The sequence below is a fragment of the Xiphias gladius genome, chromosome 6, assembly GCF_016859285.1.
Source record: "Xiphias gladius isolate SHS-SW01 ecotype Sanya breed wild chromosome 6, ASM1685928v1, whole genome shotgun sequence".
In the NCBI taxonomy this organism is placed as follows: Eukaryota; Metazoa; Chordata; class Actinopteri; order Istiophoriformes; family Xiphiidae; genus Xiphias; species Xiphias gladius.
In genome coordinates this window covers 15,835,624-15,963,826 of record NC_053405.1, presented here as the reverse complement: position 1 = coordinate 15,963,826, position 128,203 = coordinate 15,835,624, and the positions used below count along the sequence as shown (strand labels likewise).

Here is a 128,203-nt window from a genome sequence, read left to right as displayed (position 1 = left end):
TCTGACAGTGTTATATGGGGAGAGGAGTTCTGTAATGTAAGAGGGGCGAGATCATTTAATACCTTGTAGAAAAACATCAGACAAACATCATTTTAAAATGAACTCTGTAGCTAACAGTGTATGGAGGCAAGAACGGATCAATATGCTTCCTCTTTTTTGTTCTTGTTAAAACTCTTGTTGCTGCATTTTGTACTAGTTTGAGACAAGATAAACAAGAACAAGTGATTCCAAAATATAAAGAGTTGCAGTAATCAAGGAGGGAGGATATAAAGGCATGGATGACTTTGTCCAGGTCTGAAGTAGAGAGAATTGATCTGAGTTTGTAGATTATGGTGAGCTGCATGAAGCTTAATTTACTATACGATTAATTTGTTTGTCAAACTTCAATCCTGAATCGAACATGACTCCAAGATTTTTTGCATGTGTTTTCAAAGAAGGGGCCAATGGGCCAAGATGAGAAGAAATAATGTTGCTCACTTTCTGTGGTCCAAATAAAATAACCTCTGTTTTATTCTGATTGAGACGAAGAAAGTTTGCAGCCATCCAGGATTTGATGTCTTTAAGGCAGTTATTGAGGTGAGTTAGTGTGTTGTAGTTATATTTCTCTAGGGGAAGGTAGATCTGACAACATAACAGTACAAAGAAATATTGTGTTTTTGAATATTATGGCCTAGCAGAACCAAATAGATGGAGAAGAGGAATTGACCAAGTATGGAACCTTGGGGGACACCACATTAGATGGGGGCTGAGGAAGAAGATGAGCTGCTAATAGAGACACTAAAGGACCAGTTAGATAATGAAGAAAACCAGTTTAAGGCAGAACCAGAGACCCCCACCCATTTTTTTTAACCTGGGAATGAGAATTGAGTGATCTACTGTGTCAGAGGCAGCATTTAGATCTAGGAACAGTAGGACAGAGAGTCTGCAGCTAGAAGGAGGTCATTAGTTATTCTCAGTAATGCAGATTCAGTACTGTGAAGGGCTCTGAAACCAGACTGGAATTAGTCAAAAATGCTGTTTTGAGCCAGATGGAACAATGTTGGTTAAAAACTACTTTTCCAAGGATTTTAGAGAGAAAGTGAAGCTTGGAGATTGGCCTGTAATTATTGGGGACTGAAGGACTTAGATTCTGTTTTTTTAAAAGTGGCTGGACAACTACATGTTTGAAAGATTGTGGAACGTGGCTGGTTTCCAGGGACTAATTGATGATTGAGAGAATGCCGGGGCCAATGGTGCAAGTAACTTCTTTGAAAAGTTTCGCTGAAATAATGTCGAGAGAACACGTGGAGGTTTTCATAGAAGAAATAATACGATGAAGTTCAGGGAGAGTGATGGTGTTCAGAAAATGTATTACTGCAGTGTTCTCTGAGGAGATAGTTAAAGTAGTTAGAGGTGAAACAATACTAGCTCTGATGTGAAGTACTTTGTCTCTAAAGAAATTTAGGAAATCCTCAGAGTTGGAGGCAGAAGCTTCTAAGAGTGAGGCGAAAGTGGATGAGGTGACAGAGTTTAACACATTAAAAAGTACCCTGGGATTAGGAGAGTTTTTGTCAATACGTTCAGAAAAGTATCATACCCTGGCATTTTTGACAGCTAACCGGTATTTACCCAAAAGATCCTTCAGAATTTGAAATGAGAACTGCAATTTATCCTGCTTCCACCTCCACTCTGCCCTTCTGCATGCTCTCCTCGTATCTGTAATATATTTGTTTTTAAGCGACGGTGAGGCCAAAGGCTTATGTGATTTAGTTTTGAATGGTGCCAACAGATTCAAGGGTGGCTGACACAGTACTGATGAATAGAGAAACAAGTTCCTCTGCATTTACATGAGATGGTGCAGCCTCAATACTGGTAATGATAGGAGCCTTTCTATACGCTTCTGCCAACCTAGTGGGTGTGCAAGAATTTATAACGTGGGAGCGGAGAGGAGCAGGGCGGACAGGGGAAGAGTGTGGCAAATTGAGATCAGAAATGATTGTTAAGTGGTCAGACTGGTGAAAATATTCTATCATAGGGTTGGAGATACAGAAACCTGAGGAGAGAACTAAATCTAGAGTGTGTTCTTTAACATTGGTTTGGGCCATTTACAGGTTGTTGGAGACCAAAATATTCAAGTACATGTATTTATTTATTATTTAAAGTCAAAGGTCATGGCTTCAGAGGGACAGCGGATGTGGATGTTGAAATCTCAGAGAATTAAAATATTGTCATATTTAAGAGCAATGTGGGGGAGGGAAATCAGAATTGTTGAGATTGTTAAAATTTGCTGAACAAGGTACTTTGTCTGGGTGTTAGACGGAATGGGATGTGATTTACAGGTGGAGCAACGTTAGTGTAATGGACACCAGCATCCAAATTTATCATATTTTACTTTAAAAATGGCAAGATTCTGCTTTTTCTCACACAGAGATAAAGTAACCACCTTATAGAGGTACAATCCTGGCTCACTGGTGTCATATATCGTTCATCCCATTTGCCAAAAGGTGTATATGTAGATGTAGATATAATAATCTAAGGAGTTATTGCCTGATGTCACAAAATCTTTAACCCTTTTAGGTAATAAATGCAAGAGGCGGGAGGTGTTATTCCAGGTATCCCAGGCTTTGGAAGTTAAAGCCTTGTTCACCTCTGCACAGACAATGGCTGGCAGTTGCATGTTTGCCCAATTTGCTACTCTATATAGAGACTAGGGGACAAGGCCTGAAGGAAACTAAAGGAAGGTTATCCACTGTAACCCTAGATCTGTGAGTACAGGCAGATTAATTTAACTACCACTTCCTGAATTGCTCAGTTTGTGGTTGTCAGACGGTAAATGCATACCTCAGCGTTCTTCATTGCTCTGCAGAGCTGAATTTGCAGTCCTATAAAGAAGACAGCTCCACCTGTGCTAATAGGGCTACCATGTGCCATTTAATTTGATGAATCATGTCAAAGAATGCCCGGCCCTCGGTGTGTGCTTTCTCTAAACCAACAAACAGTGTGTCTGCAGGTTAGTTTGCAGGACTTGTTCACATGTAAGCACGCAAACAGGTTGTTGGGTTGAGCATGATCCAGACAGAATGTGTGACTCTTTATCTCTCCATCTCTATGATGGAGAGATGAAGAGATTTTTCTGTCGGCTTCTGTGGAATTCTTAAGTTATGTGTGACCGATCCTGCAAGAGGTCGATTACATACGTATCATTTACACGCAGAGAGTGATTTACAGTCAAATATTTTGTTTTTGGGATTATGATTAATTTGCTGTGTGAGGCCTTTGCTTACTGGAGTTGCACCACTGAAACTATGATAAGCCCTCTGCTTGACAGGTGCAATTGTGTTGCCATGACGATACCATCTCCAAAAGGAGGGCGGGGACATTTCCCCCAAGTGATTGTGTTCTCTTATCACTGTATGTGTGTTGTGTTTGCCAACTGTTGTCTTTTTCACATGCCAGGGCTAATGCTTTTCATGTCCTCATACTTGACGACCCGTTTCCTATATGCTCACATACGCACACCCACAGTACAGCCCTGTACTAACATGCAATGATCTTATACATATGCACACATATGCACATGCACAGTCCCTTTTTTACTCCCTTGTCATATACTCAGAGTTAAAGTAAGCCATCAGAAAATCTGTGAGACATAATTGTGATATTAACACCAGAGGAGGAATGTGGACTGTCTGGAGTAATAGAGGGTTACCTCATTTTGTCAGTCAGGCTGTTAGAAAGTAAACAGACACACATGCTATGAAGAGAAAAAGACAACAGTTGAATATAATGAACATTCTGCAACATTTTTAAAGAGCAGTAATGAAAAAAAAGGGAACTCAGTGTTTGTTTTGAAATGAGACCATGTGGTTTTATAGAGTGGTTTTCTCATGGAAGTTGGTGTTGCTTTGTGTGTGTGCCCAGACAAGCCTGTGTGTGTGTTGGATAAATGCTACATAATTGGTATAATGAGTGGAACACTGGTCTCCAAATAAGTACGACAACCAGTGAGTTCAGTTCCTTTTTTACAGCCAATCACAACAACAGATGCACAAACACAGCAAGACTGGTAAGGTGCTATATATAAATCAATGGTGACCATACAGAAATGACACTTTTCACATGGCTTGTATTTGTTCAACTTCAAGCCATGTGTTAAGGTTGCACAGTCTACATTAATAATGTGTTCATGTACACGTTCAGAAATTTGGAATGCCTGCTCTCCTCTGTTTTCTACTGTCTGAATGCAGTTTGTTATCGGTGTGACTTGCAACCACAAGGGGCCTACAACACACCAAAACAATTTGTATAAAAAGTGAAAGTGTCTAACAAATACCATGGAAACCAATTTGTGCAACATTTCACTTAAATCTACAAATGTTAACCTGCTGTTGTCGCTAGAGGAGAAGTCACTAAAGTCATGGTTCATCCTCTCAGATTCATGAATGTCTGTATAAAATTTCATGGCAAACCATCCATTAGTTGATGAGATTTTGGTCTGAACCAAAGTGACTGACAGAAACACATTGTGGCTGCTGCCACGGCTAAAAAAACGCTACAACCCTCCCCGCAGGAAATCCACCATCCACATCCGCCATGTCTCTCTGGGCTCTGAAGGCCTTGAGTAGTAGGGACCATGGAGGCCTCTGAAGGCCCCTGGTTCTTAGCCGTGTACCCCTCCGTCTGGGCCAACAATAACACAGCCGGGGAGGTGGGGAATGTGCACAGGAAACCAGTGCTTCTCAGCAGCAGCAGCGGTGGCGGCTCTGAGCCTGGCTGAGCTGAGCTGAGCTGCTGAGGACCTGGCTGGAGCGCAGTCACGTTTCAGCCAGGACTGGAGTTGGGGGCTCCTCCAGGAGACACACACACACACACACACACACACACACACACACACACACACACACACACACACACACACGCACACAACTTTCCCACTGGACCCTGCCTAGGGATTACGGTGTACGATAAAGCACACGTGCATATACACCAATACTCATGTCTCACTTATATCCATTAGTTGTTTGTCCAGACACAAGAGGGCACAGACACTTACATGTATTTGTAGGTTAGGCACATGCTGATGTTTCTGTGTGCTGCATTTTCATCTGATTTTCTCATTTTATTTCTCTCTTTCATTAGCACACACACACACACTGACACAGAGTCTCATCAGCACAAGATCTCTTGATCTCCCTTTTGTCCAATATCCCCCTGGTCTCTCTGAGCTTTGACACTCTCTGTCATCCCCATCTCCCCCCATCTGCCAGGTGTTTTGTCGGCACCCTGCGGCTGCCAACACAACAGAGGGTCTGTTCTCATCTCCCTGTGGAAGACTGCTGGGAAGCTCTCACATGCACGCTCTCTTTCTGTGTTCCTCCCTCTATTAATTTCTGTCTTGGAGCATTCCTTGAGCTCTACGCTGTTGTTTCTCATTCGTTTGTCTGTTGTTTTTGGCGCCAGTTCTCCCTCAGATGCTCAGAGCTAAGCCAGTTAACTTTCCAGCTGTAAGCTCTAAAGACAACAGTGCAAGGCCCCCCTTGTCTTAGCACACACTCTTCCTGAGGCCAGGCTAACACAGCAACTGGAGGCATACAGTGAAAACGGTGCTCCTGAGCTAAATGGAAGTATCCCTCCTTGGACAAGGGTTGACCTCATTCTAGCACTGAACTAAAAGGTGATACCACTCTATTCCAGCAGAGGGCACCAGATATTGCGGGCCTACTCGGATGTCTACCGGTCCACAGGGTGTATAGTGGAGTATCTGAGAGGAGCCTCCACACTCCATGACATATGAGCCAAGCATTTAAAGAGGGACATTTTATTCTTTCTTGTTCTTCAGGCAATACATAGTCCCGCATACTTTCCCTTCAAATCTTCATTCAACCTTTCAAGGATGTGTTTTAGTTTTACAGTAAAAGCTGTTCTGAAACTGTGCTAAACTTCTGAAACTCAGTCCCACAGGATTCACTTTTTGCACACATATTATACATCAAAATTTTCCCACAAGCATAATTTGTCCCACAAAGTAAAGCTCTAACCCAAAGGATTTAAAGTTCTGGATCTCTAACCTTCAACTGATGGAGAGATCACTGTAAAACTGACATACTGGCATTGAAACTGAGGTTGAATCCTCTTCACTTTCCCTTTTTTAACTGAAAGTTTCTTCCTTTATTTAAACACTGTGTAGACATATTTTATATTAACATGCAGCGCACAGTGAACTGACGCACCATCTTTCAGCTAGTGTGAGCACACACACATAACATACTATTTGTGTAATTTGTAATTTATTGCAAGTCTTAATCTTTCTATCCTATCAATAGGAGTTTACAGGAAAAAAAAACCCAGACAATGAAGGCTGTTAATTATTTTCCTCAAAGTGGTAAATAGTACAATACTGTTATGTTGTGTGATATTAGCTGTCTTTGCAAAAACTATAGCTTTATGTCTTTTGCTGTTGGCAGAATGCACCACATCTTCCTGTTATTTTCCAGGAAATTTCTGAAAAAAACACTCTGACTGGTTGCCTAGTAATTGTAAAACAAGTAATATTATTTTCAGGTGCATTATGCGTGCTGAAAGAATAAAGAGTATTTTTGTTAATGAATTTCTGCTGTGGTGGCTTCAAAAGAACAAGAACACCCCATGTAATACAACAACCAGCTGTATGGGTATTCCTCATGTTGCGTGTGTATGTGTGTCTGCGTACAGACGTGTGTTTGTGTGCTTGGTCAAAAGCACATTTCCATCCTTCAAGGGGAGACCTGAAGAGGAAAAACATCATTAAACTTCTTGTGAGGAAGTTTGATTGTCGAACATAAAGCCAGCTACAAAGCCTCTTTCAACCACCTGTTTACAGCCTTAATTAACAGGCAAACTTCAACTGAGATGGAGGCTATGTCATCTGTTGTGTCAGGCTGGGGGTTAGCGACTCATAGCTTCACTCTAGAAGTATTTAAGAGACCCTGAAGTCATGACACATAACCTCCCTTTGAACCAACCAATGCTGAGTCTTGGCGTCATTGTTTCACAATGGGGCACAGTTTCAGAAGCTATTGTTCTCATGAACAGTAAGATAGAAGAGGTAAAAACAAAACAAAACAGAGAAACACAGGATGCAAATTAAATTTTGTTTAGTTTAATTAAAATGTTTATAAAGGTCAAATTGATTAATTTTAATTGTGTTTGCAGGTGTGTCGTTCATGCCAGAGTAAATAGAAACCTGCTGGGAAAAAAAACACACCAGGAAAAAACTGAGAAATAGAAAAAAACAAAACAACAAAGGACAATTCCAATGAATGAAAAACTTAATCTGACCTAAAATGTTCTCTATAAAAAGTACAGTGGAAATGTCTTGAAAACATTACTATATTAAAACTAGTGGCAACAGAAATGAACAAACCTGATCATGGGTTGCATTTGCAGATACTTACTGTGTAGTGGATTGTTTATTTCAAGAAACATGAGACACAGATGAGTGAGGTTGTAGTACATCAGGATGGGCATCAGATACGATGAATGAGGACTGTTGCATCACAAACTTAATTTTAAATAGTTCCATGTGACTATATAAACATTTTGTTATTTCATGTTATTTTCTTTGTCGTAAAAGTTCACCACGCGGGACCATTGTGTGCTCAACTAAATATTACTTGACACAGGTCAGTATTTTTGAAATTTGGATACTGGATAATGACTCTGAGGGGATGACAGAGGAGACCCAGCTCTCATCTTCATACTTAACCTGTACCTGGTCAGCTCTAAAACTTCTGGAAAATGAAACCAGGTGAAGCTGAGCAGTAAAATTATTGCTATCAGCCATCGCCTCCTTTCCCAGCTAACGGTGCACCTCCCTAATGACCTGCTATTATGTACAGCTGGTGTTCAGGATAAAAGTCACAAATAGGTATTCACAGGTATAGGTCTGTTTCGTGGCATTCCTTAGTGATGAAGGCTGTCCTATTTCTTCAGCTACACAGTTCTTTCCTATTTTCTCTTTAAATTCTCAAATTCAATATACATTACCATATTTCAGGATTTAGTTATTGATGCTTCTCATCTTCTGTGTTGAATGCCTTTCATCATGGTGAAAAACCATGATTGACAGATTGAGAAAATGACATTTGTATTTGTCCTCAACAAAGTGTTTCATCCACCCTCATGTTAACATTCCCGCAGACTTTATTAGACAGTAGGGATGTGAAATGGAGGTAAAATCTGAAACTGTTACTGAAGGGAATGACATATTTATAGATAGGCAGAAAATTTATTTTTCTGACTGGAAATAAGTCAATTATGTATAAATGCATATGAAGCTTCTGCCTAAAGTGACACAAGATCTTTCTTCTGAATTTCAGATTTCTTACAATTTAGTTTAAAGAATAAGACTGGTGAATGAATGACCCTGACCCTAACCCTTTTTTTATGAAAGCAAAGCCCATGAAAAGACAGAAATCACAAGTGCCCTCATTGGTATCTAATTTCTTTCTGACTACCCTGTCACGCCTGTGGCGCCAAACCTATGTGTGTGTACTGACAAATCCTTAAAAACTAATATTTTGTTTTAAAAAAGACTCAGTAATTTCATTAAATAGCTGGGCCCAGTAGTTTTTGACAAATGTTACTCAAACAGGAGTAAATAGTGCATTTGTTGGGGACTTGATGTGCAGATGAGCATTTTTGGACAGTTTAAGAAGCACTGACTAAAACTAAACTACAGTGCCCATGTTTGTTGTGATGAAGGAACATGTCATCCAGTGCAAAGGTGTGGCTCACTGCTATGTTTTTAATAGTCTGAGACAACAATGGCACAGAGGAATAAGCCAAGCTTTGGCTACATAGGAACTACTTGTATTAGGATCAATTCATTGTTGGTTTGGGTCTTCTCATGTGATTTGTGGTCAATAAGAAAAATATAGAATATGTTGCCAGACTTATCTTTTAACAATTCTTGTGTGTTCATGTGTTGCTCATATTGTTTAGGGTAATCAAACTAATATTTGGAAACGAGAAAAACTCCATCTCAAATCTGGAATCCAGAGAAATAAAACTCTAAATACAAATGGAAACCATAACTGCTTGCCATGTTACATTTGCACACATTGTTCCTTTTAGCTCTGATTCCCAGATGACCTTCTTTTTATTGGAGTTTTGTCTGTGTTTTGGTATAAAAATGTGTTCTCATTCGCAGAAAATTTCCCTTGGTCTCCCAGCTACCTTTCCCTTTTAACCCAGTCATTCTGTAACATGTCCTGCGACAGCTGGCAGGACTCCAGCCTTTGTGCTAATTACTTTAGTGTCTGTATAAATATTTAAATAGATACCCTCTTTAATAAACTCCATGGCGGTTCTGCTCACTTGGTCTCGTATGTCCTCCTTCATCCCAGCTGCCCTCAGCCTTGCACCTTTGCTTTACAGGTTGGGACGCGCACAGCTGCCTTTTTCCACCTCAGCTTCTTCATTGTCTTCCAGTGACATCATTGAATTACTCACAGCAGCACATCTTTCATCATCATTTCAGTAATGATTATCATTGTTATACCACTATTAAGGTCTCTTTGACTGCATCATACTTGGCTGAGTCCCTTCCCCGTCAGGGGAAAAACCTTCTATGGGGATAACAGGAGGAGGATAGGCTTGAAGGCCAGGTTTGGGTGCCGTTGAGGCATGTGGGGTGGAGGGTGGAGGAGGATGGAGAGGTAGAGGGTTTGGGGGTGCATGTTTTGGAGGCCAATGGAAAAATGTTGCAGACTAACACTGCTGCTAAATGGCTCTATCTCTGAGGAGCAGCATACGCAACTTAAACACAATGGTCTCTTATTGTACTTGGCCTTCCTTTATCACTATCACATAAATAATAATCAACTTTATCATCATCTTATTATTTTTAACAGTTGGCAACATCCTCACAGCAGACATACTACCTTTTTAACCACATCTGATCACCAGTTGCTGCTTTGATTCTTCCTCCCACTGCCCCACTTATTTTCCCTTTTGGTTTTGAAGTGGTTTGAAGCAATTACATAGCACATCTTTTGCATTAACTCACGTGTTACAAGCCCAGTGCTTAGATCATGTAGGTAATGACTGTGTTTTTTTAAATTACAACAGGCTGTGCAGACCACTCACAATGATAGGAATGGTCACTCCACAGCAGCACTCTTATCTAGCATCAGCAAGGACAGCCAGGAATGTGTTGAAGCTGTTACAAACTGATTACATTGTTTTCACGGCCCTGCTATATGTTAGCAAGATGGTGGGGCTGCTATGGCTTTCTGTCAGCTATGGCCATGGAAATATTCATTGTTTTTCTGCTCTTGCACATACTAAAGACCACAGTTAATCAATTTACATGATTAATCTTTTGATTGGTGTAAAACTAGATAGGATTTATCCACTAGTTTTCTCTGTAAAGCTCTGTAAATCTGTTTAATACGTGACATTTGGCTTTGACATTGCTTCTCATGGTGAACTATCTACTGCATGGCATCTAGGATAAAAGCCAAATTGCATACACGAATGGCATATGTTATATTTCAATCTGATTACCACCACCACGGTATAGAGCAGAGGTGTTCAGCTGACTCTTTCCCTGAACTGCCCTGCGATCTCTGCTGAGGTCTTATGTCAACAAGACTTGGGAGATTTTAAACACTGTAAAACCTCACACCTCTCAGAGAAAACCCTGGACTTGGAAATGACTCTCGAGCTGTGTGGTTTTTCCCCGTCTCATTCTGTTCAACCCCCCTTGGTTTTTATGCTTTCTTCCACAATAATGTCTTTGATTGTTGTTATAAAAAAAATTACATATCTCTAGTGTTAATTAGTACCTCATTAAGATACCTAACACCTCATGCTAACAGCACCATGCCATGTCTTGATAATTTCCTTTCCTTTTCATTTTGTTTTGTTTCCTTTGTTTGCATCAAATCCAGCTTTTTATCTCCTTTCCTTTCTCCTTCCTCCGTCCCTCCTCACTTCTAAGCTCCTGACCCCCGCTGTGTGTATGAAACTTGACTGATCCCAGTCAGGAATTTGCCCTATATCACCAGAGTTTGGGGCCATTAGCTGTAAATCACATGACCAGTATGTGGGAACGGCCATAATGAAGATGGACGGGCTGGAGAGAGAGCTGGCAGTGGGAGTCGCATTCCTCAGGCTAGTCCTCCGATTATGGTGATAACACACACAAATCTAGCACACTTACCATGTTACTCCTAACCTTTAACTAACATACTATAACCTTATTTTCTAATTGATATTCTTGTAGTGGGCACCCCAAAATGAAGTCACAAACCTCTTCTATTCTTTCCCATAACCCTTTCCCCTTCCACACATACTCAAAGACGCATAAACAAACTTGAGACCAGAGGTTGTGTGCTCGTCACGAACATGTGCAGACCTAGACAGTGGGGAAGAAGTCTGAGAGCGGTGATACTCTTTTTCACTCTTAGTTGTTTCTCTCTAAATTGACAAATCTTGTTGGCAAATCGAATGGAGACTGCTGCTGGGAAAATGTTTGCCGACAGCCATGGTCTACTGCATAGCTCTACAAAATCTGTGCTGTGCGTGCATGTGGAATCTTTATTCTATTTGATAATGCAAAATAGAGTGAAGTGTACTAATCAAGTCAAACAGCGCACTGACGCAGAGCACAATCAAACCACCAGACTTCAACTAGTACCAGATGCTGGAGACCACGTTATAGAGAGGCTTATGCACATTTCCTCACCGAGACCACACACCTCCACAGTCACATCTTTTCACTTCCAAGTAACATTACAGTAAAACTTGGGAAATTGGTGGCCAAGTTTACTCTGTATTAAGGGTCCATTTTAAAATAGTTTTTCACAGCTTTAGAGGGGCAAGGATTCAAATAACCGCAAAAATGATGAACTGGCAACTCTGTGACCTCACAGGCTCTTTGAAGAGGTCACTGAGTCTATCACCAACTCAACCAGACACACAAAGCAACAAATATTGATTCTTTAAGATCCTGTATCTTGCCTTGGTGCTGTTCTGGCAGAGCAAACAGCTGGACTTCTACAGCACTGCCTTTCATCCTGAGAAAACCCCCCTTCCCAACCCCAGGCCTCTGTCTGCCTGTACACCTACAGTACTGCTTTCTCCATGTGGGGGGCCCTCGACACTTCAAAGCACCCCGTGTGGGAGCTCCAGTAGGGTGACAAGCAGCCACAATCCAGCTGAGCAGATCGCACTTGCCAGTGCCAAGCAAACACATGTTGTAGTCTGGGGTTGAGTGACTTCTGATGTGAACTAAGTGAGTGAATGAGTGAGTGAGTGAGTGAGTGAGTGAAAAAGACGGCAGGAGATAAACATGTGGTCTGTTTACCAACCCCAAAAAAATCATCTGACATAATTATCTGCCTTGTTTAACCTCCCTCATGTTGTTAATATATAATTTTCATTTGCCAATAGGAAATACTATAATGCATTCCTGCAATGTAATGTTACCTCCTTTACCAGGAGCCTTTTCCATGTGCATCCTTAAAAACCTTTTGATGTCCTTGGCAAAGAAATCATGTTTTGCCAGCAGAGATCCAGCTGTTTACTGAGTTATTTTCAACCCCATAGCCTGAAAAAAGGAAGCCAACTTTCGGCAGTAATCTGAGGCCAGATTCACAGACTACAACATTGGAAGTTTTATCTTGATATCTGAAGAAAATAGGCAAGAAAGTGATAATGTCTTGAATGCAGATAATCTATTTAAAACATCCTTACAGGAATAGTTTGACATTTTGGAAATTAGAATTGTTTGCTTTCTTGCTAAGAATTCGATAAGAAGATTAATGCCACTCTTATGTTTAGTGTAGTGTAATTCATGAATGATTCACTCAGAATAAATATTTTGAGTGAACGAACAAACTAGCCGTTTGTTAAAGCAACAGTACTTTCCATTCCAGAAGAGAGGGATCACGAGGAATATAAACTACTAGTCCAGCACTAAACGACTCGATGAACAAATGTTTTTAATGAATCTTTAAAATGAACTGATTCTAGGGAATCGGGACACTAAAAAGAACTGCTTTGCACATCACTACTCAAATGTGTCAATTAAATGTGAAGCAACAGCCCCGGGGATGGTTAGATTAGTTTAGCATAAAACCTGGAAGCAGGCCAGGAAATAGGCCGGCACATAACCACCTGTAACATTCAACTTGTCATTTTTACGTTTTGATTTTTGTACCAGTTAAAAAAAAAAAGATAAGACATTCTAATTAGTGAGCTGTAGTCGTGACTTTTTAACCTTTAGACAGAGCCAGGCTAGCGGTTTCCCCCTGCTGACTCTTTTTGGAAAAGCAACTGTTCATATCATGACTGGTAAAAATCTAGATTGAGGAAACTCCTGAAAGTAAAACTCACAAGGCATTTGAATAAACACGGCTTTAGATGGATGCATCTGTCCTTCAGGCAACATGATCAATATGACCTAGACTTACTAAATTAGAGGGGGGGGGGCAAGAGACAGAAATGGCTGGTAGTATCATGATGTAGCAAACACAGCTGGAAAACTGATGCTTTCAGCCCAAACTGACCTTCAGAAAAACTTCTATAACCTCTATTACCACGCAGCCTTGTATTGTGTGTGTGCATGCAAGCATATGTCATGGGACCATTTGTATATATTAGCAGTTCAGAGCGTGAAAATTGACTCATCATCTCTTTAGATCTTCCCACTTGTCAGTATATATGCTTTGTTCTGTGTTTCTAGACTAAACGCCTGCCCCCTCTCCTTTTTTTGGTTTGTGTAAAACTCCTGGGTGGTCCATTGATACGTGCCTTTAATAGGCCTCAGAGGACATGCGTGTCTTACAGCAATAGATTTTTGACCCTAAACAATTGTGTCACAGATAGTTGCAGGGAACAACAGCATTTGTTTGTGTTGACAGGGGGACATGACTTCAGTTTCCCATAAAGAATGAAGAGAGAGAGAGAGAGAGGCATTTTCCTGATTTGTTTTATTAAAACTTATACAGTATACAGATTTTGTTTTTGTTTTACAGGGTGACGATTTCTTAGAAGATTCCATCTCTTTACATATTTGTATCAGTCTCTCCCCTCTGTCTCTCACTCTTCTCCCTCTTGTCGTGTCTTTCTGTTCAAACACTTACATTACACATCTGCCCCTCCTCTGCGTTTGTCTTCATTCCTGTGATTCCCCACGAAAAACAGCTGCAACTGAACAAGAAGCAAGACAACAGCAGGAAGGACCAGAGGGATGGATGAAAGGTGGAAGGAATGCTGATAGACCTGTAGGTTAAGAGGATCTTTCAAGTATCTTAGCATCTGTTGTCTAAAACTCTCATGATCACAGTGCAGTAGCATCAGAGCAGAGCAGGCAACAGGCTGGCTGCTTGCTGGACGTCCTGTTTTGTCCCGAGTACACCTGCTTTACTAGATTTTCACACTCATAAAAAGCTTTTTGTGGCTTTTCCAACCCATACACTAACAACACAAGGAAACACTTGTACTACTACATGTATGTGCGCAAGCACATGCACACCCACATACACACACTCAAGTGGATGTACCTTGTGTGTGATACCTTGTGGCGTATTACTGCGCTCAGGCAAAGTGAGGTGGATCATAACTGTCATGCTATTTGGTCTGATTATAGATTATAAATTGTCTTATTGGGTTGGAATGATTCTAAAAATGAGAACATGGTTCAAACTGCTTGAAGGAAATCGTATTATGTTCAATCCTTTGGCTTTAATTATCAGATTACCCACAGCTATCGTCACCTGTTCTGCAGACGGCGAGCTCATATTTATGAATAAACATTTATTCTTAGCTGACAGAGATTGAAATGTGTTTGTAATGAGAGACATACAGTATCCAGCTGGAGAAAATTGGTCAATCTTGCTTGCACTTATTAGACTGAGATTTTACTTTGGGAGAGTATTTTCACGTTATGGGCTGAGCTGCCATTTTCAGTTTGAATACTGAGAATCCAGTGTCACTGTTAGTATTTAGTTTATCGACATATCTATATCAAAGTGGTGAGTTATAGTTAAAGTTATTCTCTCTGTGTAAAACAGGTTTAATTGTCTGATATTGATATTGCTTTTTGAATTGTATCCTTACATTTAGTATTGTTACAGAAATCGTAAACAACCTGTTAGGAGGAACTGGTATCACATAGGTACCAATAGGTACCACGGTATTCTCACTGATTATAGTATGACTGAGATGTTTTCCATCACATCCTTCTCAACTGAGAAGCTACTTACTGTTCACTCCTTATTAACTTATTCCATCAGTATTGACCAGACAGAATGAAAGACATACAGGGATGTAGCGCGAAAGGGAGTATTTAAAATCATGCTGTCAGTCTTTAAAGCGAGACTATATAACTTTTGAAAGAAGGAATAGCACAGTACTTTTCTTAGAAGATGAAAATTGAATTCATGAGCAATAAAATGTACTTTTGATCAATTTATTTTGCTCAGGGTTTTTGCTGCTACAGCCTTACTTGGTCTCGTATGGTAATTCTAGCAAACTTCATATCAATAAAATATACATCACTGAGTCGGTTTGCTGACTTCATGCTTCTTTTCTGTTTATGTTTAGCATGTTACAGACAAAGAGCTCAATAAATGTATCACAAAACAAAGAGCCAACACAACATACCTCCCCAGGTTTGTTGTTTCCTGCTTATGTTCCTGTTCCACTTGCTCTCAGTCAGGTCACCTAATGATGATATGTCTTTGAAGCGACTAACTCAAGAGAGTTTTGGGAAATAAATAGGAAATTCACTGTTATTAACCTGTAATTATAACTGTGAGTTACAAAAGTTACATAGTCTCGCCTTAAGGGTCTGCCTATTAAATGTCCTTGAATGTCTTAAATTAAACCTACATGGAACTCAGTTACTGACTGCTTTCATACTCTACTGTTTCCATTGAGATCCAAAAATTTTCTTGGATGTACCTGAAATGGGATTTGAAATATTGACTGTTTTTAAAAAAAAAAAAAAAGTAGTTTCAACGGTAGGTGCTGAATTTACACTCTGATGTAATCTAAGCCCAGGTCGTGCTGCAGAGTGCAGGTCAGATGTGTTTACATAAGAAATTGAGGAACAACTGAAATACATCTGTCTGTGTCGTTCATGTTAATAATTTGGACACCAATATAATCCACCTAAGCGGCACCGCGGTCCTTTACACATCCCAATGCAATACAGTCAGCTAACATGCCGCATTTTGACAGCAGTGCATTACTCACTTTTTCTCAACTGGAAAATCTCGCAAATTTTGTGTTGCTATTATTATGGCAAATGTTATCACTATGTATTCTTACGCATAGGAATAATTTGCAGCGGGATGGAACAAGTTGAGCCATATTCTCTGGGGGCATTCTGGAAACTGTGGGATATAAGCAAATGAAGAAGTAAATGAGAGATATTGGGGTAAAGTTCATACCACAAAGAGGTAAATGAAAGCATTTTATCGCAAAATAAGTCTGAGGATATTTAATGGTAATAGTGTATGAGGGTGGTTTCTTTACATTCTTGAGCATGCATGGCCCCAGTATAACCCTCAGCTGAGACTATGAAGAACCAATGCTCAAGTGTAGAGTGGTTTGAGATAAACTTGAGCATTAAGGTGCAGTGTGAAATCCAAGACCTTGTCACAGACAGGGTGACATAAAGACATGAGAGAACATACTCCTGGACCAATAAACGTTATCTCCAAGTTTTGCGCATACAGAATCCTCCTTGAATAAATCATGACTTTTTAAATCTTAACATTGATTTAAGTAATTTAAAGCACGAGACCACACTAAATTTTAGCCTATACAGGTATATATGTACTTCAGTGTTGGGCAAATTATGGCTCCGCTGGATTAGAGATGACAAGTTTATGGCATGCTAAAGTGCAAACATTTTAAGAGGAGGGGAGGAAAGACCTATCAAAGTTGTAGGTTCACTCAGGTTCTGCTTGACAGATTGTTCCAAAATCCAGACACCATTTCCTATGGCGTTGCTGCCCATCCCCCGCCTCCATGAGCCAATGAGAGAAGGAGGATTAATTAGGCTTCATTTTTCACCCTTTTCCTTTTTAACTCAGTGGTATAAGTCATTTTTGTAGGAACAAACCTGAGTATGGGCTGCCTCAAACTCACCACAGAGGCTAGGCTTGAAAATTCTTGCAAAGGGTTTTATTAGCTGCGCTTAGTTATTGAATAGGATTACAGTAAAGTAGGTTACACACTGATGCAAGTAAATTTTAATGTATATACATTTGGTTACTTTTGTCTTCACTATAGCAGTTATCTTGGGTAGTATATGAATACCTAAATTGATTTTAAATTGATTTGATTTCATTTTGGAACCATAAGTAATGATGAACTTCAATCATTCAGTGTGCTTGACTTGTGGATGGGGAAAAGTGGTTGTGTGGTAAGGAGACGGGAAGGAGAGCTTTTATATTGAAAACAACGGGATCTGTCAGGGAATATGTCTAAATTTTCAGGATGAAAAGAAACCGCGTGAGTCTTTTTAAGTCTTGTTTTCTTGGATACGAAGATGGCAGATGGTTTATATGAGAGTACTGAGATTCCTAACAGTGGAGATTTATTTCCACATCAATAATACCACAGCCTCTAACTACGTAAGTCAATGACTGTCCATCCATCTGTCCTAGTGTCAGTTTTTGTCTGCTTAAAGTAACGGTTAAACATTTTGGGAATATGTTTATTTGCTTACTGGCGGAGACTTAGATACGAAACATTTTAAAATGTGTTATACTCAAATGACGATATGATAGTGATATAAGCTGTCTGATAATAGAGCCACTGGTCCGTCACAGACCAGCCGTAATGTATATGTGGCCGGAGATGGACAGGGAAACTACAGCACTCCACTGTCCCCCCTCTTTACAGTCTCAACATTACAGTTGGAGCAAGAAATTACCTCCCCTCGTCCAAGTCCAAGTTCCCTTTAGGTCTTAACAGGAAATAGGGAGAATAACACCCCGCCCAGCCCCTTGCACCCATTACAGCACTCCCAAAGAGAAAACATCAACACAACAGAAAAGTATGGAACCCAAAACTGAAAGATGATTTATAAAAAAAAATATACAGGCCTGTCTGTGCATGTAAAACACATAATACTTGTAACATGAGCGAACATGAGATAAACATTTAGTTCTAACTGCTGTTGTCAATTTTCAGTCTGAGAATTCCAGCCGTTGCTTGGATTCCTCTGAGAGGGAATGTTTTATGCTCCTTTGAAAATACAAAAGAAGTCGTGCACATCTGAAAGCCATTAGCCCCTCAAACTGTTAGCAAGCAGTCTGAAGATTCTTTCCGCTCTCTTGGAATCTCGCTACATTTCTCTTCTTGCCTCTTTTGACTTTTCATTTCTTTCTTTTTTTAGGGGCTCCAACCTCTGTCTTTTGCAGTTACACGGGTTATGGAATTTCGAAAACTCTCATCCAGAAGGTTTTGCTCCATGGCCCACTAAAATCAGTCTTCCAAACTTCAGCCGTATCGTACACATAAACCTCTCTCCATCCCTCTCCCCACTGTATGCTTTAACAGTCATTTCACCATGGCCAAACGAGCTGTGCAGAGTTACAGTTTGCTCTATCACTGAAGAGCAACATCACGTGTATACCCGCCTCTTCCTCCCCTGCTTCCCACAAAGCAGGCAGGGGACATGTGAGGCAGGTCTTCCCTCCTCCTCCTCCTCATCCTCTGCTGCCTAACCTTGCATAAATGGACCAATGTGTTTGTGTGCTGTTTTATGAGATCACATATTCTCATCTCCTCCGAACACTGCCATTCTTTGTCTCCGCTCGTGTTATACTTTGAAGTTCTACATTCCTCTCCCACTGCATCACTGGGGCAGCACAGCTGCACAAGGCCAGGTCTTTACAGAGCCGAAAAAAGCAGCGCTCCGGGTAAGGTGAGGCAAGAAACGCCTGCCTTGTAATCAAATGATGGATAGAAAGATGGAAGAAGAGGTATGGGGAGAAGTGTGGGAGAGGGTAAGGAGACTGGAAAAACTGGAAAAAGCAGGTCACAGGGTTGTTCCTGTGCCTCGCACGTGAGGACATGTTGAGGTCTATCTATATATCCATCCATCTATCTATCTATCTATTTATCCACAAAAAATGGTTGCAGCTTTCCACTGTCACTTGTGTGAGTTTGTTTGTGTGTCTTTATGTGACTTTATGAGTGTGCTGCAGTAATCATATTTTCATCAACCGAGGAAAAAAACCAACAACTGACCACAAGATTTCCAGCTGGGACCATCTCGAGACCCAGCCACACTCCACCCTGACCCTGCAGGCTCCAACCACAAACCCCAAGACCATGATGACACTATGAAACCAACCTCTAATCCCTCAGGCCCGCCTTACCATACACATACACACGCACACACACAACTAAACGTCCATGCTCCCATGACCTCAATGTTGCCCTCTACCAAAACCTACTACAAGCTAAAAACACAGCGAGTGAATAAATTCAGTGTGGAAAATGGGAACTGTGACAGTCTGGTTTTCTTCCATTATTCCAATATCCAGTGAGCCTTATTATTACTGCATTTAACTAAAACCTATCCCCTATTTGTTTGAAACTTTTATCCGTTTCATATCGTACAGTTTCAACACATGATTACCGCTAATATTTATCCTTTTATAGTGAATGCATGGCAAATCTCAAAGATGCGTAAGGTCCACTTACATATATAATAATGAGCTAAAACTAGCCTAGCTGAGGGATCATTTCCTTGTTTGGTGTCCAGCTTCACCATCTTTGTTAAAACAGTGTCTATATGGAATATTCTGATTCAGACAAGCAGTTTTCTGTACATTCATACCATCGTGCACCTTTTCTAAAGTGGTCAAACTTGTGGTCAAAATATCTTTTTATGTGTTTGTCAAAACCCTGTCTCAGGACAAAAAAGTATTGTTCATGTGCCTAGTGTTACATTTTACATCCTGAGAGTATAGCGTTGTGCATGTAACTCTTTTTTGTTTCCCCTTTAGGGACAATCAGAGCAATAATACATATATATATATATATATATATATATATATATATATCCTTCAACATAAACTCCTTCAGTCCAGTCATGCCTTCAGTGACCCACATATGCACTGCTTCACCCCTATGGGCAGCAGTACAGTATGACTAATTCTGGCCATGAATCTCTCCCTGCTGAGAGGCTGTCATGGAAGTGATTTGGCTCAATGATGTCTCTCCTGGCTGGGCTAAAGACAGTCTGAAAGCCCCCACCAGGCTCTGGTGGTCTCCCCTGGTTCTTTCTTTCAGCGCTGGGGGAGATCAGGCATCGCTACAGAAATCAACCACAACAATAATGTAAGTGTAGACAAAAGTACAGATCATTTTAGTTTACACACACTCACGTGCAAGGAGACACAGTTGCATCACAATGTGTCAGCACTGACATAGATCTAATCTGAGTTAGAGGTGGGATTTAAAGGGTAGGCGGGTTTAATGCATGTGTGCGTGTAAATGTAAAAGTATATAACTATGTATGTGTTCATGTGAGGACAATCCAAACCTCATCTGGTTTCTGTACTGGCTTGTCATCTTTCATACCATGTGAGCTACAAGAGGGACCCCAAGCTCGACACCACAGTGACAACCGAGCCCCCACATTCCTGCCCCTACTGGGCCAGGCACATGTAATAATACTGCAGTCTGGTCCATGAAAAACAAATACCTTGCTTTTAACAGCATGAGCCCATGTAGTCACCACAACGCTCACCACAAGTCTCACTAGGACCATTTTTCTTTCATGGAATAACAAGTATTAATCCTGACACTGCAACTTCTTATCTTGAAAACACATACTCATGTTGCATGTTTTCACTTTTCAGTGTGTCTAGAGGAAAACCTCTAACCGTGAATCCAGTGTACAAACAAAAAAACTTCTCATCTACTTTAAAGATCACGATCTGAAAAACCGGTGACATCAGGAGCACAAACTGCTTTTGGGTCACTTTGGCAGCCTGCTCCTCAAGCCATATGTATTTACTTTAGGTCGACATATGGTCTGTCTGTGTGCGTGAGTGTTTACATATGTGTATACAAACGTATGTACTGCAAAGAAAGAGACAAGTGATAGGAAGAGAGAGAGAGCAAGAGGAGAAAGAGGGGAAGGGAGGGAGTATTTCCCTCTGAAATGTGCTCTGAATCTGTGCTCTGAAAGCACAATACACACAGACAGTGGTGTGTTTTCACTGTAGCTAGATCACTGCTTGGAGAAATGTGGTTCTGTTTAGAGGGGAGAGGGAGGGACTGCTGGGAGAAAGGGGACACTCACACACACACACCCACACACACACACACACACACACACACACACACACACACACACACACACACACACACACACACACACACACACACAAAGAGCTTGAAACTCCTTACGGGTCTAATTCTTTGTTCCCATCTATCTCAGTCTCTCAGGGTGTCAGTGTGAGACTGTGAGACTCCCTTAGAGCTTCTGCAGGCCACCACAGATCATCCCGCTGCATGTTGAAAGCTGGTCCTACAGTGTGTTGCATGTTCCCCATTAGAATGAATTTCCCTGCTCAATAGTTGGAAGTGAGAGGGGACACAAATGTGTGGTTGGTTGTGTTTTGATGTGTGTGTGTGTGTGTGTGTGTGTGTGTGTGTGTGTGTGTGTGTGTGTGTGTGTGTGTGTGTGTGTGTGTATGGAAGAGTGCATGTCTGTGTCCATGTCCAAGGTAGAATGTAACAATAATAAAATCTGATTTAATGGGAATTTCCCCAGTTAGTTTCAGCGTTGTTTAAATCATGAAGTGGCAACAAAGCTGAACAGTCACTTATCATAGAGCACAATGTGGAAATGATCATGCTTTCAAGTAAAATTTAAATACATCCATTGATAATTAAAATTAGTTTTACACCATCTCCTCTCCAGAAATCCTTATCCCCCACATTCATTGTGGTAAATTTAGATCATGCCAATTCCTACAGAGACAAAAAGTTTTATGCACATGGTTGTAATTACCCAACTTTTTTAATCTTTGTCTTGAAAACTGGCCGAAGACATTACAACAAAACATCTCAGCCCTTTTTAGGCTCATCAGAGGATGTAAGGGTGGAAAAATAAGAGAATTCCCAGGTAGCCATCAAGTCTACATAATGCCCTATTGTGTAAAAAAGTATTTATGACCCTTACGAAATCTGTGTGTGTGTGTGTGTGTGTGTGTGTGTGTGTGTGTGTGTGTGTGTGTGTGAACACACAGATGAGACAATTCAAGAGTCTCTGTCCCTGGCTAACCCTGGCTCTGCTTGTTGTCCCCCAAAGAGTATTCCAGTGACAAACAAGTCTCCACTCTGACAAACAGTGGTTCTTCAGAGGTCCTTTGAGGGCTTAACGGTGGTCATCACTGGCTGAAGAACCATTTGAACATTAAGACGCTTCTTTACCCCTACTGGCAGAACCATTACTGGTTCCATGTAACAATTTGCAACCAAATTGCGTTTTTTAAAAGAGGTTTTAGCTTAGCTTGTTCTCAATCCAGTTAACCAAAGTCAGTGCTGGTTATGCTTGAAAAGATCATATGACGTGCTGTCCGACCACGTCGCAAAAGAGTTTATTGGCGTTCAATTTGACACAATCAAAGGGGGGTGTGGAAAGCTGGCCATCATAGAGAAGGGAAGACGCTATGATGTTCAAACCCTGCTTACTTTCTAACCTCCTTACACCTGGCCAATCACTGTGTGAAATGGAATGTCAGATTATCAATTTGGAAAAAAAAAAAAAATTGTCAGGCCAGGCCCCCAAGCTGTTCAATCATCTGACAAGTAGCTTTGTTGAAGCCTCTTAGCTGTGAAACTATTAGCAATGAAACACTTTGTACCATGCACTGTCTGCACAAGTTGAGTCTTCATGATAATGTCAATGATGAATGACTAACGAGAACATAACCTCAAGAATATGTCTGTAAAATGCTATCTTCACTCAACTTGTGGAAAGTAAGACAGGGTTTAAAGTCTTTTCATAGAGTCATATTGGATCAAAGGAGAAGTTTATGATTATGACAGGCACATTTGTATGGTCAAAAATGAAGCATCAAAATGGGTTTGGTAACAAAGTGATACCTGGTAGATACCAATTTTCAATTGTAATTGAACAAATGTTCAATTACATAACTAACACTACAGATGGTGGCAATTCAGCAGGACAGATGTTGCTAACTCTTGGCTTTTGAACCCTGATTCCCTGGAGGTTTCTACTCTCTACACAATCTCCACCAAACCCTACAAAAACCTAAATATTATGCTCTGTGAAAATTAAAATTTGTCTATAGATGTTACACTGAATATGCTAGAACAACAATATGGTTGTGGTTATGGTCTGATCAAGGTTAGAAATGAACCGTCATTACAGCTGTAACTGTAAAAGTAAATTTGCAATGACGACAGGCACCTCTACGCCGCCTTGTTTTCGAATTTTGTTCAAGCCAAAAAGAACCTCTTTTGTAGAGCTACGCTGACCCATTTTCTTGTTTGAGAGTGTTGAAATCAGCGCAGAAGGTTGCAACATCTGAGATGTGCTCAGCTGTCCTCACCAATATACCACCCAGATGGCCTCTCTCTCAATGTTAACTTCCTATCAGCACTTGTGGCAACAAAGCACAAGGATGTGTCAATCACAAGTACCAGTGGTCTCAGGTAGTAAATAGCAGGACTATTTGAATAGCATGCGTAAATTTGACACACTGTGACAGAGTAACACACTCATTATGCTTTGCTGTTATCTTCATTTACAAATTGACTGTGATCTGGAGGTAATCAGAGTGTGCTGAGCTACATGAGAGGTTGTAAAATTACACTTTACGTTTGATTTCTGCATAAATATAGTAACTAATCACAGTCTGTTTAATACTTTTATTTTTTTTCGTTAACTCTAACAATGCACCATCATGAAATCCTTATCTTTCAGTGGATAATGTAATTTTCCTATTCATTTGCCATTGCTGGCTCATATGCCACAGCCTGATGTTAATGCAAATGCTGCTTAGCAATCATCAGAGATCCTTTACTTAAGTGAGACTCTTATCTCATCACTCAGGTAGCCTGAGGGACTGTTTTTTTTTGTTTGTTTGTTTTTTTAGCGGAGTGATGATGGTGAAGCCATGTTAGCCACAGTGTGAAGGTTTTAGCTGCTTGTCCCCTGTTATAACAACTCGAGGAGTCTTCAGGAATGTGGGTTTGTCCTGCAGTCCGTTACTACCCCCTCTCTCTCTCTCTCTGTCTCTGCCTCACTCTGTGTCCCCTCCCCTCTCCCAAACAGGGCAATTCCCTAACTTTTCTCTTTTTCTCACAAGGCTATAGTTAAATATTCCATTCTGGAGCACATACCCTGTCTCAAATTCCGACTCTGGGTTCCTCGACGCCAAAGCACTCCAACTCTTGCAAGGTATTGTGTGCATTAATGATCTCTGACAACAGAACAATCAAGTTATCAATAGATTTGATGGTGACTGTTGTTTCAGAAGGCCGTTGTTTCTCGGGGCATTATCTCTTAATGCATGTCTGCTAAATAGTCTAATTGCAAGTTTAAGATGCAGAAAGGTGGATGTTAAATTTGATATTTGTTCCTAAGCGGGTGAAGCGTGGAAGTTTAGTTTTTACCGGCTTTTTGGGAGACTGCATGGAAAAAAAGAAAAAAAAAAAAAAAAAAAAAACCCCGACAGGCTAGTCAAGATTTACAGTTTGATAGCTCGCCCTGTTGGAGTTCTTATAATTTTGGATAAGCTTTCCTGGCGAATAAAGCGGAATAATAATTAAAAAAACCCAAAAAACGAACCTATTTTCCCATCAGGGATTAACTCGTGTTTCAACGCGCAGGAGCTGATGTTGCGTTTTCCTCCATTCATAAAGTTGTGGTGACACGCAGAGCTCATCTCAGCGCTGCAATATCGTGGAAAAAAAAAAAGATCTGTCTTTCTGACAACTCGCAAGCACACTGCTCAATATGCTGCGTTACACTTTTCAAGGGAAGCGGACGGAACTCGACATCCTTGTGTATCTGCTGTATGCACGTGAAGTGTGTCGGTGGTCCCTAACACTGAATCTGCAGTAAGGTTCCCTAACTGTATGGCTTTGCATCTGACTTTGCCCCCCCTAATATCCCCCTGCTAGTGTTCGGCTGTGCTTCGATGTGTTTCACTTCTCAAGTCACTGTGCGATTCCATTACATGTTTTGTCATATGGAGTCACATTCAAGATCGTGTCGTGCGCGCCCAGCGTTTAGGGGATCCATTGATTGTGCAGGGCGGATGCTTTACCTGCTTTTACTTTGACAGCACGGTTGGAGAAGTGCTCAGCAGAGCTCCCACCCGGCGATTGATCAGGCATTTCTTTTGTTCAGCATTGATCCCGCCTCCATCCACTTCTCTTACTGCAAGCGGCTAAAACCACAGTTTTCTATTTTTTATTTTTTGAATGGGAAATATGTGTCTTGGATTTCAAGAAGAGTAGGTGCATGTAGCGATGCCATTGATAGGAGATAATATGAGATAAATTAGTCCATCACATAGTAGTTGTTCCAGGCATATTTACAAATTTTATTACATTTTATTTACGTCTGCATCGAAAAAAAGGGGAAAATGTGAATTTTGGAATAATTATGGACAATTATGTTCACATGAGTATTTATTTACAATCAACTCTTCCTGTCCAGTCCGTGTCTTGCCAACCACTTTTTTTCTCTGTCTTTTTCCCCTCTTCCCTGCATACTTGAGTGAGTTCAGTGCTCATCTATCACCCATCTTCCACTACAATTCATCTGAGTCAGTGGGATGTGGGGCCATATTTCTTTTCTTTTCCTTTCTTTTGTCCAGCTCAGATATGTGGTTGGACCCATGGCTGGAGGGCTGGAGCCGGGGTTTGCTGAGGTTATATATCACCAGGGGCCCACAGTTCACTCTTAAACTTGTGGTCTATAATGAGGTGGAGAAGAGAAAATAAACCTCAGTGCTGTCTAATCCAGCTGGACCCCTGGATGTTTATCAATTTAATATACCCTAATGCAGTTAGGACAGGCTTGTAAGACTATGTTTGCTATGTATGAGGTTAGAAAATCTGAAATAATTTGATTTAGAAATCCAGACTCTATTATAAATGATAATAGAAGAAAGTTAATTTTGTCTCTTTATGTGGATAAGTAATTGGTCTTTGTTAACAAGTAAATGTCCCCACTCTTCTTTCTGATTGTGGAAAGTGCAATGAAGAGAGTCTTTTGAGCTAATTGATCACCTTTACATAACCATTTAACTCTTACTTAACTGTTAACCCTGTCCTTTCGACCAACCTCCCTCTGGTCAGTCTCTCTGGCTCCCTCTAGGCACACGGCTGTGATTTAGGGCAGTGATTCCCAAACTTTTTGGCGCGTCACTCTTTAAATCAAAGCAATGTCTACTCATGACCCTTTGTCACAGTTTGCATATATGACATGATATGATAGTGATGTCCCCATCTTTTTTATTTAAATAGTTTTTAGATCCCTAAAGAGCCATAAATATGCAGTTTTTCCTCAATAAAAACCTAAGTTAAGAGAAAGATCAGAAAAATGAAGACAATTTGCGCATCTCATGACCCCTCACATTTATCTTGCTACCTTTTCGAAAACCTTATGCACAGCAATTACGCTTAAAACATTGCACTTGTGTTGCAATATATAAGGGTAGAGGCTTCTATGTAGTGCAGTACTTCACAGGGCAAAAATAATCTCATTAACACACAATTTATATAAGCTTCTTCAATTTTATATGACGGGAATCCTTATTAACATCCCTTTTAATGACGATAAACATTTACTATTTAACTACACTGGATCTTAGATGCTACACATCTCTAATACATTTGTGACTTTTCTCTCTATAGTCTACGGTCAGTACATACAGTATTTGGTGTCTGTGGAGTGATAAACCACTTATGAGACTGCTTTGAAGTACAGTATAGTGAAAACAGATTGCTTGAAGTCACGATTCTGTTTTCTTGCATGTTCTTCTTTATTCATCCCCAACTCATATGTTTTCTCTTTTCTCAATATAACCACCAATGGAGTGGTGTCCTTTTCACAAAGCTTTTAAGGTTGGAAAATGTGTGAGGGTGATTTGAGCTGTATCATAAGGGTAAAATTGATTCGATCTGTTAGACCACTGTTTTCCAGCCAGAGGTACTTGTACCTAGGGGGTACGTCTGCAGGTGCCAGGAGGTATGTGGAAAACTCAGCTACCTAAGTAGTAAATTTACAGTCGCCAGTAAGATGCCCATCAACCTGACTCAGTTAACACATTAACAATGTATGTTATAATTGAGAATGTTTGAGAACTAGTTAACAATTAAGCAGAGAAGTTTAAAGAGTTAGCTAAAAGTAATGGATAAATGGCTGACATGTTCGTCTTTTGCCTTTCCCAAGTACAAATGCAAACTTGACCAAAGCAACCTAAACACTCACGATTCAGCCGCATGAAAAACAGTAAAAGTAGCCACTTTTCCATCATACCGTCCAGTTTTTAATCTATTTATATTAACACATTTGTTTGTATTGGAGCTCATCCGACAGGGCTGTGGGGGAACATCTGACAAAAAAGGATGGGAACCACTGTGTTAGATGAGGAGAACCACTTTCTCAGTCTAAGTTTGATATGGGTTTGTGTGTTTCTTAGCTTTTATCTCCTTTCCTCCTCTGTCTAGCCCCTACTCTGGAGTGCACGCCAGAACTGGATCCAGGTCTAGATCCCTCTGCTCAGCCTGGGTCTGTACACTGAACAAGAGAGTCAGAGAGTGAGCAGTAACACGGAGGTACTGCGGTTGGAGGGATAGCCAGACGGACCAATGGAATCGGGGAAGCTGGCTCAAATGCTGTTGGGATGGGCGGCGGTGTTTCTTGCGGCGGTCCATGTGGCATGTGGTCAAACTGGTAATGGACCGTACCAAGCTAGCCGCTTCACCGGCACTGTGGACCAGAGAGAGGTGCAGCGAGTTCGACGTCGTGGCCAGGAGACACTGAGAGGGTAGGGATGAGTGTCTATGTGTGTGTTACCGTCCTTGGCAAAACCCAAATGAGCAGCAATGTATAATGCAGTATATACTGTATGAAGTATTCATAAAAAGAGTCCTGAAATGAAGAGAAGTGCAATAAGTTTGGTTTTGCATACACAACTCAGAACATTTGTTGCTCGATCTGGAGAAGGCTTGAAATATAAATTAATTTTCCCTCTCTGCTTTCCTGGCAGCACTCTTTCAACTGCTGTGCTTTCTGGGCTGAGGCCAAGCTCGCCTTATACCAAATTATGCTGGTGAATACTACCACATTGTTTTCTCAAAAACAGCACATGTTCGACCTTAACAGGCTGCTTGCCACACTGAAATCTCCAAGTGTATTTACAGCAAATTGACATTTTCCTGGGAAAGGGAGGAAAGGGCAGCTTTCTATACATCTCATGAGGGGATGATGAGAGGAAAGCATGACCCAAATTCCCCTGAGTGTATTAGTTAAGCCGGAGAAAGTAGTTCAGGACTGCTGTGGGGAGATTGCTGGCCCCAGTGCTTTAAGTTGACGCAAGCGTTGGGGAAAATTGTGTGTGTGGGTACATATGAACATACATGTATGCATGTGTATGTTTTTAAAGGTGTTGCTTATTTGAGCGTCTGTATGTGGGGAGTATCCAGTGAAATGAACTACAGGGATCACATCACCTCTCACCAGCTGCAACCCCCCCCTTCCCTCCTCTGCCCCTTCTCTCTCCTGCAGTCCAACACTTTCACTTTCCTACCTAAACACCATGAATCTGATTGTGGGATGTATGGCGTTTAGCAAAGATTTTTCACTGTATATTTCACTAGTTCTTGAAAAACAAAGGATGTTTTGTTGGGGCCTGTTTTCAGTGTCTGCATCAGTTATTCCAATCATACTCCCATCTGTCCCAGCTTATGGTTCCCCCAGTGCCAAGCCACAGGAAATGAGGTATTCGTATCACCCGAGGGGGGTATGAAAAGGGGCATTTGTTTCACTGCTGTAGGTGACAAAGTAGCAGAGGGAATAACGGAGGACAGGAAAAGTATGAAAGAAAGGAGAGCACATAAGGAAATGAGAGATGAGATGAAGAAGAAATTGGGAGCGATAGTGAGAGATAAAGAGAAATAACTAAACTCTGTGAATCGTATTCAGTTAAGGCTTATTAATAACGCATGTTAAAGCCCACATAGAGTCTAAAACTGGTGTTTTCTGGTGTTCCTGCTGCGTAACAGAAATAGATTTGTCTGCCTTGTCAATCCGTTTGATTATATGGAAGGCATTTGTCCACGATAAATAAAGAAAGTTGTCCTCCCCTTGCATTTAGAGATGTATTTTAACAAAGACCTTTTATAGAAAAGACTGAGTGAGCATGGTAGTTCTTCAACATTTCTACTGCAGTGTCCATCATACTGTACACAGCCACCATTATCATGTGTGACACATCAAGTGTTCACTGAAGCACAAATGAGGCATTTGGCAGTGAACTCAAAACATTAAATATTTGATCTGACCGAGCAATAATTCACATTCACAGTTTGTCTAACAGACAGTGGGCGGCCAGAGGAGAGAGTAGAGAGAAACCAGGAGACCTTGCACAATAGTGTATTATTCCAATCAAATAGTGTGTGGTTTCATGAGAACAAGCAACAAAAGCCTGCAGACTTTTTCCATTACAATGTTAAGATCTGGAAACACTACTGTGTTAGGAATGAAATGCCCATGCAGTGATAATTTTGTGTACTGAAGTAAATAGGTGATGAGATTACATAGCATCTTTGAAACTCAGGGTATGTTATGGCTGAAAAGCTCTGCTTGCACACTGGGCTCGAAGCCAATGTGAGCACAACAAACTAGTTATTTGACAAAATGCTCAACATCTTTTTGATTATTTTTATTGGATTTCTGGATGTTGCCTGTTAACTGTCACTTGAATCATTCCCAAACTTTAAAGCACCTCCAATGCGCTGGTGCAAGCTGGCCAAAGCAAATAGGCCTAATGTGTTGAATTTATTTTCAGTTACTGTCTGCGTGTCGTTGACTGAAAACGATCACAGTTCATCAGGAATTGGGTAAAATTAGTCATTTACATTTAACCGGCTCTGGACAGAAGCTTTAAGGTGAGGAAGTCACATTTGTGATGAGTGGGTAAGTGTTTTGGCTGTTGATGAGCTTTTGTGTATTGTGGACCAAATGTTTCTTACACAGGAGTCATTGAATTTTTCTACAGCTCATTCACCTCAACAAAACATATCAACATACATGCAAACCTACACCTGTGTCTTGCCATAATACTTTCATCTGAGAGTTGCACCAATCACAGTGGACTGTCAGTAACTCAGTATGGGTTTCACAGATTCTCTGTGTGGGAGATGGAGGAAGGTTAGTTTAATGATGGTCATTACACTGGCCTTGGGCTGGGGTGTAGTGTTTATTTGCTGGCTAGAACTCCATATCCCCTGGTTTGTCTCTGGTAGTGCTGGGTCTTATGCTGACTGACTATGATTTATTGGCTCCCACAGCACACTGCAGCCTGGCATCAGTCCACTCAAGGGCGGCATCTGATCAGAACTTAGCCTGGCTGGCTGGCTGCCGGGTCCGCTTTACTTGATGGGTGATTGACCGTCTGGTTGGTAGAATGAGAGAAGGAAAGTGTGACATAGAGACTCAGAGTTTTGGCTTTTGATTTCTCTCACTTTCTTTCTGATGTTTCTTAGAGTTTAATAATTAAGTACATAGTTAAATATTTTAATGAGATCTCTTGTATGTTAGAGTTGAAGAATCCAGGGAAGTTTTTTTTTTTTTTTTTTGCAGCCACCCGCCTTATTAACTTAGCGCAGCTTGGCCCAGCTCTACTTTAAGACACACTTTGGATGCTGGCTAGCTTGGCAGACATTCAGCCCCAAAGCAGAGAATTACTGTATATTCAGTCCCTCAAGTCCCTTACTGGATAATGTCAATACCACCCCGATGGCCTGGATAGATTCGTCTATTTACAGTCTGCTTTGGCATATGCCTAGTTGGAAAGGGAATAAAACCATTTCCCTGTTTTGGATCTCACAGGACAAACTTCTTTACCTCAGAAATATCTGAGTGTTTTGAGGACAGGGAAAGGAAACAAGACCCACAAAAACGGTCAAGAAGAATTTACATTTGGGATTAGCCAACAATTGCCACCCTCCCTTTCTGTTTTATGTGCATTAGGTTCCATTTTAGGTTTTTATGTGTCGGTATTTTATGCTTATGGTATGTGCAGGCTAAGACTGAGCTGTAAAGACAGGATTATCTAGGACTGCTGACTGGCATGTGGTCTGCGAATAAAGTGGTGCCTACTTAATGTCAGACTGTATGAAAAGATTTAGAATTCAGTTTACTTACCACATTTGACATTGCCACACTCATTGACACACACACAATAAAACAAACACACATTATGCATTCACACTAAGAAAGGCATTGCATGAGCTTATTTATGTATTTGATTTACAGTTTTTTCTAGAGCTGATCACAAACAATATTAGCTGTGCCGCAAAACATCTGAGTTAAGAAGCACCTTGGGTGATGACATTTATTTTTATGGAAAAGAACAATAATCAAATATCCCCTATTTATTTGTATGGTAGACCACAGTTTGAGTTATTGTGATGTAGATGTTTATCTCCTGTTGTCTCTCAGCCAGAACAAAAACATCACAACAAACACAACCAATTCCATTCTCTGTTAGACTGCCAACAATCTCTCACTCTTTCCCTCTTTGTCTGTGTTTCTCAGTTCAATTTAGTTTCAGTTCTTTAATGGCATGAGTTTAGCAGGACAATACGAGACAAGAAGGTGTCCACTGTTGGAGAGGTGGAAAGTGGGTACTATACTAAAGGTACAGTTTTGAGGTACTTACAGTTTACTTGCATGTTTCTATTTTGTGAGATGTCGTACTTCAACTTCACTTTATTTCAGACTGAAATATTATACTTCTTACTCCACTATATTTATCTGATGGGTCCGGTTACTATCGTCTGCCAATTAGGATTTTACAGTTAAGTAAAATCACAAAATATTTTCGATATAACTCAATCTCTCTCCTTCTCTTCTCCTGTCCTGCCTTTCCCCCTACTTTTTTGTATTCCCTTCATTTTCCCTCACACTTCCTTCCTTTCTACTCTCTGTCCGTCCTTTCTTTCATTGCTTTCTACAGCTGCTCTGAAAGCACGAAAAGCTTTCAAACCGAGATATTACATTTTTACCCAACAGTGAAGCAAAAGTTTACCTTTGATGCTTTTGTATATTTTACCAATCATTCTTGTTTACTTCTACCTAAATGAAAACTTAATGCAGAACTTAATTTTTCCATAGTGGTACAATAACTAATTTTGAATGTCTTCCACCATTGATTAATATTCATCTCTCTTATCACCATCTACTTGGGTTGTTGACTATACATTACATTCCTTTATCATCCCCCATCCCTAGATCTGATAGGAGAGCAACTGGCCCAGGTGTTGTTAGAAGCAGCAATACGTAAGAGTTTTCCTGAAGGGGGTCAGATACCAGGCAAATGACCTTTGACCTATGACCAGTACACTGAAACACACTTACACGGACACAGACACCTGACCTGGAGCCCTGGCAACTGTGAACTTCTGGTCTGTGTCTTTATGGATACAGACTGTCTGTAGTCATTTTCCATGCCTGCCCAACTCTGCCCTTCCTTGCAGGTCAGTGGAGGCTGCTGCTCTGAACTGCCTTAACCTTTGACCCTGTGGATTCCTGCATGGGAAGAGGACCCTCAGGCTACAGCCTCATAATAGCCTTGTTAATTTTGCATTTTCTAATTTTATAACTCTAACTCTTTACTAAAACCCAAAGAAACCAGAAAAATAATTCAAAACTTTACAACAGGAGAAAATTAGAGTTGCAACTTCATCTGCTGATTGTTTTCGGTTATTTTGCCTGAAAACCTCCATGATACTGCCTCCCCTTTTCGACTTTGAACCCTGCCTACAGTATCCATTTTCCCTCCATTCTACATATTTCCTCTTGGATGAGGTGGCACCCATTTTCCTTTTATTACTATTAATGGCAGTTAACGAGCAATCCACGGGCTGGGAGGCAACTTCAAAGGCCACAACAAGGCCACAGAAGAGTTAATCTCCTTTAGATTGAGCCCTGAAAACAGTAGGACATTTCAATATTGAGGAAAACCCCTGGGGCTTAAACTCCTTTTTTATGGCTGTCTTTCACTCTGTTTTACTTCAGTTCACCCTCTAAAGCCTCCTCTTGGTGATAGGAGACCAGGCACTGACCTGGAGGAAAGAGAGAGAGAGAGAGAGAGAGAGAGAGAGAGAGAGAAAGGAAGAATAACAAACCAGAGCACCTCAGGGTCAAACCCCTATAATCCTTCATATATTGACAACCCCCAGGTCTGTGACAGTGGAAAATCTTCAATGCAATTTTGGAGAATTAGATCAAGGAAGAAGTTTGGTTCAATGCTTATTAAGTATTGGAATGCTGATGTCTCACTCTATGCATTTCAAAAGTTTTTTCGAGGCCCTGTTTAGTTTGTGTGTTTGCCCCAGAAGTTCAACCCCCACCAAGGGTCTAGCCTCTTCTTATTTATGCTGCTCTCTCCTTCGTTTCCATATCTTCTGTTTTCCGCTCCCACTCCTCCTCCTGCTTCCTCCTCTTCTCCGCATAAACTTGTTTTGCTTTCCCTCCCACTAATCTCCTGTTCCTTTCCCACCATTCTGTCTTTCCTCCTCCTAACCGCCATTCTTCTCACTCCCTTCACACTTTCTCTCTAAAACCAGCCCTCACGTTTCAGTTTCTGGAAATGTCCCAAAGAATCCATTGCTTCTGTCTTTTCTACCCTTTCTGTTTTATTTTTATCTCCCCTCTTTGTCTGACCACTAATTCTGCCTACATAAATGTCTCTCGTCTGCTTGCCCACCTGTCTGGCCCTCCTTGCCCCCCCAGATGCCATCTGTTAATGTGGTTGGAGGTGTGCTCTGCTCTCCATCCATCAGAACCTCAAACCCCAGCTGTCATCTCCCTGGTAGCCTGGGGTTACTACAGATACTGTCTGGTGAGGAGGAGAGGAAGGTCATCTGTTTCACACAGGAGCAACCTGAGACATTCATCAGCGCTAACACTTAATTTCCCACAACCCCTGGTCTTTTAATCTTCTCATTTTGACTGCATATCCAACCAAAAGCTGCTCATTGCTGTTGTAGTCTGTTGGCTAACAAAACTACTTTACAAGAAAAAACAGACAGTGATATTGACTTTTACTGTTTTATTTTCACTTCAGCACTTAAACGATTAATCAATTAATAATTTAGCTAATCCATAGAAAATGTATTGACAACAATTTTGATAATAGGTTAATTGTTTAAAGGTGCTATATGTAAGTTTTTGCTATTGCTACATAGCCCATGTTAGCATTGACCGCTGTTTACTTACCAGTCTAGAGCAACATTGCGAGTTTAGCATCAAACTTCATTCCTTTACTTGCCAAGAGCTGTCTCCAGCGGTGGAAAGCAGCACCAATGTCAACTCTTGTTTCGCCTCTATTTCTATCACTTCTTTTCTTCTACTGAAGTTAGCATACTAACCAGCTAGCCCCAGCCCACTCCATTTCATAATATCACTTTGCGATAGTGAGTCACTGTAAACCACATTCACTGGCAGAAATAATATAGCACCTTTAAAGGAATAGTTCTACTTTTTAGGAAATGCAATACCCATACCAGTAACTTCCTAGAGTCTCTGCTGGTTGCCTAGCACCATGGCCCCAAGAAAAAGCTTGGCATTTAACTTCCACTAAAATGTCGAATGGTCACTTTATTAATTGGGTTTTTGCATGACTTAAACAAACCAAAGACAATGTACTGATTTGTGAGCTTTAGAGGTGCTGGGAGATCGATTTTGAACAGAGCCATGTTATATCTTATGTGGATTTAGTGTCTATCTAAGATATAAAGTAATGTTGGCAGTAATGTGGACAGCTGGTTTGACAAAATAAGCAATGTAAAGATGTCACTCTGAGCCTTTTTCCACTGTTTTTGACATATATGAATGGTTAAAAAAAACTACTAATATGCGAGCAAGTTGTGTGATTCGAATAAAAACGACAGTTCTATTTAGTAAAAGTTGTCAAATTTTAGGAAAAATAACCAAAATTAAAATGTAAAAGTCTTCCCTCCAAGGAGCACTCCACTGGTTTTATACATAAAGGTCACTTTACTTGCCACTGTACCACTCAGCCTGTGAAAAATGTTGTATAATGTCTTCGGTGGCTCTGGAGGCAGCTTTGCAAAGTTTGAAAAAATAACCCAGATGATGTCATTAGGATAATTGTAAGTTACTGATATTTGACAGAAAACATGTATTATAAATTGGGGTAAAGGAGTTTGAAAAAGGCAGAGAAGAGTATATGAACAATTGAGTTGCATTATGGGAAATCCAGTGTTTTTGAATTTTGACTCATACTAAGGACTAAAAATCAGAATATCCCAGCCTCCTCTGCCATACCAGTTTTGACTTTTTTTTTTTTTTTTTTTTTTAATTGTCCCCAAAAAGCCCCTGAACTTTCTGAAAGTGCAATACTAAAACCCTGGGGTAACCCTTTCGAAGGTGTGTTAAGTTGTTGTCTAATTTTATTAGTCCTTGGTCAGCGTCAGAAAACACAGGGTAATCTAGCGTTACTTTAAACAGTCATAAATTATCTCCTGGGGGCAAAAATTTTCTAGACTAAGGAGATTTGATCCCTGTGGCAACTTACTGTACCATGAGCAACTGGATCACGCTTTTCCCCAATTTACCAAGCTGTGGTCCCTCAGTTCTTAGTCATGCCATCAGCAAATGCAAACAACTAACCACCAGCACAGATGACCACAGATATAGCCATTATTATACACTCTGAAAGGTCACTAAGGATATCATTAGTACAACCACATAGTTGGAATCCCTTCAGTTTGTTAAATAGCTTTATGCAGTGTCTTGGGGTATTTCTCTTGAGTGCACACAATGACTTATGGTACAAGGGTTTGGGTTTTGGGATTGATATATATTGGGATTTCTATTTAATTTCTAAATACACTGAGCTATAAATAGGTGTGTAATTATTCATGGATGATAAAAAGTGACACGGAAGTGTACTTTGCATTAGCTTGTAAGGCAGCTGCAGACTCCATGTTTATATGTGTGTTTGTGTGTGTGTGAGCAGAGGCAGTCAACTCTAGATGTGGTTTAGCTATTTCCTCAGAGGAAAACTTTGTGGCCAACCTCTCAGGCCAATCAAGCGCTCCATACACTGTTATGACTCTCACATCTGTAAGACAGGGTCAAAGTTCACTGCAGGCTCTCCACCAGTAAGAGTCAGAGCTGACTGAAAGGGTATGGGCAGCGATGGAGAACAGCACTGGATATTTGCAAGAGAACAGGACAACCAGGCATGGAATTTGGGAAGAAAGGAGGACTTTATACATCCCGTCCTTCCAAGTTTAAATTCAGCCTTTTATGAAAACAAAATGCTGCTCTTCATGTTGTAGGCCCCTCGCATTTCCTTCCCCTTCTACCCTCTCTGAAAATACCTCGATACATCACCCGAAGAGGCTTTGTATCAAAGTTTGTTATGTTTATTCTGAAAGCAGAGGCCGTGCTGGTCTTTGGCAGCTCAGAAAATAACTCATAACTCTGTGTATTTGTTTAGGGGTTTTACTAAAAGATGTTTGGGAGGTCTGGGTTAGTAGTGAGTTTATTTGTTCTTTCTTTTTGTCTCTGTCAGGCCCAATGTGTGTGGCTCTCGCTTCCATTCATACTGCTGTCCAGGCTGGAAGACTCTCCCGGGAGGGAACCAGTGTATTGTCCGTAAGTTCTTCCTCAATACCACAGAGCCCAGTGATAATTTTGCCTATTTCATTATTGTGAAAAATGAAATAACCAATTAAATTCACTTTCCTCTCCTCTCTTCTCTCCAGCAATTTGCAGGAATTCCTGTGGCGATGGATTCTGTTCCAGACCCAACATGTGTACCTGCTCAAATGGCCAGCTCTCTCCCAGCTGTGGTGCAGGAGCAGGAGGTCAGTAGTACCACTCATCAGACACACATACAATAACTTTATCTTCATCTAACATCAAACCCCATCACAATGTGGTAACAGACAAACAGAATTAAAGTAGGAGAATAATTATTTATCTGCATTCGATCCATTACATTACATTCATCTTACAGATTTGTCCAAAGTGACTTAGGAATAGTGACTCCCTGATTCACATGACTCCCTGATTCCCCCTCTGGCGGAGAGTTGAATGTGAAGATTTATACCAAAGTCAGATGCCGGTTAACTTAGCCTTGCTAAGTTCCAAGATAAAAAGAGTCAACCTACCTGCACCTATAAAGTGTTGGTTTTACACTCCAGTTTTGTACGTATTAAACAAAATGTGATGTGTTAATTAGTGAGCTTTAGAGCTGCTGGTAGTTGGAATTTTGTTATTTTGGACAGAACCAAGTTGCCCCCTGTTTTCAGTCTTTATGCTAAGCTAAGCTAACCAGTTGCCTATAGCCTTTTATCTATTCATCACCCTATCTGATTCCTTACTGTACACAAGGATTGGTAAAATAAACCAGTAGATCATTTATTCCCATTATTGTTCCAAATAGCCTCAAGCTTTACTTCACTTGCCTGTGTGATTAGCTAAGTGGCAAAACTACTGATCAAATGATGTTGCCTGTTACACTAAGCAGTTTCACCTCCTACCCATGCAATTGCTCTGCCATTTTCCAAAAAATAATGGTTCCACCATTCTCACATGGGAGCCAGAATAGCACTGTAGCCAGTGTAATAGTAGTGTATAGAGTCTCAGGCCTGTGCTACAGCCTGCAGGTCACAGGGTTTGTCAGGATTGAAGCAGAGAGTCTGGCTGCCCCAGCTCAGTCTGCTGGGCTTCGTTACAGACCACTCAGGATGTGTGTTTGTGTGTCTGTGTGTGTGTGCGTTTGGACTGGAGCAAGGTGTTTTACTGCACACACAGAGTGTGTGAAATCCCGTTTGTTTTAGTGAGATTACTGAAATGTGTACAGGGTTTAGATATTAAGTTAATATGTGCAGGACATACTGACAACATTGTCGTTAAGCACCACTTTTGGGAGCATGCAAAGTATGTGTCAATGTGTGTATTAAGTAGCATGCAATGTGTTCAGCTTCACCGCTTTAGTAGGCCAAAGTCAGCTCGTCAGTCACGCCTAGCCCCTGCCAGACCCTTTACACATGCTCACATTCCATTTAACCCGCTAACAGACACATTCTCACTCACACAACTGTACACACAGACAAACACACAGATATATTGCACATAGACATCTCACACTCTTATTAAACAGACAGACAGAAAAACGTACATGCACGCACACACACAGTGAGCATCAGCTGGCTGTGACCCAGAGGTGTAAAATTGGATCTGTTCCAGCCATAAGTGAGGTTGACCCTTAGAGGAAGGGCATGGAGGGAGGGGTGGAGAAAAACAGCCTCTGACCTGTATGGCAGGATATGCACAGATCTCCTGCAGAGTCAGTGCTTTGGCAAGAGCTATGAAGTCATGTTCCTTAGAGAAAGGAACAGCGCAGGAAAGTGAGGTGATAGAGTGAGACCTTAGCAGAGCTGGGACGAACTGACTGTCAAACTTAGTGATTCTCAGCTTTCCTCAGCTGGGATTCATGGTGGGTTTTCTACGGAGTTACAGGCAGTGGAGAGGCAGGATGGGAAGCTGCTGTGGTGATCAGTTTAATAATGCATCATCCTATTAATAGTTTGGAAAAGTGCTTTAATGGCCTATTAGAGTGGGGTTTATCACTGATAAAGACCTTCCTCTAGCCTCTCTGTCAGTTTAGTGGATGTCCGAGGTCAAACAGGTTTATGACCTGAGATAAACTAATACTCCATCAGTGCACTGAATGCTGTTAATTGACCCTGTTTAACCATGGAGGTCACCTACACCTACAAGTTATGATCCTTCTAACCTATTAAAAGTATCTGTTAATTTACTCACTGTCTTATGTTTAACTGCTTCTGAACTACCCAGACTATTGTAGTGGGATGTTTCCAATTGTCTTCGCTCTATTTAATATTTGGTTAGCTTTGTTTTGATTTGAAGTCCCAATGAGCTGCACTCATGGCTTTAGGTGTGTACACTAAATTATTAAGTTGAAAATTGTTTTCACAACATTATCTGTCTCTGAGGCTTTAGGCCATACCAAGAGAAGGCAAACACTCCTCGTCGTAGATCTTGTCTTTGCAAATGTGCTAACTCCCAAATTCAGCTTTTGGAAAGAGTCCACAATTTAATCGGATAATTCACTGCAGTTGGAAACAAATTGCAGTTCTATGGAGATCTGTTTGGAAACACCAATTTCCTCAGCCTTAATTATACAGCCTGATTCTAGCGCCCTGGTTCGTTGGAGTATAGATAGCATCTTAATGTTTCGCGTCTTGCCTGTGGAATGCAGAGGTTTAAATAAATCAGCAACAGATTTGTGATTTTCTACATGTAATCCACATGTCTGTGATTATTGTTGGGTCCACACAGATGGTCGTCTATGATTTTTTTTATAACTCTTCCTGGAATCTTTGCTGTTTGCCAATGAACAATATAAGCACATGTTTCGCAGACCTTTAGAAATTGACACATTTATAGAAAAGGGAAGCCAAGGTGGCTTTGCAACAGCATAAGTAACATTTACTGATAACCTGGAGATACATATCACTTCCCAGACACAAAGGGTTAGTGTTGTAAGTCACCCTTGTAAGAAATCCACTGACAGTTTAGAGCAGAGCAGCTGTGCTAAGGATCGTATAGGGTCATCTTTATAACCTTGTTTTCCCATAACCATAATTAAGAAATCATTACCACGGATGTTGTCACCCTAATGGTGCGAAACAGCTGTCTTTAGACTGACAGGCTTCCAATGGCTATTGACTAGGAACACTGGTGAATCCTGGGAAAGCAGAGGGGGCCTTTTTAATTAGAAGCCATGCTGCTTCAACGTAGTCCATCTTTACGGCTAAATAATTCTCTGTCCAGTTGCGTATGAGATACAGAAAAACAAGGTGCAGGACTCTATATTTCCCAAAATGGAAAGAAATCTTTGTATTTGGATGTCAACCTGCTTTGGCAGCATCCCATGTAGCTTTCTGTTTCATTTCATCTCCCATCCATGCTGAAACTGCAGCTGACTTGTCCCTAGTCCCTGGGGTGTGTGTAAATCAGGACAAAACACAGCTATAAAGCTCCTCGGTTTTCCATCAGCAACACATGCACCCATACACACACACACACACACACACACACACACACACTCAACACACAAGCCTGGACTTCCTGTGTTTCGCAGCCTCTCGTAAAAAACACCCAGATGTGAGCAGCTAACCGACGACACTACCAGAATACAGAGGTGCATTGTGGTGCTGCAAAGCTACACCCAGCTCCTTTTGCTCAGTTTCTGGAAGACTCTCACACACACACACACACACACACACACACACACACACACACACACACACACACACACACACACACACACACACACATGCATATGCACAGCCCCCCTCCTGTTTCTCTGCACGTGCAGCTTTCCAGGCACAGGTCATTGCGGCAAACCATCTCTCTCCACCTGCGGGGGATGGAGTGCCATGAGGAGGGGGAAGCGAGGGGCGAAGTTAGCCAGTGAGATCATCCTCTTCTGTCTCCAAATATGATTGTTTGTTTCCTTCTCCTCCTCTTCCTTCTCCCATCTAGTTCCTGTTACAGACTCAGTTCTTGTCATGTGTTTTAAATGACAAGAACCGAATCCCTGTGACTCCTATACCTTCAATGTATCTCCATCTTTCCAGCACCTGTCCCATCGTCCTATATTCCTGAAGGCAGAGAGTTCAGTGACTATGTGTTAACAGAGACTCTTACTGCAGTGTCTCTTTCCTCATCAACCTTAGCCAAACTCTTTCCCCATATTTCCTTGACCTATTTAGAAATAAGTTTTTGTGTGGAGTGGGACTTGTTGAAGAATAGATGAGCTTACCCAAGTTGCCCTCAGTTTTGGAGGACTCTGGGTTACAGCACGCTGTTTCTCCAAGGATTGTTCCACAGCGGGGAAAACTGTAATCACTCACTGCAATCATTATGCATGTTTCACATCACTGCTCCTTTTGATGGCCTGAGTGAAAAAAATAGCCTGTGTTAACCTCATGTTTTGACCAGAGCTGAGGTTGAAACCTGAGAGGAAGACCTGACCGATCTCCCATTAGTGTGAATGAGAGGAAGGGCAGGAGCGACAGTACAATAGTACACTAACCTATAAACCCAGCCTGGCCCAGAGTCCAATACTATTTGCTTTAATTTATCACCATATGTTGCCATGAGATGCAAACCAGACAAAAAGTAGTTTCTGCCAAATTTGTACATTGAGCCTGCCAAGTGTTGCACATGAGAAAGTTAAGTGGAAATTTTTCTAGACTACAAATGCATCAAATATAAGGAGAAAATGAAAGCTTTGTTGAAACAATACAGGGTCCATATCCAGGATGTGTGCTATTTTGCTTTGACTCATGTGAGTGAAATCTATGCTGCGTAAACTGCCACAAAGGCGGCATGGATGATCACAATCGAAAGCTACCTTGGAGTATATTCACTTGCCATGACTCACACAAGTCATCTTTAGTGTGTTTGGGTACAGTCAGAATAAGTGGGTGGATTATAGTGGCTGAAATGCCTCCTGTTGGCAAGTGTGCAAACTCAGAAAGTCTCATTAGACAAACTCAGCTACGGGGAAGCTCAGTCATTTCCCCTCTGTTGCACAGCTCTGCATGCCAGAAATGTTAAATAGAGAATGAGACATAAACAGACAGATGGAGAAAGAGAAGCAGATAGAGAGAGAGGAAATTAATATTGAACTTGCGATTAAGATATAGACAGAAGAGCATGAAAGGCACAGAGGGAATAGGGAAAAGTTTAGGAAGGAAGAAAAATAAAAGCACAGGCTAAAGGACAATAAAATATCCACTTGAGCCTGGAGGAAAGAAAAAAAGAAGATACAAGGAAGCAGTCAGGGAATATATATTCTGCTAACATCCAGCATTGTAGGTATCTCCTCTCCTCTTGTGTACGGTAAAAGGCTGGCTCAGCAGAAAGCTAGCTGTCAGCCAAGGACACCAATTAGTTGCTCTTATGGAACCTCCAGCTACGTGTTTAACTCTGTCAGATTGGCCCTCTCACACTCTGGCAAAGCAGTCTGCCTGCCAGGAAGGTCCTGCTTCACATTATAATAGCTAATACCATTGCAGAACTTCTGGTTTGTTTACCAACTATACCAAAATTACATCCTTTCTCTTTCTTAGATGCTCTCCTCCGTGCATCCTGCTATGTTTGGATTACCCCCCTTACCCAGTTTCCCTCTCCTCTCAGCAAATTCCTGAATTACTGACTGACTGTAGCATACAGCCGGCTTGACTTATTGCCTACCCCCAGTCTGCTAGAGTAGCTTTGGTTTTTTGGCCTTGGGGGATTCGAACCTTGTCTGCTGATCTAAAACTGACAAAGAAACACCAGCGCTGTGCAAACCCAACTGAAGTGAAAAAAGGTTCTTAATGTGTTAAAGTTACCATAGTTATTTAATGCTCAGATGTTTGGAAACAACTCTTAACATGTTTTTTGACTGGATCATAATTTAATGAAGAAACTTACTTTAACCAGTCTCATTTCTTAAAAATCTATGTTTGGTTGATAATAACAGATTGTAAACGACAAAACCTTTTTGATGTTCAAAGTTCCTCTTTATGTATTCTGTGGTAATGCTCCAGCTTGTGTTGCTTGATAAAACAGGGGATTTGAAGGTCTGATGTACATTTTTAAAGTGCACCTGGTTCTCACTCGTCTTTCCTTCTTATTTTGTGCCCATTCCACTCCAACACCCACCACATCACCCTCATTTCTCCCCTTCTCTCTTTCATGTCTCCCACAGTTCAATCGTGTAATGTCAGGTGCATGAATGGAGGCAGCTGCGCGGAGGACTCCTGCTCCTGCCCGAAGGGCTACACAGGCAGCCACTGTGGACAGCGTGAGTGAAAGCTGCTGCAGCACATATGGGTGTGAATGTGTGTGTATGTGGGGTTGGTTGCACTGTGCTTGTATTCACACACATTCCAGATGTCTTAGGAGAGATAGAAAGGTGATGAAAATTCTGCAAATTGTCCTCACTTTGACAGATTTCCTTCATATTTCTGTCTTTATATTTGGACCTCAACAGTACATTATGACTATTTAGGATTATTTTAACTTTTTGAAAAATTAACAATTTTTTAGGGGGTTAAAGCAAAGTTTAAAGTGAGGCATGAAGTGAAGAGCGTTGATGTTATTGTTCAAAGGGCTGATGTCATCAATGAAAATCCTCACATATATAAAATGCAGTTAGTGTTTTCTGTGTTAGTGATGCAACTGATTCTAAGGTGAAGACACTTGAAGCTTAATGAAAGACCTGTGTTTGTGTGTGTCTGTGATAGAGAAAGATACAGAAAGAGACTGCGTTTGCTTAGTTTGTACATTCTCTGTGATTCATTCTCTTTTCCTGTGTCTCCTGTAGCTGTGTGTGAGAATGGCTGCCAGAACGGTGGGCGCTGCATTGGGCCCAACAGATGTGCCTGTGTCTACGGTTTCACGGGTCCACAATGCGAAAGAGGTGAGAGCTCATCCTCATTTCTATCTATGTTATGATTCTCCAATGGGTTCTTTTCTCTTCAGTTTGTGTAGCTATAATAGAGACTTGCTGGTGCTAGTCCCTGCTTGGTAAGGGCTTTGAAACAATGTAAAGAGAAATTGCAATTTTAAAATTTGGCTCTTATTTTTGTACTTTTGGCATTAAAGAGTTTTAATCACCAAATGTATTGTTGTTATGTGTGCCTGTGTTGACATCACTAATAGTATAGGGTGAGAATATGCGGGTCAAGACGATCAGCCCATTTGTAAACAAACCCGTAGTTTTACCACACCTTTTTGGGACAAAAAACAAAGGCAAACATTATAAAAGTTATCAAAACTGTCTGTTTTAAATTTCCCTTTGGTCTTGTACACTGACTTCCTGGTCCAGTTTTGACCTGCCACACTTACCATAATTGACCACACACAGTTTATATGCAGTGAGGGATTAAAATGGACATTTTGGCTGTGCTTCCTTTTTGGTTTCACCTCTAAACACATGATCTAGAGGACATGGGTAAGGTGGATATTGGTTTATAACCTGAGCTACCATCTGACTGCTTGTGTGCCTTGTCTGGTTTGATTCTCAGCAATTACTGTAACATGGTGAGTAATTATTGGAAAAGAAATTAAGAAATTGCCTGTAAATGAAACTCCACTTCGTGTAATGCGACTAAAATAGCCTTTGCTTTGATTGGAAGTCAAGCCAGCCAGGATCTGATTGGCCAAAAGATGGATGCCAAACAGCCAGATTGGAGGGGTGGTAGACGTTGCTGTGACCCTGCCTTTTATGAATACACTCCCTACACACACATACACAAGTGTTAAGGAAAATATCGTAGCAGGAAGGCTTTGATGTGGCCGTGCAGTCAAGAGTGCTGTTCCTATCAGTCCAGACTTACTCTGCTAAGTCATTACTTCAGCGCTTAGTGAGCAGGCTCTTCTAACATAGATGACTTCATACAGTTAGCTCAGACAGACAGTGGGTGTACATCTCTTGAGCTTTTGAACTGAAGCCTTTGGTATGTGTGTGGTGGGAAGTGATGGCAGGGTGTTGGAAGTAGGTGGTATCGTCCCATGGCAGATGAAAAAATGTCTGAATTGATGGCTGCTCTTAATCTCTGCTCACCTCAGTTCACCTTTTCAGAGAAGGAGAGAGACCTTTACACCTTCAGATATTGTCTGTTACCAATGTCACCCTCCCTTGACCCCCCCCCACTTCTACCTACATACTGTATGTATCTTCAACCTCTGTTTTAGTCAAATATTATCCTCCCAACTCAACCCTAATTGTCCTCTCTCCCTTCTTTCTCCTACCACTAAATCAAATTCTGTAACATTTCTTGCCTTCCTCTCACTCTCCATCCCTCATCATATTTCACTATGAAACTCCAGGGTCTTGTTTTCTTGGAAAATACAACATTTGGGGGGTTGGGTTTGTCAGAGGCAGCCTTAAAGACATCTGGCAACAAACACCCCCCTGCCGCCCTACCCCCCAACATCACCCCCCGACATCCCCAGAGGACTGACAGAATAGACTTTCTTTGTGGAGTGGTCATGGACATTTCCTGATGACGATTGAAGCAAGGTAGGGAGGCAGAGAGAGCGAGAGGGAGGAAGAAGGGAGGGATAGAGTTAAAATGGAAATGGAATCCCCAGCTGTGCACACAAAGTCTTTTTGGGGGACGAACGAACACTCTCCATGTTGGAAGAGTTGGTAGAATGCTGGACCTGAAGGTAGTCACAGGAGGAACACTTATTAATCTTTGTTTGTGTGTGTGTTTTTGGTGGCACATATTCAGGGAGAAAGAGGAGATGTGTTAAATTTGTGATATTTACTGCATAATTCATAGGGAATCCTATTAGTCACAACAGATGTAAAAAATGATCCTAGCCACTGTGCATTGGATATGAAAATTAGACTTCAACATTTTGAATTTAATCAGCTACAATATATTTATTTTCACTCAATTTGTTACTGAATCTTTAGTAAATAGGTAACAGAGGAAATTTCAACATTTGAAGGTCAATTAACCAGAAAGTAGTTTAGCAGAGTTGTTAGCACGGTGCCCCCCCCAAATCCTCAAATTTAGAGACTCATTCATTTTGATAAATGACTAGTAAATTTTTTTAATATTGGGTTTGGCATGAAAAGGCCAGAGAATCCTTGGTGTAATCTTTGGTTTTGTTACAATTGTTGTATATTGTGGTTTTTACAGTTTATGTAACTGAGGCCATGAGTCAGTAGATTCACTGCGTGATTCAGTGTGAGGAATACTGATAAACTGCGATTATGGAGGGAGTGAAAGTCAATCCGCATGGGGGAACTAGGTGTGCAGGATGGATTCATGGGACAATCCTGTGTGTTTGCATGTCTCGGGTGTGTGTGCGCATTCAGCTACGTGTGAACAGCTTATGTGTGTTTTTGCCTGAGGCATGTTGACTTTAGTTAGCGCTAACATGAGATAGAGGTAGACTTCGGCATTGCTCCTTAAATTAAAAACATTTTCCACCATCTCCGCCAACGTGTACACGGTCATTATTCAATGGCTACATATTTTTATCACTGTTTTTGTTTCTGTATATGTATGCATGCATGGATACCTACATCTATAACATTATGTGAGTTTGTTTTTAGCAATGGTAGCGGTGTGTCTCAATGGATGATAATGTCAGTCTGTCTGTCGGTCACTCAGTTGGCCACTTTGGGCAAGGCTGAAATAAAGTATCTTAATCACTATTAGATGGATATTGGACATTCATGTACCCGTGAGGAGGAATCCTAATGATTATGGTGACCCTGTGACTTTTCATCTAGTTCTACGATGAAGTTGACATTTGTTTTAAGTGAAATGAAAATTTTAATTTGTCCAATACTTTGGTTTAAAACCATATAATTGGAAAACTAACCATCGGTCTCTCAGCTTTACTTTGTGTTTTGTTATAATTAGCTGTTAGCATGCCAATACACTGAACTAAGATGAGGACCATGATAAACATAAGCAATTAAACACGGACATTAGTATTTAGCTTAAAGCACAACTACACCTAAGTACAGCCTCACAGAGTTGCTAGCATGACTGTAAACTGTTAATCTTGTACTATCATATGCCAATATGTGCCCCAGTTCACTTGTTAATGCATTTGTGTTAATGTATGTATGCATGTACAGGGATTGGTGCTTAAGTGTGTCTGCAGAGCTTTGGGCAATTAAGCCGACTCTGCTCCAGTAATACCCAGTCCAGTAAGTCTCAGTGGACCTGTACAGCCTCTGTGGTCAGCCCCTATTCCAGCCTGTGGCCCAGTCCAGACCAAATAACTGACAATCGCAGAGGAGCAATTTTGCCCCCCAGCAACCAGTGACGCCATGGGCATTTTGAGGTGCTGGAAGTTATGCTATTGCTGTTCTATTGACTCTGGATAAGAGTGGACCGAACGTGGCTGGAAAGGAAGGCTGCGCTAGTAGATGGGTGGGACTTGAGGGCAAGCAGAGGTCACTCTGTGGAAAATTTCCCCAGTGAGAATTTAGTTTGAGTCAGCCAGTTCGGAGCCTTGCTAAATTTGATCTACAGCAAGTCTATAAATTATATACTAATGCAGCATGATGTTGCCCTATAATGGAGACCCCATATCCTGGCTTTAAATATAAGATATACAGTGAACCCTATTGACCCACAAAGGAGCAAATAGAAATGGTTGAGAGTATTTTTGTACCCAGCAACAGTGTGTTTTAATCCACGCCTGGAAATGTGTTGCATTTGACTCTGCTAATATAATGAGCCCAGAGCCCCATCCAAATACAATGCATGATTATATGTTCTGAATTAAATAATCATGTTATATCTTAAATGTAATCAGGAATGTAGCATTTCGCAAACTTTTTTTAGCGTCTGTTTTAATGGGGGGACTAAATTTTGATGATCTTTTTCATAAACGAAAAGCTGACGAGATTATTCGCCAGTGACCAGGCCATATTTAAAAGCTCTGGTTTGTTCAGATCGGTATTGGATTAGCCTAACGGGATGGTGATGAAGGCTGTCTTTGATTTGGCCTGATGAAAAGTGGGCTTATTTTCTCTCATTGCAGTTAAAAAAGCACTACAAAGACTTTCCCTTCACTAAAGAAGTAACATGTCCCATGAGTGGTAGTTGTTGATGGAGCCTGGAGCCCACTGTGTTCTTGCCTGGCGGTGTCTGCAATCAATAGAGTCTGCATTATTGTTCCACTCCTGGACAGTATTGTGTCGGGAAGTTTCCCAAAACAGACCAAAATAGCTGCAGAAGTCAAGATAGATTTTACAGTACAATGGGTGAGACATAGAAACAATGACAGAGGAACTGCAGGATCGACGACTTGATGACACAACATAGTTTCAGCAAGTATAGATATCCAAAATTAGTATGTTAAAAATGCTGGACAATTTTTGAAACTATTTTGTGCAGTCGTTTCCATCTAGTCATGTGTGTTCTGTGTGGTTACCTTCACACACAGCAGTTAGCTAGAGGTTTCAAACTTTCAGATCTTAGGAGATTGCGGAGGGCTTATCTCTCCCAGTGCCATTCTCCCACAGTTGTTGGCCCTCGTAAGTGCTTGTGTGTGTTTGTGCTGTGTTAAACATTTAGTCACGTATGACTGACTGCTTTTGGTGTGGAAGAAATGAAAGGAGCTCACTCCTTGAGGAATTAGGCCTAAAGGAAAAGAGGGATTTCAAGCCTGTTGATAATGGTGCTGATAAGACTAACAGAGACTGCTACGGTTGGCCAAGATGGAGATAAATCTCCCAAACACACATACTCACACACACACACACACACACACACACACACACACACACACACACACACACACACACACACACACACACATGCAAACATACAAGCCCACACATTTGAATCTTTTATTTATATCCACATCAGCAGAAGGACAGACAGACACAAACAACACAATATAATCAGAAATTCCACAGGACCCGCCAGACATGTGCTCACTCTGCGCACACCAACCAGACATGAACACTCGCATATGTACAAACACACATACACACACACACACACACACACACACACACTCTCTCTCACACACACACACACACACACACACACACACACACACACACACACACACACACACACACACACACACACACACACACACACACACACACACACACACACACATGCACAGAGGATAATTAGAAAATTTCTCTATTTCTCAACAGGTGACTAACAGCATGACGTTTATGCTTTGAGTAAGTCTTTCAGTCTTCCAGCTGTATAAAGTCTAGAGAGGACATCCGGTTTGAAAACACATGCTTGCTTACACACACACACCCATAGGCTTGTGTATGCATATATATCTTCTCTTTATTCATTTGACCTGTTGACCTCTTGAGTTACAAAGTATGTATAATTGACAAAGGCTTCATTCAGTAATCAACTCATATTTGAAAGTTTCTTATCTTCCCAGACCTATCCTTCTGAGAGTTTTATAAATATTTCAGCAGTTATTAATGAGTCTGAAGTTGGATTTTTCCTCTTCTCTCGTACCATTTCTCTTTCCCTCCCAGTGGTCAGGTCAATGTCCTGTCCCATCTTGCCGATCCCACAGCTGGACAGGGTTGATGGGAAAACGTTTTTCCAGAAGGCTTTGCATTCCAGACAGGATTAAATATTTTCTCACCTTAGCCTTTACAGTATTTTATCTTCCTGTGATCCAGCTCGCACCAGAGCGAATAGTAATAGGCTTTGACGAGTGATCACGTTCTTCTGCGATATCAGATTCTTATGTGGTTGGCTTGATTACAAAAAAATCATCATATGTGAAGGGTCATATCCCCCTAACATCGCCATAACATATGAATGTCTGGCTAATGTATGTGGACTGATCTAGGTAAAAGGTTATAAGTGCATCAGTGGCTTTAAGCAAACTGTGGGCTGCTTTACAACTAACAGCGATTCCTGGAAAGTTTTATAGTTTTATATAGTTTTAAAGTGCTGATGTTTATAAAATAAAAGCATTATAAACTTGTAAATTTGAAAAGACTCCATAAAGTATAACACAAAGTGGTCAAGTTCTTATTATGGGAGGAAAAGGACTTCATTCATTGTGAGGTACGCTGAATGTTTTACATAGCATAGAGGTTATGAATGAAACCAGAGATGTCTGGATGAGAGACAGAGGTTGTTAACGGGGGATTTAGGAATAAGGCGTGGAGAAGGGCTAGAGGAGAGGATCTGGTGAATGTTCTTGATCTACTGAGCAATTTGAACACAAATTAGACAAAATTGCTTCCCAATGTTGTCAGCCGGACTGAATCTGGAGGCTGGATTGTGCTCTTGTCCTAACGTGCCCGTGCCCCTGATCGCATGTGTTTGCTGAATTCACATGCATGACATACAGATGTGCATTCCGTCGTGCTCTGACACGTGTTAACCTCTTGACTGAAACCTATACGCATGAAAGGGGTTTCTCCCCACACAAATTTATACACAATTCAAACGTAAGCCTGAACACATGGAGTACACACACAGATTTGGACACAGTGAGACAGGCAGCTTTTCCCCACTGTTTTTGTTATTTTGTTATCTTTTAAAGAAACCTGCTCCAGTCTTTTGTTTGGCCTGATACTAAAGCTCGGACAGATGCTGTGTTTTCCTTTAGAAGTGTGTATCTACACAGACAAGTATGTGCATTCTTTTGTATACATGTGTGTGCGAGAGAGAGAGTTGGGCAGTGTTTGAGAAAGCATGTGTATACATATGTTTTTAATGAAGGACACATGCATACACAGCTGAACTTGGCTGCTGTGTGTGCCTGTCTAGTGTTGCTGGATGATCAGAGTATGGGAGAGTCCAGTCTCCTCTTAGAGGAGACTGTTGTTTTTTTTTTTTTTAAATCAAAGACTGAAGGCTGGACGCACCATGAAATTTTTTAGTCCTTTTGTTTTCCTGGTTACTTTTTCCTTTTTTTCTTCTTCTATGTTCTTCTCTGTCCATTTGAACTGTTGTCAAGTCTAGTTGTGAATTGTTTGATTGTAGATGACCAATAAACAGTATTAGCAGTTGCTTTCAATATTATTAAGCTTTGGTTAAGGATAAGGCTTGCAATGTTTTATATATGTCTTATTGTCAGAAAATGCCATGAAAAGACTGAAACCAACAATAAACAGACAAACAAGTGTTGCCTGTGTAACCAAAGTCGAATATTGCTTATTTCTTTGTGTCATCGTTGTCCAAAAACTATTAAAAACGCATGAATGAGCTACATTGTTGCACTGGGTGACATTTTCCTTCATTAGCATTAAGATGGGTGCTGTGGTTTACCCATATCCAACTGCACATACCTCATCCTGCCACAGTAATACCAAAGGTGAGTAAATCCATGGCTGAAATAGCCTCAGACAAATGCACTATTTACTTCTGTTGAAGTAAAGCTTGCTAAAACCTAGAGTGCCTGCATGTTTTAGGAAATTATTTAGCCTTTTTTAAAAACTAAAACTATATTAAAACTATATATTTGGGTCCCATCTTTAAAGATTTAGATCTTCCATGGGAACGAATGGGTTTGGAACTGATTGCCACGGAAAGGATAGTGAAGTTTAAAATACTGAGAGAAGGGCTTAGGCATTCCTGGCTTTGGTGTTTTCATGGTAATTGTTGACAATAAGTAACATATAACATAACAGCAGCCCTATTCTTCAAGCAAGGTCAAGGATTAAATGTAATTTTTTTGCAGAGTAAGCAGGTAGTATTTGCCCACTTTGTGTATTTGTGTACAGGTGTGTATGGGGATCATCTTTTGTATTAGAGCTCAGAACGTGACTAAACACATTCGCTGTCGTCAATCCACTGTGCCAACCAGGCTACATGAAGATGAAAGTCCAGATAGTGGCTGACAGGCATGCAAAGAGAGAGCAGAAGACAGACAGACAGGAAGACCTAAAGTGGGCAAAGATAAATAAAGACAGATGGATGAGAGTGGGAGCCGCCGTGGGCTCCAACCTGCACTCTGCATACTCAGTTTGACCTACTTTATTTTCCTCTCTCTCTCTCTTTTTCTTTTTGTTTCTGCATCTCCTTCTCTTTGCCCCCTTCTCCGTGATCCCCTTTCAAGTAGCACAAGGAACCAATAAGGGCAATAAGTCCAGAGAAGGACTCCCACCAGACACCACCACTGATTCCTATCTTTCCATCTCATTCTGTCCTTCGGAGCTGAAAAGGCCTCTCTTCTTGTCCACATCTCACTGTCATAGCCTTGGCTAGCCAACCATGCACTTTGTCTTTCATCTCCACTGAGAGAATCTAACAATCTACTTTTTTAATGAAGGCTATATTAAGTTTGGCGCCACTGCAGAGAACTTAATAAGGGTTTCTCCCACAAGGGAAGCCATCATTAGGCTGTATGTGATTGAAAGGACGAACATCGTGTTTCTGAAATGGTTTCAGCATGAGGTCATTGTGTCTGATTTGTGAAGTGCATTTAACAAGATTATGCCACGGTTTCACTGGCAAACAGGAGTGCAGCAAGGAGGCCAGGTTATCGCTGAAGCCAGGGACATTTTGTTCTCATTTTGTTCTAATATAATTTGTTTGCATGCAACATCTGTTTGAATGAATATGAGTATTTACTTAGCTTTATTTTCACTGTTGTTACCAACCTTTCCCCAAATATAGAACAGGCAATTTTAACACATCTTTTTAACTTCTCTGAGATATTTGTGTTACTTTTCGGCTCAGGATGTGCTATTAGCAATAAATGTTGTGTTAAGAAGTTTTGTTGTTGGCCAATGTGTTTTTTGCAAAGTCACACACAAGTGTGTTGTCCCAAAGATGACATACAGATACGTAAAAATGTCACATTCATTTCTAGACAGAATGATTGTCATGGGGTGATTTTTAGTGATGATCACGCTGCCATTAGCTGCTTATACTCTCATATTGATGGAAACAAAAACCACCACTGTTCAGCCCACCATCGACTCCTAGTTAAAGTACTAGAATGTGCTTCAGTATGTCAGTCCAATGGGTTACCCTATTATCACAGACTAAATTCATTGCAGTCATTCCAATCCTCTTGCTAAGTTCCTGCTGAAAGAAACAGTGTGGATGTGTTTTGCAGTTTAATCTAAACAGGTTTAATAGGATAATGCCTTCGATCACGTTCTCTGACACAATCCGTTATGCTGCTACCAACTCTCGTATTGTTCCTTTTAAGTCCTGGTAAAACCTGCTACTTGTAAACACTCCTGGTTGTAAGCTGATTGTTGACACAAAGACTAAACACTCGAAAAAATTAGAAATCCAGTGAGTCTTCTCTCTGAAATCATCCTGTAATGGGGTTCCACAGAAAAGATCACTCAGTCAGTTAGTTATATATTACAGGAAATATGCCTTGTCCCCGAAGGAGTTTCTCATCTATATACTTAATCTGGTTTCATCTAGTGCTACACCCGATGTATTTTAAGGAAATGAATCACTGTCTTATCATTTAATCCTTCAAATGTTGAATCAGTCATTAACTAGCAAAGGATACATGCCTCTTCCCCACCACAGACTACCGGACTGGGCCATGTTTCACCCAGGTGAACAACCAGATGTGTCAGGGCCAACTCAGTGGAATCGTCTGCACGAAAACCCTCTGCTGCGCTACCATTGGCCGAGCATGGGGCCACCCCTGTGAGCAGTGCCCCGCCCAGCCACACCCCTGCAGACGAGGCTTCATCCCCAACATCCGCACTGGAGCCTGCCAAGGTCAGACTGGAGCACATACAAAACTCTCTCTGTCTCGCTCTTGTACACACACCTGGTGCATCTTCTTTTTAACAGTGATGAAGGAGGACACATATAAACACACACAGACACACTCAAACGCATATACACAGCCACATACAGTACGATCACCACCATAAACACTGTAACCATTGCTTCATCCATCATCATCTCGGCTTCAATTCCTACCCATAACATCCTCAAACTACTGTTAACATCACTGAGGGATCTTGTATATATGTACACAGTATACTGGCTTGTATTTTCCTGTTAAGATCTTATTCAGCAGAAGCTGTGTACATGCATTTCTATCAAATGCCAAAACAGTAAACAGGTTTAGGTTTAGGTGCTGCAGTGTTTAAGTGGCAGTATCTGTTATATGTATCTGTTACATCAGTCTTTCTCAAGGTCAAGATATGAGTTTATCCTCTTCTCGTGTAAACCAGATAGGTAGCATGTCATCTAATAATATAAGAATTATGCCAGAGTAAGGATTTATTGTAACGGAAATATTTTCATGATTTTCGCAGGATTTCTTGTTGTTTAAAAGCACTCTGTTACCGTTAAAGGTCAAAGTCACTTTACTTGACTCCTAGGACTTGTATTTAGACTGTAAAAACAGTTGTGCAATGCCCTCTCTGGCTCTGGAGGAACATTGTCAAGTACAAAGTTACTTCTTTCTGTAATTCTGGTTTGAAGACTCCAAACCTTAAACAGAAAGCCTGAATTACAAACTGGGGATGTGGAGTGTAAAGCATTTACAGTATAATAGATACAATATAGATATAACATAATCAAGCAGCTCAGGCTAAGAGGTAAATATGAACTGAGATTCACCCTTTTTCATCCACATTCCTGATGCTGGTGTCCCAGAACCCCGTCAGACCAGGGCAGACTCTCTCTGCATGCCTCTCTAATAACCTATGGACTAAGCAATAAGACTGCCTCAATATAAGACACATGAGGAGGTCGTGTCCCTTGTTAAATGAGCCCAGCCAGGCTCCGTGTTGCCTCCGTCCAGCTCCTGTTACTCGGGCACACCCATCAGCAACCTAGGCAGATTGTGATGGTTGATGTCTAGCTGAAGCCGTCACAGAAGGATAATATTTTTGTATGAATTCATTTTGTATGGATGCTTATAGCACCTGATCACCCTTCAACTGTGTTGAGGACAAAAAAGTTGAGGACAATAAATTCATGTATTTATTCTGTGGATTTGGGGATTATAGCAAACTCAACTGTTGTTTACATTTACAGTAGGTGGTGAGACACAGAAGGCTAAGACACAGACCTGTCCTAAATCACATTAACCTTTTCATCAATTGCTCCTGGACGCAGATCTGGGCCCTTTGTGCTTGTGCTTTCTGCTGGGAAAGTATGTAAATTCAGTTAGGTGCACAAAATATCAGAAACACCTCTATGTGACGTATAGAGTCTTTTAATATAAATGGCTTTGTTTTACTATTTGACAAATTCAGTTTATTCTTAACTTATGTTTGGGGAACTTTTTTAAAATTATTACATACAATACAATACTAAGAGTTGTGTATTGTGATATTGACAGCTATTACAAATTAGAAATTCAGGTCCATTTTGGGAAGATAGTTATGTACCATAGCTAGGGCTGGAAAATATACTGTATATACCAAAAATTATTGATGGACATATTTATGAGAGTAATTCAAAAAGGTAATGCATCTGGCATCAGTAACTGATTTGTATTTAGCTCCACAACTTCCTTTCTTTTGGACCTGGCTGCCAGGCTGCTCATATGTTACTAGTATGCCAGTGTGAGATCACTCATCTCTCTGTGACTCACATACCTCTTCTCTTACTCTCTCTTTCAATGTCTGTCTCTGCTTCCTTCTCTCTCTGAATCTCTGTTTCTGTCTTTTCTCCCTTCTCTCTAACTCTCCTCTCTCTCTCTCTCTCTCTCTCACACACACACACACATACACACCAAAGACACCTAATCGCCAAAGAGCCTAGAGCAACGTCTTGCTGGCAGCAGTACAAAGCACACATGACCATGAATCCAAATGTAAGGACTGCAATCCAGGCGCCACATCAGGATGTTGGCCGGTAGTTGCTTTCTTTCTCTCTCTCCCAGCCTTTGGCTTAGAGAGTTCCTCAACACTAGACAGTATTTTCAGCCTTTCCTTGGTAAAAGGGGAGAGATTGAATGTATTGTGATGATTATAACCAGACTATCTATATGACTGTTTGTGGCTGCGTGTGCGTGAGCATGCAGGTGTGTGCATACGTTCAGGAATTTTTGTTTTTTTAAGCATAGCTTGCACATTCACAATGCTTGGATCCTGCTCATTGACTGTATGTGTGTGTGTGTGTGTGTGTGTGTGTGTGTGTGTGTGTGTGTGTGTGTGTGTGTGTGTGTGTGTGTGTGTGTGTGTGTGTGTGTGTGTGTGCGTGTGTGTGTGTCATTGTAGACAGGATCAGAAGTACAGAGTTTTACAGGAACCCACCCACTGACATATTCCCAATACTGGTAAAAGTGACTCACGTTGAATGCTGGGAAAAAACATACATTTAAAAGATCATTTCCTGTTCAAACAAGCGTTAAAGTGGGTTTTTCTGGGATTGGTCTTAGATATCGTAGCCGGCGCCAAATTACTTCTCGTTTTTACGTTATTCTCTTTGCAGAAAAGTTGACTAGGAGAATGAAAAACAGTGTTTAGCAACAGAATATGTGTCAGAAATATGCTCTAAAATATGCTTTGAACCATAGTTAACTGATTCAATATATACTGCATATTTTTTTGAAGTTTTTGGTGTATTACAAACATCGGCTCCTGCATCTCATAAACCAATGCTCTACTGATGCCAGTAATTACTACAACTTTTTTTCTTGTCTGCTTTTTGTCTCTTTTCACCATTTTCTGGGCCTTTCCCTTCCCTCTCTTAGATGTGGACGAGTGCCAGGCAGTGCCAGGTCTGTGCGCCGGAGGTAACTGCATCAACACCGTGGGATCTTATGAATGTAAATGCCCCGCCGGTCACCGTCAGAGTGAAACCAGCCACAAATGTGAAGGTGAGTCTGTTCTAAAAAGGACTCCAAGTAGTAGTACAGTAGTAATCGATTTAACACCAAGAAATGTCCAGCAGTTAAGAAAGAAACATTCATAATGAGTACCAAAGGTATTATGGTCACCATATTAAAAATGCATGGCAGATCAGCATCACCCAAATCAATAAACTGACCATGAGGACCATCTTTGATGTGCTGCCATTACTGTCTAAACTGCCAGATGGTGAGTGACAGGGTGATATTAATAAGGTATATAAAGCAGTGGAGTGTGAGCTGACTTTCAAATACATACTTCTGGTAAGAAAGAGGCACCAGAGCGCTGGATTAAGCACAGAAACAGTTACAAGTCCCCATTATGGTAAACATCTGCTGTAATACGGTGTCCTTGAGCAAGATACTTTTTTCCTGCTCTGCTGTAGATCTGAAGCCAATCTCTCACATTCTTATAGAGAAGGAAGAAGCAGTGGTTAAAGCAGTGAAAGCAAGTGACTCACAGATTCCCTAGGACAAACTACGATGAACAAAATGATCTTTTCTGTTTTTGAAGCTACAAACTTAATTATTAAGTAAGGTAATGATTTTGAATTTGATTTTGAATTGAGAAAGTATTGCGAATTATATCAACTTTACTTGAAAACAGAGAACTTGAGTATGTTGTTGCCAATTCCAAAAAATTAACTGGAACTTAGATTTTCGTTGAGTTAATGGTGAGTCAGTCATGGACAGTGCACTTCATGATAGCTGTGGGTTTGCTCGGATCAGTTAACAGATCTCTTAGGGCTTCTAAAAAGTGACAACATGTTCAGAGTTAAAGAAGTCTGGACATGTGCATGTAAATGCACACATGCAGATGTAAGCACATGCACACACAGCAGAGTGGATTCACATTACAATGTGTTGATTGGATGGAATTTAAACAATGCCCAGGCTAAACAGTCTTAGCCAGACAGGGTGTGTCTCTCTTGGACTGAAGCCGATGTGTTCTTAGTCTTCAGGGAGGATTACAGAAAGCTCTTAAGCTGTTGCACTGGCTATCGTGTTGTATCAGCGTATGAATTATTATCTAAATTCTCCTTTTATTAGCTTGTAGATTGACCAAGAGCTGCACCAGGAAAAATACAAGTATTATTCGCTGGAAACTGGAGTTTCAACCTTCAGATTCATGATAAACAATTACTGTAGCACCCTCAAAAAGTGATTTATGTCTCAGTGAAAGAAGGGAGGAAACAGAGAAGCTGACTTCACTAATTCACCAGAATCCAGGTTTCAGTTGTGGTTTTGGGTGAACGCCACCTCAGTTCAGGACTTACTTTAAGGAGGGAATGAGTGCTTCCAGAGATTCTGGCCACTGCTCATAGAGATTTGGGTGTGGATGTTGTAGCCACATTCTAGCTGGTCATACGGCACAGAGTGGGCTGAGCAGTTATACGACACAAGACTCAAGGATACTCTGAGACAAGCTAGAAACACAGGTTACAGGACTTTCTCAGGATTAGAACGTAGTACAACCTTTCTACCCCCTCCCTGGTCACCGAATTTTGCTGGTTACATTACTTTGCCTTATTGAACAAAGAGCTTCTCTGATGATTATGTGATGATTGACGACATAGAGGGAGAGATTTGTACCTTAAATTACACGCAGTCTATCTCTTTCCACCACTAAATATACAGTATTATCTTTATTTTCTTCAGCGAAGGTAATCGTGGTCACAACAGGACTAGAGATGTGACTAATTATTGTTTTCATCCATGATTAATCTCCCAGATACTTTCAAATGAATTGTTTAATCTATAGAATGTCAGAACAAGTGACTAATGTAATTTACAATTTCTCATAATCAAGGATGAGACTTGACATTTTCGTTTTGCCTGAAAAACAATTATATGAACCAAGTGAAAGCAGCTAATCTGCCCATTTTAGAAAATGGAACAAGCAGAAGTTTGAAGTTTATACTTGATAAACTAAGTGGACTATTTACTCCAATAAAATTGATGTTGATTTACTAACAGACTGATCCTGTCAGCATAGAACAAGACAGTGCGACTCTTAAGCTAAAACAGCAAGTTTCTTAATATACTTTCTCCATGTCAAATGTTAAATATGCTGGTAATTAATGCTATTAAATATTATACAAGTATCAACACACATATAAAAATGTATTGATGTGACAAGGAATGACAATTTGAGTAGGTTTTTAGGTTCACTACTTGTGCCCTGCGCCATTTGGTGTTTGGCGCAGAAGAGAGCACTGTCGGGAAAAGGCCCATACGTGGCCTGAAACTGTATCATTTGTTTTAGCTGAACTTATAAGGTGAAATGATATTGGCAAACCACTTTGATTACTTTTACATTGTTCAATTCAGGAAATAGATCTTAAAAATTATGCGAAGCCCTTGCATTGACATTTTTTTTTTTTTTTTCTCTCCAGTAGATTTCAGCTTCTGTACCAATTTGTCGATTTTAGGATTTATTGCCCTGTTTGTTCTTTTGACCCATGCAGAGGGAAAAGAAAAAGAGTTCAGTGTTTGTAAAGCTTGTAAAAACAAAAGAACAGTTGTGATGTGTATCTAAAGTCATGGATCTGCAGGAAACCCATATTTAGTGAAATCTCGCAAACAATCAGCACAGGCCCTCTGGGGAAGCTTTTTATTGAAATGCCCTTCAAGCTAATGCACAAATAGCCTCACTGAGAGATTTCACAGTGAAATAAGTGAGGTTTTGGAGCAGTTAAGATAAAGTGCAGTTAAGATGTCATGGGTGTCTGATCATTTTTGGGCACAACAAGGCCCCTGGTTTTATGGCAGGCTTTTAGTTCAGACTGTGCTTAACAGTCTCTCCTTCTCCCCCTTCTCTTCCTCCTCTTTCTGCTTTTGGTGCTCCTCCTTCCATTTTCCTTTCATAAATACAGTCCTTTGGCTGAAAACCAGCTGTTAGCGCTGAACAAAGAAACACTTACAGCATCTGGGAGACTTTCTCATTACACACACAGACCTCCTCGTTGCTCTGACACTCGCGTATTCTCACGCACTCAAGCTGTACAAATACACACACAGACAGTTTCACACATCAGAGTTTAGATTAGATGAAAAATTGGATCTAAAATTACACACATACATTATCTTAAGTTTTTCACATATTGATGAGTGTTATAAGTGTGTGCACACAGTTACACACACATTGCAAATGTGATGGTTACGTCATAGACATTTATCCAGGTGACAAACATTTCCCTTCACACACAGTCAGTCCCACAGCGCCACGTCTGTGTGGTGTGTAATGTCTGGCGTGCTGTTGTCACTGCTGACACAAGGTTTATTTGGCTGGGCTTTTACAGCCTCACCTAGGCCTTCTGCCACTGCTGTCAGACACAAGTCAGCAGGGGAAGAACAGCCTCTTAGCTTCCCACGGCAGGCGTTAGTACACACGTCCACACTATAACGCAGACACATACATGCAGAACGACACACAAGGATGTAAGTTACACACTCTTTACTACTAGAAAGACAAACAGTAACACACCCTTTGCTTTTCCAACTAAACCCAAAGGGCGCGCGCACAGTACCGCATGCACCACGTCTGCACTTATTCTGTAATTATGCCCCGCAGTGGGGCAGTAATTACATATGCGTATAAATAAGTGTGACACATCATAAAAACCCAATACCTTCTGGAACTTCACTTTGGGTTCCCCCAAGCAATGAGGCCCCCTTACACTGAATAATACAACGTAAAGCCATCATAAAGTGTACCGCACCGAAGGTGGGCCCTGCCAAGTACAGTGCCCAGGTACTCCCACATATCGTAGACCTTTCTGAGTCAAACCATGGCATGTTTAAATCAAGCCATCTTATTCACTTGATCCTGTTCTGGTGTTCAGTTCCTTCTAGTATGGACACTAATTTCAAATTGGTTAGAATTTGCAGATTTGAAGGAATTGTAGATACCACATTTGCACAGATAATCACTTAACAATAAGTGCTGATATGATACCTCAGGTTTTTCTACAACGTACAAGCTCAAACTACTCAAATGTTAAATGTTGTGCAATCATATAACAATTTTGGCTAAGTAAAATACTGTCTTAAATTGGCAAAATAATTATTTAAATCAGTAGATCTCTAGTCAAAGAATGAGTAAAGAAGACTGCAAATCTGACAATGCATTCAATCCCAGCTTTCAATACTTGACAGGTTTTGATACTTGGTACTAAAGGGTTAGTTTATTTGGTTATTTTGTAAATACCCCCTACAATGCAGTTTAAATGTCTTTTTTGTTTTTATTATATGTAATTTGATTAATTATAGTGTTGTGAGAGAGGTTAACTGGACATAATAAATTTGAACAGTTTTAGCATCAGTTTCCCTAGTGAGGATCATAAATTGGACAGTGCTAATGTTTTTTTTCCCTCACTGAGCACTTAACACTATCAGCTTGCTCCTGTCATTTACATGTCATTGCTCATGAGCTGAGTTTTAGCCTGAACAGAACGCACCATAAGTGAAGTAATCCCACTTTGGTAGACTGCAGATCCATTTGGTTTGTTTAATTTTCCCCTAAGGGAGAAACTGTTGCTCCAGTGCAATAAACCTTTACTGCAGTGTGCTACTGCATCTTTCCAAACAAAGAAAATTTGAACAATGAAACAATTTTTGGAGCTGGCGTCAGACGTAATTACTCCACAGATGTGTCCCTTGATGTGATGAACGGTATTTCTGATGTAACTGTGTATGTTTCAGATGTTGATGAATGCAGCACTATCCCTGGTGTGTGCGATGGGGGAGAATGCACCAACACTGCTGGTAGCTACGTCTGCACCTGTCCACGGGGCTACATCTCCAGCACAGATGGGTCCAGATGTGTGGGTGAGTCTCACACACATTACCGGCCTTTCTCCCTCTCATTTGTGCATTTCCTCACCCCCCATGGCTAGCTAAAAACTTCACATCTGGCCGGTAACTTCCCTCCCTCCATCACTGTTTCCTGTGAGTGGAGTTCTGATGAGTCAAGCTGGCCTGCAGACCTGTGGTCACCAAGTACAGACAAACACACCTGCACGCACTGTTTGGCCATGACAACACTGATCTACTGTAATGCTAGTGCTCCCCTGACTCATTCACACACACACTGACACAAATACAGTGCATACCTAACTGACATTTACCATAAAACACCACCAGGTGTTAATGTATTCCTGAAATCCTCACCCCTCATGCCAGCCACAATGAAACACAACTAGGTGTTGATATATCATTTCAAGATTCAGCCCCAAAACAGACCGTTCAGGGGCTATCTGTTTCACCCAATCGGCATCAGAGGCCCAGCTCAACTCTCCTCCAGTAAAAGCTCTTGTAGCAAAATAAAATCACTGGATTGGTGTGACTGAAAATACATATTTCCCCTAAGTTCCATTTCATTACACATTTTATTCTCTGTTTAAGTTATTTTCTAGATGTAATACAACCGGTCCTCGATCATCTGTAGAAAATAATGAGCAGCTCTGTTTTTTTTTTAATGGAAAAAGTGCGAGAGGAAATGGGTGGAGAATATTTGAATTACCAGTTTCCAATTCCCAGACTCACATGTGCCCACACGTGCACATACATAAACAGGGTGGAGGCTGATCTCACAGGTAGTATGTGAGTTTGCCTTTAAGCTTTCTAGCCTTCAAGGTAACAGGCTCATGATGTTGTTTAGTGGGAAATCAAAGAGGACGCAGAGGAAAGAGGAAAACAAAAGATGGAATCACTAACCCCAACAAGTCAGAACCAATACAGTCTAATTGGCCAAAAGTATATGGACACCCCACACATTACACCCCTATGTGGGGTGAGGGGATGAAAAGGTGTTGGAAGATGCAAACTATTCAGATTATTTGGATTTTGTTTTCCTAAACAAACGTGCGGAGCATTGGAAAGAGGAGTGAAAGATCAGGATCATCAGAAATAAAGTAGTGGGTGGCAGCCTGGTGTTCCTCTGTTGGTAAGAAAGTGAATCGCACATTGACACAGTGGTCCGGTCACCCAAACTCAAAGGTTCTCCATCTGTCTGTCTTTATGCGTGTCTGTATTTTTCTTTTTTCTCCCTCTCCACTGTCATCCCCTTTCTTCTTTCTTCTTCTCCCTGAAGTGATATATCATTTTTTCCTCTGCATTTCTCACTTTCTCACTCTGTAGAAAGCTTTTCTGTAGATCACACCAAAGCTCATTCCCTCAGCTAACATTTCAGTGATTTAGAGTAGAAAGTATCTCTGTTTACTCTGGAACTGTGTGCATTTCTATCCGTCTCCTCCTTTTTTTTTTTTTTTACCTGTTTATCTCCAAAACTGAAGCATTCTTGTACTCTCATCCTCTTTATCTAACTTACCATTTCCTCTTGGACCTTTTTTTTTCACACAGCCCCTGACATCTCTTTATTTTCTGACATTTCTTTTAGACATCTTTAGTTGTGGTTTCCAGTTGCTCTTCTGCAGCCTGCTGAAGGGAAAGAGAAAAAAGAGAGAGCAAATAAAACAGGTGCCAAACAAAACCCCCGTATATCCTTCCTCTGTCTCTGTCCTTCTTCCAAAATGGACTAGAGTGGAAGGAGACAGAGGCCGAGATAAGTAAACCCAAACAAAACCAGACTAGACCGGGTCAAGTCCAAACCATCTCTTGGATATTCCAGACCAGTGCTCCAAAGTTACAGTTACACACAGACCTGGGCTTGGAAAAACAGACCTAATAAACTGTTTGTTTCCTATTCACGTGACTGATAAATTTCCCATAATGTCTGATCTCTCCGTGTTTTTGTGGTCAGAACATAGAGTAAGTTGTTTGTATAGGGCTGATTTCTTACTCAAGTCCCCTCATGTTTTAGTTGTAGGGTGTAGGTGTCTGGTCTACAAGCTATACTATGTAACACTAGGTGTATTGCCCTGTGTGTTGTGGGATGCACTGTACCATGCTGAAGTAGGCCAGTGGGAGCTGTTGGGGGGCTTGACAGTAACCGGAGCCTAATGCCCTGTCACATGGTGGAAGCTTGAAAAACACAGAAGACCTGTCCAGTTAGTCAGTCTGTAAAAACACCTCGCCAAATGAAAGCATATGCTTGTGTGGTGTAGCAATACAAAACCACAGTCTGGATCCAATTTAAGTCATCATCATCCTCATCAGCAACCCCCCCCCCATCTGCTCTCCAGCTCGGTTATTCCTATGGGTTGTTTTTGGGTTGCATTTACGTGTACTTTTGTACATTTATGCGTTTATGTATGCATTTGTACAAGCATATGTGTGTGTGCCTGTGGATATGTAAGGGAGTGCATATGTGCCTGTGTAAGAGCGAGTAAATGTGTGTGTGTACTGTACTCTCTGTGCTCCCAGACACAGCACAGCCCCTCATGTTCTATCTAATTGGCAAGAATTGCTCCACATGGAACTGATTAATTCCAGACTGCTGGCTCATTAGTGAGTTAATCGACTTGTGCTCCAACCCCCCCCCCCTTCCTTTTTGTCCCACTTTTTGTTTCTGTAGATGCACTTAAAATTCTCTTTCACATACAGTATGTTGTCCACTTTCTAAAATAATATACATCCATTCTCTCACTCTCACTCAGTCTTTTTCTTTCTCTTGGTATTTTTCTTGTCTCCCACTCCATTTACTCCTTACACACACTCTTTGAACCCCAGGCCCCTCTCTTGCCCCGCTGACCCTGACCTGGCAAACTGTAACAAATAAGACCCCTTTTTGGAGGCCCTTCAGATGCCTGCAGTTAGTCAAGACCCCAGGCAACCTTTCCCACTGCTAGCCCATAAAGACGCTTCCTCCAGAGCCACCATGAAGAGGGCAGGGCAGCCTTCTAACTTAAAGCACAAGTGATTCGAGAGGGGATATTACCTGTAACCTTTTCCAAAGTATAATACAGTGTTAGCTGTCTAAAAATCACTAATATTGTTACCCGAAGTCCCGCATTTACAGAGAAACTTCATACCAGGCTGAAAAGAAGTGTTTCACTGAACTCTTTGGTTGAAAGTTTCAAATCTGCTGCACCACACATGTCAATGATGTCATAGTGTACTGACACACCCTTGAGTCCACTCAAACGTGACTGCAGCAGGGTGCAAAGTTAAACCACTGGAGGTCAGTGAAAACAACATTTTCAGTCTGTTAAGTTGCTTTTTAAGATTTTGTTCAGGTGACAGTGTAGCAAATCTACCTATCCAATCTAAATAACAGACTACAATAATAAAATAATTGTTTTCTTGGTGTTAACTTATTTTTGTATTAAATTATCATACTTTACCTGTCATGATGTTTTATGTTTTGGTGTAGCGAATCTATATATACTAGTGTTTATGAGTTTTAATTCATATTGTGATATTTTCCAGGTCTGCTGACTTATTTGTATGCTCATACTTGCATACAGTAAAAGAAGATTTACGACTTTAACGACTGTATTACACTGTTTCATCCTTAACTTTTAACTGTAACGTTGTTGTCCCTGAGGGGATATTTGTCATATAGCCATTGAAAGCAGGGAACACTCACAGACTTGAACATAGAATACATAATAAACCTAAAACATACATCAGCCATGTGTAGTTTTCTTATTTGCCTTTATTTATCATCACCTTTTAAGTTTTAAGATTCGTTGCTTGTCCAGTCCTCTCATTCTGTCCATGTGTCTCCTCCTCTTTCAGACCAGCGTGTGGGCACCTGTTTCTCTGCTCTGGCCAATGGCCGCTGTGCTGCGGAGCTGAGTGGTCAGTACACCAAGATGCAGTGTTGCTGTGACACAGGGCGCTGCTGGGCTTTGGGACTGATCCCTGAGATGTGCCCAGTCAGGGGTTCTGGTAAGTACACACGAAAACAAGATACTCAGGACAGAAGATGCATGCAAATCCCATGTTTCAGTTGTTGACAACCAAGCACAGACCTCCCAACATCTGTGTTGTTGCAAACAAAGGGTTGGATATGAGTATAAAATTGGGACAGAACATCCATCACCTTCTTCCTATGCCGACAAAAAACTGGCGGTCCCAACAACAGATTGTCTATGATTTGGCATGAGCAGAGGCAGTAAATAAAACCACAACAGCGTAAATGGTTCACAAGCCACATGAATATCACACAGTAATGTTAAAATACAGAGAGAGGCTGCTTTGAGTTTGTGTGTGTGCATATGACAAGAAAGGCCTGATGAGCATGATGTCATGAGCAGAAACCAAACATAGAAAGACGGAAAAGATTTGTGTGAGGATAATGACCCATCATCTATTCAGTCAAGCTGAAATTCAGAAAACGTCTTCTGCGTGAGACAGTGCGATCCATAACTGATCTGTTACAGAATGTTCTGTCTCTTTTACTGGCACTGTAAAAATAAGTGGGGAGTGTGGGTGTGTTTGATTTATCCTGACTGTTAAACTAAGTGCAAAACATACATACAAACAAACATACTATACATGGACATTGCACATATATAGACACATACATACACAAAAACACATGCATAGTGTTCCTACACACTTATATAATTCATACGTACTGACATACAGTAACTACATGCCAAGTAGAGCAGAACAGATCATTATGTGAAAACGTTTTTCTCTTATTACTTGGTCAGGCTTTGCTCCAGTCAAAGCATATCTGAAACCAGTAAAACTCAAAGCAGACCGTCAGCTTTGTAACCAACTTCAGCAAAAGAATATCAAGATTTACAGCAAAGTGCAATGGCCTTTGTGAAATCTGGAGTTCCAGGAAACAGAGAGCACAGGTAGCGTACATATACTGTAGGACTTCCAGTGTTTAGGCTGATCTGAAGTACTTTTGAGTCTGAATTACAGTTATAATCCACATAAACTGTTTAAACATAAGATCTTTCTTGGCACAACTTGAGAGCTGATAAATATGTTTTACCTCAGTTTCATCTGGCTGCTAACAAATGAAAGATAACCATCAGCAGTAGTAGGTTGACTTGTTCCCTGTGATCTCTGTTCCTCTTGTAGATGAGTTCCGGCGTCTGTGTATTGTGGGTGTTCCCCAGGGACACGGTCTCCCGCATGGTTACCCAAACGGACATTTCCTCAACAATGGCAACGGTTTCAACTATGGTCACAAGTTCCCCAGTGTACCTAATGGCAATGGTAACGGAGGCATCGGTGGCAACGGTGGAGGAAGCTTCGGAGGGAACGGTGGGAGCTTTGGAGGCAATGGAGGAGGTCTTCTGACCCACCAAAACATAGGTGAGTCTTTCTGTGGATCTTATTAAGTCTGCTAAATGAAACTAGACAAAAGGGTTCATTTCTGGAGTTGGAAACTTTAAGCATTTAACTCCTTGATCTGGATAAGTTGTATTTCTGCGTTGTATTGATATTTGTCTGCTGTCTTGTGGTAATCCCTCTGTGTGTGTATTCTCAGGCACTGTTTCTGTGAACGACTCCATTGATGTATGCAAACATTTTACCAACCTCTGTCTTAATGGACGCTGCATTCCCACACCCACAAGCTACCGCTGTGAATGCAACATGGGCTACAGACAGGATGTTCGTGGGGAGTGTATCGGTAAGAAACATGCTCAGACACACTGTATATTTTTAAGAGTACATGTAATGTTGTTCAGTTCTTACTAATCTCTCTGGGCCCTATAGGCACACACAGTGACTATGTGACAGTGGCACAGTTAATAGTATGCACTGCACTGCCATCTTGTGCCAATTTAGGGAACTTAATACAAGTGTAGGTTGATGCTTGCAGTAGAAATCTGCTACGATGTGAATTGAGTTCTATGAGTTAGATATTTAAACCCATTCACTCTGACAGTCAGGATAGGTCATGGTTTTTTGATTATTTTATGTTTCTCTCTCCAGATGTGGATGAGTGTGTGAGTAATCCATGTATCAATGGAGACTGTGTCAACACACCTGGATCATACCACTGCAAGTGCCATGAGGGCTACCAGGGAACGCCTACCAAACAAGCCTGTATTGGTATGTCTGACTTTTGACCTGTTTTACTGTAATCACGATTTTTCTTTAATATTAATATGGTATGCACATATCACAAAATTGGTTTAAAAATATTTAAATAAAGCTTTGGCGCACATTTTTATGATTTGTGTTTAGAAGACAATTAATTAAGCCTTGCTCTCCTCTCTTTAGATATTGACGAGTGTATTGTGAATGGAGTGATGTGTCGCAATGGCCGCTGTGTCAACACGGAGGGAAGCTTTCAGTGTATCTGCAATGCTGGCTTTGAGCTCACTCCTGATGGAAAAAACTGCATTGGTAAGCATCCAGCACAAAAACAGGTTGAACTTTGCATAAACCTTCACCTTCACAAACCTAATTCCCATTCTCTTGCCCCTCCAGATCACGATGAATGTGCAACCACTAACATGTGTCTCAATGGCATGTGTATCAATGAGGACGGCAGCTTTAAGTGTATCTGCAAGCCTGGCTTTGCACTAGCGCCTAACGGACGCTACTGTACTGGTATGTATGAGTTATAGAGTACAAACACAGACCTCAGAACTTGGGCCAGAGTCAAACAGACTGCTTCAAAACAATAATGACAGATGTGGTGCTCTATGAAATACCACAGATCCCATTTTGAACCCATTTGCGTGAAGTTTCGTTTCAGAAGTCAGGCTTTTTGAAACATCCCCAAGGTGCTATTAGGCACAGTGCAGAAAAAAATAGATACAGTAGATTAATTTATGAGTCTCTGTGGAGAGATTTTGTCTGGAAGCTTCAAGAGTAGCTGTCATTCCATTGCGGTCTCACCATAACACGGACAGCACAGGTGCATATCCCAAACACAACACATGTCAATCTAAATAATGCTAACTCCTCATGACCTGATTCTCCATTACGCACTGTTTGATTTCTGTGTCGTCTTTTCATAAACTGTATGTTTCATTTTTAAAAATAGAGCATTAAAAATTAATACACAGAAGACAATTTACAGATGGACTAATCTTAAGGGAGAAATTTCATTTATGACTCTTATTCTGAAAACGTGAGCCGTGAACATTACAAACGTTAATTTGTAATGTTGCTTATGAGTTAGCTGTGAGATCAGTGAAAATATAACTCAATGAAAACACTGATTTAAATAACCAAACATGGTTGAAATGTGGTTTTATAGACAATTTCTTGTATCTATTGCATATTAAACAACTGGAATAATAAAAAACTCCTCATCTCCTTTGCATATTTACTTCCCCAAGTAATTTGGAATAATAATTCTCCTTCAGTTTACTAATTTAATTCGACAATTCTGTAAACACAGCTTCCTTAGCTCATAAACTAACACGTGATGTATTAATAATCTGCCCTCTCTTCATCAGACATTGATGAGTGTCAGACACCTGGTATTTGTATGAACGGCCGCTGCATTAACTCTGAGGGCTCCTTCCGCTGCGAGTGCCCACCAGGCCTGGCTATTGATGTAGATGGGAGAGTGTGTGTGGACACACACATGAGGACCACCTGCTACGGTGCCATAAAGATGGGCACATGCTCACGTCCGTTCCCTGGTGCAGTGACCAAGTCTGAGTGCTGCTGTGCCAATCCTGAACATGGCTTTGGAGAGCCTTGCCAACCCTGTCCCTCCAGAAACTCAGGTAACATCTTTGATTTGCTTTTGACTGTTTATTTCAGTTCTTGAAAATCTTTGTTATTGGGATACTTTGTTAAAGTTTAAAATCAGAAAAAATGTATGTCCAGCTCATCTAATGTGTTTTCTTCTTAACTTTCAGCTGAGTTCCAGGCTGTGTGCAGCAGTGGCATTGGCATCACAACTGATGGCAGAGGTGAGTATGTTGCTCATGAGTGTGAATTTTCCCACAGTGTTGCTAGAAGCACTCATATCAGTATTTATCAACATGTGCTGGATAATACCTCTCTTCCCCCAGACATCAATGAGTGTGCTCTGGACCCGGACATTTGTCAGAACGGCATTTGTGAGAACCTGAGAGGAAGCTACCGCTGTATCTGTAACATCGGCTATGAATCCGACACCAGTGGCAAGAACTGTGTCGGTGAGTCAGAGTGGAATGGAGTGTGTTCTCTATGTGCCTCTTTGTTAATACTGTCTCAGTAATGTTCATTATACAGCAGCAAATTTGCTAACATTAGCTTTACTTTAGCCACTATAAGCTACTGTTCATACCAGACCAAATAACGCAGTCACAGCAAAAGCCCTGAGGATATTGAATAGATCAAGTGTGCTCTCTTTAGTAAGCAACAAACAACGATCATGTTGACCTCTCTCCCTCCAGACATCAATGAGTGTCTGGTGAACCGTCTGCTCTGTGACAATGGGCTCTGCAGAAACACTCCTGGCTCCTACACCTGCTCCTGTCCTAAAGGATTTGTCTTCAAACCTGACTCAGAGACGTGCGAAGGTGAGCACGCGCACACATTCTCTCTGACACACAAACACACTCACGTGTTTGCTCTGCTTCCCATCCATGTGTTCTGTCATCTTTACCAACAATCCAGGTCATTATAAGGTGACATTATCACCAGATGTACTGCATTTAGCTCCAAGTAAACTCATGGAAAGAGGACACACACATTGTGTCTTTAGCTGCCAAGTGGTGATGATGATCCATTTGAATCAGCCTCTTAGCCCTAGGACCTCAGGTTTTTGTTTGCACGCGTTTCAGATATCAACGAATGCGAATCCAGCCCGTGCATCAATGGAGCGTGTCGTAACGTGGCTGGGTCCTTCAACTGCGAATGCACCCATGGCAGCAAGCTAGACTCCACCAACACCATCTGTGTGGGTAAGACATCCGTCCTCCCAAATGCCTGACCCAAATTAGAGCAGCACCACAGGGTGGTGAATGCATACTGAGACACGAGTCTCAGTGGGAAATACTTGGTGCTTTGTCTAATCATCTTATTTTAGGTTTACTCTCCACTTTTGTAAACAAACACTGAGGTAGTTCAGGTTTCCAGGAGCCAGACATCAGAGACATCACCATCCTCAGATGTTGAGCAAAATGGCACACCCAGAGGATTTATCAGATAAATACTTGCATGCATGGCCTTGGTTCACATGGAGATTGCTTTACTTCATAGAGATCCGCTGCAGATTCAGAATGACGTGTGGTATGTAAGACTCTCTGCTGAGGTTAAATATTCCACTTGCTTGGAGGTTTGTTACTTTTGGGAAATCATTCTGAGAAAGCTACATGCTAATACAGAATACAGATGTTATTGTAACTGAAAGGGAGAATGAGTCATTAAAAAAATACTCATACATATTGCATGAGCTGGCTCCGTCTGAGCCCTTCAAATTCTTCTGCTTCGGTTCATTTCTTTTTAATGTTTAAGAGCCCATCACTCAGCAGGGAGACGAAAAGGAAAGTAAATTGTGGTTTTGAGTTTGGTTGGCCTTGGTTTTGGAGAAAAGGTGTCACTGTTATGACTATACATTCTTTCATTTCATTAGGAATGCAATAGCATAGGATTAAATGTAATGACGCATGGGCTTTACTCAACTCCTGTGACCACAGGTGTAAGTTTTATGGTAGTAAAGACAGTTAAATGTGATGTGTTGATTATTTTTGTGGTCTATTTGTTGCCACACTTAAAGTCAACCTGTGGAGATTTTGACCACTAGTGGTGCTATGAAGCAATGTTTTGACATGTGGATCTCTGTTTTGTTTGTATCTTGTGCTCTGTTTGGCGCATGCACAAGATAAATATTCAGAAAAAAGACTTTGCAAATGTTTTTTCATTGAGTGTGTTACTCATATGTTTCTTAGGCCACATGGATACATTTGTTTTAGTGGAGAACATTGAAAGAAAGTTCCACAGGGCACTTTTAATCAAGTCTTCTCTGCTGTTACTTCGGCTCCACAGATAGTATGAAGAGTACATGCTGGCTGACGATACAGGACAACCGCTGTGAAGTCAACATCAACGGAGCCACATTGAAGTCTGAGTGCTGCTCCACACTGGGAGCCGCCTGGGGCAGCCCATGTGAACCCTGCGAGATTGGTCAGTTCAAACACACAGATACCTTCATAAAATATGAGTTCTTTAAAGCGGATGCCAATGTTTTTAATTAAAGCCACTAAGATTTTGTGTGAAGGCAACGTTTAATGTTTAACAGCAAAATTCAAAATGGAAAGAAATGAAAGGTTCTTAGGAAAAAAGCAACTCAATTCATAACTCTGAAGACTCTGAATTTATCCCAGCTTTTAAATTATGAGCTATTTTGCAAGTACTAACTTTAAGTACAATACATTAATAATCCATGAGCACCAGAATAAAGCTGCAAATAAAATATTATTATGACATTTATATTTGGCAGAAAGAGCAAACATACTGTGAACACGACTGGACCACTATCAAATATTAACTAAAGGCCAATATTGCGCTGAAATTTTGGCAACACATACTCTACATACAATGCCAATACATAAAATTTTTTTTATCACAGTTCTTGATCTTCTCTTGCTCCTCAGACACCGCCTGTTCTCGAGGATTTGCTCGTATGAAGGGCCTTGTCTGTGACGGTAAGAACATTTGATAACTTCATGAGCGGTAACAGAGCTACAGTCCTCCATTTCATCAACAACCATGAAGTAATTTTATCTGTTTGTGCTTCTAATGGTCTCCTAGCAGATTTCTTTTGAAAAAGAAATTTGTGAGCCTGTATGTTGTTGTGTGTGTTTCACCTTGTAGTCATGGCTCTTAAACATGTCCCTCTCACTGTAGACATTAATGAGTGTGAGGTGTTCCCTGGAGTGTGTACAAACGGCCGGTGTGTGAACACCCAGGGCTCGTTCCGCTGCGAGTGCGCTGAGGGTCTCACCTTGGACAGTACCGGACGCACATGTGTGGGTAAGAGAACTGCACAACAAAGAAAACATACATCATATCAGCTGATGAAACAGTTATTTCCACTGGCTGTCAAAGGCCAAAACTTACAAACAGAGGTGACTTTGTGACTTTGATCTTATAACCAACTTTTCTAGATATGCGTAGTGAGCAGTGCTACTTGAAGTGGCATGAGGATGAGTGTGGCGCGCCGCTGCCAGGGAGATATCGGGCTGACATGTGCTGCTGTTCAGTGGGTGCTGCCTGGGGTATCGACTGTGAGGAGTGTCCCAAACCAGACACACCTGAGTACAAAGCCATCTGCCCCAGAGGGCCTGGCTTTGCCAACAGAGGAGATATTCTGACCGGCAGGGCATTCTACAAAGGTACCGGGATTCTCAACTTTCTGAACATGGACCGTCCAATTTGTCTTGATAGCACAGGAACCCTTGTGATCCAGACTCAGTGTAGAGAGGGCTCCGTGCTGTTATTACCAAAAAGACTGGATCTGAATGCTGTATTATTCAGTGATTTTGTGCAAAGTGTGGAAAAACTGGTCAAAGAATAAAGTCTCTTAACATCGGCAATGGTCATATTCATGTAAGCTTTATGAAAATGTTTTTATTCGGACCACATCATGGTTATTTGTAGCTTAAGCCGTCCATACAATCACACTGAAATTGCTTTGAAGTAATTTTGTAATGCCAATTCATCTTAGTGGATTTGGATAGTGCTGTCATGGATGTTTATAGATAAACTTTAGTGACGTTGAAGCATTTTAGTATCTGTGTGATATGAGTACTAATTACCATTGTCTTTCTCTCAGACGTGAATGAGTGTAAGGTGTTCCAGGGTCTGTGTACTTATGGAACTTGCCGAAATACCATTGGCAGTTTCAAATGTCGCTGCAACAATGGCTTCGCTCTGACCGCTGAAGAGAGAAACTGCACAGGTATGAGGCAGGGGCAGAGGGAGTGAATTATTTATTATTTACTATTAATGAAATATTTCTGTCACACCTGGTGAACGCTTAGTGAGATTTCTTCTCTTAATATCTTTGTGTTCCAGACATTGATGAGTGCCGCATCTCCCCTGACCTGTGTGGTCACGGTACCTGTGTCAACACACCCGGCAGTTTTGAGTGTGAGTGTTTTGAGGGCTATGAGAGCGGCTTCATGATGATGAAGAACTGCATGGGTAAGTTGGAGGCACATTCATACACACAAATGCATAATTTCTAATGGAACACTATTTGACTTCATTTTCCACAATGTGAAATCACAGTCCAGTTCAGTTTGGCAATTCGTGTAATTTTCCCATTCCTTTCTCTTCTCTGTTCTTCCCTTGCACTTTTCTTTTTTCTTTTTAATCATCTTTTCCTCCTCTTACTCTTTTCCCTCGTTATCCCTCCTTCCGTCTCTTCCCCTCTGCTGACAGACATTGACGAGTGTGAGAGAAACCCTCTGTTGTGTCGTGGAGGAACCTGTCTGAACACAGAGGGGAGCTACGAGTGTGAATGTCCCACTGGACACTCACTCAGCAGCGATGGCTCTGCCTGTGAAGGTTTGTCATATGTCATACAGCAAGCACACACACATTCATATATATGCATTCATACACAATAAAATTAGCTTCTTTGGTTAATCTTTTCTCTTTGGCTCAAGTAATGGCTCAGGCAATGTTCAAGCCTGGATGAATAATTATAAACCAACTAATTCCCCAGCTAAGGAAGGAATGTTATTTTTCATTAATACCCCGAGGTGTAATACATTTTATGTTATGTATAATTCTTTATACTTGTTTGTTGGTTCAGATGTGAATGAGTGCCAGCTGAGTGATAACTTGTGCAAGAACGGACAGTGTGTCAACATGCCAGGAACCTACCAGTGCACCTGTGACACTGGTTACCAGGCCACACCAGACCGACAGGGCTGTGTTGGTGAGTGGAGCAAAATTTGCCCCAAAAATACACTCTGATTTTTGATGATTGGGAAATGTGCTTACACGCAAGACAGCAAACTGCTGACGATTGATCTTGTAGTATCTTTAACTATTGTAAGTCTATTGTAAGTCTGTCTTATGTTTGTAATTTTAAAAATGTGTCTGTTTTCATTGAGACTGAAATTTGGATGTCTAAACTGTAACTGTGGCCTCTCTGTGCAGATATTGATGAATGTACCATTATGAATGGAGGCTGCGAGACCCACTGCACCAACTCGGAGGGCAGCTACGAGTGCAGCTGCAGTGAGGGCTACGCTCTCATGCCTGATCTCAGGACCTGTGCAGGTAATAAAACACAGGATATGCACAGTATATCTGTATTTCAATTCTTTACTCAGACAAAAAGTGTAAAAGAAAGCAACTGTGTCACATTGGGATAGTCTCCCGTGTGAAAATAAACTTTAAAATATTGATGATGTTTTTCTGTCAGGTCTTCTACATGGCGTTGCGCCTTATATCACAATGAAATGTATTTCTGCTGTTCCTATTAGATATTGATGAGTGTGAGGAGACACCAGACATCTGTGATGGAGGCCAGTGTACCAACATTCCCGGGGAATATCGCTGTCTGTGTTATGATGGCTTCATGGCTTCCATGGACATGAGGACCTGTATCGGTAAGAAATTTGTGTATCTTTAAACTTCTTTCCCTCCTCTGTCTTTTTGTCATTATTTTCTGTCTCCCACATTATTCTATCATTAATCTGTTTCTTTTTTTCATCTTGTCTGGCTGCCTTTGGGACTTTCTCTGTCAGCCTCACTATCTGTCAACAATGTCTAAGGCCATGACATTCACTTATTATCTCTGTCTGTCCATCCCTGTCTACCCAGATGTGAACGAGTGTGATTTGAACCCAAACATCTGTCTCCACGGTGATTGTGAGAACACCAAAGGCTCCTTCATCTGCCACTGTCAGCTGGGATACTTTGTCAAGAAGGGATCCACGGGCTGCACAGGTGCGCACACACACACACACACACACACACACACACACACACACACACACACACACACACACACACACACACACACAGATATCAGGGGCTGAGCTGTCGCTGAGAGGTTTGGGCCTCTGTGTGTCCATATCTGCGTTGAGTGTTGAAACAGTTGATCCATGTATACAGTAGTTCGAGCTCTACATTTTAGAAATGAATTATTTAATTATAGGATACCATAGCTGGAGACCCAGAACAGAATTAAAACTGCTCTGGTTAGTAAAAAGCAAATATGGGATGTCACTCCAGCAAACTAAGGTTAAAATATTGTATTCTTTTATTATTAATTTGTTTTTGCACAGGCTGTTACAAGGAAGTCACAAGAACAAAATCAGTTTAGCTGTTGGTTTATCGGCTAATCTATCTCCACATCCTTTCAGATATTGATGAGTGTGAGATCGGGGCTCATAACTGTGACATGCACGCTGCCTGTATCAATGTTCCTGGAAGCTTTAAATGTCGCTGTCGAGACGGCTGGATGGGAGATGGCATCAAGTGTCTGGGTGAGTACCTATTGAGAATATCTCAGCTGTGACGTGATTTGAAGACAAGGGGTTCGCCGTGCAAAGACAAAACATTGTCTCATCTGCCCAAGAATATTTGATTTTGTGACTGTATTGATTCTGCCATCAAGTTTTTTTTTTTTTCCCACACTTTGCCTGTAGATCAAGATGAGTGCTCTGCAGAGGACCACAGCTGTAACCCCAACGCAGACTGTGTCAACACACCAGGATCCTACAGGTGTACATGCAAGGAGGGCTTTAATGGAGACGGCTTTTCGTGCTCTGGTAAGGCTGTCAAAACTATCTAAGTAAATCCTAATGGAAATGTAGCTATTGCGTGTACAGGGAGTTTCATGCCCAGGGAGTTTATAACGCATTGATCCGATGTGTTTCAGACATGGATGAGTGTGCAGACAACGTGAACCTGTGTGAGAACGGCCAGTGTCTGAATGCTCCGGGTGGCTACCGCTGCGAGTGTGAGATGGGCTTCACACCCACAGAAGACAGCAAAGCCTGTCAAGGTGCAGCACTCATTATAGCACATTTTATTCTCTCCTTTTTACTTTTCTTTTTTTTTCATTTCAGTATTTTTACTAACATCCTTTCCCTCTCTCTGTTGTCTTTGCCACAGACATCGATGAGTGTAATTTCCAGAACATCTGTGTGTTTGGAACGTGCCAGAACCTTCCGGGGATGTTCCGCTGTGTGTGTGATGATGGTTATGAACTGGACCGCAGCGGAGGAAACTGCACCGGTCAGTGTAGCACTTCAGTAACTGTGTCTCTGAGAACACACAGTGCAGAGAAAGAACAGACTCAAAAAACTTGGCCGACTGTCGTTTTGAATAATACAGTTCATTCATTCATCATATTACCACTCAGAATTCTTAGACCAAAGATATCCAAGCTATACAAAAGTCATTTAGTCATCTGTTTATCCTCTTCAGTGCTCAGTCTTTCTGCAGCTCACTTTCAAATCACCCTCAGTTAGGTTGTGGCATAAATAAGATTTTTAATAATTAAGAGTAGAAAAAGTATTTTCAGTTTCTGCACTTACAGCAGCATATAAACTAATAGGTTCATAGATTCAGATGTCTGTTATCTGGTGTGCCTTGCTGAGCTTGGGTATGTCACTGTTTACCGCAGACATCAACGAGTGTGCGGACCCCGTGAACTGCATCAACGGCCTGTGTGTGAACACTCCAGGGTCCTACCTGTGTAACTGCCCAGCTGATTTTGAGCTCAATCCCACTGGAGTGGGCTGCGTGGGTGAGTGACACAGAGAGCAGACAGATTTAACAAATAAGAAGCTTTTAATGAAGAAAACCATAATGTGATGAGAGATAAATGAATGAATGCATAAAATGCACATAGACATTTAGAAATGTGGTACAGACTAGCGCCGGCTATGCGTCATTCAGACTTTTTAACTGTCTGAATTCTGTCTGAACTCTTTCTTTAAAAGAGACCAGTTAGTATAATTTTTGTACATTTTGGTTTAAAATTATTTCCCTATGCCACTACCATTAACCATGTAATTTTCAAATAATGACAAAATGCATCGTCCTTTTCATGTGGTCATAAAAAAAATAAAATGTAATAGTTAAAATTTTATAGTTAAGTTATAACTCTTCCATTAAAAATAAAAAAAAATAAGTAAGATACATTTGAGCATTTTTTTATATGAGAATACAGTGGCGAGTGCAACAGTAGCATCCGAATTCATATCTGACAAATCACTCCTGAGTTAAAAATGTTTAATTGCAAGCAAGCCAAACCATTGTTCTTTTCATTTGTTGACTCGCACAATGTCCTGTTACATAAAAGTGTCTTTATGAGTGAGTATGTATCTTTCTCAGACACCCGTGTTGGCAACTGCTTCCTGGATATCCTCGCACGTGGTGATGGAGGAATCTCCTGCAGTGCCGAGATCGGAGTCGGAGTGACCCGAGCGTCCTGCTGCTGCTCCCTGGGAGGAGCCTGGGGAAACCCCTGTGAACTGTGCCCCGCCCCCAACTCCAGTATGCACCACAGGATCTCAACCAATCAATTAGTTATATCAGTTACTGTAAAATGCATATCCGCATTACGGTTAAAATATTTAGATATGTTGGTAAACTTACATCTTAGCAAAATGTATTTATAACTTTTAATGTTTGCTTGTTACGACTTTTTTTTGCCTCAATGACATGGAAAGTCGCACTCACCTGCTGTAACTGCTCTGTCTTGTCTGTAGCGGAGTATAAGACTCTTTGTCCAGGAGGAGAGGGATTCAGACCCAACCCCATCACTGTTATCCTGGAAGGTAAACTATCCAGCTCTCTCTGTTTACCAGTGCTGTATTGAATCAAAAAAGGCAATTGCAACTATAGCCGATAGCCGGTAGCAGCAAAAAAAACAAACATTGGCCTCTATGTCAGACTTTTACTATCATCTACCATAAATTTTACCATAAAATCAATACATCAGTGACATCTATAGATCTAACCATTTGAATTATTTTTTAGATATTGATGAGTGCCAAGAGCTTCCAGGTCTCTGCCAGGGTGGAAATTGTGTCAACACCTTTGGCAGTTTCCAGTGTGAGTGTCCAGCGGGCTACTATCTCAATGAGGAGACTCGCATCTGTGAGGGTAAGGACTGATGGACAAGTTACATTGAATGGCTTCTTTTGACTAACCCAAAAAGATTTTTTTCATCATCTCTCATCATCTCTCATCTTATCCTTATGTGCAGATATTGATGAGTGCACAACTCACATTGGGATCTGTGGACCTGGTACCTGCTACAACACTCTGGGCAACTACACCTGTGTGTGTCCTCCTGAATACATGCAAGTCAATGGAGGAAACAACTGCATGGGTGAGTGGGAGAGACTTCTCTTGGAGAAGAAAATGTTTATTCTTATTGTCTCTTCTAAACTTGAACTTGGAACGTAATTACATCTCTAGAAGTCAAACAGTTTTGAACTACAGCTGTTTTTTTTTTTTCTTGGTCTGACTGTCAACTGTCCTTCTTGAAATACAGACATGAGGAAGAGTGTGTGTTACCGTAACTTTAATGACACATGTGAGAACGAGCTCTCCTTCAACATGACCAAGAAGATGTGCTGCTGTGCCTACAACGTGGGAAAGGCCTGGAATAAGCCATGTGAGGCCTGTCCCACTCCTGCTACCTGTAAGTATCACTAAAACCTTTCAAACATGAAAACACGGACATAGAGAAGCCTGCGCTTCAGACATGAACTGACAGAACTGTTTATACATTACTGTATGTATACTTTTTATCACATTCACTGAGTCTCTTTTGTCCCGACTGTTTCAGCCGAGTACCAGTTACTGTGTGGTAACCAGGCTCCTGGCTTCATCATTGACATCCACACTGGCAAGCCGATTGGTAAGGTCATTACAAGGTCAACACTGGCAGTCAGTCAGAGTACCTTCAAGTTCAAACCGAGTTGTGCACATTATACACAAGGAATTATTTTAACCTTCTTTGTTGTTGTTTTGTGCAGACATTGATGAGTGTAGAGAGATCCCAGGCATCTGTGCCAATGGAGTGTGTATAAACCAGATTGGGAGCTTCCGCTGTGAATGTCCCATGGGCTTCAGCTACAACAACATACTGCTCATTTGTGAAGGTAAAACCCAGGCCTCAGATAACGTTTTCCTCTGTCTCACTTTTCCTTTTTGTTTCTTGTGAAACAAGGGAAGATCAACTACCAGTGAATTGAAAAGTCATTTTTATCCACACACAGTTAATATGTCATAATGTGCACATGGTGGCAAACACAAATACGGACACACACACACTTTTACCTACCCACACTGCATCTCCTCTTTTGACCCTGCTGCTGAATCACTGTGTGCTTACGTGCCATTTGTATAGTATACAGTATATACTTGCTGCTGGCTAGAACACTTACTACCATTTCTACACTACATCAAAACAACACACACGCACACAGTTAGATGCATGCACATACACACACACACACACACATAAATACAGATATACTCACTCACTGGCCAAGAGGCACTTTTACAAGCAGTCCACTCAGCAGAGGTGCTGCTCCCTCTTCCCACATGAATTATGTCCTTGTAAAGACAAGTATAGTGGCTCCGAATGGGAGCACCTGCCAGCACCTTCAGTCATCCAGAACCTGCCAGGAACTGTCTGAACTGAACCGGAGCCAAAATGGCACCTTCGTGTTTTCTCTCCTGTGGTCCACAAGCTGAAAGTCTGCTCTGAAAGAAGAGTTATAGGGCCTGTGATTGATGCCCACTGTTTGTCTCTTGCTTCCTCCTGCATAGATATTGATGAGTGCAACAGCGGGGACAACCTGTGCCAACGTAACGCCAACTGTATCAATATTCCAGGCAGTTACCGCTGCGAGTGCTCGCCAGGCTTCAAACTGTCCCCCAGTGGGGCCTGTGTGGGTGAGTCCAGCCTGTCTGACAGGCCTTACGGTGGTTTCCCATCTTAAAATACCAAGGAGGAGGAGAGATAGACTGGTTGTGTAGGTTTGTGGTGGAAGCTGTGGCCAGGGCATCCCTTGCTGAGAGAAAATTATTAGCATTTGCATTTACTCGACAGAGGGAAAGCTGCTGAGATATGTAAGTTAATATTGGCCGTTTACTTAACAGCAGTTTATGAATGGACTGTATATAACTTGGGGTTAATGTAACTTGTATAAACTTAGTGCTGAAACTGTTAGTTGAGCAACAGAAATCCTTAACAATTTTGATAACCAAATAATTATTTGAGTCATTAATCTGAGAAAAATGCCAAACATTTGGTGGCTCCAGCTTCCCAAATGTGAGAATTTGTAGCTTTTTCCTGTTTTGTGTGATGGTAAATTAAATATCATTGTTTTGGGGACTGATTGTCAGACAAAATAACTAATTTGAACCTGTGATCAGCATTTTTTTCCTTTACAGACTTAACAATGAAATGAAAGATGAATCAACAGTTCAACTGATAAATGATTGTTAATTGAAATGTAATTAACTCTTTACAATATGCAAATCTACTCTCCATTTTTTTTTCATTCTCTCAGACCGTAATGAATGCCAGGAGATTCCTAATGTGTGCAGCCATGGAGAGTGTATTGACACACAGGGCAGTTATCGCTGTCTCTGCCACAATGGTTTCAAGGCTACTGCTGACCAGACCATGTGCATGGGTGAGAAGGACACTCTAAAACGATAAAATACACATAACACTGAGTTTCATGTAATCCAGTAGATTGTGTCAAGGGTCACCTCATAATAAACACATTTTTAACATTTGTCATTAGGTTTTATAGTACTGTATCATCTTATAGCAAAACTAGTATCTAGCTGGACAGTTATCCTTCTTGAGTCTAAATTTTGTTCTGTTTATTTTAGACATCGATGAGTGTGAGAGACAGCCGTGTGGCAATGGTACCTGTAAAAATACAGTGGGATCCTACAACTGTCTCTGCTTCCCTGGCTTCGAGCTCACACACAACAATGACTGCATGGGTATGGATAATTTTTTACTGCTCACTGTACAGTTCAACAGCATTTAATGCAGTTTTTAGTTGTCAACTTATGAAAGATTGCACCCCTAAATTCCCATAAAAACATGTTGCCATTTTCTGTAGCAGTATTACATTTGGAAAGACATGAAATAAAATTTAGACGTAAAATTTTACCGTGTTTTGACTTTTCTTTGGTTTTATAGGGAAATATATCAGACTGCATTTAAAATTGTATCTTTGAACTCTGGCAGTGTAACAGAGAACATTAGACACAAGCCAGCTTTGGTGCCAGGAAAAACATGAATTTCTGCACAAGTAAATTTCTTTTCCCTTGCTTATGGGTTTGTTGATGGGTATCCAAAACCAGAGGAATGCCTTGAGAGTCCTAAGCCTGTCAGTGTTTATGTTCATACAGACATAGATGAGTGCAGTGCCCTCCAGGGCCAAGTGTGCAGGAACGGACAGTGTATCAATGGACTCGGTTCCTTCCAGTGTCTCTGCCATGAGGGTTATGAGAATACTCCAGATGGGAAGAACTGTGTCGGTAAGTGAGCCATTGAATGTAATAGTGTGGCACTGCAAGGGCAGGGTGGGGTATATAAAGGCTTTCATATGTTACAGTTTGTCTGACATACACAAACATGCATTTGCTGATTTGTACATTGTCCTGTTTTTCACAGATATCAACGAGTGTGTGAGTCTGCCCGGCACTTGTTCTCCAGGAACTTGCCAGAATTTGGATGGATCCTTCAGATGTATCTGCCCTCCTGGATATGAAGTCCAGAATGACCAGTGTATAGGTGAGGCACAAACATACACACCTACAGGGGACAGACACACTTCAATACACACTAAATACTCTACACATACACACACCAGCTTGATCAAATAGCCAGAGTCCTGATAAAAACCTACACTTAGAGACATTAGCAATTGAGCCATCTGCTCCAACATACACATATCTCTGCCCTCTTTTCCAGATATCAACGAGTGTGAGGAGTCCAACATCTGCCAGTTTGGCACATGCACCAACACCCCCGGCAGCTTTCAGTGCTCATGCCAGCCTGGCTTCGTACTCTCTGACAACAAACGGCGCTGCTACGGTGAGAGAAGCTGTTAGGTAACATTAGGGCACAGATAGACTGCTGTCTGTGCACAGAAAAAAAAAAAAAAAAAACAGAATCCTGGATTTACTGGAAATTTTTTTTTCTTTTGGCAGATACCAGAGAGAGTTTCTGTTTCACCAAATTTGACGCAGGCAAGTGCTCCGTCCCCAAAGCCTTCAACACCACCAAGGCCAAGTGCTGTTGCAGCAAGATGCCTGGAGAGGGCTGGGGACTTCCCTGCGAGCTGTGCCCACGAGAGAGTGATGGTGTGTAACACAGACACACATGAGTTTTAATTAAGATATACACATGCACACGATGACATTTGTAAAATAACAAAGCTGACCTTTTTTCTGTGTGTCTCCAGCTGCTTTTAACACTCTGTGTCCATATGGCCACGGAGCCCTGCCTGGACCGGATGATGCTCGTGAAGGTGAGTGCTGCAACACTGATCTAATCCCTTTAATTGAAAGAAAAAGAAAGGGGAGTGGGTTCTTGTATATATTTTTGAAATATGATCATTTTCTCTTGCTATCTCTAGATATGAATGAGTGTTTGGATAACCCGGGCATCTGCCAGAATGGTATCTGCATCAACACAGATGGCTCCTTCCGCTGTGAATGCCCTTTCGGATACAACCTGGATTACACTGGAGTCAACTGTATTGGTGAGACACTTTCTGCAATTAAAGTATACATTCTGCAGACTTTTCATGTAATTAATGCTTTGTCCCCAACTGATGTAATATATCTGTTTTACTACCCCTGAAATCGCATAAGAAGAACCGAGTATTTTGAGTTTTTATCATGAAACAGCTGCAGTTGAGCAGACAATGAAAAATCAGTGGCTGATCAAGTACAGCCTGATGTACAGTAATTTTGGGAAAACATTTAAGGTGCTACTTTTTAAATCTAAGGTAAAGTATAAATATTTAATTGCTTTTAATTTTCTCTTTTGTCTTCTCCAGACACTGATGAGTGCTCCATAGGAAACCCGTGTGGAAATGGAACCTGCACCAATGTGGTGGGAGGTTTTGAGTGTTCGTGCCAGGAGGGCTTCGAACCCGGACCCATGATGACTTGTGAAGGTCAGTAATTTACACAGCACCACTCAACAAATTTCCACAAGATTATTCTACATCATAAAATTAAATGAGACCACCTTGTCTCTCCCCCTGCTTTCAGATATCAATGAGTGCTCCCAGAATCCTCTACTTTGTGCCTTCCGTTGTGTCAACACTTTTGGCTCCTATGAGTGTATGTGTCCTGCTGGTTATGTGCTGCGAGACGACCAACGAATGTGCAGAGGTGAGAGGTCACAGCAGATTTATCAGCTTGACTCATGTTATTTTCTTTTTTCACTCCTTGTCTGTGTGCTGGAATAATTCTTTGACAACACTGACACAGGATTTAAGAGTTTTGTTCAAGCTGGGTGTTGTAGTTTTACCTATTGGCCATTTCTCACTGTCCCCTTCCAGACCAGGATGAGTGTTCGGAGGGTCTGGATGACTGTGACTCCAAGGGTATGACCTGTAAAAACCTAATTGGTACCTTCATGTGTATCTGTCCTCCTGGCATGCAGCGCCGACCAGATGGAGAGGGATGTATGGGTGAGTAAAAATGGTTCAGCCAATGTGAGAGGTATAGTTGCTGTTTTTCCTCCTCTTCACTCTCTTCATCCCCCTATCCTTTGCTCTGTATACTGGCAGACTTGAACGAGTGTCGCGCCAAGCCTGGCATCTGTAAGAACGGGCGCTGTGTCAACACGGTGGGAAGTTACCGCTGCGAGTGCAACGACGGCTTTGAGCCGAGCTCCACTGGCACCGAATGTATTGGTAAGATCACTACTGCTGGAGAACATGTTGTCAGACTGTGGATGTGAACACATCATTACCGAAAATGTGCTTACACTCTTCCCAAATTCAGATGAAGAATTGACACAGTTGCTGCTTCAGCAACCACAAAATTTCATCTTGATTGGTTTATTTTTCTGTAATAAATAATGGTGTCTGTCTTCCATTTCTAACTCCAAACACTCATTTGTCATTTTTTTCCTTTAGACAACCGAAAGGGCTTCTGTTACGCTGAGGTCTTGCAGACAATGTGTCAGCAGTCGTCCACCAACAGGAACAGTGTGACCAAGTCTGAGTGCTGCTGCAACATGGGCCGAGGCTGGGGGTCGCAGTGTGAGCTCTGCCCGCTGCCCGGCACCGTACAGTACAAGAAGATGTGCCCACTTGGACCCGGCTACACCACGGATGGAAGAGGTGAGAAGCACTGCAATACAAAGTGACAATATAAAGTATGGTAAACACTTCGGCAAAATCTACATTTTACTTATTTATTTTATTTTATTTTTTGTTTTTAATTATTCCGTTTTTTTATTTAATCAAATTTAATTACCACAATCTTTGAAAATAGTTAGACTAACTAAATAAATAGAATTAAGTTTTTACATTTGGGAAGGACAGCAAGTGAGTGTAGGTACAACGTGTTAAATGCAGCCACAAGAAAGAGCACACACACTAAAATGTTTCTGTACTTCCAGATATCAACGAGTGCCAGGTGATGCCAGATCTGTGTCGAAATGGTCAGTGCATCAACACCATTGGATCCTTCCGCTGCCACTGTAATGTGGGATACAAAACTGACTTCACCGCCACCTCCTGCGTCGGTATGGCTGATCTCTATCCGCTCTCTCCCTCTCCCACTTGATTTTAGCATTTCAATGATAACACTGGTATTAATTCACAAACGTTTTCCACAGCATCCCTGCCCGTATTCTTAATTTTCTTGTCTGCGTATTTCAGATATGGATGAGTGCGCTCTGTCTCCAAAGCCCTGTAACTTCCTGTGTAAAAACACAGAAGGCAGCTACCTCTGCTCCTGCCCCAGAGGATACAGCTTACAGCCAGATGGAAAGACCTGCAAAGGTACATGTACTCTGAATTCACTTGTACATATGTCTGTAAACATGTATCTATGCGTAGCGTAGCACCATAAAGAATATGAGATATTATTTCATGATCTTTTTTATAGTTAGTTATTGTAGTAATGTTGTTGCTTTCAACACAACAGCAGTCTGAGTTCTGTTTATTGCTTCACTATATTGATGATTATAATTATAAACATCAATACTTCATTCGTATATTAGAAATTAAATTTTGAAACATGGCTGTAATATCATCTTTACAAGCTTTATGACTTTGAGGCTTCATCTCTCAATGTGATTCGGTTTTCGTGGTACTTAAACGCTTACTTATTTCCCTCCAAGATCTGGATGAGTGTTCAACCAAGCAGCATAACTGCCAGTTCCTCTGTGTCAACACCATTGGAGGCTTCACCTGCAAGTGTCCTCCTGGCTTCACCCAGCACCAGACTGCCTGCATCGGTGAGTACAGGACAGGAGATGATCCGTGTTACCCTGCACCGGAAAAAGTTTTGTCTTAAGGAACAACAAAAAGAAAAAAAACAAAACACAAAAACTGAATGTTCTTTTTTCAGACAACAACGAGTGTGCGGCTCAGAACAGTGTGTGTGGTTCCCGGGCTTCTTGTGTCAACACGCCTGGTAGCTTCAACTGTGAATGTTCTAAAGGTTTCTCCTTGGACACCACAGGCGTGGAGTGCGAGGGTGAGCAGATCCAATAACCCTTATATTTGGTTTGATATAGTTTGGAGAGTTGTACTGAGGTGTTTGTGATCGAGGTAGGGGACCGAAAAATTGTGGCTTCCCGGAGTTGTACTAGTCATCACTACTCTTAATTAGAAATTAAAAGTCTTTCATTACATCTCCTCAGATGTGGATGAGTGCAGCAGCAACCACCGCTGTCAGCACGGCTGTCAGAACATGCTGGGAGGTTACCGCTGTGGCTGTCCTCAGGGCTACGTGCAGCACTACCAGTGGAACCAGTGTGTGGGTGAGTTACTCTGACTCCGAGTCTGTGGGTTTGTTTTCGTGACAGTAATGAACAAAAAAGTTTTGTAAAGTTCAAGTCTTACTATGAGACTGCAACTACGTGTTCGTCTCTAGTATAATTTAATGTATAATGTCCTGTTTCTGTAAGTAGAAATGTGGTAGAAAATAGTCACAGATTCATCAAAATTCCCTGTTAGTTTGAAATATATAATCATCATATGTAAGTTTTCTGAGGTTATCTGATTTAGTTTTGCACAGAACTGCATGAAGGTTCACTGGTATTTCTGCACATTTTGCAGTTTATTGTTGGTCCATATTTTACCACATCGTACATCTAGTCCATACTAAAAAAATATGTCAGGATGATCACATCATGTTAATATATAACAGTCTGAACACGAAGATTTTTCTGCACACTAGAGTCTGCACAGTCTAATTAATTAATATAAATACATTACTGTAATGGAATTTCTTCTTTCTATCAATATATACAAATCTGTAAGTATGCAACTGTACCCAAACATAAATGGATATGCCTCTGAAATACCAAATAGGATAAAATCATAAGGAGTAATTGTTTCAAAAGTAATTTCAAAAGCCTTTTTTTCTTCAATCTGGAGGAAACAAGTGTGTGTATGATCATATGTCGGCTATGTGACAGTACTGCTCCAACACACACTCACCTAATCGCCTGTCTCTGTACTTTTTTCTCGTTTGCCCGCAGATGAAAACGAGTGTCAGGCAGGAACAGTGTGTGGCTCTGCCTCCTGCTACAACACACTGGGCAGCTTCAAGTGTGTTTGTCCCTCTGGCTTTGACTTTGAGCAGAGCGTTGGTGGCTGCCAAGATGTGAATGAATGCTCTACGGGTACCAACCCCTGTGTCTACGGCTGCTCCAATACTGATGGAGGCTACCTGTGTGGCTGTCCTGGAGGTTTCTACAGAGCTGGACAGGGGTGAGGGAACAACATTCAGCAACTGATATTTCTCAAGTGAATAGTAACTGTTTGCGTAACTGCTGGTGGAAACATCTTAACAAAAGAAAACATTTGATTCTTTTTCATGTGCTGGGAGTGGTGAAGTTGACACAGAATTCACTCCCAATATTCACTGATGTCTCTTACTCTATGTTTGTCTCCATCCAGTCACTGTATAACAGGCTCAGGTTTCCCAGGCCAGTTTGTGGAGGGTGAGGAGGATGACAGTCTGTCTCCTGAGGCCTGCTACGAGTGTAAGATCAACGGAGGAGGAAAGAGTGGCCGACACAGGCGCAACACTGATGAAAATGAGCTAAACCAGGTACATGTGTTAACAAACTGCCTCTTCTACTTGTTATAGTTCCTTTCAGTTTCAGGGTCAGGACTGGTTCACTTTTGATTTGCTAAACAATTCAAAGTCACCCATCTGTCCTTGTCCTCACTATAGGAGCCGGTAGTGAGCATGGCCAGTATGGACACCCAGGCCTCCATCCCCATGAACCTCTCTCGGGCCTCGGTGCTCAACAAGGAGCCTCTACTAGAGCTTCTGCCTGCCCTGCAGCCCCTGGAGCACCATGTACGATACGTCATCACCCACGGCAACGCTAATGAACACTTCCGCCTGCTGGAACGCCGTGACGGAAAGAGCGTGCTCCGGCTCGGCAAGAGGCCGCCTCCACCAGGATCCTACCGGCTGGAGATCGCTAGCCTGCCGCTGTTTGGGCCACGAAGACTACACCAGCTGGAGGAGCAGCATGACAGTGACTACCTACAAGGAGAAATAGGGGACGCCCTTCGCATCAAGCTCCACATCCACCTGCACTGAGCTCAGAGCGTGCTCCTAATCCTACCCTGGACTGATACCTAAAGCCTTTGAGTTTTAACCTGCCCTTTTATCAAATAACTCCTCCTCCTATCTCCCCCCTGCCGAACCATCCCTACCAGCAGGAGGTTATCAAGGGCTATGAAAGACTGAGTCAATCAGCCCAACTCTACCACCACTTTGTTACTGTTCATGTTATTGTATGTTCATGTTTTGTGTGTTTGGTTTTTTTTTTTTTTTTTTTTTTTCTTACCCTGACTACATTTCCTCTTGCGCCCCTCCACTCCTACCTAGCACTCATTCTCCACTGAGAGATCAGGTGGAGGAGATGGCAGAGAGGTGTCTTTGTGCTTGGACCACAGCGCAGACAAAATAGCAGACAGGTGGCCCACAATTCCATGAAGCGCTTTTGTAGACAAGAAAACAAGAAATGACGCAAACAGAAATTAAGTGCTGAGAGTGGCCAAAACTATCTTTATGCAACATGTATGGTGGTATTTAAATCACTGTGCAGGAGCTAAAGTGGTGTCAAAGATCAGGGGTCAGGTGCTGTCATGGTGGTCCAAGGACTCTCTCACCTCTCTGCGATCTTGCTAAAAAAAAAAAATCACAACACTGGGGAACAAGGTTTGTCACGTATGCCCCTCTCAGTATTGTAGTGTGTCATTTAATGTATTTGTGCTGTTTGAAAAATGTTAACACGAAGGACTGCAACATTTACACAGCATTTCAGGTTCTTGAGTCCATAGCGGTCTGTTTTATAGCTGGATGCCAACCAATTTTTCAGATGAGAAAACGGCAAGCTGTGTTCAGTTCTCTAATGTGACTGACTTTTGTCCTGCCTGCGGGCAGCGGCAAGCAGAGATCAGCGTGTTTGCGTGTGTGTGCTGTCATGTTTGGTTACCTTAGTACTTCTCACCGAGTATGGACACGATGCTGTGATGCTGACTTCAAAACAAAAGAGGGTGCTAGTGACCCTCAGTATCCATCATGAGCAGGGAATACACCAGTTAGTAGCTTGTAGGCTTGAAAGAAGATAGATCAGGTCACATTTGTATTTATCCTTTAAGGGATTAAGACGTCAGGTGCACTGATTCTGGCCCTGATAGCCAGCGTTTTCATTAAGTCTTAAGAACAGAGCTGTAGCCAACAGCTGGTGTTGGGAGGCTGAACCTGACAATGAGCTGACTTTATCTGACTTCTCTGACTTTACAGTGAGCTCGATGTCTGAGGTCTGAGTTTGCAACACAACGAGACACACATTTGAACACAGTAACAGTCTCAAAGGTACATGACATGTTAACATTACCTAAGCTGTAATTAAAGGTAGTGCTTTACAGTGTAAGGACACGCACAGGTGAACATGAAACCTCACAAAAAAAACAAACAAAATATCTGTCAGGTCATCTTTCATATCTCATGATTTATTTTTTCTCTCAAAGAGAAAAAAAGGTGCTAGAATATACCATCTCTTACGCTGTACAAAGAAAGTTCAGTCTTGAATCTGAATTGCAAAAGTGACATGTTTTTTGCTAGGTTTTATTGTTGTTTTTGTCTGTCTTTTGTACTGTCTCGGTGCTGAAAAACCAATATTATCAAACTTGCTTCTTGAAAATTAAATTGTATATTTTTAAGTGAAATGTAGATTTTTTTTTTTATGTCAAGGCTACAAAAACGAATACTCACAGTAAACCCAAGACTGAAGGCCTTTAGTGCTGTTGACTTTGCTTTGTTGAGAAAAAAAAAAAAGAAGCAAAACCATAATAAGCAAATGCAGCATCCTATTTGTCGATCACTGACTGAACTGTTTGAAACCACTGTCACCAGTCAAATCAAGACAGAAAGGAATCAAAACACAGATGTCAGACTTGAAGATAATTAACATTCCCATCGTCTATTATCATACAAGCTTACACTGTCTGTACAATTCCATAAGGATCAATGCAAACAAAACCATCTCTAGCTAGGACCTATGGTGCTAAACAATAATCTTTTTGTCTTAACAGTCAAAGTTGATGCACTGTCCCACAGCCTAGGCAATGTTTATAACACATAACCATTTTTCTAACCTGGGAACCTTTGTATACTTTGTATCTTTATTGTCAGTTTGTAATATTTCTTTTATTCGCCACTATGTTTAAAAAAAGGCAGTGTGTCGCGTGTGCTTACTGTATCTCAGCTTCGGTGTCAAACTTGAAACAACACTGTCAGCATCATTTGCTTTATAACTCAAAAAACAAGGATCCTTAAGCTTCAGCAGTTCAAATGTTGAGCACAAGCCTGACACCTGTTTATAACAAAGTCTAACTGAAAGCTGAAATGACAATCATCCAGTCACACCACATCTACTAGTTGAGGATCAATAAATCAATCAGCCATTTGGAATATCTTTTAATAGCCTGAATGATCATATTTGTACACGACAAAAACCAAAGATTTTAACACCAAATGGCAGTCTGTAAAATTAGAGTGATTCATATCATATTGTAAACTTTTTTCCAGTGACATAAATGGCAATAAAGTATTGTGGGTTATATTTTTAAAGTCTTGTGTGCCTGAGTTTTTCCTTTCCCTCAGTGTTCGTGGGTAACAAATGTGACACATGACGACAAGTACGTAGGAATCATTTTATTTAATTTCCAACATGAACAATGTGGAACCTCCACACAGTCCAGCTATCGGTGGAAATTAGAGAAGAGTAATTGAGGAAGAAAATCTTTTTTATTTTCACTGATTCAGCGCAGTGTATCAAAAACAAAGCAGATAGTCAGAAAAATATATGATTACAAAACACAAAAAAAAGCAAAGCTACCTGCTTTGCTTCTTTCTAAGACGTGGCTGCATGACTACCTCAAAAACCCACAGTCTAAGATTGATAGAGTAAGAGGAAAAGGACAGAAAGATAGCAAAAAGGAGACTCCCAAACTTGAGTCAAGAATAGAAAAATAAAGCTTTTTTTTGCCTAAAGGTTGCTGTTTGATTCATCACCACACTTGGCAGGCTTACTAAAGCAAAGGACACAACCAAGAACAAAAATTTTACTTGCAGTAATAAGAGATTATATAGTTTCAATATGGCTTCTCAGTTATAGACACAGTAACACACGAAACATACACGGACGAGATTTCATGGCGATATAAACTACCTGCTTGGGCCTTAAAAAGCATCTGGGACTGCAGTGCTGCTCGAGGATCAGTGTCCGAAATCAAAACAAGTGAGGATTTGTGCTACTTGATCAGCACTGAACACATGGATGCTTTGTAATGGACCTTGGTTCATTAAAGGGGCATCTGCATTAAGTGTAAACTCCTTCATTCAGGTTTTGCCTGTGTTCTGCGTGTTACGAGTTCTCATTAAAAACGTAGCTTTGAAAAAAACTGTCGTGATCTGACAAGCGGTGGAATTTGCAAAACCTAGCCCTAAAGTGATGCTGTGAGGTGGTGGCATGTTAGGCTAGTACATTAGGTCAGGTTAAGGCAGCTGTGCAGCTCGTTATTTCTGTTTTTCTTCATGGTCAAACATGTTGGTTTGGGTGAGTGTTTGGCTTGCATGGTGTGCCTCTTGGTGAACCAGACTTGTTATGGTTAAATAGGGAGCCTCATATTTACACTAGTACGCAGACTGCAGTACAGTGATATAAACTAGGCATAGGCCAACATCAGGTAAACCTCCCTTCTAGAGTGCATTCACAATACTATGCATTTCTACTGTCCACCTTCACTTCTAAATTAGACAATGCTGTAAAAGATGCTGTCTGTGTACAATGAAATATTCCCTTTTCTACACAGTTGAGACATCACCCTACACAAGAGCATAATCAAACTGACCCCTCTCCAGCCCCTCCTTGTGGTCAGTCCAGGATGATGCAGGCATGCGGCTGTAGGGGTCCAGCAGGATCCTGAAGCACCTGACCAGCAGGAAGACCAGGAATAGCATGAGGAGGCCTACAAAGGCCAAGGCAGTGCGCTGCTCAGCGTCCACCCCAACCAGGGCCAGAGGGGGGTTGCTGCTGCCACCGCCAGGACTCCCCGGGAGGGAGGAGCTAGCCGGGGACAGCAGCAACTCATAGTCAAGTGTGGGCACATCATTCATCCTCCACGGGGCCCGAAGGCAGGGCTTACAGACTGACTGGATGGTTGCTGTGTTTGGAGGAGGTGTGGAGAAGGAAGGGAAGGTGTTCATGAGGGGCGGCACAGAGAATGAGGCCAAACTGGAGACTGGGAGTTTGATTATGAGGCTAAATAAAAAGGCACTCTACAAGTTTTATTTTGCAGACCCTGTTTATTGGGTGTAGTAGTTAGGTAGCCTAAGTTAGCTGGTAGTTAACAAGTAAGAAGACTGCAGCGCAATCTCTAGTTCAGAGAGTTTAATGTATTTGTCAAAAATATGTGTATTTTGATCTCAGCAGGACTTGCACACGTTTCACTCTGGTGGCCAGTTTATTTCATCAAATCTAGGTCAAAGTGACATGACCCAAACAGTCCCGGCTTTCATCTGCTCTAACAATGCAACAGACACACATGCATACACACACACACACACACACACACACACACACACACCACTTTACAATTAATATCAACTACTTGGCCAACCCTCAGGCAGTAAAATTTATCAGCGCCACTCTGCCACAACAACTCTCATTCTCACCCTCAATCAGAGCAGACAGGATGTGACACTGTCTCCTGCTAACGCAAACATGTGTCTGATCACAGTCAAGGTCAGTGGGAGTTAATGGTGTGCAGATGGACTTCTAACACCCAATTGGGTATAGCTGTGTAAGTGTGGGTGTCTGGGTGTTGTGTCACTGAACTGAGAACCAGACACAAGGGTTACAATCACAAGACTATTTAAAGCACCTGCAGAGGCCAGCAACACCACGTGTTTGTTTGTGCGCGCACATGTGCGGGTATTTGTGTGTGGCTAATTAGAGCAGGAGGTTAGTGGATCAATGGCCCGGAATATAAAACAGTGCATCCCCTTTGCTGATGTTGCCTGCTAAATGCAAAGTTTTTCCTTCAGCCCAACTAGTTGGAGCGTGATAAGTGGGTCAGAGCTGTCAGGTGTTGAAATAAGTTTCTTTCGCTGTTTCCCTTTGGGATGATTTCTTTAAAAACTGCTTCCCTTGACAAGTAGAGAAACAACAAGCGGTAGGAAATGAATTACAAGGTTCTAAGAAGGTGAGTTTGCGTTTTTTAAGTTCGTCAGTCATAAATGAAAACTGGCTTCATCCAGTTCGATCTTCAGTCTACTGAATGCGGAATCTGTTTACGCAGCTCTTCCGACTGTTTTCGTGACATGACAAAGGGACGTTAACAGCCTTCTTGTTGTCAGATGTTCCTGGTTAAGCCGAAGAATAACTGCAGCTCCTTCTAAATCACCACCTGCAAGCATAAGAGCCACCTGGTTAGAAAAGTATTGAGATAACTGTCCAAAAATCTCACTAATAAGGCTCTAATGAGGACATTTAATTTGCACAACATCGGTACACAGTCAAATCCCTCAAAATAAAACTAAAGGCATTGCACAATTTTTCCATTAGGACTGATTGTTTCTAATGTGGACCATAATGAGAAGATTAAGTAATTCCTTCCTCATTTCATCATATGATGTGATTATTATGACCCTCTACTCAATAAGTAATAGTGACAGTGACATTAGCTATCTGTGGGGAGAACACAGCACCAGCATCCTCTGTAATGACACTCAATTAGTAAGCTGATTATGGTGTAATTACGGCCACATTAGCAATAATGAATGCATGATTATAAACACTGATGCCGCATTACATCACCCTCGTTTGTCAGTGCACTGTTACAGTGGGCCATTTCTTCACTTGTTGACCCCCGTCATTCATTTGTTCACATGATGGAGGGGACGACAAAGTGTCGTGGAGCCTCATCAATAATCCAAAATCACATCTCCTGTGGCGGGCCAGGTTTCGAATCATGGAGGAAACGCGATATGCAAACCATTTTTACCTGCTAGCCTGTCTGAATAGAGTGGTGACTGGGCTATTTGCTTAGACAAATGTGATACAGAGAGATATGGAGAGCACTGGGTGTGTGTGTCTGGAGAGATGGTAAGGAGACACAAAGGTGAGAGGATGCAGAGGGAGAGAGAGGGAGAAAGAGAGATGGGTGGAAGAGGCATTAATAGTAAGTGCTTTTAAATTTTAACTTAATGTATTAAGGAGGGACAATGAGAAGGGATTCAGAGATTAAGGTAGACTTGAATTTATAATAAATTAGTTACAGTCTTTATGAAGAGAGAGCATTATAGGACAACAAGAGATAAAAAGAAAGACAGACGAGTGAGTCAATTTATCTAGATAAAAGTAGGGAAGGTAGGATGGACAGAATACAGAGGAAGATGAAAAGTAAATTATGAAGAGTGACAGAGGAGGTAAGGATGGATGAATAGAGCAGACGTTCCTGTTGTGAACGGGCAGCAGTACAGAGGAGAGAGGAGAGGTTTGCTGGCACAAAGTGGACTGACTCTCCTCTGCATGACCATGGCAAAACGCCTTTTCTATACACTCTCTGATTCTCTCTCTGCCTCTCTGTTGCCTTCAGTTCAAAGGTCTTCTATCCCCTGCTTCATCAGCCCCCTTCTCCGGGGTGCGTGGTGCACCAGACTCAGGCTGGCAGCCGGATGACATACCCGGGAGGTGGCGCTCACGCTGTGAATGAATGTGCACTTCTGTGTGTGTACAAACAGACCTGCTGTGTGCGCATGTGTTTGTACGTGTGCATGTGTGTGTGCAAGCAATTCCAACTTGTCACTGCCTCTGAGTGATGTGAGTTGCAAAACGCAAAAATTGGTCAGAAAACCTTACTAGGCGTAATGTTGCTCATCAGTTACTCTATAACTCCTCCTTTATGGTCTTGTGCCAGTGGATTTAAGAATGACTTCATATTTTCTAGGCTGTGATGAGGCTTGTTTAAGATAAGCCAGGCCTTTGTAAAACTGATTGACAATGGAAATGTCAGCGTGCAGCTCAGTGCTTGGGCTTCAGGATGAGGCAATACAAGTGAGAGCCATGATACCCAGGAGGTAGAGCCATGTATCATCGCAAATTGCACTTTTCAAAAAAAAAAAAAAATTACTTTTAAGGAATGTATGTATTTTTCTAAACAACATTTTATTTTCATTTAACAAAATATGCAACTCAGTGCATTGCTGTTTTTTGTAGCTTACTAATACAAGCAGCTGTACAAAACCTTTGCTTAAATAAACTGCAGTTGAGGACCCTGGTGTAAACAGGCTTATTTTGTTAACTAGTCTCCTGGTCAGGTTGAAGTTGAAACTGTGCAGGAACAGGCTTTTTTCAAAGTAGGCATTTTGACCTGTTACAGTAAGAAAACTGAGTGATGATGCACAATAGTAATTTTTGCATCTATAAAATGGGACACAGCAGAAAGTCATACATGCCATGTACACTAATTTTTTTTGCTCCACTGTGGGAATTGTTATGGGTACTATACTGTATAGTGCAAAAATTGCACACTAAGAAGAGAGGAGAGGGTAAATATAGGGCACTTCATAGTAAATAAGAGCTTATTTCAGATACAAACCTGGTATAGACCTTTTTCACATCAGAAATTTTGACCCATCATAGCCGGAAAAGCACAGTTGAATGGCTCAGTTCTATCAGTTGTCCCAAAAAAAGCAATGACAGTGAGCGAGAATGCACAATAGCAGGGCCTTGGAGCTAGCTCACCCAAATGGAACGCAATTATTTAAAATGTTATCAATTAGAGCTGTGCTTTCGTTTCTATGACAGGTCAAAATGTCTGCTGTGAAGTCACCAGACTTAGTTATTTAGTTTGTAGGTAAGTCAGATTCATTAATTATTCTTCAACCACTAATAACGATAAAGTAAAACTTCTACCACCCCTACAGGTGCAACAAAACTAATAGCAGGGTAAGAGAACTGCGAGTCAACCAGGGTTCGTACATGGCCACATATCCCTCATCCCTATATGTGAATATACCTGTGTCGGTGAACTCGATGCCAACTTTCAGTATCGGTTTTGGTACTCGCACACACACACACACACACACACACACACACACACACACACACACACACACACACACACACACACACACACACACACACACACACACACACACACACATGCATTTTAATCTGTACTCAAAAAGTACTTCAAACTCTACCCACAACAGATGGTCACTGCACAGGGAAAACTCTATTGTAACATGTAGACACAAAAGGATGCAGACAGACCAGTCTGATCTGGCTGAGAGACTGTCAACGGCCCACTCACTCTCTCTCTAACTCACACACACACACACACACACACACACACACACACACACACACACACACACACACACACACACACACACACACACACACACACACGCATGCACAGAGGCATTAACACATACAGTAAATATCCACACACACACACACACACACACACACACACACACACACACACATACAGACTTGAAACACAAGTGGGAGCAAAATGAAACAGAAAAAAGAACATTGCTGACAAAACCCACACACTGGGATCATTTCCATTTTGCATGTGGGATGAGCAGCTAAAAGGTACAAACATAACCTCCTCATCTTATCCTATCCAACCTGCAATTATTTAGTGGCAGCATTTTTCCATTATCTCCCACTTACTCATCAGTGAGAAAGAGAAAGAGGATAAATAGACCAAGGGAGGCAGGGAATGGACTTAAGGGAGAGAGAGAGAAAACAATTGTTCTCTGTGAAATAGTGAAATTTATGGTCTTAATAACAGGTATGCTATTAGTACTACTTACAGTATATCGATTTATCTAAGCAATGAACTGGAGTCATTCATAGCTATGAGTGTAAAATATATTGTACACAGAATGATTGATTCTATGGAAAAGATATTGTATTTCCCACATTTGCAACAAGCCTTTGTAGAGTCAGTGGTCAGATAGTTCATGACATGATCTACCAGGGTGTGAGTAGGTGTGCGTGTATGTGCTCGAATAAGTCATTGGGAGGTAGAGGGAGGACAGACAGAGATTACTCAGCTTATTTTCCTCCTCGTTAAGTCTCACTCCCAACATCACCCTCCATCAGTCTCACACACTCACACACACAGCTGCACACACACACACACACACACACACTCTGTCATCCATCAGCCTCATCACGTTCAACTCACATTAGTTCTCGCCCAGTCCGTTTCTCCTCCAGAACACTTCCTCAAGCACCGACGAGACCCCTGAGATGAAGGGAAACGAAGCGGACACTTGTCAGTCTTCATCGAAAAACCCTTAAATAGACACCTCTCTCACACATGAACACACACACACACACACACACACACACACACACACACACACACACACACACACACACACACACACACACACACACACACACACACACATAATGAAGTTCACCACAATGTGTGTGCATCACAGCTCATTCACATTCAAAAACACACACACAATGGTATGGACACACACACACTGTAGGCATTATTAAGTTTAGTTAAGCTAAACACATACAAATTTGGTACACATACAGTGTATAGATAGAAAGACACACTGAAACACACAGCTCACACACATGGACACACACTCGGAACCACTTTCATCACTTCCTAACAGAGCCACTGGTCAAGCTAACGTTGACAGAACTCATCAGGGTACATGAAATGAAGAGAGCTGACAACAATTTAGTTACCTCTCAGGTGACCGGGGTATCACCTTTTCCCTCCTCCCGCTATCTTTGACATGCACCCACGCATACGCACACATACACCTACACACATATATGCTTACATCACACGTTATGATTTAGAAGCAATTTGTAAATTTCAAAAACCCAACGCAGATTTCAAAATATTCCCTAAAACATGTGACATTGTCTTGGGCCACTTGTTTTGATGGTTTTTTCCCCCTGTTCTCTCTCTGCCCCTCATGCACCCCCTGCCCACAATCACACAAATTCCTCACCTACACAAGGCTACGCATGATCTTTTCAGCAGGAGGACCACAGACTACCGCTGTCCTCCAACCAAGCCAAGCCTCCACAATGTTCAGTGAAGGGACATTCTTGATTTGTCATTATTTGTGGCCTGAGTGAAGCCACTTTCTAAAAATAATTAGACTTTAGAAAAAAAGGGAACGAGAGAAAAGAGCGAGAGAACAAGTGTGCAAGAGCAGAAGAAAGAGAGAGAGAGAGAGAGAGAGAGAGATGGTAAATGTTCCCAGTCTCAGTCACAGCCTGCTAGGAATTGAATTAACCCCTTTCCAATTTGCTGCTTATAAGGGTAAAGTGGACCTAAAGAAAAGACAAAGGGGGACTGCATGAGATGCACACGCTTGGGTGAGTATCCCCTCCACATCATTTTAAAAGCAATGGTGTTTACAAAACAAACATACAGCATTCATACAGGACACATAAGCTGCACACATACCCATTGTCAAATGGTGGGAGGCCCCTGTGAGATACCATACACTGATACCATCCATCATCAAGCCTTATTGATATGTTTGATTGTCTTTTTGTTGTGACTCCTGGCTGTTTGTCTGGATTCATTCATCACCGCTGGGAGTTGCCATCTGTGGCGTGTCTGTGACTAATGAGAACAACAAGGACCAGGTCACCTCCAATACAACAAACCTTCTCCAGATACCAACCTTACAGTATTTAACTTTAACACGTGTAGCTTAACCTGCAGTTCACAGATGCTCAGCTATCTTCTGAGGGAACTACACACACACACACACACACACATTTATATATATACACGCGTGCACATTCAAATCTACAGACCATAACATAGCCGCCTTACAGGTATTTTTAGCACCTGAGACAGACAAAGTATCTGTGGAGTTGTTTTTCTTCACACTTGGCAGGCAGCTCAGCTCACGAACAGCCAGCTCCTCAGATAGACCCCATCATAATTAGGCTGGCAGACAGGCAGTAGCTACAGTAATAGTGATAAAGTTGGGTAATTAAATATTCTGCTATTCCAACACAGCCAGCCTTTCGGCTCTGTACACACACTTTCTTATGTACAAAAAAAAGTGTGTATTTGTGTGTGAGAGACAGATAAAAAGACACATTGAGAGAGAGAGAGAGACAGAGAGCACCCTGTTCTTTTACTGAGCGTACATGCAAATGAGAAGGCAGTGCTGGGAGAGTGGAAAGCACTCTAGACTGCTGACCTTCTAAAACGAAAAGGTACAGTGACACAACAGAGAAGGCAGTACATTTTATATTGATACATTCTTCAAGCACCTTTCCATCATCATAAACATAGTTACTTTCCCACTGCCTACTCCTCATCAGGTTGAAGTATGGATCTCACTGTCAGGCATTCCTAAAGAGAAAAAGTGACCCACTGCTGTAAGCAGGTGTTCACATCAGCTCATACAGAGACTTATATTGCAGTGAACCAGGAGAGATGAACAAGGGATGGAGATATAGAGGGAAAGACAAATGGAGTTGTACGCAGATGAAGGAGCAAAGGGAAAAAACAAGCCCTTTGTGATTCTCAACAGCAGTTATACAGCTGAGCAATTCCATCTTCCAAGTTGCCTGCAATCTATCACTTTATAACCAGCCCAGATTAACATGCATTCTATTTTCTTTATCAGCATATTTAGGGTTTTTCAAGGTCACTCCAGCATCAATATTCAAAGTATTAAAAATTCTAGATCAGTATTCATTTTGTACAAGACAAGCTTTCAGTTTTACCTAAATACAACGAGGCCTGATTTAGATACAGCTGAAAGTCTCCCCTGACAGGGTCATCTGCTGCATGGCAGACAGCACGTTTCTCCAAAAAAGCAGGATCAGATCCAAAGACATCAGGGAAGGAGGGGGAGGGGGCTCCCTTCTATTTAGCTTCCAATCTTGTCTGTCCTCTCTCCTGGTTGTCTGTGTCACTCTGCCTGACAGCCTGAAGCACCGGTGCGGCTGGCTGCCACCGGGGAACGTTCAGAGGGAGTCAATCATGTAGCTGTGTGGAGAAACAGTGCTGGATGCTGGACATCCTGCTGCTGATCAAGATTATTCAAACTTGTAAATGCATTTGCCTAAATTGTCCAAAATCCTGGGATCCCAGCAGGATACAATATATGGTCACAGAAAACCAATTTGCTGGCATACAGAACACCCTCAGAGACACATGCATAGAAAGATGTACCGTCACAAACCCAACACGCATCCCGTGACTGGTCATATAGTCATAAGTGTGTACGTAGAGCATCCTGGTAGCCTAAGGAACAGACCACTGACTCATTATATAGTGAGTCCTAATTATGGTTGACAATATGTACTCCATAGCATCCTGTCCTTTGCTCCCACCTACATTGAGTTTCTCTCGAATAAGCCATTATACATTTCAATTAGCCATTTTATTCTCATTCATAACAACAATCGACAACAACATGTCTACATACGGATCAAACTTTTAGTGTTAACTATAGCAGGATTACAAATAGTGCAAGGGTGTGTGGATGCGCAAAGAAGGCTGGAATAAGTATTCTATTGTAATGTAATTAGTTACTTTATATAAATACTGTAGGTGGTGTATGGACAGCATATTCATGTAGACATATCTATGTATACTATACAGCCTGCTTAGTTTTATATTTGACAATGAGGGATAACACGTAAAACAAAACGGCTACACCAGGTTCAATAGTGGGCATTTCAAAATGTTGAAACAATTTGTGGTTTTATTTGAGAAAAGCACAAAAACTCCATATTTGAGACTTTATAATGTCACATCTAGAATCCACTGTGTCTGCTGCACCTTGTTCAATAAAACAGGCATTCCAAAGAAAATATTAAAAGCTATAAAATCACAATAAAAAAGAACAAATGCACACTCTCACAGAGCGAATCCATTTGTGATTTTTATTTCACCCAGTCATGACTCTTGAGGCTCTAAATGTCTTTTTTTCTGTTATGAAGCCCTTTGGGGCTGACTCACAGGCAACAGAGTCCTGAAACACATTTGTCGCTTCCAGCCATCTACCTCACTGATGCCGGGTTGCTGGCAGGCACCGAAAGAAACCACCTTCCTGTCCTGTTCACCACCTTAATCACCACCTCTGTCATATCTGATTATTCCATCAATCCCTCACAACACTCACCCCTGCTTCCCTTTTTGAAATTGTCTCCCCCAACCCTCCGACTTTCTCCAAAAACCCCCCTCCTGTCCCACCAGTCAGGGTGAATAAAAGTCAGCCCAGTCATATCCACCTACATCCTATATTTAATTCACAAATCACAGGCATGAAATATTCACACAATGATGAGGTTGAAGACAGACCAGTTCACAAGTGGTTCCAGGTTTCCAGTGAGTGGATTAAAGTGTGGATCAGTGAGTAAGATAGTAAGTCAGAATGTGTGAAAGAAAGAGAAGTTTTAAGTGATCAAATATTTTTATTTTGTATTAATTAAGACAAAAAGGCAGTTGAGAGGACAGACGGAGGGCTTAAGTGAGCATGGGACCAGCTGCCACGGCCAGTCAAACCCTATAGTTCACCTTGAAGGACCCCCTGCTGCTGTCGCAATGGCTAACGGCACAGCACAGCACTGGATAAAAACCCGGTGGCGAGGTGAGCGGGGGTCAGATGAAAGATGAGGTAAGAGATGAACGAGAATGGGCAGAAGGGAAGTCGAGACAGAGCGAGAGAAAGGATAGAAGCAGGGAGGAAAGGTGGAGAGCTGAATGGTCATCCCTATGATTTACGCCTGCATTCAGAGAGAGCAGAGGTCTGCGGCTACCCAGGGAACACAGACGGTTGGGTGGCATCAATCAGATACATCTGGAGGTAAGAGGAAGAGAAAAAATGAAATTAGGGAGGTGAGAGAAAGAAAAAGAGAGATGAGATTCGGGGGAATGGAAGTGGGAGGTGTATGAGGGGTAAGGCAATATGGAGATGTCAGCACTCTTAAAGTCAGAAGACAGCACTTTCCTTCCATCAGGCAGCCATTCTGTCAAGTCCACTGGGACAGAACAGAGCCTGTGCCAGCCAGTCAACCGGCCCGCGATGAAGGCCATATATATTACATGCCCTGCTCACACAACACTCGCTCAAAGCCAAGGTGGCAGGGCCTAGAGTCAGCATTTAAAAAGTCAGAAGCTTTGTTTTAGATGGTAAAAGGAAACGCCCTGAGACGTCAGAGCAACCATGAGCCAGGATGTTAAACAATGCTTATCAGTCAGCAATGCAAAAAAAAAGAAAATCCTTCTAACAGATGACTCACACCCATTATTGTGAAAATACAATACCAGGGTGCAATGTTCAGTAAATCCAGTCAACCTCTTAAGAAAAAAAAGGAGCTTTAAGTACTCAACAATGGCAAAGTGCTGATTCAAACAGTGAAGCTGAAATAACTTTGCTCAGCGGGGAGCTCCTGACTACTCTGATCCCCACTGAAATAGAAGGCACCAGTCGGACTCCTAAGCAAGGATTTAACATAGAAGAAAAGTCATCACAAAGACATGGACATATCACCTTGATGAGGTGAAGGCAGTCTGTTCAGCTGATTTGATTACTGCACTACAGTGGGGTACAGAGAGAGGGGAGCTGTAGAGGCCCTAAACCCTCGCAAACCAGAAAAGGCAAGGCCAACCACATCTAGGGCAGAAGAAAGGAGATCTCACACTTTACTTCTTGGTCCATCAGCAGATTTCATTCCAATAGGTGTACTGGCCTCATCTCTTTCCCTCTTCTAGTGTTTCCAAACGAGTTAATAGACTCGTGCTGGGAGCTTCTCTGGGGTCTTGGGGTCTATCTCTGAGCTGGGATTGAGCAGATAGACAATAAATCCTGCGTCCTGTATCAGTTACCAAAGGGCTATATAGATACATAGATTAAGGGGTTGATGAATATTTGACAAGCGATCTTGAACAGGAAATGAAAACCTCTACGTCTCGGAGGATCGCCTCACTCTTACTTATCAGGGCTGAAGACCCATGGTGACTCTGCTACGTCTCCTCGGAAGCTGTTCCACCTTCCTGCTGGTTTTCTGTTCATGTCAGCAGGAGGTGGCTCTTCACAGAATGCTTATGACCATATGTGCTATGTTGCCACATTATATACTGCCAAATTGAATCACGCTCAGTGTGACATCGATATTATTTCTGGGGCAATACAGTCAAGTACCACAAAATGTAGAGATGACTTCTTTTTCCATGGCTCCACATGAAAAAGCCATTTCAGAACTGAACCATATTACAGCGTGAAATTTCAATTATAGCTATCAGAGCGACGCTGCAAAGACAGTTTAGTGAGTGTACCTCCTGACTCACTTTAAACAATGCCTGAACAATGTAATACAGCAACCACCTTGGTGAGCAATAGAGAATATAAATGATGTAAGATATCGAACCTCATAACAGAGATTGGCAGTGACACAGCGAGACGGCTATGTGGTTGAGAACCTGATTCACTAATGTGCTCCATGTAATACTGTATATCCTGACAGGAGTGTGAGGACGGCTTTGTGGGTAAACTCACCTGGGTTTTCTATTTCCTTTCCATCTCTCCTTTCATTACAGGTCATTACATGATGACACTGACAACTTCCTGCCGATCCGCGTTACCACAGCGTGCTGTGTATTTATCAGAAGCGGTTAAATTGAGAGTGGTCAATAAAGCAAAGTAGTCACAGGCTATTGTATGTTCTCATTTTCATGACTATTGATTAAAAAAACCTTTACAAACATTTTCCTTTTTTGTTTCCCCGCACTATGAGCATGTTTTCCTGGAATGGAAATATTCTAGATGTTTTTTTGCCTGATTTTTTACACATCTCCCTAAAATTCTAAAATTCCAAAATAGGCCCAATATCTGGCTACTGTTTGTTAAAGTTTTTCATTCATCAGGCTAAAATAAAGCGTAAAAACCCATCACAAACCCTAATGAAGTCTGTCTGCTGCACTGACGATTAAATGCAAACTTATGAAAATGAGAACATACAATAGTTTGCAGCTACTTAACCTTATTGAAATTCCAACGCGTACTACATATACCCGGTCATGTGTTCCAATTACTTTTCATTTAAGCTGAGAGTCTTGAGCAGCTGTCCAATGTGGGTATCCCTTACTAAAAAAACTCACACTACTCATTACTGTTAACAAAACACAGTTAATTATTCAGCAGTTGTCACTGTAACGTGAAACAATATGGATGGAGGAGTCCAGGAAGTCTGTGGTGCATCCAACGCCTGGCAAAGATTTCAGAGCCCTGTGGCGGGTAAATGACAAGGTGCAGGATGGGCCAGAGCCCACACCTCCATGCAGGAAATGGATCAAATTACACAATAACTGATGGGAGTCGACCACAGATGGAGAGTAATGCACTGCCAACACAGCGCTTATAGAGTTTTTTCCTATCAGCATCAACTGAAAACTTCAAAGAGCAAATGGAATTCAAAAGACATTATGAGGAAAAATTAGATTTATACTCTGAGTGGCAGTTCTAAATTAAATTCACCTGCGTACCGCTAGCTGTTTAGAATGTATGCATCTGTGCTACCCGGATACACTATGGGGGTTCAGAGGGAAAAAATACATCCCGTCTCAGTATGATAGTTCGAATCCGCATTTCATGCTTGGGGCTAAAAGGAGAGAAGGAATTCTGTCTTGTCACACAGGTATTGCCATAGTAATTCTATGGCAATTGGCCCATGATGTGGTAACCCGGTGGTTTTGTGGTTTTAAATGAAGCAATGTAAGCAAAAAAAAAAAAAAATTAAAGACTCCCAGTAGCCATGTCAGGTAGTGTTATTCTCTGCTTCTGATCTAATATTGACAAAAAACAATACTAGATCAATAATTAGATTTGTCAGACGAGACATAAATCACCATAACATAGTTTATAATATTTATAATATTTCTGAGGAAAAAGCACAAGGGGAAATAAATACAGCTGATGTAGCAGTCACCTAGGTCAATAAATTTTGTGCAATTTGGTCTTGGCTTGGCAAAAATGCCAGGGTGTTCTTCTGGCATTTTTATTAGGACTTTTAAGTTTGCCTCATCAAGCCCCCATCTTTAGCATTTCTCCTGTTTATTTCCAAACCAACGGAGGCATTTACTGCTGCTTTTTGGCAGGAGGACTCTTGTGATCAGCTAATAGTGGTTTGGCAGACTAGACCGGGCTGCAAGAGAACGGGGCATCTGTGGCGAGAGGTCAACTTCGAAAGTTTGACACAAATAATACCGGAATTGACGGAGTTTGAAACTTACCAGTACGGTATCTTAAACGGCACTAACAGACATGCAAGTCATAGTGTGCGGTGTTTCACAGCGCACTCTTATAAACCCATGTCCGATACGGGTCTATCGAGCTTTAATTGTGCTGGACTCGAGAAGACATGCGTTGTAAGTATAAATATTGGCGTGAATATTCTACAAACCTCATCCCACATACGCTGGTCCTCGTGTCTGCGGTGTCCGAACAGCTGCAGCCTGAAACTTTGGGATGCGCTCAGCTCGCCTCCCTCTCCTCCTGCTCCTCGGCGGATGCTGCTGCTGCTCCTGCCCAGCGCCGCTTTGCTGGGAGGCACGACGGGACGCGGGCAGAGGCTCTCAAAGCTCCCCGCCCACTCCGGCCTCCCCGAAGGCACACAGCCAATCACAATGGTAGTCTCAACACAATAATAAATAATTCATACATAACGCAACTGCCCATAGTCATACAAACACCTGCACTTGACCGAATGTGTCCTGATGGGAAACAATAATGTCAAATTAGGCAGGGTATTCAACAAATATTTGTCTGTGACAGCACAATTAACTTCCATTAGGAATATTGCAGCCTGTGAATATTGCCTTGAACTCACTACTGTCTTCACAGACGCACCATTAGGTGCACCCCAGGGTACCATTAACTGACAAATAACTGACCTATTATATGATTTTGCACAAAAAGCACCCCATATATCTTGTGTGTTTATTTAAACTGTCTAAACCCAGACCAGACGTGGGTGAAATCCAAATGCAGCAGGCCTATAATACACCTGCAATGTGGGGAAAATGAAGGTGATTTATCTGTGCCTCTGTGAAAACTAATGAATGTCAATAACGAACCACCTTTTTATGTGTGATCCTGTTACACAAAGTGTTGCAAGAATAGCCCAACTCCACTCCACTCCACTTTTCTCTTCTTGTCCTCAACCATTTTGTTCTTGAAAACAGCTTGATCCATCACCTCCTCCTCCTCTACTGCTTCCCTCAAAGTCCTTCCGTTAAAGGGCCAATCCAAATAGCCCAGCGCACCTTAAAACTGTTGCTGTGTGTGCAGCTTATCGTGTTGAAAGCTTTTCTCAAACTCGAGTAAGAAAGAAAAAAAATCACAGGTTGGTTACATGTATTTTAGATGCAAAAGTTTGCTTTTAAAAAGGGCAAAAACATATGAAGTCAGTGCAAAGTCAAATGAGTCCCAGATTGTTTTAATTTCATGCTTGTGTATGAGCCATACTCACACCTCCATTTTGAACCCATCTGGGTGAGACAATAAAAGGAAAAAAGAACTCTTAAAAATCTCAAATCAAAAAGTAAAAAGTACCCCACCTCCTCTCAATCGTTTCACCCAACTAGTCCACTCCATTTGTTCATTCCTGTCCTCACGTCCTTCTTTCACGACTATGCCGCTGATTCCTTTCTTCCTCCATTTCTTAACCTACCCAACCCACCCAGCCTTGTCCGTCCTCCTCTTGCTCTTCCAGTCTGAGGTTTCCATGTGTGGGGGTGTGATTGCATCTGTGCAATCTGTGCCACCTGCTGCCATCCCTCCATCCCACTGCCATGTGGTACTGGTGCCAGTTGCCTAGCCTGTGTCCCCAGTAGAGCGGGTTCTGTGATCGAGGGTCGTGGCAGGTGGGAGATGGGAGCAAGAAACCAGTGGAAAAATGGGTCCTGCGTGGGGAAAGGCCTTAATTGGATTTATTACTATAGTTCTTTTGGTTCTCAGAGACTCACCTCCACGGTAGTTATGTAATTGGTGGGGGAATTGGCCAACCTGCTTCCCAGAGCTATTTTTGGTCAGGAATTTGGAAATATTTGATTAACACCTCTTCTCTTCTTACCTAAAAATAACCAAACCTACGCGCTTACTGTATGACATAATGTGATTTCCCCTGCTGTGGGTTAGCAGAAATTGTTGGAAGGGCAGAATCTGAAAGCTCTGTAATGTGTAATGTGTTCATATGGAAAGGATGGAAGCAAACCAACCCAAGCTGATGTTTAATGACTTTTTTAGGTATTCTCCAATATGCATTTCCTCTGTATTGTACACCAATGTCTGAGAAGATGCTAACAAAGTGCAGGACAGCATGTTATTAAACAATTTCAGATATCTCCTGCTGGTTCATCTCATGATGGTGGGAGTGTGTGGGCCTGTCACAGCTGAGTGTTCAAACCTTTGACAACCCCGCTGGACGTACATCTATTATCACTGTGCTAATTTTAATGAAAGCAATTTTCCCTTGCAACAAAATGGCAGCGTCACATTAGGGGCTGAAAATGTCCATGTATTTTAAAGTAGGTATGTGTGTTTTTTTTATGTGTAAGTACATTACAGATGTGGAGTGTGCCACTTTCACAGATGTGTCTGTTTCAATGTGTGTGTGTGTATGTGTGTGTCTAGGAGACTGTGGATGGAGCTAGAGAGCCAATATCTGGAATGTTGACTGGAATTTCTTGTTAACCTGAGTATGAGATATGTGTATACATTTTCTGTGCCTGTGTAATCCTTCTGCATGTGAGTAAAAGATTCATATTTTCTGTTGTGGCATCTGTGGTCGTGATTGTGTGTGTGTCTGGTTCTGTATGTGTGGGTGGAGGGGCAGGTGGCCATGACCAATCAATAAGCCTGATAATGAGATCTGAGGGGTGTCATTATGGTGGCCCCTCGGGCGTGCAACGCCTCCTCTTCCGTAAAGAGCATCATTGTCTGCTCTCCTCCAAGCGAACACGCACCTAATTAACCTTTTCAGCCAACACAACACCTACCAGATGCCATTTACTTTTCCCCAACATGTTCTGTTGTTTGCTGTATGATTAAGCAAACAAACCGTTTTTTCTGTCTTTGGAAGATATACTGTAATTTCTCAAACGGTCTAAAAAAGTTAATCTGTCTGATTCTGTGTAGTGTTTTAACAGTGGGTTGGTGGTTTTTCATAAGATTGAAGGTTTAGTTTCCTCAACTTTGTTTGGTATAAAATGTTAAAATGAAACATCTACCATAGTTTGCGATTCAATTTCACTGAAAATTACAGCAAGGGCAGGATCATTTACTTAGCAAATGCTTGAGTTTGGATTGTGAAAAGCCCCTTCTAACAGACTGTCTGTTACAGTTACCAAATAAAGTGATTTTTGTCAGTCTGACAGACAAACCTCATAGCAGTGTGTGGCATTATTTTAATTGACAGCAGTGGAAATGACTTTCTGAAAATATCCCACAATAATTAAAGCATTCTGATGCGCCATCTCATAAGAATAAATGTTATACAATCGATCAGTGTTTATATTTACATTAGAAACTCAACTCAATTACCCAACTCATTTTACAGTGAGCAAACTTGGCAGCTGAGTTCATAAATTTTTTTTGGGAGGGGGTGTTGGTCATGTCAAGCGTGACAATTTTTCTCCTCTTCCCTGATGCCTGCTGTCCCTCATGGCAGTAATCCCTCCCATGCTGAACACCAGCACATGGATTAATCACAATTATACGCAGAAAAATCCAGTGGCCGCTGTTTTCAAAGTGAAAGTGGGAAAGTGAACAGGGCGTGTGAAAGTCATTAAACCCTCTGGGAATCAGAGCTGTTTTGTGGCCAGTGACCTTCAGAGCCATGTCAGTTCCCCTGTGGTGTGTTAGGATGTGTGAGTGTGTGTGTGTGTGTGTGTGTGTGTGTGTGTGTGTGTGTGTGTGTGTGTGTGTGTGTGTGTGTGTGTGTGTGTCTTTGCCATTTACTGTAGGCGTTTGGCCGATTGAGTAGTACAGAGGAACCATGCTAAACTGAGCTTAGAGAGACTGTCCTGTAACCAGAAGGACACAAGTTTGGTCGCCTAAAGGAATCACTGTGGGTGCGTCAGCAGCCATGTGTATTGCTAAAGTGCTCTCGAGCAAGATATTTAGTGGCTTTATTCTCTTGCATCATGAGCTGTTGAATAAGTCAACTAAATGCCCAAATACAAATGAAATTAAGCAAAGTTGTTTACTGGCTGATAAGCAGGCTGGATCAGCACATTTCTCCCAGCATGCATGGGCACGTCTTCTAAACAAGCAAAGGATTAGATGTATAATCACACATAGCTATCAACGCAGAATTTAAAACATAATTTACAGAAATTATGTGATTTACAGAATATTTTCATTTCCTGGTCTCATTTGGATCACTAATGTAACATTGTAAATGTTTGATGTTTCAACCAACAAGGATCAGCAGTTGGAGAAATTACTTTTTGAATGTGTGTGTGTATCCGTGTTTGTCTTTGTGTGTCCTCTGCTGTCGGGGCTGCTGAGAGCAGAGGCTACGTTCCCCCGATGATTTCATTCAGCCTGCAGTGGAGGTGATCGGTGAAAAGGGTTCAATCACTCCACCTCAACTGTGGTTATGGAACAACATTTATCATACAGTTTCACAACTTCACCCTGGATTGTCCTAGTGACATCCGTGTACCCCCCCCCTTTCTTCTGAGATCCATACTTCACGGTCCATTTGGTATTCTATTTTTGTTTAATTACTCTAAAGTGTCTGGCCAGGTAGCTCCAAGGTCTCAGTGAGCTGTGTGCGTGTGTGTGTGTGTGTGTGTGTGTGTGTGTGTGTGTGTGTGTGTGTGTGTGTGTGTGTGTGTGTGGTCCGCTGGAGGGCAACGCTCTGACTCGTAATAACTAAGCAACCAAGATGTAAACTCAAGAGTTTGATTCTACAGTTATAGAAGGAGATGTGGCACATAAACACACCATAGCTATGATGTGATGTAATACAGTGCTTGTGTTTATGTGTGTATGAATTTTTTTTTTAAGCCTAACAACTGTAGATCAATACATCAAGGCTGTCCATCACTCCCCATTCACTCATGATGGCATGATGGGAACATGAGTTTCTGATGAGAGCTCAACCCCTGACCTTGGTAAGCGCATTCTGAAGATTTTTTTTTTTCTGCCCTGAGGGAGAATGTGGCATGGTTAAATGCATGGTCTTAGTTATTCATAGGACCTTTAATTATGCATAGCTGTTCAACAGTAGTAAACAATCCCTGTGTAGAGTGAAATAACAAGTTCCCGGTCAAAATCTTTTTATTCTTTACTCCAAAACTTAAAGCAAAATGACAGATGACCATTTGATATCATCTTTGGAAATTACGTGTAAGCTGTAAAGGTCTGATTACGTTGAAGAAGTAGACAGTGATTGGAGGAGTTTGTCAGTGCAGGCTGCCAAAATCATTTTGTACTTCTACTCACGGTGTAATTTTCCTTCTTGGAGAACAAGAGGGAGAGGGGGGGGTTGAATTAAATTAAAATGAGGGGACACTTGGTTCAGATAACAGAGTCTGATGGAGCCGGTTGACTGATGATGCACCGTTTCAAATTTTCTCCAAACGATTAGCATCGCCAGAGGATTAATTCTGGCTACACCTAAATTGATTGATAATTTCTTTAAATTAATGAAACAAATAATAAATATATTAATAAAAAATGAGGGATAAGCCTTGCCAGAAAGGCAAGCAACCATGCTGCTGCAATGCATCACTTTCAAATTTGTTATTTGCATTTTTTACAAGATATACCAGTCCATGGTATTGCACAAACACACACACACATACTCAGGACTCTTTTCAACACTCCCTGTATATTCTCATGGGGATTAACTCAGTCCATTGGAGTCGATGTGGCCTGTTTAACCGTTCACTTCTCCACTTCGGAGCCAATAAGTCAATACAATCTCTCTACCTGTGATTAAATAGAAAAGGTCAGGGATCAAGCTCCTCTGATCCATGAGACAGCTTTAAATATTGAATCTCAAATACCATGTAGAGTTGCTCCCATGCCAATGAAGATATCAGGTTTTGATCAGCTGAGTGACTGGCTCATTGAGTTGTTGAGCCCTTCTGCCAATCAATCGATGGATCCCCGCCGGCACTGGGGTGGCATGCTGGATTCCCCAGCCACAGAGAAAGCAACGACCCAGGGAATTACATGTACAGGTCTGCTCGGCATCGCATCTCGGTCAGTACTGCTCTGCAGCCAGCCTGCATGAAACTTGTCCACACATCACACTGACATCACATCTTCGCCTGAAAAAGCAATTACTGGACTGCTTGTGACGACAGCTTACTAATAAAAATGGAAATTTCCATGTAATTATGACTATTTTCACCAATTAAGTAATGGTGGAGTGGAGAGCATGAATAATGACAAAATAATTTATTAATGGATTTTGGTCCCATGGTAATTATAGAATTTCTAAATTAATAGATTCCCGAGTCTTTCATATCATTATTGAATTAATAATCGTATTTTAGAAATATTTTTAAATTTTATTTTATTTTCAGACTGTTTCAAAGTACTTTCCAATTGTCTACCTCTGTGTGTGCAGTGTGACTCATCTGTGCTTGTGATTCATGTAAGGAGGGAACTCTACCATTCATAAAGGATGAGGAAACCCTATACTTAGCACTGAAAGGTATGGTTGGCACCCAGTGGTATTTAGTTCCAATATTATGTCTTCGAGTGATTTACAGCAGGCTTTGAATTATTCCACCCACTTTCAGTAACTCAAAATTGAGCGTAGACAGAATTTTACAGTGCCAGCCTAATCTGTATTCAGGAAGATGTTTTACCAATATATGGTTAATACACATAGAGATGATATCTGAACCAAGACAGGCACAGTGCGCCAGTGGTGGACCATGCTATCTTCAGTTTGAATTTTGGATCTTTTCTTCTGCAGTTAGAGTTTGGATGTTCTTTTTATGTTTTCATTTGCTCTGTTTTCCTGCCACACTCTACAGACATGCAGCTCAGGTGACTTTTAGATGCTAACTGGTGTGTATATGTTTTTCCATCAATGTTTTAGTGTTTTAACAGACCTGCAGCCTGTCAGAGATGTATCCTGCCTTTCACCCAATGCAGTGGTTCCCAAATGTTTTGACTAGTGACCCACCTAGAATTAAGGTGTGTCGTCAAAAGTTTCATCAGTTCACAGGTTGTGAGAAGTTGAACTGAAGCGCTAAATGGTGATTCTTCATTTCCAGATAGTTTTGTTTAGAGGTCCAAAGAAGTAAAATTATCATAATTTTTCATCCCAAAATGTCAAAATATTCATGAACGAAAAAACATTCTAATCTTCACAAATGTAGTATTAATTGCAGGGAAACTGTATCAGATTTCAATTTAAATTAAACTTGACCTATTTATTCTTACAATTGTTTGTTGAGTCATAACATCTTTTAGTGCTTATGCTGTTGGAGAATTGCAGGGCTGCAAGAAAAAGTTTCAGGTAGGAGGTTCAGAGTGGAAGCTCTTCAAATCTTTTGCAGCTTACTCCACATTAGCTGCAGTGTGAAGTCGCCAAGGATTCTAATGGGGCTATATGTAATATTTTTTTAGTTTAAAACATTCAAAAATTAACTAAAATTATGAACAGAATGTGAACAGATAACAGTTATGTCAACGACGTCTATGTATTGTGTTGCAGCGATGTGCATTGAAGATAGCATGCTAACCAGCTATTCCCAGCCTGTCCCGTCTCATCCATTGCTGTCCGCCATCTTTACAGATCCAGTGTGAAGTAGAAGAACCATAGCAATGCGCAGGCACAAAGGGTGCACCAATGAACAGAGTAGGGACCAAACACCCCTGGGGGGGACTGTGCATTTCACCCCAACTTCCTGGTAATATGCTGCCCCCTGTTTGTTTGAAGTATGAATTTGACAGTTGGCCAAATCTTACACATAGCCCATTTTAAAAAACAAGCAAAAACTACTATGTAAAAGAAATGATCTTTTCTTAGACAGAAAGATAATAACTGTTTTGTTTGTCGATTAGATTGAACAGAAACATTTTGGTGGATCCTGAAGTTCAGTGGAGTTTAATTCCACCAAAGGGCAAATGGTGCATGTTACCTGGGGAATGCTGTGAATGAGAGGTGGTTATTCAGAGATTTATGGGTCATGGGTAAAATCTGAATATTGCCTTTGGGAGCACACCTGAACTGTGAGAAGTGTAGCAAGTACACAGGAACCTTTCTGCTGAGTCTAAGAGGCATACAAAGACCAGACGTGCTGGCGCCTAAAGGGGACTCATTAAAAATTCAAAATTGCTTCTGCTCTCTTCATCAGTCACCAGAAATGTAAGGTAGAGGAGTTGGGGGGCTTTGATATTTTTGTCAGGGAATTTAATTTCCTCCCTTTACATATTTTATCAAAAGCCCTCTCCCCCACTTCCTTTACCCTCCCCCTTTCTACCTTCCTCTCCTCCTTTCCTGGTGTCTTCTGCCCACTATCCATCACACAATCTGACTTTAATATGCTTTACAGAGGAATTTAAGCCATTTATCACACTGTGGTGAGGCCCAGGACACTGCCATGCTGCACATTTCATAGGCCAGTAAGCCTCAGCAGTAGCATGGCCCAACTGTAGAGCTGCTAATGGCTCTATTTATTCCACCATGCAGGCCTGGTTCAATCCATCGCTCCAGACTTGACTACCCTGACTCTGTGTCACACCTTTTATAGAGCCATGAGCTCCTCCTTAGTAAACATCTCTCTAGTCAGGTGATTGGCCTTTTGTGAGGATGGATGGATGGGTAATTGGATTCAGTGACAGAAGAAAAATGATGCATGTGAGGTGTGATGGAGAGTGGGAAAAAGAAGGAGCAAGCAAGACGGAGAAGGAAAAGGAGGCGGAAGAAAATAAAATTGGTGTAGTCCCTAGCCCTTTCATGCATAGTGGTCACCATACTGGACAGCTATGTATTCAAAAGGCAATTTCTTGAATATGCATTGGTTAAGGAGGTGTAGCTGTATATCACTTACTAGGGTGGATAGACCTTAGGCAGCTACATAGTGGCAAGCAAGTCTACATGCAGCTAAAACCCTTGACATCCAAGATGGCTGAGTGGATGTATCGGTATGCCAAGCACCACACTAATATCTGCCCAGTCCTTTTATAGAAGAAGAATCCTACAGGTAAAAAAAATATGGTGATATCAAGTAACATCTCATTCTCAAATATTGATTTTGTGCAACCAGAAAATTACAATTAATCATGTGTCCACTAAAGTGGACATCATGCATTACCGATTGTAATTCAGCTACAAATCCCATTGTACTAAATCTTAATTGAAGTGGAAATACTTTGTCTACAGTGATATTTTCTCAGTAAATCAGTTCATATTTGTTATTGTAATGTCATTTGCAGTGTGTTTACAACAAAAACAATATTTTGTGTCAATTAGGGTTTATTGTGTGACTAGCATTTGGTCATCATATTATGTTTGCCCTGAAGTTAGGACTGGCCTAGAAACTGCTGGCCGCAGCTCACTGAAAACAAAGAATGCAAACAAATGATGTTGCATGCACACGAAAAACCAAAGAGATCTGCATGCAGTGTTTTGTTGCTTTGTGCCCCAGGTGCTTTGCCAGTTTTCATGGTAGACAGAACTGGGGAACTGATGTACAATTCAAGAAGGCTGAAAAAGAAAGTAGATTGCTGATTTTTATTTGAGTAGAACTTTTGGAGACTCAGGGATATCATTAGGGCTGCAACAAACAATTATTTTCATTATTAATCTGCTGATCATTTGGACAATTATTTATTCCATTGTCAATCAGAAAACAGCAAAAATGCAGATGATCATTTCCCTCAGCCAAAGATGATGTCTTCAAATTGCCTTTTTAATTCAATCAGCAATCCAGAGCACAAAGTTATTCATTGTCAGATATGATACAAAACAAAAACAAAAGCATCAAATCCTCACATCTGAAAAGCTGCTACATGCAAAGTTCAGGCACTTTTGATTGCCAAATGACTTAGATGATTAATCGATTATCAGTTCATTTCTGATTGATTTTTGTGTCTTTTTTATCAACCAATTGATTAATCACTAATCACTGCAGGTCTAGAAAATCTTTTTATTTTATTCTTTTAGAGAAAATAATTTTGATAATGTTTAAAAATCTAAAGCCAGAGCTATTAATTACAAAATTAAGAATAATTCGACATAATGTTGTTTGGGTCATTTTTCCATAGCCACAAGCAATTTATGGTAAAATATGTTAAAAATATTTTTTCCAGTAATAAAATTACATTTCATGTTAGGAGTTTTCACAAAACATACTGATCTATGTCCAAATGTTACTTTACATTGAACAGTTAAAAGCCTGCTGTCCAGTAGAGTGGACAGTTCCGAAACGTTAGGAAAAATATATGCAAACTAAAAAAAAATGTTAAATTATATACATATTTTTCATGCCCAATGAAAAATAAAAATATTTTAAAAATCTTGACTTCAGCTTTCATAATCGATGCATGTAAGGGCTAGGAACAAAGATAATATGCAGTGGTTTCAGAAAGTAATTAGACCCCTTCACTTTTTGCATACTTTCATGTGTTGTAGATTTCATTTTAAACTGATTAAAAAAAATTTTCAGTCTACGCACAAAAATGCATAATTACAAAGTGAAAACATGTAGTTTTTTTTTTAGGAATTTATTAAAAATCTAAAACTGAAATCTCTCATTTATAAAAGTATTCAGACCCTTTGCTGTGGCTCTCCAAAATTGGGGTCAGGTGCATCCCCCGTGCTTTAATTATCCCTGAGATTTGTATAGAACTTGAATTGGTTTCCACCTGTGGCAAATTCAATTGATTGGACATAGTTTCGAAGGGCACGCACCTGTGTATACAAGGTCCTACAAGTCATAAGGAATGCCAGGATAAAAAGCAAGCAATGAAGTCCAAGGAACTCTGTGTAGACATCTGTGATAAAGTTGTGGAAAGGCGTAGATCTGGCAAAAGTATAAAACCATTTCTAAAGATTGGAGTGTTCCAAGGAGCACAGTGGCCTCAATAATTGTTAAACGGAAGAAGTTTGGAAACACCGGGACCTAGAGTTGGCCCTCCAGCCAAACTAAGTAACTAGGAAAGAAGGGCCTTGGTCAGGGAGGTGATCATAGAGCCCACAACCAAGGACCTGCAGAGATGGGAGAACCTGCGGGAGGGACAACCTTCTCAGCAGCAATATATCAATCAAGTCTTTATGGTGGAGTGGCTAGACGGAAGCCTCTTTGAGTAAAAGGCATATGCCAGCTGGCTTGGAATTTGCCAAATGACATTCATGGCACCCTGAGAGCATGAGGAAAAAATATCAGTGTTTAGCAAGACTCAAACAGAATGTTTTCCCATCGCCTGGCTAATACCATCCCTACTGCAAAGCATAGTGGTGGCAGCATCATGCTATGGTGGTGCTTCTCAGTGGAAAAGACCACCTGAATTTGGCAGTTCACAGACACTTCCTAACCAATCTGACGGAGCTCGAGAGGATACAAGCAATTAAGATAAGATTAAGAAGCTAAACTCATAAAATGCTTAAAAGACATCAGAATTCAAAAAAACACAGCAATTATGCTAAAATTTCACAGATAAAAGCTAGACTTAAATTTACTCAGTTTTTGTTGACTAAAACTAGACTAAAACTATACTCAAATAACTAAAATGTGGCTAAAAGTAACATACACGTTAGTCACATAACTGTATTTTTCTTTTTGAGCTCTTTAAGCCTACAGCCCAGTCAATGGTATCTTTAACCAGCCACATTGTGTCCTTTGTCTCTGCAGTGCTTGACAGCCTTTGACACCCTGAAGAGCACTGGTGTCATTCACTTGGAGCTGCAGTCAGGCAATATAATGCCTTATCCTTCAACGATAAACTACAAAATTTTGGCTTGTCCTTCACTACCTCAAAAGAGAGACGTGGGATGGCAATTCCGCCTCTGGGTTACAGGTACAATAGATTCAAACTGCAAGGCTCATCTTTTACCATGTCTGCAGTTGTGTGTTTATGCTGTAAATGATCCAGGAGAGCTTGTGTCAATTTCAAGTACTAATGTTGAAGTTCAAAATGTACTTAATAGCTCTTAATAGCTGTGTTGTTCTTGTGCACTACACACACTCCCACTTAGACAACAACTCTTTTAAAATATCTAACACATTAAGGAAGTATCTGACCTACATGTTTTGTTCCTGTAGACCCAAAGGGAATACGAGCTTGGCCCTGACAATTTGCCCAAAAGATGGCATAGGCCTTTTAGAAGCCTGGATGATCTGATAACCGCAAGTGGTCAATTTCATGACTAAAAAATGAATTAATACCAATTTTCTGAGTGACAGGAAGCAGTTAAACTGAACTGTCACCTATTTTCTTTTAAGTCCAGCACTACCCAGAGCAGCAGAAATGTACTGAGCTAGAGGATCAAAGAGCATTTGTGAGCCTGCTGAAATATCTTCCACATACAGAGAGGAGAATAGCTCCAGAGAAGGTTCTCACAAACTCCTTTTTCCCAATGGGCCATGTCATGTTTTATTCAGTGTCAAGGATTCTTTTGAGAAAAGGCTGGTCTGTCTGAAGGACGACTTGGACAAGGCGCTATCCTCCTTGCTCCTGTGACAGCGTTAAAAACATGCCTCACTCATTTGATGGAGCAAAAACTGCTGCAGTAATAGATGCTACTGGCTCAGCTATGGCGGAACCAGATGTTACCCAAGGTGCGGTCAGTTCAGCTGAGGAGACATCGGCTTAGAGGAGCCAGCTGAAGAGAATCTGGAAATTCTTTGACAAGCCAATAAGGATCTTGTTTAGAATTGGGGGGGGGGCGTGAATAAGAAATCCTGAATCCAGAGCTGTTCCTGGTCTATCTCTCTCTGTCTTCCTTCTTCTCTCACACCATAGGTTTATCTCTATAATATTGTAAGGTCATGGCCTGACTCTGTAAAGTTCCTTGAGATAATGTATGTTATAATGTGGTGATATATAGCCTAAATAAAACTGAATTGAAAATTATTTTTGTTTTGCCTGGTAAATTATTACCAAGCAACTTTGAATTCTTTAACTTATATCAATAAACAGCAACTTCACTTTCCTTCCTGTGTGAGCAAAGGAGAAGACACCATGATTGATTAATTCAATTTTAACACAGAGGCTGAAACACCGGGCTAAAAGATAATACTGATCATCCAAAATAATATATTAATTGTTAATAAAATAGTGGAAAATTGCTTAATTGTAATTTCCTGAAATGCAAAGTGATACTTTCATTGTTTTGTTTAACCAACAATCCAAAACCCAAAGATACACATTTTTAATAATATTAAACAAAAAAATGACAAATTATCATATAGTTGCCTATTAGTTTTTATGTTGATCAACTTTCAGGTCTATTCTCACCCCTAGCCTGATTTGTTTACAATATTTACAGCAAATTCTCACAACTATACAATTCTTTCATGTTTTGAAAATTCTACATGAAATACTTTAATAGAGTTACTTTCAGATATGTTTGTGTGTTTTGGAAGGATGAGATATCTGATGATTGCCCTTCAGTCTGTCCATCAGGCTGTACCTTTGGTCGAAATTATCTCGACAACTACTCAACTGATTTACGTTAAATTTGCTCTGAAATTCATGTTCCTGCAGAGGATGAATTTTTTTCTTTGTTAACTATGGAACCTTTTCTTTAGCAACATCAAGTCAAATTTTCCCATTAAGACACTGAAAATCTCATGGGTTAATGACATCTAGATATTTCTCTCGTCTTGTTTCCCAAGCACTGAAGCTGTTTTACATTGTTATTCTAAGCAGGTAGATTTTATTGCTTGTCTCGTGCAATGTGTTCAGCATGTTTCTTGATCACTCTTGAGCTCCCCTAATATCCTTATTTAATTAATTAATTTATTTATGTTTCTCATTTTTGTATTTTTATTTTCATCTCATTGTTTAAATAGTAATATTACCCAAATTTATTTACAAAGTATTTAAAATCAAATTTGCAAAATTGTTACACAAAAAATAGAAATTAAGCAAAAAATACAGAAATAAACTAGGAATGACTATCAATAATACAAGTCATACTAAAAATCTAAAAATGCAATTAGGCACATTGTAATAATATGAATATTTATTTGTTTTTGTTTCTTATTAAAATAAATGAGAAGATGAGATTAGCACCTCATGAAACCTCATCCAGGTGACAGCATGTGCGCTCAAACAGGTTTGGCCTTCCTGAGTCGCCTTACAAGTGGCAGCAGCAGTCTGTCCCATGGGCTGGGATATTTGCAACATTTTTGCATTGCAAATTTCTTGCTGTTTATGCATCAGTCGGGTCCTGCTGGTCTCTCAGGCTTGTGCCGAGTCACCAGTCATCTTTATCTCAGTAATGGCAGAGCGGCTAATGATTCTGCTGAGGTGATTTGGTATACGATAACCTGCATCATCAACATTGCTGAGACCAGGAGCATCTGCTCTCCTTCTCCTCCCAGGGTCGAGTACGTCCACATCCTGGCCTCTGACTCCCTAGTATCTCCTCTCAGCTGTCACTTTGATGAAGTGGCAGATAAAATACAGCACATTGCAGAGCACGGAGGCTGCACGATAGTTCAGTGCAATGCCAGTGTGAGCCACTCTACTGCACTGTGCATGGCCTATCTGATGACAACACAGATGTTTGTTTCTGGCTGGTCCTGGTTTTGTTGCTCCTGGTTTGTTTTCTGGCATTAGAAACATGGATAGTGTTATCAGCCTGGCTATTGTCCAAAGCAGGAAACAACCTTAAGAATCCCAATTTCAACAAGAAACCCTGATCTTAGTGCTATGATAAAGGCAGAGTAAAACACTCAGTTGTACTAATAAGGAGGCAGGTTTTGCTACTTACTGATTTAGTCGAAATAATGCCAATTGAATGTTGGTTTTGAACCCTCTCAAGTCTCGGAGCGCTCTCCAACAAGTGATGTCCGTCCAAGGTTCACTGTTGTTTTACCTCAGTCTCTGTCTCTCTCCCTCTCTGCCCTCTGTGCATCATCCAAGAACGGGGCTCTTATTCTTTTGTTTAGTAGAGTTTCCAAAGCTACTCCGGCTGTTCAACCGTCCACCGTTTTCACCACCTGGGGAAAGCTACCAATAGCTACCGGGGAAAACAAAAGCGCTATCCTCTACCTGTTTTGTTAGCGCAATGGCAGACGCACTTCCTTTGCGCCATTAATTGAGCCTTCCTTTTCCCGGGAGATTTCGAACCAGACAGAATTGCATAAATGAAAGCTTGGCTTATGGGGAATCAATCTAAACTTTATGGTGTTATTATTCTATAACCACTACATTGTGTGATCAACATTTACTTCATAATTTTAAGTTAAAGCAAAACATTTGTCAATTGCCACTGTAAAACATCTACACAGAAATTGTACACTGCTTATTTAGGTACACAGTGCAATCACTAATGTACTCTCATACATGGTTCGAAACCAAACAGTTATCATTTCATCTGCTATTGAAATGTCCTGAGTCAGGAAGCTTAGTCAGGTCAAATTACAAGCTTGCCTAAAAAGTGGAATAGTGCCAGAACAATATGCTTATTTTACCATCACTGCATTTCAGTAAGTCCCTAATTTAGGCAACAAAATCATCTGCATAGTCATACAGTAAGTATTTAAAGGTATAAAATAGAGCAATGTCCATCTAACACAACGTGAAATCAATGTAGAGTACACAAAGAAAATATCTGACACCAGTACCCAGTCACCCTCTTCTTACACAACCCACAGTGTGTTCAGCTGCTCTAGGCAAAGGCTTGACAAGAACGACTGGAGATTACACCTGGATGTTGGACGTTTTGGAAATTTTGCATTGTCGTTTTCTTGTGGAAAGTTAGAGATTTATACCACTCTCATATCAGTACAGAAAATATGAAGCTACTGCAAGCAGCTGGTTATCTTAACTTTCAGGGGTAAACTAATAATTACGCTAGCAGCATAGCTCTAGGGATGGCACTGCTGGTCTGTTGGTAGGTTTTGGTCCAAACTGAAATACCTCAACAGTTAGTGGATGGATTGCCATGAAATTCGATACAGATTTTCATGCCCCCCTCAGGATGAATTGTAATAACTTTGGTGACTTTGTTATTTTTGTCAAATACTTTGTTTTATGACCAAATTCATGCAAAACTAATGACATTCCCATCAGCCTCAGATTGTGTTTAGTGCTAATGAATTAATTCTTTCCTCCAGCCTTTCTGCTGTTACTTTGCCCATCAGCAGTGTTATGTCATGCACATGTGTACTTATAAAAAGCTAATCTGAAATCAAGTCACGTGTATACAAGGAAGAAAAATTAGTATTCCCCAGTAAAAATCTAGCTGGGGAAATTAAGTTTCTCTTATCCCCTTCCCCAATATCAGAAACCAGGTCTCTCGTTTACATGACATTTAAGACATCTGCTTACTGGAGAACGTCGCCTATAACCCAGGTACTTAAGTGGATTATAAATGTACTGATGGGTACACTCACAACATACATATAGTGTCATCTAAAACATGCATTAATTTTGATTTAACATCGTCTTAATGTTACATTCTGCTAAAGAAATCAAGAGCAACAGTGGTTTCCATTTAGCTGAGACACAAAGGGACAGGACCACAATCTTAGAGGCACATAAACATTTACGAGCAATCAAAAGACCACCGAGTCCTTGCCACTGGCAAAAAGTAGGGTGTGGAGGATCACTGGGACATATCAGTCCGTGGGGAAAATGAAATCATATTATCAAATACCATTCACACATTGCTTTTAAATGACTGCAATTATTCTTTGAAGCATGATTAGCCTGTGGTATATTCTCATGAGAACAGTGCGGTGGATTAACTATGTCAGCCTGACGCTTGTGTAATTTAGCAAGGGACTGCGAGAAAAAACTGCGAGCAAAGAAACACTGAAGTTACAGTACATTAATGTAACTTATGTTGTAAGGTTCTGCAGGCTAATTATAAATCCTCAATCAATGAATTGAGTGATTAAAGTTAATTACAGACAGTCATGCAATAAAGAAAACCACGTGAAAAAGAACAGACCTTTGAGCTAATTAGCAGTGTTGAACCATGTCTTATCACAGGTCATCCAAGTCCCAAATCCTCAAATAATCCAACATCACTAATCCTTAATGAAGAGTTTTGTGCTGTTTAATAATTGCTGATAATTTGTGAATGGTGGACATGTTGAACATTCTTGATTACGGGACTCATAATCATCTAAACATGTAACCTCTCTCTCTGTATGAACATCTGACTTACAGCTGAAGTTTAATGCATGGAAGAACGAGAAAAAGTATGCACACTTCTGCCCTAAACCTCAGCATTTTAGCTGCTACAACATGTCCTCTGCATCTTTGTCCTTGGATCAGTTTGCACAATTTGATGTCTAATATTCCTCTATGAGTTTTTTGTTCCTCCTTGTTGCAAGCGCTTACCTTTCCTCACTTTCCCTCTTTTATGCTCCTCCAGTAATAAATCACCTTACCTGTCTGTCCCTCTGAACCTGACCTTGATAACTATTGATGAGAGGATGGAACTCTTTATTCACAACCTCATCTACCTGTCATGCTGATGGAGAGAGAGCAAACCAACCATAGTTTGCATGCTGGACACACGCACATACCCACATTTAGAATCGGAGTGAGTGGGGTCAGTGGAGTCCCCACTGTACATAGACACTACCTATAACTCCTACCTTCCATCCTATGGATAAGGCCTCTGTGTCCTGGATTGACCTCTGATTTCTCTAAGGACAGCCAGAAGATCCTCTTTTCTAATGACAAGCTAACATTCGTTTTCCCCAGCCCGCTGGCCTCCATGACTGATAGGACATGGTAACAGTGTGGAAAGTTAATCTAACCGGGCCTCCATATTCATTAGAGTTATTGATAGGCAGTGGAGAGCAGTGAGGGCAAGCAGACTAGCAGGGCAGTACCTGTAGCCCACCGCAGCTGTCCTCTGGCCACAGCCTGGTTCTGATTTACTCCTATAGATTAGCTGTCATTGGAGATGAGGCGATCGGTCACAACGTCTGCTGACAGGGTCCATGAAAAAGAGAGGGTATAAAGGAAAACACATGTGAGTCATGGTACACTCACTGAAAATTTGTAATTTTATCATGTTGAACTCTAACATACTGTACCTCTCCTCTCCTCTTTGATCTGTCCTATGTCACCACACACTTTAATATGAATCCTATGATATACTCTGGAATTGCACTAAGAGCCTTGTTCTCCATGTTTGGAGGAGAGTGATGAATCTCTTCAACCTGCTCTCTGTGTTGTCTGCACTGTGTCAGCCAGAAGATATTGGCCATATTTGACACTTCTCCAGGCAGCTCATGTAGCCGTGTGTGTCTGGTTTGGAGAGCAGCCTGTATTTACAGCCACGCTTCCCTCTGTTCATCGGCAGAAATTCTTCCTGCAGAGGCTAATATGGGCACCCACGCCCCTAAATCTTATGACATATCAGACTTCTGAGCAGGAATAGTAAACACAGCCAGCTGGATCGAGGACAGAGACACTGGCTGATCAATAGAAACAGCATTTGCTTCCATTGTTTTCCCTCCTCTCAGCAGAATCACCATTCTCATAAAGAATCGGCTTGCAGCAATTACGGTGGGCTTGCTGATGGTGTCTTGGGTGGACAGAGGATTAGATTTAGAAAAAGAGGGTGAGGGGGAGGGAGAGGTGATACTTGAATTTCAATAGTTGGAAACTGGCTAATGCACGACATTCAAAAGGATGATAAAGCATGAAAAATGATTTTTTTAAAAGATAAAGGTATTAGTGGGCAGGAAACATGTATACTGTGAAGAAGCAGCAGTCTTTGAGTGGTAGCATACCTCACACTGACAAACAAGTATATGTACTGGATATATTTATGCATTTGCAATGTATATGTAAAGTGTACGGTGGTGCCCCTCTTTACAAACACATTTAATCCTACATACAGGGATAACATTTAATTAAATGAATGGAACAATTAACTTACACTGAACCTTTACAGTAATATATAGTGTATTTCCTATTGGTATTATACATTTATAATTTTAAATAAGATATATGTTAATTTGACTGCTTCAGCAACATGGCTTTCAATATTTCATCAGTAAAAAAGAAGAATAGGCTTTTATCTGAGGTTAATGCCTCATTATCATGATACATCCCCATTTTGGTAATCTGGACAGAGTCATGATACTGGCGGTTGTGGGGTCGGTGATGGCATTAGCACCAGAAACAGCATTCAGTGCACTACACATGCAGTTTATTGGTTTGATAAAGAAAATGCTGATTAGTGATTGAGTTTACTGATTTGAGTTTAAATGAATTTTAAATATACAGCACGGTATAAGGGGTCTCAGACTCCAAAAGTTGTCTCCCCGAACAAAGTTTGGCTAAGGTGCATTCCTTTTCTACAATTTCATGCCAAAAGTAAATTTCAATTTAATTGATCTGAACGAAAGAGCAATTGAGATTTTTCCTCTATATGCATAATAGCTTTACATTTTATTACAGATATTTGCCGAATAAGCTGCTGGACGATTTATCTGATTAAATTGATGTCATTTTTGTCAAATGCTTTTACAACATATATTTTTTTATCTGCTACACCAATGAAGCAGATTGAACACTGAACTGAAAGTGACAGAGAGACAGACAGAGAAAGGAAGAAGCACTGCCCAACAAGGGAACTGAAGACCATATCTGAGAAAAGAGGAATCGATTTCATGACCTGGGGTGACCTGTATGTGCCTACGCTGAGAGTGACGCAGCCTGAGTGAGTATTTATCAGTACCAGCGCATGCAGACACACAGAGCTGTGTCCGACACAGCCATATTGTAAGAGCCATCATCCCACGTTTCTGCTGTAATGCCGGTTCTGGGAGTTCCAGCACATCCGCCACGTCCTGCTGGTTTCTGGACATGCATGGTTGGGTGAGACAGGGGGCTTGTTAGAGCACTCTCAGTGCCTATTACTGTTGAACAGACACACGTGACCCTTCATAAATTTGCCGCCTGGTTTTCCACTCATTTACAATGCTAAACAAGTACTGCCTTTCTGAGTCTATCTTTCTCACTGACCACACTTCTCTGTTTCCTTCCTTCTATTTTTTATTAAACGTAAAGTGATTCTTACATAACACATATCCAAAGTTGGTCCCCTTCTCTGTTTGATACTGCTGTCTGATAATATGGGACTGGAGCGATGTATGAAAATGAGATAAGGATATATTGACTGCTGATTTTTATAGGAAGACACAAAGCTACTCTATATTAGATCCCGAAAACTGTTAGAGCTGCAATAACAAGGTGAGCTTTATGAAAAGATGAAGAGGATAACCTTTAAGAGAAAAAAATTAATTGTAATGTAAGGCAATATCCCCAAACAAAAGCCTCAAAGATCTATTATTAAATTGTCTTCAGCTAAAGGTACAAAAGCTACAACACTTTTTTGGCTTATTATGCTTGAGAAAAATCAAAGAAATTGCCACTTGAATGTAAAAATAGAAACATTCTGATCTTTACAACAGACTGTAGATGATTTGGCAGGTACTTAAAGGGTCAGTTAACTCAAATTAGAAAACATAATTAGAAAAATGCTACTTAGCTGAAATTGTATGCAATGTAGCCATGCACATGGTTTTCATTTTCTTTGTCTTTCTGAGATTTGGTTGTGATACTTGGAGTACTGAAAAGTACATTTGAAAAAATCTAAAGAAACTATTAAAACTATTAGAGGATGATACACAGACCTTGGTGTCAATAGTTTTCATAATATTTCTTTAATAGACTGTATGGTAACAATTTACTACCACTCCAGTGTATCGGGGAAGAAGCAGAAATCTGAGAGAAGGAGATCTCAAACCTGAACAACAAACAAAACAAGCTGCATAGCTAGTCACTGCTATGGCAGTGGTTCCCAACATGGAAGGGTTAATATTAAGAGGATTAAAGAGACAAGAAAAAAAATCTGTTTTACAAAAATACACCTATTTATCCTGTTTCTTTCTTTTGAAACGCTGGATACTTTCATCTATTCTGGGCTCTAAAAATACTGAAAATAACCCAAGACAGAAAAATCTCTGGTTGAACTATTCACAGCTCCATTAACCCCTTGTTCCAAAGGGGTCACAAGCCAAAAAGGTTGTTTATTTGAAATTTGGGTTAACCAGTCCTATAAATTACAGCTGTTAAAATAGTTTGCTTGCATTTAACAATTAACAAGTTATTTTTCTGTAACAGAAGAGGCTGTGGAGTCTGGAAGGTAGCAACAGTGAGAAGGGATGGAAATGTGACTGTGAAAGTGTTGCCAGCCCAGACAAGAATACAGCTGTGGTGCAATCCTCTGGTGAATAGCAGGTTGCCCAGGAACTGTGATGTTGTACCTGGTTTGGGGCGAGCCAGACACACAGAGATAAACATAGAAACACATGGACTACAAACACATGTGCCTCACACACAAAACAGGAGTGGTTTTTTTTGTTTTGTTATTTTTTTACAATAATTAAACCCCCTAGGCCCTCAGTCTCTGTACAAGACGAGAAGGGCTCCCAACTGTCCTCTGTTCAAACACCATGCTCCAGCAGCTCTCTGACATACACAGCTGTTCTGCCTAAACCCTCTCTCACTGGGGCACTCTCCTGACCTTTCCCCACACTGTTGTCTGACCGTCTGTATGAATGTGAGTGTGTGTGCTCTTCCCAGTGTCCCCATGAATTGACGTGTTGGCATAGTGCCCCGTTGCACTGGTGAATCTGGTTCAGAGTGAGCACCCACACATGCATACACACACAGTCAGACTTTTGTTGACCTTCATTTGAGCTCCTTCCAAAAGACTTACTGTGAATCAGGCACATCAGAGGACTTTTGTAGCATCCAGTGCTAAACTTCGGGTCAAGTAAGAGCAATGTCATGTTGCATTAAGCCCATCTGAAATCATCTGATGCATTAAATCGTTTTTTCTTTGTCACTCAGAGGAGTAAGATGGGTATTGTTGCCTGCCACTATGTTGCTGCTTGTACTTGATATAATCACATAGTGAAAATGATGCAGTATGCTTAACCTGTATGGTTTTGCCTCAACAAGAAATCGATTAAAATAGATAATTGGATGGAAGGAGGACCGGGGAAAACGACGATGCTTGTTAAATCGTCCTTAAGGACACTGGGTGCCAGGGGGGCTCAAGGACAGCATAGTTAATGGGGTATCAGACAGATGACGAGGAGGAAAGGAAATGGGGTGGATGTTAAATAAAAGGACAGCTGACAGGCGTGAAACACTTGACATGTGTTGGAGAATTTCCATTTGTGATATGAAGATGAATAGTTAATGTAACGCCCATGGAATAATACAGCCTTAACCATGAGAGGTTGGGAAAGTGAAGACCACAGTCAATTAATTTAATGGCATCACTTTGAGAGCTTTTGCAGTCAATGATATTTGCTCTTATGCTATATTGTCTTTTTTTTTTTTTACAGTTTTTTGTACATTGTTGTTTGGTTTCTGAATTAATTTTGAAAAACAGTCCAGAAATATATTGTCCAGGAGACAATTTATGAGTGTGGGAATCCTTTTAACATCATTTAACAGACTTTTAAAAAAGTTTGATACATTCTAAATAGCTTCTTCTATATTGATAATGTTTTATGACGTGTATTTCTCTTATTGTGGAAGTTCTTCTTTCTTGAGCTGTTGTCACTCTGCTTGTTCTCTGCTGCAGCTGCCAACCTGGATCCCAGGCCACAGTGGGATGTCAGCACTCACCCGTCAAGTGAGAGAGCCTACGTGACACTTCTGCCCTACTTCCTTGGGACTTGACCTAGCATCACTTCTGTGTGTCTGTGTGTCTGTGTGTGTCTGGAGAAAGACATACAATATGCA

General features: G+C 41.1%; 2 protein-coding genes across 3 annotated transcripts; one reads left to right on the top strand and one right to left on the bottom strand.

Annotated features, from left to right (window-relative positions):
• Nucleotides 1-24,353: 24,353 nt before the first annotated feature.
• Nucleotides 24,354-89,619, top strand: fbn2b (fibrillin 2b). Its single transcript, XM_040128610.1, has 65 exons — nt 24,354-24,439; nt 27,724-28,043; nt 36,828-36,910; nt 37,021-37,122; nt 43,053-43,148; nt 43,671-43,766; nt 53,335-53,532; nt 56,474-56,599; nt 61,334-61,459; nt 65,273-65,425; nt 66,578-66,814; nt 66,990-67,133; nt 67,439-67,558; nt 67,730-67,855; nt 67,940-68,062; nt 68,920-69,195; nt 69,331-69,384; nt 69,487-69,612; nt 69,853-69,978; nt 70,243-70,362; nt 71,447-71,584; nt 72,055-72,105; nt 72,308-72,433; nt 72,568-72,795; nt 73,236-73,361; nt 73,478-73,606; nt 73,847-73,972; nt 74,223-74,348; nt 74,573-74,695; nt 74,902-75,027; nt 75,242-75,367; nt 75,787-75,909; nt 76,072-76,194; nt 76,305-76,430; nt 76,541-76,663; nt 77,055-77,177; nt 77,768-77,929; nt 78,145-78,213; nt 78,416-78,541; nt 78,645-78,770; nt 78,936-79,085; nt 79,233-79,304; nt 79,423-79,548; nt 80,222-80,347; nt 80,968-81,093; nt 81,299-81,415; nt 81,830-81,958; nt 82,095-82,214; nt 82,395-82,517; nt 82,634-82,786; nt 82,888-82,953; nt 83,062-83,187; nt 83,488-83,607; nt 83,705-83,827; nt 83,998-84,129; nt 84,229-84,354; nt 84,580-84,786; nt 85,068-85,193; nt 85,330-85,452; nt 85,794-85,910; nt 86,024-86,152; nt 86,319-86,438; nt 87,162-87,393; nt 87,583-87,736; nt 87,863-89,619. The coding sequence occupies exons 2-65, from the start codon at nt 27,865-27,867 to the stop codon at nt 88,238-88,240; spliced, it is 8,658 nt and encodes a 2,885-aa protein (XP_039984544.1). The 5' UTR covers nt 24,354-24,439; nt 27,724-27,864; the 3' UTR covers nt 88,241-89,619.
• Nucleotides 89,620-90,862: 1,243 nt separating this feature from the next.
• Nucleotides 90,863-105,747, bottom strand: LOC120790770 (cortexin-1-like). 2 transcript variants are annotated; one of them, XM_040128611.1, is made up of 3 exons: nt 105,657-105,747; nt 97,423-97,482; nt 90,863-93,621 (listed from the first exon to the last, which is right to left on the bottom strand). In XM_040128611.1, exon 3 carries the CDS (start codon nt 92,417-92,419, stop codon nt 92,039-92,041), a length of 381 nt encoding a protein of 126 aa, XP_039984545.1. In that variant the 5' UTR covers nt 92,420-93,621; nt 97,423-97,482; nt 105,657-105,747; the 3' UTR covers nt 90,863-92,038. The 2 variants fall into 2 exon arrangements, with proteins under 2 accessions (XP_039984545.1, XP_039984546.1); XM_040128612.1 differs by lacking the exon at nt 97,423-97,482.
• Nucleotides 105,748-128,203: the final 22,456 nt, after the last annotated feature.

What these genes read in the sequence shown, in the direction of transcription:
- fbn2b (XM_040128610.1), top strand. Translation starts at nt 27,865, where the DNA reads ATGGAATCGGGGAAGCTGGCTCAAATGCTGTTGGGATGGGCGGCGGTG. An exon ending in CATCACAACTGATGGCAGAG is followed by an intron (nt 69,385 to 69,486) that starts GTGAGTATGTTG and finishes CTCTTCCCCCAG; the next exon opens with ACATCAATGAGTGTGCTCTG. An exon ending in GTGCCCACGAGAGAGTGATG is followed by an intron (nt 82,787 to 82,887) that starts GTGTGTAACACA and finishes GTGTGTCTCCAG; the next exon opens with CTGCTTTTAACACTCTGTGT.
- LOC120790770 (XM_040128611.1), bottom strand. Translation starts at nt 92,419, where the DNA reads ATGAACACCTTCCCTTCCTTCTCCACACCTCCTCCAAACACAGCAACC.